General features: G+C 44.6%; 10 protein-coding genes across 20 annotated transcripts in view; 5 read left to right on the forward strand and 5 right to left on the reverse strand.

The window, feature by feature from the left end:
• Positions 1–9,114, forward strand: part of REST (RE1 silencing transcription factor) — a 16,843-nt gene extending 7,729 nt beyond the window's left edge. For all 3 annotated transcript variants that reach the window (XM_035097396.3, XM_035097395.3, XM_088658878.1), the window contains exons 3-4: positions 1,490–1,573; positions 2,839–9,114. In XM_035097396.3, the coding sequence (XP_034953287.1) occupies positions 1,490–1,573; positions 2,839–4,550 (1,796 nt within the window). In that variant the 3' untranslated portion in view covers positions 4,551–9,114. The remainder of the gene's footprint in view (positions 1–1,489; positions 1,574–2,838) is intronic.
• Positions 9,115–11,620: 2,506 nt separating this feature from the next.
• NOA1 (nitric oxide associated 1) lies at positions 11,621–22,920 on the reverse strand. The gene is made up of 7 exons (XM_035097174.3): positions 21,750–22,920; positions 20,560–20,724; positions 19,302–19,507; positions 15,203–15,334; positions 13,818–13,934; positions 12,352–12,469; positions 11,621–11,994 (listed from the first exon to the last, which is right to left on the reverse strand). Exons 1-7 carry the CDS (start codon positions 22,900–22,902, stop codon positions 11,768–11,770), a joined length of 2,118 nt encoding a protein of 705 aa, XP_034953065.3. The 5' UTR covers positions 22,903–22,920; the 3' UTR covers positions 11,621–11,767.
• Positions 22,921–23,027: 107 nt separating this feature from the next.
• Positions 23,028–45,842, forward strand: POLR2B (RNA polymerase II subunit B). Its single transcript, XM_035097394.3, has 26 exons — positions 23,028–23,263; positions 23,564–23,672; positions 24,290–24,362; positions 25,393–25,543; positions 25,697–25,809; positions 26,042–26,261; positions 27,140–27,298; positions 28,433–28,597; positions 29,160–29,356; positions 29,687–29,806; positions 29,907–30,093; positions 30,827–30,970; positions 31,913–32,052; positions 32,144–32,255; positions 32,649–32,803; positions 33,870–34,068; positions 34,217–34,385; positions 35,716–35,812; positions 37,601–37,695; positions 38,788–39,038; positions 39,125–39,214; positions 41,356–41,463; positions 41,660–41,773; positions 41,866–42,026; positions 43,441–43,636; positions 45,568–45,842. The coding sequence occupies exons 2-26, from the start codon at positions 23,654–23,656 to the stop codon at positions 45,655–45,657; spliced, it is 3,525 nt and encodes a 1,174-aa protein (XP_034953285.1). The 5' UTR covers positions 23,028–23,263; positions 23,564–23,653; the 3' UTR covers positions 45,658–45,842.
• On the reverse strand, positions 45,839–67,012 carry IGFBP7 (insulin like growth factor binding protein 7). Its single transcript, XM_035097398.3, has 5 exons — positions 65,913–67,012; positions 51,244–51,353; positions 49,394–49,510; positions 46,931–47,057; positions 45,839–46,034 (listed from the first exon to the last, which is right to left on the reverse strand). Exons 1-5 carry the CDS (start codon positions 66,370–66,372, stop codon positions 46,015–46,017), a joined length of 834 nt encoding a protein of 277 aa, XP_034953289.3. The 5' UTR covers positions 66,373–67,012; the 3' UTR covers positions 45,839–46,014.
• Positions 67,013–68,135: 1,123 nt separating this feature from the next.
• LOC148683412 (uncharacterized) lies at positions 68,136–88,946 on the forward strand. 7 transcript variants are annotated; one of them, XM_088658882.1, is made up of 8 exons: positions 68,136–68,183; positions 73,893–74,000; positions 76,220–76,462; positions 77,415–77,465; positions 83,674–83,733; positions 85,143–85,196; positions 87,018–87,432; positions 88,798–88,946. In XM_088658882.1, the coding sequence occupies exons 3-7, from the start codon at positions 76,417–76,419 to the stop codon at positions 87,389–87,391; spliced, it is 585 nt and encodes a 194-aa protein (XP_088515008.1). In that variant the 5' UTR covers positions 68,136–68,183; positions 73,893–74,000; positions 76,220–76,416; the 3' UTR covers positions 87,392–87,432; positions 88,798–88,946. The 7 variants fall into 7 exon arrangements, with proteins under 7 accessions (XP_088515008.1, XP_088515012.1, XP_088515011.1 ...); XM_088658886.1 differs by lacking the exon at positions 83,674–83,733 and having other exon boundaries at positions 68,138–68,183; XM_088658885.1 differs by lacking the exon at positions 68,136–68,183 and having other exon boundaries at positions 73,881–74,000; positions 76,252–76,462.
• On the reverse strand, positions 78,488–80,352 carry LOC118075270 (uncharacterized). The gene has a single exon (XM_035097171.3). The coding sequence runs from the start codon at positions 80,350–80,352 to the stop codon at positions 78,691–78,693; it is 1,662 nt and encodes a 553-aa protein (XP_034953062.3). The 3' UTR covers positions 78,488–78,690.
• Positions 88,947–90,719: 1,773 nt separating the features above from the next.
• On the forward strand, positions 90,720–101,103 carry LOC118075477 (C-type lectin domain family 5 member A). 3 transcript variants are annotated; one of them, XM_088658879.1, is made up of 7 exons: positions 90,720–90,804; positions 92,791–92,879; positions 94,269–94,325; positions 96,763–96,816; positions 98,250–98,398; positions 98,908–99,017; positions 100,795–101,103. In XM_088658879.1, the coding sequence occupies exons 1-7, from the start codon at positions 90,755–90,757 to the stop codon at positions 100,910–100,912; spliced, it is 627 nt and encodes a 208-aa protein (XP_088515005.1). In that variant the 5' UTR covers positions 90,720–90,754; the 3' UTR covers positions 100,913–101,103. The 3 variants fall into 3 exon arrangements, with proteins under 3 accessions (XP_088515005.1, XP_088515006.1, XP_088515007.1); XM_088658880.1 differs by having other exon boundaries at positions 90,740–91,041; XM_088658881.1 differs by lacking the exon at positions 90,720–90,804 and adding an exon at positions 91,854–91,964.
• Positions 101,104–109,351: 8,248 nt separating this feature from the next.
• Positions 109,352–117,133, reverse strand: LOC118097783 (C-type lectin domain family 5 member A). The gene is made up of 6 exons (XM_035141014.3): positions 116,872–117,133; positions 116,510–116,685; positions 112,976–113,032; positions 112,744–112,880; positions 111,751–111,860; positions 109,352–109,654 (listed from the first exon to the last, which is right to left on the reverse strand). The coding sequence occupies exons 2-6, from the start codon at positions 116,586–116,588 to the stop codon at positions 109,546–109,548; spliced, it is 492 nt and encodes a 163-aa protein (XP_034996905.1). The 5' UTR covers positions 116,589–116,685; positions 116,872–117,133; the 3' UTR covers positions 109,352–109,545.
• Positions 117,134–120,408: 3,275 nt separating this feature from the next.
• LOC132591268 (taste receptor type 2 member 40-like) lies at positions 120,409–123,022 on the forward strand. The gene is made up of 2 exons (XM_060269095.2): positions 120,409–120,469; positions 122,106–123,022. Exons 1-2 carry the CDS (start codon positions 120,409–120,411, stop codon positions 123,020–123,022), a joined length of 978 nt encoding a protein of 325 aa, XP_060125078.2.
• A 4,624-nt stretch (positions 123,023–127,646) lies between these two features.
• LOC118075269 (putative DBH-like monooxygenase protein 2) overlaps positions 127,647–140,153 on the reverse strand; it is an 18,297-nt gene continuing 5,790 nt past the window's right edge. Inside the window, exons 5-13 of the mRNA XM_060269094.2 lie at positions 139,844–140,011; positions 138,730–138,832; positions 137,161–137,327; positions 134,674–134,765; positions 131,730–131,826; positions 131,558–131,617; positions 130,442–130,572; positions 129,110–129,224; positions 127,647–127,888 (exon numbers count right to left, since the gene is read on the reverse strand). Of these exons, the coding sequence (XP_060125077.2) occupies positions 127,658–127,888; positions 129,110–129,224; positions 130,442–130,572; positions 131,558–131,617; positions 131,730–131,826; positions 134,674–134,765; positions 137,161–137,327; positions 138,730–138,832; positions 139,844–140,011 (1,164 nt within the window). The 3' untranslated portion in view covers positions 127,647–127,657. The remainder of the gene's footprint in view (positions 127,889–129,109; positions 129,225–130,441; positions 130,573–131,557; positions 131,618–131,729; positions 131,827–134,673; positions 134,766–137,160; positions 137,328–138,729; positions 138,833–139,843; positions 140,012–140,153) is intronic.

The following is a 140,153-nucleotide window of genomic DNA, read 5'->3' on the forward strand; positions in this document are numbered from 1 at the left end:
TCATACTTGTTTTGTGTATGTGTAGGTGTTTTTTCTGGGGAGAAATCTGAACATCAATCCCTTTCCTCCGCCACCCACCCATGAAATCAGTATTTTGTGTTGGACTCAACAGTTTCTTTAGGTTTACAGCTGTGACTCCAGGTCCTAAAAGGTTAGAGACCCCTGATATAAACAATAGGGATAGTCAGTCAGTTTCATTGCTGCTGTTATGAATGTTAGCAAAAGTCTGATAGAAACTGAGTTTTTAGGAGAAATTGTATTAGGTGACCACCTAGCCTACGCATAGTGGGTGTCCCGTAACACCGTTTAGAGGTCATTGAGTTAGAGCATCATCCAGCCAAACTTCAGCACAGTACATTTTCATCTGAAGTACTTGTTTAAGTGTCTCCTATTGAAAATGAGATTTACAGGTGTTTGGCCAAGGTGCTTGGATAGCCTTGGTCAAGAAGGGCCAAACTACTGGCCTCTGATGCAGGAAAGACAAATGGGGAGGAGGGTTGCATGGCTCTGCCAGAAGGTGCTTCACTCTCCTTGAAGCAGTGGTGCCCAAGGGAAAACATTTGGGGAAATGTGGGTGGGGTTACCTGAAGATGAGAGACGGTTGTAGCTACAATTTTTGATTTCTTCACCAAGGTCAGACAATTTCCCTCAAAAAATTGTTCATCCCTATCATTTACCTTTTCTCAGACCTCAGGACAAGTCTGAGATAACACAGTCTCTCCCATCCCCTCTGACCTTGCAAAAGGAGTTGAGGGAGAATTGGAATTTTCTGTAATTTGAGCAGCAGTGCTGGAAATGGTGGGAGAGAATTTTGCTGCTGCTTATTTTCTGTAAGAGTATGTGGGAGGTTGCAGACTGTCCTTGTGAGTTCAGGGGCCCTTGCCCTTGTTGATGATTGGATTTGTGGATGTCAAGCTAAGAATGTGAGGCAGGAATTATCTGGTTTAAATCTTGCTTTAGCCAAGAATTATAAGGCAGATTTAGGCAAGCAGCTATTTTTCAGCAACAATATCTGCAATATGGGAATAAAAAAAACCCTAGATTGTTTCTAGGGTTGTTGTAAAATTTACAGATATCATAGATAGAAATCACTTCAACCCAAATGCAAACTATAAAATAGTCACACCCACCCACCCACCTCTGCAAGAGAGGCTTAAAAAAATAATAAACCTTGGTTTCATTTAGTGTTTATGTCATATTTATAGAGCAGGTTAATTACTTTTTAGGTGAAGGATGCTAGCTATTTTAGGGATAATTTATATTTGAGGTATTTGCCAGGTATATTAGACCGAGAAGGAAGATATTTCAACCAAACTCTTAGTCTGGTTTTAAGATGAAACAACATTTTAATGCCACTTTTTTCTCACCAAATCGTCCAGCTCAGTTATTTTGTGTTCTCGTGTGTGTCTGTGTGCGTGTGCGTGCAGTTCAATCCTCTATGAGCAATTTAAGGATTTTTAATTTGTGTTTATTTTATCTGTTTTAATAGGAGAGCGTCCCTATCGGTGTTCCATGTGTCCTTATTCAAGTTCTCAGAAGACTCATTTAACCAGGCACATGCGCACACATTCAGGTTTGTAAAAAGGCAATTCAAGAGAGCCGTGGTGGTTTGGATTATGGCTATATTTGTTAAATGTCTGATATGCCAGTGCAGGGATTGGCGGAATGAGATTCGTAGTCTGTTTATGACCTCCAAAAGTTTAAGCCTAAAACAGCCTGTAGGTGAGTTGTTAACTGTGTGCTTACATTGGCTGTGGAAACAGCCATGGCTAGCTGGATGCTTTGCACTTGTAATCCCTGCTGTTTATTTTTTCACTCTGGGCAGTCTCCTGGCTGATAAGATAGAGCCTTGAAAGCCCCCCCCCCAATATACAGAGTGAACTTCCTTCCCCACTTGTTACCTATGTTTCCAGTACTCATCAAAGCATCATCCATGCAGAAGAGGAAAATAAATCAGCAGGCTCAGCGAAATCCAAAGCTTTGCAGTAGTATAAAAAAACTTTGATACTCCCCCAAAGGTGGGGAACCCAAATGCATGCCATTGAGAACAGAACAATGCTCATTGAGTCACAGAATGCTGATGTTCTGGGAGTGTTAAACAAAAAAAAGAGTGGGGGTTGGGGCAGAATAGAAGAGGGCATTGCTGAATTGGAGCATTCACATTGCAAAACTTTCTTGTGATTGTCACTCGTCTACATGACTTTTAATGTGTTTCCTGCATTCGTGACAACTTTTGAAACAGCCATTGAATTTTAACCCCTCCATGCATGTAATTTGTGAAGTTGATTGCTGTTGTACATATTAATGACTGACTTCTGTTTTTATTGTTAGTATACACTCACATTTAATGTTAAAGTAAGAGTTGCTGATCACCCAGTCAGTTTGTATTTTTCTCCTGGAACTATGTATTATGTCTCAGTTGGGGGGTGGCATGGTAGCACTGCAGAAACATTTTACCTTTTTGATGAAATAATTGCTTCTGGCTTATATGGGTGTAGTGTAATATTTGTGTAAGCTTACTATTCATCTATAATTTCCATTTTTCTACACTGCCTTCAGTGGACCAGTTTGGTTTGGATTCCAATTGGTAATATTACTATAGACTGATCTTTCCTGGTATGTATTTATCATAGATGGAATTTGTGAATTAGTTATTGCTTGCATGTTTGTTTTTGTTTCTTTTGGTTTGTTGCTGTCTTTTGTGAATGTGTTAACTGTAAAATCTTTTTTTTAAGTTGAGAAATGCAAAAGCATGCGCAACTGTATAGATCTGTAACTGTGCAAATAAGTTGCTGTTTGTAATTTAATCACTGGTAATTTCCCTCTTGATTGCTTCAGGTGAGAAGCCATTTAAATGTGAGCAGTGCAGCTATGTGGCATCAAACCAGCATGAAGTGACTCGGCATGCAAGGCAGGTTCATGATGGGCCCAAACCGCTAGCCTGCCCGCATTGTGACTACAAAACTGCTGACCGAAGCAACTTCAAGAAGCATGTTGAACTCCATGTCAGCCCACGGCAGTTCCTTTGCCCAGTCTGCGAGTATGCTGCATCCAAGAAGTGTAATTTGCAGTATCACATCAAATCCAGACATCCTGACTGTTGTGACATCACAATGGATGTCTCAAAAGTAAGACTACGGACTAAAAAGAATGAAGTGAATACTTCTGAAAACATGGGTACTGATAATAAGAGCGTGGAACAAGAACAGGCAAAGAAAGAGATGACTGAAAAGAAAAGTGAGAGAACTGTAAAAGAAGAGAACCTGTCAAAAGAAAAGAAACCAACTAGCAGTGTTGGTATAGGCCATGTAACAACTCGAAGTCGCAAAACCGTTGCTGAAAGCAAGGAGGCAAATGTAAAAACTGAGAAAATGACAGAGAAATCTGGTAAAACAAAGAAATCAAAGAGAAAAGCAGATGCCACCCCTGTTCCTTTGACAAAAGATTTTGCAGCAGACACTGATGTTACAGTGAAGAAGAAAAAGAAAACTGAAAAAATGTCTCCTAAATGTCAGGACTCTCAAAAGAGTGAAAACAAATTAGAAGTCACCAAAAAGCAAAATTCTTGCCTGAAGAGAAACAAGAAAAAGAAATATCTGAGGAGTAAGCCTGGTAAGAACAACAGGAAGCTTGATTGTGAGAAGGTCACAGATGAGGAGCCGTTCTCTAAAGAATCTGTTGCTATACAAGAGGAGGAAAGTAAGGAAACTGATAATGCTTGCAATGAACTCCAGCCTACTGTTATCCTTGATGTTAGAGAGAGCCAATGTGTTCCTGTGGAGAATATGCAAGATCAAAAGTCACTGGCTGCACAGCACAAGGCCATGGATATGGAACTAGAGGTGAAAGAGCAAGAAATGCCCATGGCAGAAGAGGAGACTATTAAAGCAGTTTCTCAGAATGAAATTGAGCTGCCAGTCACTCCTTGTATCAGGTCTGAGGACTCAAATACCACCTTTGAAAAAGAGACAGGCATACTAAAAGATGCTTTACCTGATTTGTCCCAAAATACGCAAACCACAGAAGCTTGTGAGATGCAGATTGTGACCGATCCTGATCCAATACAAGAAACTGAAGAGGTACAACAAACATGTGAGATAGAACCTGTGAGTAACTCACATCCAGAAGATGTCAGTTCTACAAAAGAATTGCAGGCTGAAGACTCGGTAGAAGGTCCTCCACCACTGTTGCCAGAAAAACTGGAGAAGAGCACTAAAGCGGACCTGGTTTCAGCATCGTCCAATGGTACAGTAGTAAATGAAAATCAGGAAATGGAAGAGGATGAAGGCATCCACAGTCACGAGGGCAGTGATATAAGTGACAACATATCAGAAGGCAGTGATGATTCTGGGTTAAATGGTGCTCGGACAGCACAGGAGAAAGATCAGAAACCATCCCAAGAAGTGGCAGAAGCCAAGGCCACAAAGGAGAACTATGTGTGCATATTCTGCGATCGTTCATTTAAAAAGGAAGGTGAATACAGTAAGCACCTGAATCGCCATTTAGTAAATGTCTACTATCTTGAGAAAGCAACAAAGGGGCAAGATTAACCAAACTGCCGTTTCATGACAGTTTATTCTAGAGCTTAGGTACCAGTTCTTGTAGAATCTTTGCTTAAGCTCAGTTTGCTTATACTTTTTAAAGTTGGTTGTGTTTTTCTGACCTTTGAGGAAATGTTGAACTAATTAATTACTTGTATCTCTTTGATTAGAGAGGGCAAATAGGGTATGCATGCTGTGGCTTGTTAAATTGGCAGAACTCCCTGGGATAGAGCCCTGGAATCTCTTTTGAGTATTTCTGTTGACTTGAAGCAGAACTATTCACAAGTTAGCAGGTTTAGAAATGTAGCCTTGGGGAACAATCCACCAAGAGTGTCTCCTGCACAAACTCTAAAAATAATAATAGAAGTGTGCAAGAGCACTGTTGTGCTGTTGCAGAGTCCTGTTTGTTTCCATAGGACTTGAGCAGGAGATATTAACAGTTGACTGAGCCCACAGTCTGGGCCTGTCCAGTCATTACATTCCAGGAAGATATTTCAGCCTAGTATGAGACATGTGCTCCTTCTCTCTTTCCGCTTTACTGTTAGGAGAAAGTCAAAGGTGAATCAGCATTTATTTGAACGTGGTATCTTCCTGATCACCCAGTCTAAACCCCCTTATTTGATCCTGTTTTATATACACTTGCCACAATGTGGAACTACTTCCCCATATTCCAGTTCTACACCATTGCAGTGTAGGTAAGGCCAAGTATGTGAGTTTTCCCACCCCCTAATGGGAAGAAAACAGTAACTGGTCCTGTCCATGTGGTTCTGATATTCAGAATACTTAGCTGTATGTGAATGGGGCTTTTCTGAAGACAGATTAGGGTGGTTAGGGAGATAATGCCTTCAGTAAACAGCACAGCCTGGTTCACTCTTGTCCTTCTCCTTGTTCAGAAGGATGAGAGTCTTGGGTGTGAGACCGTCAGGCTCATCCCTGGTTAATAATTCCTTCAATGTGACAAGTGCACAGGCCATCTGTGCTTGTTGAACAAAGTGTTATATAAATAAACTCCTAGAAATTGAAATATTGCTCCAATTGTTTCTAGAAAAATCTGCCTTTTTATTTTCACCTGTTGATACGATGAATCCTTAAAGAGCTCACTGTGGCAGATTATTTGTAAAAAAGAGCACTTTCGGAAAAATGTTGAGATTGGCTAACAGAAAACATAATTGCGTGATCATACATTTAATTTGCATATACATTTCAGGTCCCCCAATCATGATCAGCAAGCCAAAATATTGGGAGTTCTTTCTACCTTTCTGTTGATTACTGAATCCATTATTTGTTAAATGCTACTTTTCCACAAGGTTCTTATTTCTTCTTGTGCTTTAAGAGATGGAAAAAAAATGTTGCACATAATTGTTTTTATTTTTACCTATGCAGTTTAAGCCTTTAGGAGTTTAGTTATTTCTGTGTATATGAACACTTTATATATGCATGTTTGGTTTTTGTTAATGGGTTTCCTTCCCGTAATGTTGACTCTTTCAGGTTTGTGCTTATTGTGGCCAGTGTTGTTTATCTTGACCACATTTTCTGGTTTTGAGTTTGTGCAGTGTTGTAGCTTTAATTATTTGGTTTTGGAACAAATGATACTAAAGGAATGTCATCCCACAGACCACACTAAGAACCAAGTACTGCTCATGGATAACTCCCATTGTGAAAGGGGAACTTCTCAGTAGATTGTGCCCCCAAGAAGGTTGTTCATACATATCTCTGTACATAAGGTTGGATAATATATTCATATAGTATGCATTTTTATGCAGACAGTACTTTCTGCTGTTTTAGTGCATTTATTATTGCTGGGAGAAACTTTTCACTGCCCTCCATTAAAATGAATAGGGGCATGCATGTGAAATTTCATGGGAAACTTAATTTGTTAATGGATGGTGCTTTTCATGGAATAATCAAATGAGAGCAAAAAAATCTGTTAAAAGTAACGTGAATTTTAAAATTTGCAAGTACTTTTGCCCAGCTCATACTCATTTCAGAGGGTCCTGTGCAGGAGAATTTCCAAGTGGATTGTGCTCCTTATCTGCTTGACAAAGACAAATGTTGGCAATTACATAATACATGGAATTTGAAGTGATCAACTGTATCAGGAAGATATTGGAAAGCAACAAATAAGGAAAGATGTAGAAATTTCTGATCCTTATTCCATCAAGTTTTAATTTAAATTAATTACCCTGATATGTTTATACTTGACATAAAAAGGAGTTGAAATGAATGGATATATTATGAATTTGCATACACTGGGAGAAAAGTCACAAGTAAAACAAGTCTGTTATCAGTAAGGTTTGAGGCATTTGGAATGTGTGAGCAATGAGAAAACTCCAGGTCTTTTGCATCTACCCCCCTTCAGATTTATGTTTTTCCTAAATTTGTAGATATAAATGCCACCTATAGTCCTGCAAGGCAACATCTATGGAAGATTGCACTGCCAAAGGGCACATTCTATCCCAGCATGCCTTCCATGCTGTGTACTACCACTTCCATCTGGAGGGCACCAGGTAGGCGAAGGCTGATCTGTGAGGACGTTCCTCCAGGACAAACCCCATGAGTGTATTCTGGCATGGCTCTTGTTTACTTCTTGGGGCTTGTGCAAAAGAACATCCTGCTAAACTGTGCCTCAGAATGGCTATCACGATAGTTTTTTGACCTGCTGCAGAAATATTAAAGCAAACTATTTTATTCTTTTGTCCTGGAGACTGCTAACATTTGCATTAGTTTAAGCTGCATTCGGTCTCTTTTCCTCCTCCTTTCTGCTAGAACCTTTTGTGGTTCTTTTTCAATATAACTTGACTGAATACAGGAACCTAATACTTCTGTGTAGTGTATGTGTGTGTGTGTGGGGGGGGGGTTCTAATAGGAGGCCAAAGATCTGAGGGAGAAAAATCCCTTTAGGGCAGAAATAAATTGTGTAACATTGGTTATTTGTGTGTGAATAGCTTGTGTTGTATACTTACTTTGGCTGTGACAATCATTGTCAACTGAGAATCAAGTTGCAACTCTATTTATGTTGAACCATTAAACACTGCTGAATTGTCTTCCTAACCAATTAGTTGGAATAGTATTAAACACAACTTTATTGTTGGATGTAAAATATTGTCATTTTGTAAAATATTGTTTTGTAAAAGTTTTGGACAGCGGTTGGAAACTCCAGTACTGTGTAGAGTTTTTTCCCCCTCTTTCTCTGCCTTTTTAAAAAGAGATGTTTCCACTTTGTAAAAGCCTTTGTGGCCTTAAGCTACATTTTTAATGATTTTTTTAAAAACCCAAGTTGGTTGAAAAGGTAGAGGCAAACAGGTGTCACTAGTAGTAATGACATTAGATGACATCACATTACAAGAAAATGCTGTCATGTTACTCAGAAGATGTTACTAGCAAATAATCAGGAGTAAAACATTCATGCTAGAAAAGACAGTAGAAGTTGGTATCTGTGTTGGGTAGTGTTTCTGAGCTTGAGAGGGCAAAACTGTTAAGTATTAAAATAATATCTTCCAGTGATGTAATTGTTGTGTCTTGAGATATATTGGATATTGTGATTGACTTGAAATTCCTGTATGTTTTCCCCATATTTTGTTAGAATAGAAGGAGGTGCCTATAGCGATTGAACAGTTTAAAGATAAAACTGGTAAAAGATGGAATGTCACTCCTGTCTTAATGTTAGATGTTGCAAGTGGATTAGTGAAATTAGGGTTAAACTACAGATTTTACTGTGTTTCTGCCTGAAGTAGATATTTCTTAAATTGAATTTTGAGATTGTCACAGGAATTTTGGATACACCTTGCCAGCGTCTTCCTTTATTAAAGGGCTTCTCTCAGCAGCAGTGCCTGTCATAACACCCCAGCCTGATACATCCTGCATTATCTCATGTTGTTTGACAGTGTGGCTAGTTAGTAGAACATATAGTGTTTTTGGAAAAGTAGCCTAAAGAATGGTTTACTAGGAACTTGGCAACACATCTTAATATTGCTGCTATTTAGGGATTGATTGACCTAAGGGCTGGAACTTTAAATCTTTTCTACAGAACAAACTGACAGGTCAGTTAATACTCATAATGCCTTTCATTTCAGTATGTTGTTTTGCTGATGTATTGTAAGCACAGGTTCAGTTAGATTTATTGAATCTTGATTGTGTGGCTAACAAGCCCGAAATACAATATTAATTACATCCAGGTAGTTTAAGAAATTGTTTCACACGTGTATATATACCTTTTCCTCCCCTAAAAAGCAAATCACACTAGCTAAAGAACTTTTTGTAAGCTGGCACTGAAACATTTTATGTTTGGTTGCACCGTGTTTGAAGCTTTTTACAGTGCAATACTTGTATTATTCTGTCAATTTAAACCAAAGGTAATTTTTTTCATGCTTTCTCTCTACTGTAGTGCATGAAGAGCTTTTATATGTTTGTAATAGATGTAAAATCAGAAAATATCACATATCCTGGGTTTTTTTTATTTACCTAAACTATGTACAAGCCTTTGTCCAAAATGTAAGGTGTTAAACTAAATTGCATATTAACCCATGAGTGTATTTTCCCAAGCATAGTTATGTCAATAAACTTTATTAAGGAATATGTGTATCTTTCATCTGTCTTTTCGGAATATTCAGCAAATAATACCATTGGCTATGGAAGGGGTGGACAGAAGTTAAGAGCAGCATACGGTATTTTGGTTGATCTCCGGGTGATTTGAAATGGATTGACACGGCTTTCTTGCTCCCAGTTGCTTAATGGTGGCAAGAAAATACCGTAACTCCCTAAATTGGTGAGAGGCAGAGGCATGTGGTGAGAGGTAGAGATATGTGGTAACCTGAGTTCAGGTCCAATACTTGAAACAAATTCCTGGAATATGAATTAACCAGACCCCAATTGTTGGCTGCTAAGAGTTTTAGTAAAAAATTAAGTGGCTCCTACAAGCGTCAAAGTTGGTCCTCTCCTGCGCTAAAGGCCACAGGATGCATGCATAAAAATCTTTATTGGCGATGTGAGGGGACCATTGTGATCTTTGGGGCTCTTCCACCCTCTTTGATATTCCACCTGTTAGATATTAACAGTATTGAAGTAGCAGACCATTTCTGTAGCAGAAATTGTGTCTTGCTACCTGTAAAGCAGTAAACTGAATGACAGCTGCGCTAGAGCAATACAAGATGTAATTTCCCCAGCTTTATGGATACTTGAATTATATTTAATTCTATTTTTATTACTGATATGTTTGCCATCCTGAGCTCATTGGGGAAGAAGGGTGGGAAATGAATTCAGTTGATAGATAAATAAGGGGATATTTCCACACACCCCTATCCTTGAAGGCATTTCTTGATAGACAGCTGGCAGTGGACAAGAGTATAGAATGCATATTTAAGAATTTTGCAATCCCGTGAAGGTTAAAATAACACCAGTTATAAAGCAGTGGCTGCCAATGTCAGCAGTTGCCTGGCTAAATGCCCCAGTTCAAAATACAATAAAGTTTTACTGAAATCTGTAAGACTTTTCTTCATTAATATGTTTTGGGTCAGTGCTTCAGGAGCTCTGCAGGTGGTGCCAGATACCTGCAAACACAGTCATTTGGTATTCTGTTCAGATTATATCAAGATTAAAACTTGTCTCGTTTAGCAAATGAAGCTGTACTTTGTTTTCCTTGTCTCCAGCAAGCTGGTGCCCACAAACAAAATGAAGAAACAAAACTTTGTGTCTTAAGAAATCTCCCACCCATGAGATGCACACTGAAATCAAATACCAAGCTTGAAAAATAAAGGCTGTATTCTATAGTCTGTATAAATTTATGCAGAACAGGGCATACTGTATTTGCATAACATACTGGCTTGCTTTAGTGATGAGGAAGGACAAGAAACTATGGATTGCATTGAATCTTAGAAATCGTACATGGCAATTCTGCCTTCTAATTTTTCAGCAGGCACTACCCGCAATCTTCCAAGCAGATATTCACAACCATAAGAACGATAAACTTTTTTTTTAAAAAAAGGGTGAGATTTGCTGAATTCTGTTGTTCCTGTGGAATTACGAGTCCTCTTGATGTCCTAACATTGTGCAGTGTTGAGTTCTGAAAAATCACACTGCATTCAGTTCAATTACTGCCTTGTCAGACAGAACATACATCCATAGTCAGCAGCATAGTCATTATTATTTCAAAATAATTCAGTAGGTGACGTCCTGACGGGGTTTTTTTGTTTTTTGCTGTCAATGCTTCACTGCATTAGGACAATGAACCACTATGTAAATGCTTTGATACATACCACTGCAGACCCAGCAACAGCAGTCTGTCCCTTCCTGGTTAAAACCGTATTACTTCTCCACCCTTGCCAATTTTTTTATGTCTAACAACACTCAACCTGTTCCCATAAGTCATTGAGAAAGATCTGGTGGGAAGTATTTTTTGATTAATGATCTCAGGAGACTGAATTAAACTGACACTTGTATCTGCTATCAACAAAATGCCCATTTATGCTGCAAAGGCACTTTTGCAGCTGCAAATTGCATCCCCTGTGCATCAAAGTGGAGAGTAAGATCTGCCCCTTTCAAGTGTCCTCAACCATAATTTTTTTTTGGGGGGGGGGAAGTAATGGTACATGAAGCACCAGTCTCAGTAAATAAGGGTGTTGATTTTAAAAATATTTTAATGCTGTAGCCCCTTTTATTTGTTGTTCTGCAGGCTTCATTTACTAAGTGATGCCTAGACTTCCTGGCCTCAAGACATCATCATTGACACAAGGATCAGCAAGGCCAGAGTTACAGGCCCAAAGGCTTTATTCACACAGTACCCTTTTGCATGCATAACAGCAAGGTACTACCGTACTACCCCAGTTTATGGAGCTCAAACATGGACAGGGTTTTGAATCATTTGAATGTACAGATGTCCTTGATTTTCTCTTATCTTACCAAGTTTCATAAAGGAGCTAGGCAATTAGGTGCACATGAGATAGCTGGGAAGCCAAGCCCAGAGTTTGACATCTAGAGGATTGTTTTGTAGTACCACTATGCTCTAGTCTGGGTCTCTACTAGTGGCAGGAAAATGTGTATTGGCCACAAAGAAGGGAGGTGATTCATATAAATGATACAACACGTTTAGAACTTTAAATCCTTATTTATTTATTTTTTACAAAACTTGTTTTACAACAAACAATCTGAAAATAAAGGTATGTTCAGTGGAAATAGCACTGTGTCATGCTTGGGTAAATGACCTGTTGGGAGATTTCATTATCTACAGTTTCTTAGATTTTTCCCATCCTTGTTTCCTTATTTACATCTCTCTTCAAGTTCGCCACAAGGGGAGGTGGTCTTTTAGTCGCGTATGCTGCACTTCGATGCAGACGACGTCCTTTGATGTGAATGATGTATGGCAACAGAGGTGGTTTACGTACTGTCAGTGTTGTCCCTTCAGGAGTATAGCATTTGAGATGTACTTTGTCATTCAGATGAGCTGTTACTGCAACCCAGCCTGTATAGAAGAAATACCAGAACATGTATATAATCTAAACAAAATGAAATCAGAACACTGGGCTTATTGGCTGAACAACTTGAACGAAGCAGGACTATGTCAAATTTCATTTTAAGACAAAATATATATTTAGATCATACTCTTCTTTTTTTTTAAGGGCCTGTCCAAAAATCTTTACACTCAGTAAAATAAAAAGAACTTGATAAGAGATTGAGAAATTGGAAACATCCCCCCCCCAAAGTCTATTACACTACACTAGCTCTCTGGTTATATTCATCATCAGGACAGAACAAGAAGTACCAGGGCACATACCGGTAGCTACCCTGCCCAACAAAAGAAAACATTTGCAGAAGTTACCAGCAGATGAAAGCTTTATATCAGCCACTGCCTCAGCACTGCCAATTCCTTCCAACATCACATCCTGATGGACAAGTGGCGGGAATTCTTTCATTCGTTCTTCACCTCCCATAGGAACCTTGTATTACAAGCCAGGGATTAAACAGTAAAAAAATGAATAACTTCATTTACATAATAACGTAATTAGTAAATTATAAAATAAGTGGCAGGTCAAGTCGGTGGGGAAATAAAGCCCAGTGGTTGGGGACAAGCTAACCAAGAATAAAGTAGGCTGGCAGCTGAGCAAGCAACAACTACGGTACTGTATTTTGGGGTTTTATTTTCACTGTTTTTTAAACCACTTTGATTTGTGAGAAAACTATTACAAATGAAAAAGGAAAGAGAAGACAGGATTTAACAAGAAGAACAGATCAAACAGACCTGTCAACTATTGGAGGAAAGGGTTGCTTTAAGATAGTTTTCATGTTTAGGGGGGCACTCTCTTGTGGACAAGCTTCTGTGGCACACATGCCAATGGCAGGATTACAAGGCCTGAAGCCTTTGGCCCCCAAACCAGAGGTTCCTCACTCTTTATTTAAAGTGGTGTCTTGTCAAAATGGGGACATTGACTGCACTCTAATCCTCAGTACACTTTAAGTGTTGATCACAACAGTTTTTTAAAGTAAAAAACCAGAATGCGTGGTCACACATAATTTCTCAATTTCTATGGATATTCTGGAATGAAACTCCATGTAACTGCAGGATTCAGTAGACTTAAAATGACATCAGGTGGATTCACTTATTCTATTTAATAATCTTTTTATCCCTGTGGGGTCCTCCCCAGTTCCAATATTGTCTCTTCATTTAGGAATCCTGGACTAATCTCACTGACCACTGTAGACTAAGAAGTGTGAAATGCACTTTCTCTTGATTGCAATCAAGCTTCTGTTTGAACTCTTCAAGATGTCTGATGGTGCTTATAAGATTCAGGATGAACAAAAGGAAATAACTACACACAGCTTTGGCTATATTCCAGTTTCTTAACACTACTTTAGGTATTTCCACCCCACGTAAGGCCTAGATTGTAAAGTACCTTGTTAGAAAGTTATATGCATTAACAGCAGTAAAATTAAAATCGTAAGATACCACATATTGCAATGGGGCTACCCTATAGGGTGGCATTAACAGAGAATAATCTTTTTGCAGTAGTCCTCACGGAATGCTATTTAATTCTATTATCATCTTTGCTGAGATTGGATAGAAGCAAAACAATGTGAAGTATTATTTCTTTCTTGCATAAAGTGGAAGACCACCAAGATACAGAGAACTCATCTGAGACAATGCAGTCATGGTGCTGGCTAAGAGCAGAACAAAGCCTGCCTTGTACTAGGCCTAAGAGGCACAATGATGAATGGCTGAGGAAGGAGAGAGATCACAAGGCATTAGCCCTCATAGATTCTCCAGTGGTAGAGACAGTACTGGCTTACCTTCAGTAATGTCTGACCTGCATGCTTTTGATAGACAGCATCTGCTTTTTCTAGTGTAGTGATGTGCACAGGCAACAAATTAGAGGCCACAACAGAAAACCAGCAGGACTGGACTCCCTAAAGAGTAATAAAGCTGAAAATTAATTGTCTGAAATTAATTCTATTAAGTTTAAAATACCAGTTTCATCAACAAGCTTAAAGCCATCTTTGCTAACAAGAATTCTCCATTCTCTATAGTTGACTGTGATTTAGTGATTGAAGGCTGGACAGACTTGCATTCTTATAAACATTTCCAGATCCACAGTTACTAACAAGGGACTGGAGAAACAGGATTTTCAGCCTGTTTCTATAGTTATTCCACCCTTGCCTTTTAATTTAATACCCAAAGAAAAAACATAAAGCCCTTAATATAATGTTTCCAGTTTGGGAAGAGATATCATAAGATTCAGCAAACAAGAAACACAGTGTATTTAATGAACAATTTAGCTTAGCTGTGTTATTTTGGCTTTCTTACAACATGATATTCCAAAACTTAGGAAACATGCACACATACACTTTTTCATTAAAAAAAACCAAACAGTTGAAGCTTGTTTTCCTTTTGCTCAGTGAAGATGCAGACAACTTATTCTATTTCAGACATACAGATGAAGTACAGACAGTTCTTAAAGAGCTTGAAAATAATTGCTGAAGAACTGAACAACAGACATCACCTTATTGAATACAGTGGACCCTCCGGATACAAATTTAATTCGTTCCGGGGGTCCGTATGTACCCCAAAATGTCCACATCTAGAGGCGACACTTCTGTGCACGCATGCAGCACGATAGAGCGCTTCTGCGCATGTCGAAACCTGGAAGTACTGTATACATTTCCGGGTTTGCCGTGTTAGCAAACCGAAAGTTACATTACCCGAAGGTAACGTAACCTAAGAGTCCACTGTATTCATCCTCATAACTTGTTAGTAACAAAGTTACAGAAAATCTTGTGAATATAAACAATGGAAAATCAATCCTTTTGTTAGCCCAGAGGTACTGTCAGAAACTGGATCTCTACCCAAAGGAAAACTTTTTTTTTTGTGGTGGTGGGGAGTGAAGAGAAGGATCAGAGAGAATATCAGAGGCAGATACTTGAATGACCCTGAAGAAGGGAGTGGCTATATGACCTGAGGCATTTAGTAAGTAGTTCCCCATCGACCTCTGGTGGTGATGACTATGAAGCACAAGTTATTTATCACTACTGAGGGAAGAGAGGGGGAAATGTTCATTCAAATTGCCAGCTTTCAGTCTGGAACATACCTCACACAGCCTATTCTACTACACTCTATATAACATGCATTACAAATGAGAACTTTAAATCAAGTTCAGAATAGCTTCTGTCTCCTTTACCTGCAAATAATCTATGCGTCCCAAAGCACCTAGAAACAACGTCATCCCAGGCTTAAGCACAAAGGACCTTGGAACAATTGCACAGGTTGGCAAGACAAGCTTGACTTCCTTCTCCTTTAACAAGTTTAAAACCTAAAACCAAAACAGAGTCCATTATACAGATGAAACACACTTTCATTTTTTATTTCTCTTTCAGATTTATAGGACAGCTTAAAGTTATTTCATATGCAGTTGACAGGAAAAGTGATTATATAAATCATGTTTCTCAGGGTATTGATAGCAAGATGGCACTTGTCATCTAAATACTATTCAGGTGCAGGAATGCTATAGCTACTTAAGGCAGAATTAATTAAAAATGTAATACACAATGGCCTTAATCCAAAGAAGCCATGTATATGTTTGCTACAGTGATGTAAAAGGTAAAGGGACCCCTGACCATTAGGCCCAGTCGTGAACGACTCGGGTTGCGGCGCTCATCTCGCTTTACTGGCCGAGGGAGCCAGCGTACAACTTCTGGGTCATGTGGCCAGCATGACTAAGCCGCTTCTGGTGAACCAGAGCAGCGCATGAAAAATTTGTTTACCTTCCCGCCGGAGCGGTACCTATTTATCTACTTGCACTTTGACATGCTTTCGAATTGCTAGGTTGGCAGGAGCAGGGACCGAACAACAGGAGCTCACCCTGTCGCGGGGATTCGAACCGCGACCTTCTGATTGGCAAGCCCAAGAGGCTCAGTGGTTTAGACCACAGCGCCACCTGCGTCACATCACCTGGTGATGTAGCTCTCTCTAAATACTCTACTGGTAGTTCAGTATGTTCAATAAACCTTTAGATTTCATTTATTGAACAGCAGCTTCCAAGAATACCTGGCCAACGGTTTAAACGGGTGGAGTGTCAGAAATAACGGGGGAAATGCTAAAATTCAGGCCAAGTCCCTGAATTTATATGAAACAGGTCTTTGGATATCTGCTTGCTCAATTTATTTCACTAGCTTGAGTAAATTCTGCAAAGGATCACCAGCAACATATTTTGCTGATACCCCAGCTCTCCAGCTAAAAACAGCAACGCAAATCATAGAATCGTAGAACTGTAGAGTTGGAAGAGGTCCCCAGGGGCATCTAGCCCATCTCCCTGTATTGCAGAAATCACAATAGTTGTACATACCAATTATCATCAAAGGACATATCCAGCCAATTCAACTAGATGAGCACCATAATGTGTATTTCATCATCAGGGCAATTCAGCTGCCCTGTAAGGATCTCCCTTGCTGGAACAGAGGGCTATTTTTTCACATGGGATAATATGGGTGGCATAATAGAATTTGTACATTTGTTCATGATGTTCATGAATTTGTACATTTGTTCATGATGCAGCAACATATCATTGCAAATTTAATCATACATGGGCAAAGTTATTGGAAACTGAAACAAAACCCATCCACTATACACATTCAACCAACTCCTGGCCCTCTGAATGAAAGCTTCAAAGCTGTCTGCGTAATCAACAGCTACACCCAGCAAACTAGATCAAAGACAACAATTCATTTTATAGAGAGCATTGAACAAAAATCAATCATTCATTACCAGGTCTAACAGAGAGCCATGAGAAGCTTTTGCTACAGTAAATTCTGTGCTATTCTTTTAATAATAATAATAATAATAATAATAATAATAATAATAATAATTTATTATTTATACCCCGCCCATCTGGCCGGGTTCCCCCAGCCACTCTGGGCGGCTTCCAAAAAAAACAGAAATTCTAAAATACAGAAATCCATCAAACATTGAAAGCTTCCCTAAACAGGGCTGCCTTGAGATGCCTTCTAAAGGTCTGGTAATTGTTCTCTTTGACCTCTAGTGGGAGGGCATTCCACAGGGTGGGTGCCACTACCGAGAAGGCCCTCTGCCTGGTTCCCTGTAACTTGGCTTCTCGTAATGAGGGAACCGCCAGAAGGCCCTCGGAGCTGGACCTCAGTGTCCGGGCAGAACGATGGGGGTGGAGACGCTCCTTCAGGTATACCGGACCGAGGCCGTTTAGGGCTTTAAAGGTCAACACCAACACTTTGAATTGTGCTCGGAAACGTACTGGGAGCCAATGTAGGTCTTTTAGGACCGGTGTTATGTGATCTCGGCGGCCGCTCCCAGTCACCAGTCTAGCTGCCGCATTCTGGATTAGTTGTAGTTTCCGGGTCACCTTCAAAGGTAGCCCCACGTAGAGCGCATTGCAGTAGTCCAAGCGAGAGATAACTAGAGCATGCACCACTCTGGAGAGACAGTCAGTGGGCAGGTAGGGACTCAGCCTGCGTACCAGATGGAGCTGATAAACAGCTGCCCTGGACACGGAGTTGACCTGTGCCTCCATGGACAGCTGTGAGTCTAAAATGACTCCCAGGCTGCGCACCTGGTCTTTCAGGGGCACAGTTACCCCATTCAGGACCAGGGAGTCCTCCACACCCGCCCGCCTCCTGTCCCCCACAAACAGTACTTCTGTCTTGTCAGGATTCAATCTCAATCTGTTAGCCGCCATCCATCCTCCAACCGCCTCCAAGCACTCACACAGGACCTTCACCGCCTTCACTGGTTCTGATTTAAAAGAGAGGTAGAGCTGGGTATCATCAGCATACTGATGGACACCCAGCCCAAACCCCCTGATGATCTCTCCCAGTGGCTGCATATAGATGTTAAAAAGCATGGGGGAGAGGACAGAACCCTGAGGCACCCCACAAGTGAGCGCCCAGGGGTCTGAACACTCATCCCCCACCACCACTTTCTGAACACGGCCCACTTTCTGAACACGATTCAAAGTTACCCAGCTTTGAATCAAGCAGATGTGCTTTGTTCTAAATAAGCAGTTCATTAAGTAGTCTTAATTAAATTTTTTTACTCTATTACCGGTATTTCAGACCTTCCGTCTTGTGTCAGGTTGGTTTCCAAAGTGAATTTCATTTTAGCATTTTTGAGCTGTGTGCACACAGACACACACATATACAAAGACACTAATAAAGGATTACTGTCCAGAGCTGCTTCTACCTTCATCCAGCTCTGGGTTTCTTTCATCCACTTTTTTTTTTAAAAAAAAAACCTTAGAAGAGTGAGTTATAGGATTAATTTTACAATGCATGTGACTCCCCACTTTTGAGGGGAGAGTCTAAGTCAGACACCCCCAAACTTTGGCCCTCCAGATGTTTTGGACTACAATTCCCATCTTCCCTGACCACTGGTCCTGTTAGCTAGGGATCATGGGAGTAGTAGGCCAAAACATCTGGAGGGCCGCAGTTTGGGGGTGTCTGACTTAGACTCTCCCCTCAAAAGTGGGGAGCACCATCTAAACACCCTTTAACTGCCCTCTCTGCCACTCTCTCTTCAATCCACACCAAAAATACTTTATCCAAAAATATCCACAACTAGCATGGAAGCTCTGGGGCTGTCTGGAGGCTATGCGGGAAAGCAGCTGCTCCTGCTGCGCTACCCCATTCATCAACTGTTAGGCAGGGAAGCAGAGCAGCCTCAACAAAGCCTCACTACACCTCAGGTCTCTTTGGGGTTTCCTCTGCCCTCACTGACATCCTCTTTGGACTCTGGGGTGTCCTTGCAAGTCACCAGGATACTCCAGCTCTCTCCCACCATTTCTATCTATCTATTTATTTATTTATTTATTTATTTATTTATTTATTTATTTATTTATTTCCTGGCGCCACACACAAGTAGAATGTGCATTAGTTGGGGGGGGTGCCTGTAATCAGGGAAGGTCTCTCAGTCACTTAAAACTGGACATGAAATTCACTCAAATGTTATTTCTTTAAAAAAGACTGAATCCAAAGCATAAGGAAAGTTGCACTTTTCAGAAAATGCTTCTGCAGCACCTGAACAAGACCTCACACAATAAAATAACGAAGTTCTACAGAAGTTCTGCTTCAGCTAACACAAAAGGTTGTGCGTGCTCCTGCTCAAGATTTTATACAACAGGGTTAACATTGTTTGATTTAGTGTCACTTTTTCACATAATGTTCTAGTGGAAGACACTTTTCGAGCCAAACCAACACCTTTCCTCTTCTTAGTCCTACATAACAAACTTCTTAAAAGTAGAAGAGTTAACTTACACAACCATCTTTAACAATCCCTGGAGTGTCATGAAACCAGCGAGCGTCTTTCACTTCATTGTATGTGAGTTCAACTTTCTTAGTAGCAGTTACAGGTGGAACTGAAGGTTCTTCCTCCATACCAAAAGACAATGTTTCAGCATCAAACTCAATTTCACGATTTTTTTTCAGCTTTTCTGGTATTCGAAATGTTCTCCCAATTCTTCCTACATCAAAAGAAAAAACAAAACAAATTATATTGCTTTTCTTCAGTTAGTAGTTTTTGTCCCTTACAAACTTCCCATGATCCGGCTTTCTGGAGGCAGCAGCATCTTAACTGAGCTTCAACATATGGAGCGAAGGCCACTATTTCCGATTAAATTCTAGAATGATATGCTGATATGAACTGTGTATTTGACCACTGTACATAACCCCTTCTCTGCATCCCCTGTGCATTTATAATTTTTCAAAAGGTCATGGGATCATATAATTTGTATCCTGATTTTCTGGCACGTGCTTAATTATATTTGTATGATTGTTTCATTCATTCAATTCTGAAATTTTCTGGGAATACAATAAAAGCATTTTTTTTACAAAAGAAAACAGTTGTGGGCCACTCAGAGTATGACTGATGTTGGCTATCACCTTTAGAGTTAAGATCTCACTCTGAAAATACGTACTACAGTAGACAATCACCTTTTAGCCTGCCCTCTGGTGATTAAACTAAAGAAATGAGCCAGTCTTCTTACTGTATCCTCTTTTAAAGTTTAAATTCTCTCTCTTACTTGACTAATCTGTCCTCTACAGTCATACCTCAGATTACAGCTGCTTCAGGTTGAGTATTTTCGGGTTGCGCTCTGCGCCGAACCAGGAAGTACCGGAATGGGTTACTTCCAGGTATCGGCGCATGCACATGCGCAGAAGTGCTAAATTGTGCTTTGCGCATAAGCGCCGAATCGCAACCCGCACATGCGCAGGTGTGGGTTGTGAACGCTGCGGGTTGCGAACGTGCCTCCCGCACGGATCACGTTCGCAATTGAGCGTCCACTGTACTATGTTCAATGGGACCCAGGTAAGCATGCATAGAATTATAAGCATGCATAGAATTACAATCTTAGTCCTAGATATTATATAAATTAAAACAAGTACAGTTGGGGTGGTAGGCAACATTAGTTATACTTGGGATTCATGCACACTTCCTCTTGTCCCATTGCTTTCCTCCAGGGAAAACTGCTCTTTAGTACTCAAATCAGCTTCAATGTTCTCAGAAAGTACTCACCTATTAAGTACCCTTGCTTTTTGAGGATTGCAAGCTGCTTTTGCTCATCTTCACTGAGGTCTTCTTCCATTTTCTCTGCATCTGCCTTCAGTCTTGCTTCCCTCTGGAATATTCTGTAAGGTGTAGGATTAATAATTGGAAATTTCAGGAGATTCAATGTCGTTCCTAAAAAAACAACAACAGAGGATTAAGATTTTAAGTAAGTATAAGCAATGCTAATATGGCCCCCAAACTATTATGGGACATCCAAAGCTCTTGCAGGCAACCAGAAAGCTGTGGAGAGAAGCTTTAAATACAGTAATAAGAAATACAGAAAACAGATGGCAAAAAAATTGTTCTGTTATTTCTTACATTTTGACAGCCCATCTTCTTTAGAGCTGGTATTTTTATGTTGTGAACCACCCTGTGATCTTAGAATGAAGGGTGGTATACAAATTTAATAAATAATACTAGTAAATAACATCTATACTGTTTCTCATATTAAGTCTTGTGGCAGTGTATCTCAATATTAAAATCAAAACATTAAAATACTGGAAGAAAATACAACTGAAAAACTAGGAAAGAATTTGGATACTGAGATCAAGCACCAGCAAAGGGCTCAAAGCACAAATGTTTACCAAAGATGCCTAAGCTTCGTAAGACGGCATGCTCATACAGTCTTGCTAATTCAAGGTTTGGGTTAAGAGTATCGGGCAAATACAGAACTCAAGTGCTATATAAAAATATTCAATGTTATCTAATTTGTTCATGTCAGATCCTCATAGCCTATGCATTCCAGTGCTTCAGTATTCCTCCTGTCCACATGATAGTTGACTTATGTGTGACTGGTTTCAGAAGAATAGCTGTGTTTCTCATTCTTGCTATGAGTCTTATGGCAACTTTAAAAAAGCTAATAAAATGTCTAGTGTGACACGATTTTTTTGTTAATATAAGAGTTTAGTGCCGCTCATCAACAACCACTGATTTGCTGTTGTTAAAGCATCACATGGCTGTGTGACAAGTGTAACAGGCATGGACAGCTCCCAGCCATATGTGTGTTTGGAACAAGGAACAGGCACTGACTTTTTTTTATCATCTCCAGTATTTCTGGAAGAGCATCACAGCATTACATTACTCAACCATAAATTATGTTCCTATATGGGCTTCCTCAGGTTGGCCTAAAAAAGTAAAAGTGCTTCCTCTGACCTGACCTGGCCAAGGCGAGATTGTTGCCCTACTGATCACATCAGAGGCTCTAGACTTGCAGTAATCCGAATGCAGAAGGGCATTGAACAGGGTAGACTTCCCAGTATTAGTGCCTCCCACCAGGTACACATCCCCGTTGAACTTCCAGGAGCGCTGCAACTTGGAGATCAGCTCTTCCACCCCATAGCCGGTCTTGGCACTGATGAGGTGCACATCAACCACACGCTGCTGTTTCTGCGTTGCCGCCGTCGGACTAGGCTTCTCCAGGTCCACGAGACCAGCACCAGCGCAGGACTCCAACAGACGTTCTCGGAGACGGCTCAGGTACCGGGGCGAGTCGCCGGGCAACAGGTCCACCTTGTTCCCCAGTAAGAAGAGGTGCGCCTGGCTGCCCACCAGCTCGGGCAAGTCGGGAGGGATGGAGTCGGGCATGTCCAGCACATCCACCATGCAGAGCACCAGAGGTGGGCGGCCGTGGCGAGGAGGGCTGCGCAGGGCTGCGCTCACCACGCGGCGGTACTCCTCCCGGGGCATCTGCACCTCCAGCGCCTGCTGGTGATGCACCAGCATCCAGCAGCGCTGGCACACAGCTCCCTCCAGCGCCTGCTGTCGGCGGGTCGCCCCTTGCCCATCCTTCCCTTCCCTGTCCTCCTCCTCTTCTCGCAACAGGCTCCGGTATTTCTCGCTGGGAAGGTACCCGGGCACCGCAGGGTCCCGGCAGTGCAGCTCCGCGCCGCAGCCCGAGCAGCTCACTCCGCTCGACGGCACGGAAGGATCTGGATGGCCGCTGGGCCGGTGGGTCTCCAGGGACGGCTTTCTACGGCGCGACAGAGGCGGCCGGCTTGCGTCGCCGCTCCCGGGCTGTTCCAGCTCCGGCCTCCCCTCAGGCTCCCGCTGCTGCTGCTGCGAGTTTCCCACCTTCGGCAGCCACGGCTCTTCCTCAGGGACGTACTCGAGGAAGACGAACTGTTCCTCCTCCTCCTCCTCATGCGGAGCGGCCGCCGCCGCTTCACAGCGCCTGAGGGGCTCCTTCGAGCTCGCGTAGGCGGGGAAGCCGCGGGTGGCGGCGCGCCAACGCAGCGCTCCTCCGCCGCCCCATGGAGGCCGCCGCCAAAGCTGAGGGAAAGCCAGCAGCGCGGCCCGCCTCAAGCCGTTCATCGCCCGTTCAATAGACGCGGCGAGGCCGGGGAAGGCAAGCGGCGCGTGAGGGAGAAGGAAGCGAGTACGCCGCCCAGAGCGACTCCGGGCTCGCGGTCCTCCATGCGCCGCGCCCCCTGTCGGGGGATAGTTGGCATTTCAAATTGAGTGCGGGCCGTCGGAGGGGGGCGGGAGACCGTCCTCTTCCACATAAGTTTTTCTTTTTTAACCGCCCTTCATTCGAAGACCTCGCCGCAGCTCACAGCCTATGTATTTATAAAGCAAAATGTTACATAAAAAGGACTCTTTATCTGAGATTCCTGCATTGCAGAGGGGTTGGACTAGATGACCCTTGGGATCCCTTCCCGTTCTACAATTACCGGTACTGTACTGTATACGGTATGATTCTTGTAATTTAACTGAAAGGCCTATGGGACCCTCTGCGCAGGCGCAAAACTTCGTCAGAGACTCATCGTCTTATGTTTATGGGGGGCGGGCGGAAGAGAGGGTGGGAGGGGCTAGCAGATTGCGCGCACAAGCGCAGCGCGAGCAGAAGTGACGTTTTGGAGACCGAAAGGAAGTGGCCGCGCGCCGGGGCTGGGGGTTGGAATGTGAGCTTGTGCGCAGGCGCAGTCCTAAGCAAGTGCTCCTGTTTCTCTGCTGCGTTTCATTCTTTTTACAGAAAGGAGCGCGCGCGCTGCTCGGGTCTCGCCTTCTGCCCCCTCAGTTTCCTGCATTTTGGTTTAGAGACCTGTGAGTCGCCTTCGCCAAGATGTATGACGCGGATGAAGGTGAGGTCCCACATAGGGAAAGCAGACCGGGTTGGGGGGGGGGGGTTCCTTCATCAGTCTATGGGGTGGTTGGGGTTTCTTGGAGGAGGGCGGGGAGTATTTCTTAGCTCTGAAAGGTAACTCTAGAGGAGAGAAATCAAGGCTTATGACATCTCTTCAACCTGCTTAATAATAATGTTGTGGGGTTTTTTGTGGGATTCTCCGTTAAGAAGACCAGCTGGATCAGACCAAAAGTTCATATGGACTAGCATCTTGTTCTCGGGGTGGCCAGCCAGATGTTTGTGAGAAGCTGGTGAATAGAACCTGCGTGCCCCTTGAAAGTCCCTGCAAGTGGAAGGCAGAGCCTCTGATAGTGGAAGTAGAAATTGCCATGAACCACTTGCGGAATCTCAGGCAGATCTCTGCCACACACAGACACACACACACCTGTTGTGCAGAAGGGATGCCAGAGTACACCCTTAGACCAGGTTCAGTCTCCCTAAGGCTCACATAGCAGGACTAGAATTGGGGTTTATCAGTCAGGGAGCTTGGAAATAAGCACTTTCCAGAAATGAGCCATTTGATGAAAACTCTTAAAAGGAACTACGTATTATTTCGTGAAAATATTTGTTTTGCAGATATGCAATATGATGAGGATGATGATGAAATCACTCCAGACTTGTGGCAGGAAGCATGCTGGATTGTGATCAGGTAACTTTCGAAATGGAATGGTCCTGATTTAACCAAAGTTGAAACACTTTTTATAGTCTCACTGAATTTCAAAAGAAGAATATGGCATACGTGTTAAGAATTATTTTATTGTGTTCTCTGAAAAATCACTTTATTGCTAAACCCTAGTGTTAAAGGTTAGACTTTCACTGTACACTTGATATGAATGCTCTCGAATCTCCTGATTTTGAGCATCTGTCTGATCACTTTTTTCATTCACTTTCTTCATTCTTTATTTTACTAATTTTTTTCCTACCAAGTGTTTGCTAAGTGCAGCTGGGCCTAAATCTCTTGAGCCTTATCCACAAGTAAGATGCCACTGAGTGCTTGCTGCATTGTATGAATGGGCAAGAGCCACTTGCCAGACCCACAGATGTTTCTTACTTGTTAGCGTAGTTGTCTTCAGGGGGTCCTTTCTGGTCACATTCTCATTCCTTTCATCTTTTGGTTTGTTCTGCCAGAAGCAGCTAAAAAGTAAAAGCTCATTCTTCCCATAGATTAGTAACTGAACATGGAACAAATGCTATGCATGCAGAAGGTCTCAGGTTCCATCCCTCACATTTCTGGTTAAAGCAGGATTGGGAAAGACCTATGCTTGAGACCTTGGAAAGCTGCTGCCAGTCAGAATATACAGTACTGGGCTAGATGATGCAGTATAAGATCACTTTTCCCCAGCACAACCTCCTTATGCTACAGATTTTTAACGAAGATCCTTCCCTCTTACCTCCAGTCCAAAGGGACATAAAACATTCTGTCCTATAGTGGGTATTCAGTCAGGAAATGTATCTGAGAGTTGTTCTAGGATAATTAAAGGTAGGAGAACTTGAATTTTCATACAAACCCGTCAGCAGATTTTAAAATTAATACCAGTTGCTTAAACATTTTAGATGGTATGATACACACGTGAATCTAAAAATGAAGGCCATCTGCTTTCTACTGCAGAATTCTTGGTTTTGATCTTATACAGATTCAGTCAACTAAATTGTTCATTCTCACAAATTACCTTCCAAAGTTCCTATTTTGATGAAAAAGGCCTGGTCCGACAGCAGCTAGATTCTTTTGATGAATTCATTCAGATGTCTGTGCAGAGAATTGTTGAAGATGCGCCACCAATTGATCTACAAGCAGAAGCTCAACACGCTACAGGAGAAGTGGAAGAGCCAGTAAGAGCCAGTCTTATCATGTTACTTTTAATTTTAATAATAATAATAATAATTCAAAGTAAGGTGTAAGTCAGGCAATCCAAATCTTGTCCTATGAAAGTTGTCACTTCTCATTGTATAGAATTTCTAAATGAAGCCTTGTGTTACTTTCAGCCACGCTACCTTTTGAAATTTGAGCAAATTTATCTCTCCAAGCCTACACATTGGGAAAGAGATGGTGCCCCATCACCTATGATGCCAAATGAAGCCAGGCTGCGAAACCTTACGTAAGCAATATCTACTTCTGTTACTGGTGACGATATATGGTCAAACCTCAATTGTAGCAATGTCTGAAATACAGTAGCACAATAATAATAATAATCCTGGACTAAATTTGTAGAGCTATTTCTGTTTCAAATTCCCAACTACTTGGCAAAAAACCCAACCCCTTACATTTCTTTAATATTTAATTAAAATTTAATTTTTTCTCATTGAAACATGGCAATTTCTCTTTCAAAGGTATTCTGCTCCGTTGTATGTGGACATAACTAAGACAGTTATCAAGGAAGGAGAGGACCAGTTGCAGACACAACATCAGAAAACTTTCATAGGCAAAATTCCTATCATGCTGCGATCCACCTACTGCTTATTAAATGGCTTAACAGACCGTGATCTTTGTGAGCTGAACGAATGCCCCCTTGACCCTGGTGGCTATTTCATTATTAATGGATCAGAAAAGGTAAGAATTAGGAATTCACATGAAAAAACGACTTGCGCAGAAAATTCCATGCATTTGGTACACGGTAGCTTCACCTTTGCTCACCAACCCCATCTACCTCCTGCCGATATTATCCCCATGTTGCACCTCACCAAACCTACCCCTCTCTCCTTAGAGCTGTTCTTTGTGGTTCACCTGAGCCGCCCACCCCAGATTCCTTCCTCTGCTGCCCTTCTCCTCACCCTCCAACACTGCTGCAGTGGTCCAGCAGCTTTCAGAAGGCGGTTGTCATGGTGTAGTTCACAGTGCCACCTGTCAGCAGTTAAATGAACTGCTGCATGTCGACAAACTTACCATTTTATTATATGTAAGAAATGTCAAGAATGAAGTCCCATAAGCCTCCATTCTTGTAATCTAATGGTTGATTGTAATCTAATGGGGTTGATTTTGTTTGCCTTTGAGGGGGGCATAGAGACATAGAGAGCCCATGTCTCCTTGAAATAAACAAAAATTAAAAAATTGTCCAGTAGCACCTTAGATACCAACTAAGTCTGTTCTGGGTATAAGCTTTCGTGTGAAGGTATCTGAAGAAGTGTTCATGCACATGAAAGCTTATACCCAGAACAAACTTAGTTGGTCTCTAAGGTGCTACTGGACATTTTTTTTAATTTCGTCTGCATCAGACCAACACAGCTACCTACCTGAATCCAGGTCTCCTTGGTCCAATATCATGTGTTACATTTGCTTTATCATAATTTCTTCTGCTAGTCTCCAGCTCAGAGATCTCTTAAGGCATGTGTGCCATATCTTAGATGAAGAACAATGACAGCCAACATTGATGTTACAAAAGTGGACTCTAAAACGAGCTACGTCTTTGTGCTTGCTCATTCCCCAAACAGGTTCTGATTGCTCAAGAGAAGATGGCTACAAATACCGTATATGTGTTTGCAAAGAAAGATTCCAAATATGCCTACACTGGAGAATGCAGGTCTTGCCTGGAAAATTCTTCTCGGCCCACAAGTACAATATGGGTCAGCATGCTGGCCAGAGGCGGCCAGGTAAGCAGTTTGGCTTAAAACTTGGGATTGATAGAGGGTAAGAAGTCTCCTTAATGGCTGTGGTTCCGAAAGTGGAGCCCCTTAAGAAGACATAAGCAACTGTCAAGCAAACCACAAATGCTCTTATGACTCACTCCTATCCTCTGTTGTGTTTGGCAAGGCAGTGGGTTTCTCTCCTGTTTTTCTCCCACCCACCCCACCCCACCAGTTAGTTTGATACTAGCAATAGTTTAATACTAGCAACCAGTGACCATCTGGACTGGAACTCTGTTTATTTTTGGCAGCTAAACGTTCTGACCATCCGTGAATTGTACATATACATCTACAGTCTTGCATTACTCTGTACCTCTTCCGTCCTCCCCCTTCTCACCTTGATGGTGAACTTTTGTTTGCACATTGGGAAGGAGACGAGTGGTGGAGTTCCTCCTCAGAAGTAGGGAAACAGGAACGAGAATTTGCATTTGCATTTTGATCTACAGACCAATCCTAGTCATGTTTACTTGGAATTAAGCAGCATTTAAATTGCAGGGGTTTGCCAAATAAACATGGTTAGGATCTGAGGGGCCCATTAATTTTAACAAGGAAAAAAAAGGTTATTGAACTTAATCTGTCCCAAAGTACTTTGTATTTACAGCCCACTGTGTGATAATTTTTTAAAAAATAATTGTTTTGTAGTCCTTGCAGTCCTTCCTCAGTGGAATTTTGGCTTCTTTCTCTTTTGTAATATATATATGTGCGTGTGTTGTTGTTTTTTCCAATGCCTTATCATAAACTGCTTTAAGAATCATTCCAAAAGCAGTTTGCTATGCAGCAGAAGGGTCTGTTCAATAATCATGTCCAAAATCCCGTTGGGCTTACAGAACTAGTTGCAGGGTTCTTTCACTGCGGGCTTTTCAAGTTATTGAGTCACCTGTTCATAGTTCTGAAGGATCAATTAGAAAGGGTGTAAACCTTCGTATTGCAGCAATGGTTTGTACCATTGGAGTAAAGAGGTTTTTTGAAATGTATCCTGTTCTGAATCGTATGGGCTTTAACCTTTGCTGAAAACAACAATATATTTGAAATGAATAAACTACGGCAATAAATATTCGCTCTTTGAAGACAAATGCCTTGAAAATCTGTTTCTTTATCTAGGGTGCAAAGAAGAGTGCCATAGGTCAGCGTATTGTGGCAACTTTGCCCTACATAAAGCAGGAAGTTCCCATTATTATCGTTTTCCGTGCACTGGGTTTTGTGTCTGACAGAGATATACTGGAACATATAATTTATGACTTTGAAGATCCTGAGATGATGGAAATGGTAATATCTTAATTTTTTTATATGGATCTGTGACATAGAGCAACACGTATATTCAGAAACCTTATGCATAGCTGTCAAGTTCTCCCTTTTTTAAAGGGAAATTCCCTTATGCTGAATAGGCTTCCTCGCGAGAAAAGGGAAAACTTGACAGCTATGCTTAGGTTATGAAACCCAGCATGCAAAATTGGTTGCACTCAGTTTTACTTTCACCAGATAATTCTGTAATGTCTGCTTGCCAGTACAGTCGTACCTTGGAAGTAGAATGGAATCCATTCCGGAAGTCCGTCCAACTTCCAAAATGTTCAAAAACCAAAGTGCGGCTTCTGATTGGCTGCAGGAAGCTCCTGCAGCCAACCAAAAGCCCCATTGGACTTTTGGCTTCCAAAAGAACATTCAAAAACCAGAACACTCATTTCCAAGTTTCGATCGTTCAGGAGCTGATTTGTTTGGGAGCCAAGGCGTTTGAGATCCAAGGTACGACTGTATCGAAAATGTAACTTTAACGCTGACTTCAGGAAGCTCCTTAACCCTGACAACACCATCTTATATATATATATGATAGGTTAAGCCTTCACTGGATGAAGCGTTCGTCATACAGGAACAGAATGTCGCGCTGAACTTCATCGGCTCAAGAGGTGCAAAACCAGGAGTCACCAAGGAGAAAAGAATCAAGTATGCAAAAGAAGTTTTGCAGAAAGAGATGCTTCCGCACGTCGGTGTCAGTGACTTCTGTGAAACCAAAAAAGCTTACTTTCTTGGGTATGTAAATGTGCACAATCTGCCTGCGGGAACTTATTTGCACATTATTTAGATGAGGGTTAAAAAATGAAGACAGAAGCCTGTAGCAATATTCTTGATTAAAATAATAAACCAGCATAATAAATAATAATAAATATTTATTATTATAATAAATAATGAAAACAAATATTTTAGGAAATATATACAAGTGCATCTTTCCCAAACGTCTTGGGTATATAATGTGTTGATAACTCGTCAAAGTGATGTAATTTAAAAATAGCTTAATGTCCTGTTTATGTCCCAGAAATCTGAATGCCCAACTCCTGTTAAATAACCTGCATATTTTGTTAGGTACATGGTTCATAGGCTTCTGCTGGCAGCTTTAGGGAGAAGAGAGCTGGATGACAGAGATCACTATGGCAACAAGCGGCTTGACCTTGCAGGCCCCTTGCTCGCTTTCCTGTTCAGAGGGTGAGTGCAACAAGTTCCTATGGTTATTTATCACTGTTTTATGGGGAAAGCTGGTCCTGTCTCCCTACAACTGATTTTTTCCTGGTTTCTTTTTCAACAGAATGTTTAAGAACCTGCTGAAAGAAGTTAGAATATATGCACAAAAATTTATTGACAGAGGGAAAGATTTTAACTTGGAGCTGGCCATTAAAACCAGGATCATATCGGATGGCTTGAAATACTCATTAGCTACAGGGAACTGGGGAGACCAGAAGAAAGCTCACCAGGCCAGAGCTGGAGTGTCTCAAGTAAGTGTTCGATCGATCTCATGAGGCTTTGTGTGTGTTCCAGGCAAACATGCCATTCATATCTGAACCCCTCCAACTTGATCAGATTATTTTGGGGGTCTCACTGAAATCTGCTTTGTTTGACTTTTTTTTGGTCCTTCTTCGCCCTTGGCCTTAAGGAATCAAAGCGAAACAGTTGGAAGGTCATATGGGGCCTTGACCTGAGAGGAAAAGTTCTGTTTTCTGCAAGAGAGCAGTTGTGGGTGGCTATGGGTTGTGAGCAAAGGGAATATGATGTTTTGGGCTTGAGAGCTAAGAAAAAGGTTGAGGACAGCAAGGGAGCAGATCTCACTCTTCCACTGTGCTCCTTCTAGATCCACACTTGCTTTACTGTAGCGTCACATGCTCCGTGGCTGCTCTCCAGGTCTGAATTGAGCTCTTAGTATATTGCCATGCTGGAGTCACGCTAAATATTGTAATTGAATGTTCATTAACTGTATGATAACTCAGTTGGTTAGAGCATGGTGCTGATAATGCCAAGGTTGCAGGTTTGATCTCCATACAGGAAAGCTGCACGTTTCTGCATTGCAGGGGGTTGGAATAGATGATCTTCAGGGTCCCTTCCAACTCTATGATTCTTTGTAACTTTCATTTTAAGTAACTGGAAGTTTAGCCCTTGGCAGTATTGATATGTGGTATATTCCTGGATCTCATGAGGAAGCCTAAAAATGTCCTCTTGTTGCACCTCTTGAAGGTATTGAACCGTCTCACCTTTGCATCTACACTTTCCCACTTGCGTCGTTTGAATTCTCCTATTGGCAGAGATGGCAAACTAGCAAAGCCCAGGCAACTGCACAACACCTTGTGGGGAATGGTTTGTCCTGCCGAAACACCAGAGGTAATGCAGAGATAGGGTTGAAAACAAAACATTCAGTGTGTGCCCCTTGTGCTTCAGTGTTTTTCATCTATGTCTTTCTTTGCAATGGCAGTTGGTTTCATTTTTAGACTTCATAAAGAAATTTGATAGAGCCGGTTTTTTAGGGGAAAGCGATTTAGGAAACCCTTGTGTTCCTCGTAAGCTTATTAGGCTCCCAGTATGTTTCCAAGAACAATTCAAAGTGTTGGTGCTGACCTTTAAAGCTCTAAACAGCCTCGGCCTGAAGGAGCGTCTCCACCCCCATCGTCCAGCCCAGACACTGAGATCCAGCACAGGGGGCCTTCTGGGGGTTCCCTCACTGCGAGAAGGGAAGTTGCAAGGGAATCAGGCAGAGGGCCTTTTCGGCAGTGGCACCCACCTCTGTGTAGCGCTCTCCCATCAGATGTCAAGGAGATAAACAACTGCACGAATTTTAGAAGACCTCTGAAGGCAGCCCTGTATTGGGAGGTTTTTTATGTTTGATGTTTTATTATGTTTTTATATATGTTGGAAGCCGCCCAGAGTGGCTGGGAAAACCCAGCCAGATAGTCAGGGTACAAATATAACAACAACACATGCTTTTTCATTCAGAAGGTCTCTGGTCCAGCCTTTGTTATCTCTAGGTAGGATTGTGAAAGTCCCCTGTCTGAAAACAGGAGTGTCCTATGTTCAGTCTTCTTTTGCAATTGCACAGTGGCGTGCTAGGCAGGTTTGAGACCTATCCTTAGTTTATACATGCCTCAGAATACTGTGGCTCTTTGGAGAGATCGGGTGCTGCAGAATTTCTCAGCGGAAAGGGTTGATGTGAACATGTCCATAAAGAAAGTTTTCGATTCAGAACTTTTGTGCCTTAGGAATTTCATGAAGTCTGCACATGGTCTTAAAGAGATGCCCATGTAAAAAAACAATTCCATGTGTTCTTAGGGTCATGCTGTGGGGCTTGTGAAGAACCTCGCCCTGATGGCATATATCTCTGTGGGGTCTCAGCCATCCCCAATTCTGGAATTTTTAGAAGAATGGAGTATGGAAAACCTAGAAGAAATCTCTCCAGCAGCTATTGCAGAGTAAGTGTGAAAATGATGTTTCAGTATTGTTAACGTCCACATGGTTCAATCTAGGATAATGTTCTCAAACCCCTTTTCTTCTTTTCTGAAGCGCTACAAAGATCTTTGTGAATGGCTGTTGGGTTGGGATACACAAGGATCCGGAGCAGCTCATGAACACACTCAGGAAACTGCGGCGTCAGATGGACATCATTGTGTCGGAGGTAGGTATTGGGTCATAATATTGCTCTACCAAGTGGAATGCAGTAACTGGAATACTCATTGACGTGCTGCTATATTTCAGGTAGAGATTGTTAATAGGGTTGGATTTGGCTTGCTGAATCCGTTTAAAATTCAGAATGGCTAGTTCAAGCATTCCTTTTTGCATGTAATAAATCACTTCTCCACAACCTGGTACCCTCCAGATCTTTTTCACTGCAGTTCCCATCATCCCTGATCATTGGTTCAGCTGCCTGGGGCTGATGGGAATTGTAGTTTAAAACATCTTGGGAGTATCGGGTTGGCACTGGCTATGCTAAACATTTGCAATTTAAAAAATGGCATTTGGCCAGTCTCTCTCCTACCATTGTTTCTGAGCCTTATGCTTTCTCGTATAGGTGTCCATGATCAGGGATATCAGGGAGCGGGAAATTCGCATTTACACTGATGCTGGCAGGATTTGCCGCCCGCTTCTAATCGTGGAAAAGCAAAAGCTGCTGCTGAAGAAGAGGCATATCGACCAGCTGAAAGAGCGTGAATATAACAACTACAGGTAGGAAACTTCGCATGGTGCTTCTGTTCCCATTGCATTTCGCTTAAGGGACGGTGTGCATGTCTCGTGCTTCGCCGCCAGCATTTGTGAAACGGTGCTCTTCATGGTAGAGCACATGAGCTGAAAAGATTAGTTACCCTTGAACATCCATTACCGAATCAGTGCTTCTGGCGGAGTCGATGGTATGTTACAGCATCATGTGTAAATGGGCAAAAGGGCTTCAAAATTGCATCAATGCTGCTCATCTATTCCAAGTCCTGAGCGCAGTTATTAGAGGCAGAAGGTGCTGAAAGATTTGCAGTTGCATTAAATGAAAACTGGATAGCTCTGTTGGGTAGAGCGTCATGTTGATAATGCCAAGGTTTGCAAGTTTGATCCCCGTATGCGACGGCTGCATATTCCCCCTGCATTGCAGGGGGCTGGACTAGCAGCACGTCAATGAGTATTCTAGGGTCTTTTCCAACTCTAGGATTCTAACTTCACCAGTTGCAAATGGACAACACCTGTTTGATATAAAATCAGACATTTGGACCTAAAATAATTCACTTTTCATTTTCTGTTGCATGAGATTTTTCAACTGTTCTTATATGTTTTTTCAGTACTGATTTCATATCTGAAGTCAGTTTTGTTCTGTAAGCTCTAGGTTTTTTTTGCAATTCATGTTTTTCACTTTTCACCTGATTATTCGTTTTTCACAATGCAAGAATTAAATTTTTAACACATTGCCAAAGTAGTACAATATGATTATAAATGTAAGTGACTTATATAGCATTGAACATGACATGTATAGCATTGAAAATGACGTCTATGTGTACAGTTGGAGGTATGCAAAAAAAATGTATTCCCTTGGGATACAGTATATACAAGCTGTTGTAGTAAAATATTTAATTCTTGCATTGTGAAAAACGAATATTCAGGTGAAAAGTGAAAAACATGAATTGCAAAAAAAACCCTAGAGCTTACAGAACAAAACCGACTTCAGATATGAAATCAGCACGTTGAAATTAGGTTAGAACAACTGTTCGACAGTGATAATTGAGGCCTCCCCTCCCTTTTTTTTTTAAAGCTGGCAGGATTTGGTGGCCAGTGGTGTAGTAGAATACATTGACACCCTAGAAGAGGAGACTGTCATGCTGGCCATGACTCCAGATGACTTGCAGGAAAAAGGTGTTGCCTACTGTTCAACCTACACCCACTGTGAGATTCACCCATCCATGATCCTAGGAGTCTGTGCATCGATTATCCCGTTTCCAGATCACAACCAGGTTTGTAGAATTTGTTATAAGGTAGATAGACAATAAAAAGTTTTATAACTGGACCATGGCAGAATATGTAAGGTCTGCTTGTGCAAATATTTTTAAAAAACCTGTAATGATGTTTTCCTATCTTCATTATCTTCTTTTACCTTCATAGTCTCCTAGGAACACGTACCAGTCTGCTATGGGGAAACAGGCTATGGGCGTTTACATTACCAACTTCCATGTCCGTATGGATACCCTTGCCCATGTCCTATATTATCCTCAGAAACCCCTTGTGACAACCCGCTCTATGGAATACCTGCGATTCAGAGAGTTGCCGGCAGGTATGTTTACAAGGGCCTCTTCTGAACCTTCTTTGCACTGCTTCTGAAATTTAGTATTCGGAACCCTGATCACGGGGAGGGACACTTTGAGAGGCAAGGCAGCCCCTCGGACCCTACCTGAGTGGGGCCAAAGCAGTTTGGCAGTGATGGAGCCCGACTGTGCAGGTGGTGGCTTTTCTCCTTCACAGTTTCTCAACATGTTTCCGATGTTTTCATGTCAATTCACTCTGACATGAAAACTATGCTTCCACCTACAGTCGGAATGCAATGTAAAATGACAGGGGGGGGGCTATTCCTTAGGTGTGGGGTGTGCGTGTATTATACACAATACACATGTTGGGTCAGAGTGCTGTTTGGCTATGTGGCTATTGCATAGTCATGAAGCCAACTGATATTAGTGCTCCTTAGGAGCATTCCTCAAGATAATTTTTCTTGTTCAAGCCCATCGTTTTGAGCAGGCATCCCCAAACTGTGGCCCTCCAGATGTTTTGGCCTACAACTCCCATGATCCCTAGCTAACAGGACCAGTGGTCGGGGAAGATGGGAATTGTAGTCCAAAACATCTGGAGGGCCGGAGTTTGGGGGTGCCTGCTTTTGAGCATTCGTTTTTGCTTGCACTTGCTTGTACTTTCCTTATTGCACCCCACCAAGGAGCCACTGGTGGTTTTCCAGCTTTTGAGCAAACACAAGGTATTTCTAGAATTCCAGCTGTACCCTGCTTAGCCAGACCAGAAATACGGATTACTGTATATTCCTGCGTATAAGACTACTTTTTAACCCAGGAAAATCTTCTCAAATGTCAGGGGTCTTCTTATACGCCGGGTCGTATTTCTTATATGGGGAGTATATCCCAAACTCTATATTTTAACTGGAAACGTTGGGGGTCGTCTTATACGCCCAGTTGTCTTATACGTCAGAATATACGATAATGGACCATCTCCTAACCATCTCCTAAGAAGAGCACAGGTATAGTAGTTCGTTCACTTGATCTGGATGTAGTGAGCAGAAAGCAGTTGCAGATGGGCAGGAGGAACATTTGAGTGGCCGCTGCAAACAAAATCTTTTGCTTGAAATGCCTGCACCTCACCAAAATGAGGTTCCTGTTACATAATAGGAATTCACCGGCATTGCCAGGATTCACCGCAAGGGGTCACTAGAGAAGTTTAAGAAATCACTTCCGCATAGCTGCCATGTGCTTGTATTTTGTGTACAGTATTGACATTCTTCTTTCTGGGCAGATGCTGATAGAAATGCCAAGTGATTACATATAGCAATACAAGACAGAGGAGGTATATGTGGTGACTGAGTCATGCTCTTGAATCTCCTACAGGCATCAACTCTATTGTGGCCATAGCTTCATATACTGGATATAACCAAGAGGACTCCGTCATCATGAACCGTTCAGCAGTTGATAGAGGCTTCTTCAGGTCTGACCTACTTGACTTTAGACCTTCTGTGTGGCAGTCCTTTAGGATCAATACCTCAAGGGTCACCTCTCCCCAAATAAACCATCACAGACCCTGTGATCATCATCTGAGGCCCTTCTCCGTGTGTCTCCTCTATGCGAGGTCCGGAGGGTGGGAACGCGAGAACAGGCCTTCTCTGCAGTGGCTCCCCATTTGCAAAATGCTCACCTGGCGCTTTCATTATATATTCTTAGGCGCCAGGCAAAAATGTTCCTCTTCAATCAGGCCTTGGACTGATTAATATTCTGTAGCCTTTTAAATGTGTCTGTGGTGTGTGTGTGTGTGTGTGTGTGTGTGTGTGTGTGTTATTGTTTTGCTTTTTCATTTTACTAGTTTTTATCCTGAATTTTATCCTGTGAACCACCCTGAAATCATACCATGAAGGGTGGTAAAGGTAAAGGGACCCCTGACCATTAGGTCCAGTCGCGGACAACTCTGGGGTTGTGGCGCTCATCTCGCTCTATTGGCCGAGGGAGCCGGCGTACAGCTTCCGGGTCATGTGGCCAGCATGACTAAGCCGCTCCTGGCAAACCAGAGCAGCGCACGGAAACGCCGTTTACCTTCCCGCCAGAGCGGTACCTATTTATCTACTTGCACTTGGACATGCTTTCGAACTGCTAGGTTGGCAGGAGGAGGGACTGAGCAACGGGAGCTCACCCCGTCACGGGGATTCAAACCACCAACCCTCTGATCGGCAAGCCCTAGGCTCTGTGGTTTAGACCACAGCGCCACCCGCTGTGGATAATCTGTTCATATGGATTAATTAATTATAAATCTAATTAACTAATTCTCAAGTGGTGCTCTGCAGTTTCATGCATGGGAAGTGTAATTGCAGTAGGACAGTGGCTTTCAGACTTTGCCCCTCCAGAGAACAGTTTTTGAATGGACCTGCCAAGGACCACCTGCCAATTGTGTGTACACACATGCCTTGGCACATGTGGGATGCTGACCGGGTTTGCTAGGGCTTGCTCGGCAGAGGTTAGAGTCCACCTCAGAGGATAGTGGTCAGCTCTCCCCTGTAAATCAGCAGTGGCATGCAAGCTGTCTGTCATGGGCACTAGTCTGCTTCTATGGCTTTCCCCTCATATGTACTTAAAAAGCCCAGAGTGTTCCCGATCACAGGTCAAAAACCACTGCAGTAGGCAGATAACTGAAGGTTGAAAGCATGTGAAGTTGTCGCATTGACCTCCTTGATGTGTCATGTGGGCGGTATTGTGTGAGGGAGGACTGCTGCTTGGCTGGATGCTTTTAATGATGGAGGCTTGCATCAAAAATATGATTGGTACTTCATGGGGAGGAGAGCTCATTTTCCCAGTGCAGGAGGCCTTCGCAATTCTCAGCAGGGAAATGGCTCTTGTGCCATTGCAGGTGCACCCTTAAATCAGTAAGTTCTTTGGGGGTCACTTGTCAGCAGCTGGTTTTCTTGCTCTTTGAGAAGGCTGCAAGGGACGGTAGGCTTTTATTGCAATCTCTGCTCCCCCGCTCCCGGACCTAACAATACAGTTTGGTTTCCACACCTTTTGTCTCTAATTGACTGTGGGGTGGATTTAGCCAAGGGGCTTCTAGTTGCTGACTCTTAATAGGACTACTTCAGCTGTTTTCCTCAATATTGCATCCCTTTCTTGGCTGAGGCACACACTGGAGTGTGTCTGAAACACAGCGGAGTGTGTTTGAAACATCGCCTGAATTGGAAGAGTGGTCTTGGGTTTGGAATTGAGGCCTTTTTTCATTCCCCCCCCCCCTCTTCAGATCTGTATTCTATCGTTCTTACAAAGAGCAAGAGTCCAAGAAAGGATTTGACCAAGAGGAAGTGTTTGAGAAACCTACTCGTGAAACGTGTCAAGGTGAGAATAAACAGAAGCTGCCCAGCAGGGCTAGTTGAGAACCAGGCAGACAGGTCACTGCTCAAAACTTTTGAGTCTTCTCTGCTCTTATAAATCAAAAAGAGCAATGCAGCTTCCCCTTATGTTCTCACACATTCACTTGCAGGGAAAGAAACTACTGGGGTGGTTTTTTGTTTTTTCTTTGGTATGTTATCCCTTGTAACCACAACTAGATTAGATTTTAAACTTGCTAACCTGGGTTCGTATTGCAGTGGTGTGATGGGCAACGCAAATACACTTCATATGGATTAAATGCTTCCTAGGGATGGTTCCTTTGAGATCACAAATTTGTGTGAAACAGATGAGCCCCCCCCCTTTAGCTTAAATGTCAAAATCTTAACTTCGCACAACTTACCCCATTACACTAGCTGTTCAGCAGCAAAACTAAATAACGAACAATGACAGCGCTGGAAGTGAGAGCCCCCCATTAGTATGTCTGGTTCTTTCCCCTGCATGTTTTTGATGTTTGATGTTTTATTGTGTTTTTAATATTCTGTTGGGAGCTGCCCAGAGTGGCTGGCGAAACCCAGCCAGATGGGTAGGGTATAAATAATAGATGATGATGATTGATTATTATATATCTTATATAATCTATTATTATTATTATTATTATTATTATTATTACACATCTGGCTTTGCTGGATCGTGGCCTTAAAGGACAAAGCTGAACTCAAAGGCCACCCAATCACCTTAAGAACATGCAGTGGTCTTCAGTACAACCACACTTGCGCTATGGCCTTACTTGAAATTGCAGGGAACCAAGGTTAGCCATGCACTGTGTGTGATTTAGCCAACCAGCTGTATATTTTTCCCATGCAGGAAGCCAAAATTGGGGTGGGGGTAGTGCTTTTTCTTCTTCAGGGGGTACTCATGTACCGACACCTCTTTTTGTTGTTAAAAAGTGTGGCGCTTGCTCTAACAACTTCATGGTGCGTACCAGCACCTATTTTTATTTTTATTTTTTTTAAAGCACTGGGTTGGGGGATGATTTTGTAAGCCCTTGATGTGCTGGTAAACTCGGTGGGTTGCAAGTTGTGCATTTATTCTCCCCAGGGATGAGGCACGCCATCTATGACAAACTGGATGACGATGGCTTGATCGCACCTGGCGTGCGCGTCTCGGGAGATGACGTCATCATCGGCAAGACGGTAACTTTGCCCGAGAACGAAGACGAGCTGGAGAGCACCAACCGCCGTTACACCAAGAGAGACTGCAGCACTTTCTTGCGCACTAGCGAAACAGGCATTGTGGACCAGGTCATGGTTACCTTGAACCAGGAGGGATACAAGTTTTGTAAAATTAGGGTAAGCGTAGGAGTTATGCGTGATTATTTATTTGCTAACGATAAAGCCATTATTTTGGAGTAACCAGCTGTCCTCTTTATCTCCAGGTGCGTTCTGTGAGAATCCCACAAATTGGAGACAAGTTTGCCAGCAGACATGGGCAGAAAGGTACCTGTGGTATCCAGTACAGACAAGAGGTAAAAGCCTCCTCTGTTTTTTCTTCTTTTTTTGTTTTTTTAACTTTAAAAAAACAAGTTTATTGATCAGTTTAAAATATTACATAAAGCAAAAGCATATATGGCAACAGTACAACACAGATACATCAGATCTTATAAAACATAACCATTTCCTATATCTATGCGAATAAAAGGCCCCTTCCCCCCTCCCATCCTCCCCCCTCCCACCCCTTCCTGTCCTTCTTTCCAACCATCTTCCTTACCGTCTTCTCTCCCTCCCTCCTGTTACCCTCGTTCATTTTTTCATATTATACATTATATATAACAATTATATATAACGACTCTGAAACAAAAAGAGAGAGTCCGATAGAATTCATTAAAACTGAAAATGTTGAAGCAAAAGAAAAAAAAATCCTCTTATATATTTCCTTTCTTACTCTCCTTCCTGCCAATTTCTAATGTATTTTTAAGCTTATGCGAACGTACTAAACCCAGTATATTTCTCTATTACACATGTCTAATACGTTCATTTTTCTTCATGCATCAAAACCAAAAACAGAGCCCCCTCTGTTGTTGTTTTTTGATGCAAGGGAGAAACATGCTTAGAAATCTGTATTTGAAGCTATTTTGATTTATTACCTGCCTTTCACCCTAAAGTTGTAGGGCAAGTCGTAACAATTTAAAATACAGGAGTTTAAATCAAATTACAATTACAAGAGTAGGGCAGGTCCTAAAAATACACACTGCAAGCTTCAAAGGCCATGGTGGAGACGTACAGTACTGTATTTTTCTGTGTAAGAGACTGTGTTTTTGCTTTTAAAAAAAATCCTAAATTGGGGGTCATCTTATACACAGAAAAATAAGGTATGTTGAGTGAGCAAGTGATTGGCAGTAGCGACCCCACCCCCCAAAGAAAATAACTTCAAGGGTGATCTCCGCCCAAAAGCTTAACAACATCCCAGAAAAACCTCAACTTTTTAAAATTAATTTTGGGTTAAAAAAAACAGGGGTCGTCTTATACACGGAAAATACAGTATGCCTTCAGTGTTTGGAAACGGTTCTTTGTGAAGGTGTCAGGCACACCTCTGTACAAAGGGAGTCCTGCAACTCAGGGTATGCTTTGTCCCAGACCACCACCACCCCTAGTTTCTGAGGGGGGTGGGGTGGAACTACCAAGAAGGTCCCCTCTGCTGATCTTAATGTATCATAATTTTAAAATGTTGGTCTTCAACCTGAGAAGGTCACTCATCTAGGAGATGGAAAACTCTGCTCCTAAATCTCTACTGCCTTCTGGGATATCTTTGGGAGAAAAGAAATAGCTGAGAAGTAAAGCCTACACAGGAAGCCTGTGCAGCTGAGAAACGATAATTTAATTTGCTTCCTGTAGCAAGACACTGTCAAAGGTGTTTTGCAGCAGAATTCTGAGCGAGATAAAAAACTTCTGGATCATGTTCAAGGGCAACCCCATGTAGAGTGTTACTTAAAATAAAAACGTGAGTATCATAAAACAGAATTGTCAGCACACAGCTGGACAGCAGTGGAAATTCAGAACAGATCGAAAGCCTGGTGAAACAAAACCATTTTTGCAGCTTGCCTAATAATCCTGGTGCACTGTACAAAAAAGCAGTTGATTCACAGCAAGTACAGTGGAACTTCGGTTTACGAACACCTCGGTTTACGAATTTTCGGTTTATGAATGCCGCGGACCCATCTGGAGCGGATTAATTCACTTTCCATTACTTTCAATGGGAAAGTTCGCTTCAGTTTATGAACGCTTCAGTTTATGAACAGACTTTCGGAACCAATTGTGTTCATAAACCGAGGTACCACTGTAAATCTGTATTAACCAGAATTATATACAGTCGTACCTTGGTTCTTGAGCAGAATCCATTCCGGAAGTCCGTTGCACTTTCAAAAACCAAGACGCAGCTTCCAATTGACTGCAGGAGCTTCCTGCACTCAATCGGAAACTGCAGAAGCCACGTCGGACGTTCAGCTTCCAAAAAACGTTCGCAAACCGGAACACTCACTTCCGGGTTTGTGGCGTTCGGGAGCCAAAACGTTAAGAGTCGCAAGGTGTTTGAGATCCAAGGTACGACTGTATACATGTATAAAATGTTTACAGAAAGGAGCTATAAATGGCATTTTCCTTTCCTGTCTAGGACATGCCTTTCACCTGCGAAGGTATCACCCCCGATATAATCATCAATCCTCATGCCATCCCTTCACGTATGACCATTGGTCACTTGATTGAATGTCTGCAAGGGAAGGTAAGAATTGGGGAATATTGAAGTGACATGAAAAGTCACAAAAAAGCGGCAAGGCGGGGTGTTTGCAGGCTTTTTCGATGGCGTTTCAAATAGTATGTGAGATTTCACTTAAACAAGTGGTGCTTTGGAACGTAACCCCTGCATAAATTGGGAGCTGCTTGTACTCTTGTTAAACTACCTGCCCCCCCTTTTTTAGGTATCGGCAAATAAAGGAGAAATTGGTGACGCCACACCTTTCAATGATGCAGTCAACGTGCAGAAGATTTCTAACTTGCTGTCTGACTATGGCTACCATCTGAGAGGAAATGAGGTACGTCATGGTCTTGAGTGGCAACAGGAGCTCAACCGTGCTGCCGCATTGCTTATGATTTGGTGTTCACCGAGTCTCTTCTTTCCCTCCAGGTTTTGTACAATGGCTTCACTGGCCGCAAAATCACATCGCAGATCTTTATCGGCCCTACTTACTACCAGCGGTTAAAACACATGGTAGATGACAAAATCCATTCCCGTGCAAGAGGGCCGATTCAGATCCTTAATAGGCAGCCTATGGAAGGTCGATCTCGGTAAGAAATAGATACGCACCTTAAGGACGTTGTCTGGAGCAATGAAGGGTCTGTTTGTAGTTCTTGCCTTTCAAAAATCATCATCTGAGGAGGGAGGAGGGCTCAGATGTCTACAGTGGTACCTCAACTTATGAACAACTCGACAACCGAATTTTTCGACTTACGAATGGGGCAAATGGCTGCACGCTTACGAATTTCTCGACATCCGAACGGAAACCGCGACGGTTTTAGATAGGGCTTTTTCGACCTACGAATTTTTAGATGGGGTTGCTTCGACTTACGAATTTTTCCGTTTCCAATGCATTCCTATGGGAAATCGCGTTTCCAATGGCACTTTTCGACTTACGAAGTTTTCTACCTACAAAGGTGCCTTCGGAACGGATTAAATTCGTAAGTTGGGGCATCACTGTAGTATGAAATGACAGGCCATTTTCTCAGTTGCCTGTAGCGTAAGCGTGAATCCCTCGCAGGTGGCCAGACTCTTGTCTAAAATGTAAGGGGGGTTGTTCTTGCACACAATCAAATGACGTTGGTAGAGGTGGGCTTGTAAAAAATATTTGTGGATTAGTCATTTTTGTGGACTGACTTGTAAGTCTTTGGAAAGGGGGTTGCATACGGTAGGTACACCCTCTTGTCTGTTGGCTGGTTATTGTCACCTGTGGGCACAAAACATTTGCATATAAATCTTAACTTGGTTTGTATGTAAAGCAGCCTATTACCTTGACTTGCTTTGTGCTACTTTTCCCCCTACGTGAAAGTTAACACAAACTCTGCGTCAAGAAAAGCTGAATTTTGCAACCTTTAAATTAAGTCTAGTGACGCAACTTGCTTAGCATTCTTTTAATTCTTCAGGTTTCACAACTTTGCATAATATATTCTACTGGTCACAGGAGAAGCCAATGAGATCCAAAGGGCACAGAAACCCCATCCCTCACCTCTGGGAATCTCACTTAGCAATGTTTTTAGTTTCTGAAATTTTCCCCGAGCTTTGCCCACAGATTTTTCAAGCATATATTCACAACATATGGGCTGGAGCATTGCTTTGAAAGCAGAGGTGCTCAGGAAACTGGGTTGTCTGAACTTCCTACAATCCAGAATCTTAGCATTGTTGAATGTCCCTTTGATTTTCTCCTGTGCTGCTTCCTGCATAGACAACATTCATACATAGCACAGATAGCCTGAGAAAATCCGAATGAATTTTTCAGCATCTTCTATTTAAAAATAGTCCTCATTTCTTAACATCCTCCAGAAAGTTGGGTTTGGTTATTTTTGGCAGTCCACTTAGATCCTGCTCCAGCAGTTTATTTTGTTTTAGGGCAGTGTGAGTATAACTTAGTCAGTAGCCTTCTGGCTTAGAAAAATGTGGAATTAAACAAGCTTGTTTCTTTCTCCCCCCCCCCCCACCCCAAAAAAGTGATGGTGGCCTTCGTTTTGGAGAAATGGAGAGAGACTGTCAGATTGCTCACGGTGCAGCACAGTTCTTACGAGAGAGATTGTTTGAGGCATCTGACCCATATCAGGTTCATGTGTGCAACCTTTGCGGCTTAATGGCAATAGCAAACACTAGGACACATACCTACGAGTGCAGGGGCTGCCGTAATAAGACACAGGTATGTGGAAAGATGCCTGTTTCTCTCTCACCCTCCAAGTCTGCATACAGTACTGCTTAATCCTTTCTCATCCTTTTGGGTCCCACCTTCAGGCCTTCTGCCATTTCGAAACCCTCTGCAAAATCTGTTGCTTTCATTAAAACCTTCACTGTATGTTTTGTCTGCAAACCCCTTATTCACTACGATTGCCTTACATCTGGGTTTAATAAGGATTGTGGGAAACCTTGGGTAGCATAGCAGTGCAGAAGAATGTCTTGCGATTCCACTATGTGTAGGATGCTCGTCGCCTAAGGTACTAGGTTAGATTTTAGAACTTAACTTGGACCTTTCCTTGTTTTGAGATGCATTCTGTCCATTGGGTGGGTTTGCTTAGTGTAGGGGTGGGGAACTTTTGGCCCTCCAGATGTTGGGCTCCCGATTGTAGTTGGGTCCCAACTGGCAGCTGTAGCCACATCATCTGGAGGGCCACAGCTTCCCTCCTCTTGGCTGCTGACACCCAACTCTGCATCACATCAAATTAAAGCAAGGCAATGCAGATGTTGTATAGGTGTATCAGCAATGTGCTGGGTGAGGGCCAATCCACTGATGCTCAGCTGAGACGCGATAGAAATTACGAGAGCAGAATTACTCTTCTGGATAGGGTTGCATTCCCCTAAGGCAGGCATGTCCAACACGTCGACCGCGACTTGACCGCTTGATCGTGGGATTGATTTTAGCTGATCAAGAGAGAGAAGCCCGGCACACTCCGACTGGCTCCTCAGTTCTGTGTAAACTAAAATAAAAATATAGTTTGACTTTTCTCACTTGTTTAGTTACTTGTCTATCTAGTAACTCTTTGGATATGTAATGGTGGTATCCAAACGTAACTACTGTATCTGTGAAATAAGGATCCCTTTATATGTTTATTTCATAAACTTAAATGACTTTGGAGGGGCAGGAGAAGGGAAGGCTTCCTGAAGAATTACAATGGGAGGGTGTGGTAGATCACTGCCAGTTTTTGATACAGGATAGTAGCCTACTTGAAGTTGGACATGCCTCCCCAAAGGGATCAGGATTTGCAGCCAGTGGTTGCTGACAGAACCAGCAAATTAATAATAATAATAATAATAATAATAAATAATATATTATTTATACCCCACCCATCTGGGCAGCTTCCAACAGAATATTAAAATCAATAGTCTATTAAACATTAAAAGCTTCCCTAAACAGGGCTGCCTTCAGGTGTCTTAAGTCTGGTAGTTGTTTTTCTCTTTGACATCTGATGGGAGGGCATTCCACAGGGCGGGTGCCACTACCGAGAAGGCCCTCTGCCTGGTTCCCTGTAACATGGCTTCTCTCTGGAGGTCCAAGTGGAATCTGTAGCATCATTGCCTTATATCCGCTAAGCCTGGGGCGGTAGCTGCAGCCCTTCCTGGACAGACAGAACATGGCCACTGCTCCTTAGTGAGCTCCCTATTAGATGCCCACAGCATGTTGCCGTATGTGATCCAGATGCAATTCAAAGGCTTGGGGAGCCTCATACCTGAAGGACTGTCCTCTGCCACATGTGCCTGCCCATCAGAGACATCACCCCACTCTTGAAGTTAGCTTTCACTCCCAGTCACCACCCCCTGTCTCACATGTGGCACCATGTACATAGATGGCCCTCCTAAGGGATGTTTGCCTAGTGCTGCTGACTTTGTCATCGCAGCACCAGGCAGACATTTTTTAAAAATTTGTCCATGCTTTCCAGCATGTCGCTGAAGCTGGTTTTATCAGTTCTTTTGAGGATTTAGCACCCCATTTCTGTTGCTTTTTTCAGATTTCAACATCGAGTTCTGCTGCATTTGTTCCTTTAATAATTGGGAGAGCTGCCCTGGGAGTTTTAAAGGGGAGGTTGGTGCATAAATATTGAAATTTTCGCTAATATTTGTTAACCCCCTTTTTTCCAGATTTCTCTGGTGAGAATGCCGTACGCGTGCAAACTCCTTTTCCAGGAACTGATGTCGATGAGTATCGCACCTCGAATGATGAGTGTGTAGCCTTCAAACAGATCTCCCTTCTCCCAGGCGCTGAGTGATTTTTACCCTTCTGAATTTTTTGAGTCGCATGCTTTCTTTAAATGTTTTTAAAATTCAGAAACCTATTTCATGGCTGAGGATTTTCAGACTGTTTAGTGTGTGAGCTCATTTTTTGTAAATAGAAATAAAAGCTTTTCGCCCATTTATCCGTTGTAAAATACTTTATTGATACTTTAGCAAAAATTGTACAAGGGGTGAATAACTATAGAGGTGGCATGAAAGGGAAGTAAACACAGCAGTTTTCCGGGAGATTAACATAAACCTGGCAGGGATGAGATAGCCTCTACTTCTTCATGTGCAATATAGAATCTTCAGATCTCACAGTTCTGCACTATCTCCTGCAAATAAAAAAATAAATGCAGTAGGGTTATTTGAAATGCACATGAGAGAAGCTCTGTGAATTCCCTTTAAGCAACCCCCCCCAAACATATTGCTTTAAGAAATACAGTCATACTTCAGGATATGTCCACTTCATGTTGCAGGTTGCAGGTTACAGACGCGCCAAACTGGGAAGTCCTGGAACGGGTTACTTCCGGGTTTGGCGCATCCGTGACCTGCGTGCATGCGCAGAAGCGCCGTGTTGCGTCACGCGTGTGCGCAGATGCGGTGCTTCATGTTGCAGCCTTTTCATGTGGCGAACGAGCTGCCAGAACGGATCCTGTTTTCAACATGAGGTACCACTGTATCTGTAAAAGCTCCCCAATAATAGATAAACAAGGTCTTTAGGCTGCATATACAAAAGCGTGATTTCTTGTCCTGACCTGGGACCCATTTGCAAGCAATACTGAATGTTGTGGTAGTCAATGCTCAAGCATGCGTCTCCATTCCAGGTTCCTGCCAGTTCCTTTTACAATGCCCTGCAGGATTATAATCACCAAGGCAAGCGGGAACTATTAATCCATCTCTCTCTCCTCTTGCTTTGCTAAGCTGGCCAGGAAAGAAAAGAAACAGCTCCAGACGTGAGTGGGAGCCTGTTTCACCTTCTTGATGACTTTGCATTGTGTCAATTAAAAAACAACCTTATTTTCAGTTGTCTTGACATTAGGAACACCCATTGGAACTCAAGTCAGATTTTCTGAATTCTTGTAGGAAATGTTAAAACATGACTGTACACGATGTGCTACTAAAGTCAACAGGCTCACATTTTTTTTAATATCCAGTCACATGTTGACTTTTCATATTGGCCCCAATGCAGTAAAGTGCTCTCTCTCACATGCAAAAAAAACCTCCCTACCTTTTTGTGTGGGTATTTCATGTAAAGAATTAACCACAGTAATTCTTGAAGAAGCTGTTGCCTCTCCTTTGGAGTTCAGTGCATGGCACTCATATTCTCCAGCATCATCCTTGCTCAAAGGGGATATCTGTTGAAACAGAACCATGATAATTGGCTGCATCCTAGATACTTGGTTAACCCGAGCCCCAAATCCATTGCAAGACAAGTTTTCCAGATGAACAATTGGAAAAACTTAAGTTTTTGTTGCAATTAGTGGAAAGCATTTGGAAATGAATCTCTCTCTCTCTCGCACACACAAGCACACTTTACCAAGTAAATATGGAGTAATTGTGGGCATGGGAATGTTTTAAAATGAGGGGATCTGCATTTGTCTCATATCTTTCTTGAAAAGATGTCTAGAAAGACCCTGGAAACAGTTCCGAAGGCTGTTCATCCCTAGATGGAAAATGTGTGTTCTCAAATTTATTTTTCATGGTATGGATCCAAAAGTGCCCCATAGGGGCATGCCGGGCATTTCTCCTTGAGCAGGGGAGATTCTCCCACCCCACCCCCCAAGCGTACTGTTCTGCATCATCCTGACTCACACACAGCTTGGGCAAGAAGGCATGGGGGGGGGGAGTCTCAGTGGATGCATGCCTATTGTTCTTTGGATCCAAGCCATAACTTGTGGCCCAGCTTTCTGCTCTCCAGGCTTTTAATGCAATCAGTATATAATGCACGTTGAATCTGTAATCCGCAGCAAATTATTTACTTGGAACAGCAGGCATCCCAAATAAATGGCAAGTTCTACCTTCTGAAAGCCCCTAGCAGAGCTGGCTCAATGGGTCTCTCTGTGAAGTATATTCCAATAGGGCTACCATACAAAGGAACACCCTGCTCCTAACTTAAAAGTTGTCAGACCCACCTTGGAAGGGAAATACACCCAGTGTTAGGCCTCACCTGAAATATCACACACGCACACTTGCACCTTATTTTACTTAACAAATTTTATGCCGCTCAATCGTAAAAAACTCAAGTGGTTTGTCCATTTGAATGAAGCTGAACAAGATGCCAGAGGTGAAATTCCACTCAAAAGGTCAAGAGGAAAAGTGATCTTCAAACTTCCTATCCTATTGTTATTGTTGTTGTTGTTGTTGTTGTTGTTGTTGTTGTTGTTGTTGTTGTTCCGCCCATCTGACTGGGTTGCCCCAGCCACTCTGGGCAGCTCCCAAAAAATCAGTAAAAACACAGCACAACATCACACACTAAAAATCTCCCTGAAGAGGGCTGTCTTCAGGCATCTTCTAAAAGTTTTGTGTTCTTTATTCCCTTGACATCTGAGGGTAGGGCATTCCACAGGGTGGGGACTACTGCTGAGAAGGCCTTGGCCTGGTTCCCTGTAACATCGCTTCTTGCAGTGAGGAAATAGCCAGAAAACTCGGAGCTGGATCTCCGTGTCCAGGCTGAACAATGGAGGTGGAGACGATCCTTCAGGTATACTGGGCCGAGGCCGTTTAGGGCTTTAAAGATCAGAACCAACACTTTGGATTGTGCCCGGAAATGTCCTGGGAGCCAATGTAGGTCTAGCTGCCGCATTCTGGATTAGTTGCAGTTTCCGAGTCACCTTCAAAGGTAGCGCCACGTAGAGCGCATTGCCGTAGTCCAAGCGGGAGATAACCAGAAAATGTATCTTCCAAGGTTCACTTTCATGCTGTATACCAGATGTTCAGAACCTTTTTTCAGCCAGAGAGCTCTGCTAGAGACAAAGGCGGGTGGGGCAGTGGGAGCCTGCCCTTGTACGTTCAAAAGTCAGAGGTATGTTATACAGTGGTACCTTGGTTGTCAAATTTAATCCATTCCGGGAGTCCATTCGACTCCCAGAACCGTTCGAAAACCAAGGCTTCCGATTGGCTACAGGAGCTTCCAGCACTCAATTGGAAGCCGCAAAAGCTGCGTCAGAAGTTCGGCTTCCAAGAAACATTCACAAACTGGAACACACACTTCAGGGTTTGCGGCATTCGGGAGCCCATTTGTTCAGGAGCCAAGCTGTTTGACAACCAAGGTACCACTGTATCTGGGGGTGGCTAACCTGTGGCTTCCCATAGGTTGCTGGACTACAACTCCCATGTCACTTTTGATGACTGAAGTACAACAACATTTGGATGGCCCCAGATTAGCCACCCCTGTGCTACAAGCAAGTAGGCAGATGTTCCACGGTCATGTGGACTTTTAGCAGGCACAAACTCACCCACTCACTAGTCACAGCCCCAAGGTGCCACAATCTGTCCCAGCCCTCAGTCTGAACTGCCTCTTTCTCCCCTGAAAGACACTGACACCCTGTCAAAATGCTAGTAATAATCAGAGGGAGACCCCCTTAAAATTAATGGGCCTAAGTTAGTCATGTCTAGTAATGTAAGTGGGGGGGACAAACGATGGATACAATCCACTCTGATTATTTCAACTGAAAAGAAAACAGGCACTTACCAATACCCAACCAGTCACTTCATGTTTCTCAGGACCACCACGAGTCTGGATGGCTAAGTTGTCCCGATCTCCTGGAAGAAGCTCCATTCTTTGGACACCATATTGGCCTTTGATTATCTGGCAGATGAGGGGAAAGTCTTGGAGTTAAATTAAAAGTTCCCCTGCTCCAATTGCCTCTGGATTGCCCCAATACAATGGTACCTTGGGTTACGAACACGATCCGTTCTGGGACGCAGTTCGTAACCCGAAATGGTCGTAACCCGAAGCGCCATTAAAGCGCAATTTCAGCGATTTTCACACTTTGCACTTGCGCAAACCATGTGCGCATGAACAGAACGCGCATGAACAGAACGCGCACATGGCGAAAATACTTACGGGTTTTCGGAGTTCATAACCCGAGGCACGACTGTACCTTAATTTCCCAGAGTTTAAGACAGTTTGATGTTTTACACATTTGGAGGAAACAGAATTGCATTAAGGCCACAGCATTAAGGCCACAGCCCTGTCAGGCCATGCATATTGACTTGCCAAATGGAAAAATCCCTCCCTCTCCCCCTCTGGTGCTCCTGACCCCCAATTTCGGCAGGGAGGCCCACTGTGCAAGTGGAAGATCTTGTGAGGGCCTTCTGTTGGCAGGACCAATTAGCTGATTCCCACCCATGGCTAGCAGCCATGATGAACGGGGTGCAGCTACTAGGCAAAAGCACTCTTGGCCATGGCTATGACCTGAGCATCCAGGAGCACAGCTGGACCCAAGCAAGTTCCCAGCGTGTAAACCTGGTTCTTCGAAGGCTAGTGCTGCTGCCCCGGCCCAAAGGGACAGAATCCCTAATCATGCCTAAAGATATCTCAGAAACCTGGGAGGTTGGACAGGAATTGGGAACCGGGAGCCTCAAGACATAACACGCAGGCTCTTAGCCACCTCAAAACAAACCAAGACCGCTTTTGTCATCTAGTTTGAGCTCTCCCGCCTGATGCTTAGTCCTCTTCTCTAACACCCGCATGACTGCAGACAGCATCATGGGCGGAAGATCACGAGAGCACTTGCAACATATCTCCGTGTTACCAAAGCCCCCAGAATATGCTTGAGCTCAGAAGGAGGCATTCCTTAATACTTGTGCCTCTTCCCTACAGAGGCCCTAATATGGTAAAGTGCAACAGAGCTGGTTTTAGACGGATAAACAGGAACGAAACCCAGAGCTTGCACAGAAACCAACCGGGGAGAAAAGGTGCTGGTGGAAGGCAAGGCGGGGGGGGGGTGTTGTATTCTACTGATCCACAAACTGCACAATCTATTTTGGTCACAGAGACGGTAGCTTTGTTTCTGCAAGTCACTGTTGTTAAAAACTTCCCCCTCAAATATTTTTTATTAGTTTTCTTTATAGCAAAATACAAATTAAAAAAAAGCTCCCCTTCCAGTATTCTCAATTATGCTTGCAGAGCTCCGAGGGAGTGTTTGACTTGGCAATGCATTTAGATTTTCCCTCCTCCAAGCCTCATTCTTGTTTTGTCATGTTCTGTCCTAATCCCTTCCATTTATGCATCTGGAATGTCACCTTTCTCAGTGGTTATTTTCTCAAAACAATAACCTTTCCAATTGTCTGAATTCCCCTGTCCTCCTCCTGTATCCCTCAACGTGTCCTATCTAGGTTAGCACACAAAGTGCTCTTGCAGAGGACACAACCCGCCAGGGCTTTCCATGCGACGACACCCAATGGAATGAATCAATGGGAGCTGGGCATCTTGGTGGTTCTCTTCTGTAGATCTTGGGAGAACTTGGCAGTGCTCTGGTGCAGCACTGCATTTATTTCACAGGATCTTTTTCAAAATTAACATCAAATGTCACTGACCTTGTTCCAAGTAAGCACTGGAGTTGGAACGCCAATGACCTCACAACTCAGGAAAATATGGGCCCCAGTCACATTCCAGATGTCTTTTGGGGGTGTCACAATGGACGGTCCTTGAAACAAGAGAAAGTCGGAAAGTCAGGCAATGCAGGAAGGAATTAATAGGATGAAGTGCAGTCGTACCTTGAAAGTTGAACAGAATCCGTTCCGTAAGTCTGTTCGACTTCCAAAACGTTTGGAAACCAAAGTGTGGTTTCTGATTGGCTGCAGGAAGCTCCTGCAGCCAATAGGAAGCCGCAGAAACCCCATTGGATGTCCGGCTTCCAAAAATAGTTCGCATACTGGAACAGTCACTTCCAGGTTTGCAGCGTTCGGGAGCCAAAACGTTCGAGAACAAAGCTGTTTGAAAAGCAAGGTGCGACTGTACTGTCACAAATTCTTTAAAAATTAGTAAGTAAACAATATGTCATCCGGCTAAACTTGAGCTGTATTGTTTCATTACTGATCAGCCAAAACGGTTGCGGAACTCCCTCCCCACAAAGGGGCACCTGGCACCTTCATTGCACAGCTTCTGTCAAATGCTGTGGCTTGCAGGATATCTTCGGGAGGAAAAATGGATCAGGAGTAAACCCTACACAAGCCTGGAGTGGAGTCCCTAAGATAGTTGGGTGCCTCCTTATCTGATTGAGCATCTGCGTTCCACCCAAAAGTGCCTATGATATAAGAAGCGAGTACTGAAGTTCTTGCAATTTGTTCCAGGGAGCTGTTGTATAACTTAAACACTGCCAGTTTTTAACTCTGTGAGTAGATCGCAGTCTCTTGGGAATTGGCCACCCTTGTACTAGTTCAACCCTCTCTCAGGTGGCTAATTGCCATGGGTTGGCCGGACAGTATCCAGCTTCTTGAAGGAACTACTGCTTGTCCAGCTTCAAGGGTCAACCTCATCCAAGCAGCAGAGATGGGAGAGCAAAGAGGGACAGCTGTTTCCTGTTTGCGAGCACCGCTGTGCCATTGATGTAATCAGCAGTATAGCCTGCCTCCGCACGATCACTCTTTGTACAAGGGAATGGCCTCCGGTGGCTTTCAGAAATGTCAACAAGACATAGAAGATGTTTTCCCTTCCCCCCCAAACAAACAAACAAACAAGTGGCAATATCTCAAGAAACATTTACCTTGCTTTTAATGCCCCCCCCCCCCGGGTAAGGGAGATTATTTCCCCCTCCTAAGCTACTGTGTTACTTCCTAAAGGATGAACATTGCCCTAGGATTTCAAGAGAAAAAAAATCTAACCAAGTCCTAGGAGAAGGAAAGGAAAGGGGGAAAAAAGTTTTTCGCAGTGCTCCAAAGTTTTATTTAGAGTGAAAGGCCCTGCTGGAGTTTAGATCGCAGGCTAGAATCACGAGCTTCTTTCTCTGGCTACGCAGAGTTGGCTGGGTTGTGACCCTTTGTTCTATTTCCCTCGGATCTGCTTCAGCGTTGGAGAGGAAGTGGGTCCCTGGGGGGGTGTAACTGCCATGGGAAGAGACAGACCTTCGGACTCAAGTCAGCTACAGCAATCCTCGCGAGGAAGCACTGCCAATCCAAGGCATCCAAAAACCATGATGTCAAGACAGCCCAGGACTGAACAGCAGAGCGAAAGATGTTGTTATACATTTGCGGCGGGTGTGTGTGGGCGCAGACCTCCTAAACCAGGCACCCCCAAACTGCGGCCCTCCAGATGTTTTGGTCTACAACTCCCATGACCCCTAGCTAAGAGGACCAGTGGTCAGTGATGATGGGAATTGTAGTCCAAAACATCTGGAGGGCCGAAGTTTGGGGATGCCTGTCCTAAACCCTTAGGAATTAATAAATGGTAGAATTTTGATGATTTGGGATGTGAAGGGAGAGATACAAGCTGCAGAATAATTCCTGGGCTAGCCTATGGGAAAAAATGACCTGGCCAAGCTAGTGTCATTAAGAAACAATACAGGGCCATTGGTAATGCAAGATAATTGAATTCCCCTCTTGTCCTCAGGTGTGAACAGAGACTGGGGATTGGGAAGGACTGGGTGTGTGGTGACAGGAAAAGAGAGTTTTGAGCAAGGGCTGCTGGGAAGAAGGAGGAAGGAGGACTGGGATCCATCTTGGGCAGGCTGGCTGGGAGAGATGCCTTGGACTCCAGTGCTGTACTGCTGTGGGGGAACAAGCCCCACTTGAGATGACCATGCTGTAAGATCTGGACTCCCTCCATGCAGACTGAAGGTGTCAATAGGTGAATAAACCATATTTCTTAAAGCTACGATAGTCTCCAAAGGAACACAGACCCTGGGTGAGTGGCTGGACCCCCATGGGCTTTTGCCCCCGCTCAGCAGAGAGAGGGGGAGGCACCCAACTTTTGTAAAAAGACCTTTATCTCTGATCACAAGGAAAAGCCCCTGATCCACTGGACAGCCTTCCCAAGGCAGAAAAGGATTTAGACCTGAAGGGACCCTCTGGGAAATACAAATATGCAGTCAAAAGTCTGGGAAACACAGAAATTCTCAGGATTCTACAGTGGAAATAAGTGGCTTTTGCACAATGAACACTGAACCTTCTCTCCCTCCCTCCACCCCCTACCCCAATTTCCTGTGCTCTTTCTAACCATCCTGTAATCAACAATTCAGCCATTGATCCTCAAGCAACACATACTTGGAGCTTTTTTTTTCCTGCTGCTGCTGCTGCCGACAACGACAACGACGACGGACAAATATCAGGGTGATAGTTTGCTAAACTGGGCCTGCAGCTATGAAGGCCAATGCTAGCATGAGCCAAGACACAAATAGGTAGCCAGTGAAGCTGTCGTGAACTACAAGTACCTGACAAAGTCTGCTCATGTTTATGTATTTTCTCTGTTATTGGTAAAATAATTAATAGAGGGAGAACCCCTTAGTCACTTCCTGTACTGCCTTGGGCAACATGGGATATATAGGTTAGTACTCCTTTCTACGGAATATATTTCTACGGAATATACAGACTTTGGAGATGGCAACATATGAATGGCTGCCAAAATGCACAGTATGTAATGAGGGCTGGGTACTTTGTTAGAATTGTTTTTTAACAATGCAAAGAGCATTACGTGCGGCCGATCATCCCATGCATTAAAAAGCAATAGTGACGTCTCCACGGGACAGGAAATGGCAATTACAGTTTGCGTTTCTATGGAACAGTTTCATACACTGCACAATGTCGGTGGCGCACTTGCATCCTGTTGTACGCAGCGTCCCAGCTGTGAAAGGCTACACTGTTATACAGACGCGGACCACTCCCTTGCAGGACACAATAAACACAGACAGAAACTCTTTGGGCTCCTCTGGCATCTCTGGCTTGTGAGTCTGGCTGCCTGTGCCTGACAAGTCAGCATCCTCATCTGGACTGCACCTTGCAGGAGAGCTGTAGTCTGCCTTTGAGTACGTTATCTCCATTCTCTCAAGCACAGCTTCCATTGGGGACAATGCCACCTGAAACAGGCCAACACCAGCAAGCAAAGGCTCATCCAACTCTGCCCTGCAACTGGTCCCCATTGCAATCCTACGGCCATACCAACAGCACTGCTTTTTTTAACTCATTCATTTCCATTTTTCAACTCTGATGCTAACAGCTACCCCAGAAACCTTCAGCATCTACCATTCCTTGCTTCCAGAGGATGAAACAGCCCACCAAATACCCACTTCTTCTTTCAATGGTTCCCTTAATGCCAAGGCAAAAGAGCACACAACTGCCCTGTGTTCTTCCTTCTCCCATTATTGTTTAAAATTCGTCCCAGGTTGTAAATTTCACTGGGAAGACGAATGCAAATAAATTTTGAATCTTCACGAATTAAAAGCTAGTTGTGAAAGACTGATCCAAAATTATTTTCTTTTGTTGTTATTGTTGTGTTTTGTTTTGTTTTTAAACCTGTCTTCCACTTTGGGGGATTTTTGTTGCTCCTTGCAAAAAATTAGCTTGTTTAAATTTTCCTCACAATTGACTTCACTACAGTAATACCTCGGGTTACGAACGCGATCCGTTCCGGATCGCAGTTCGTAACCCGAATAGTTCGCAAACCGAGCGCGGGGCGAAAACACTTCCGGGTTTGCGCAGTTCGTAACCCGAACTGTTCGCAAACCGAGGTGGTCGTAACCCGAGGTACGACTGTAATAGCAAACATGATAGGTCCCCCACTGTGTGAGTTATCCCATGTGATTAATTCAGGAAGGGAAAGTAGAAGGAGGTGGAAAGTCATCTAAAGACACTGTAGTCAAGAGAATCAATCGTGCAGATTAGGTTTTTTAAAAACGGCGGCAATTTGCACATTATTAAGTGAAGCTTCTACCATAACAAAAAAAACCCAATATCAATTTAGAAATCAAATTTATTGAATAGCTGGTAGAGCCCTAGTGCCGTGTGCAAGCAATAACACATGATAATGAAAAGGACGTGCGTCTTGAACAAAGTTTTGCAGCTCTAATTGGCCGAGTGCAAAAACCAAAGTTCCTGTGCATGTAAATTTGCCACATCCAGGATGTTGAACGGACGTTGCTACCGTAGGAATCACTAGCAGGTGCTGCAAACCTTCTTATTTAGTTCTAGGAACTTCTTCTTAGGAGTCCTTCTCTGTCGATTTCCAGAAGGAGTGGTAAGAAGCATTTGATTGAGCACTTAAAATCAGGGAGGCTGTTCCCAGCTTGCTTATTCTACAACCGTGGGAACTCTTGATAGCTTTCATTCCAGAATCACGTCCGCCTACTGCAGCACTCAGAGCTGTCTTGTGAGCCACGGATAACAAGCAGCAGGATTAATATGCAGGGCCTCGTTGCTGTCAAGTTGTGTTATGGCACCTGGGAGGTCGAGGCAATCAAAAACGCCCTTCTCATGTTAGGCGTTTCCCAGGGGGAGAAACCTCTTCATCTGCAACTGATTATAAAGTAGTTTGTCTGAAAATAATGTCAGCTAGATTTACAGAGACTTGACAGGAGTTCTTCCTCGTATACCTTTTTTAAAAATAAAAAATCCTGTGTCAGATGTTTCGTCTCAACAAAAGCGCATTAAATGAGTAAAAGAAAGAACCGTAACTCCCACAAGAAGCCTGTGTAACGGGCATCGTTCCAAAGGACTTGGTTCAGCAAAGGTCACATGCAGGCTTTCCAGAAAACATTTGGAATTAAAGCACATGTTTATTCGGAATTAAAGCACATGTTTAGAGGATTGTTGGAACTGAAGCCCTGTTGCCCTGAGTGACCAGACATTCGCAGCATTGTGAAACATGGGGGGCGGGGTGTCTTCTCAAAGGTTTTCTCCACAGATTAGTTTTTTAATTATGTAGAATAAGGTTGTATATGTTTAATTTTTGGGGTAAATAAATTCCATCAATCCATTCACAATATCATGCTCTTCCAGAGGTTTTTGTAAGATTATCGGGCAGTTTCTCTGTCTACATTATCACACATGCTTGGTTTACTTTTGCAGTTCTCAAAACTGAATTTGACTCAACAGAGATCACATGCCTCTTCTTCACAGCCAAAATGTTATGTAACATGAACAGAGTTGAGAAAAAGACCTTAATCCTATTGTTCTACAAACCTATGAATACAGAAACAACCCCTTCAGTGCTAAGTTTCAAGAAGTTCAGTGAATAGAATAGAAACAATATTTTTCTGATTGTTTGGAGTGGACAGTATTTAAGTTTTTCATGTGTAGGCTGGGCTGACAGTCTAAGTTTCTTAATATATATATATATATTGTTTTTGTTTAGCCAAATTAGTTAACAAACATGGATGTTTGTTTAAGCAAATAACATATGCTGTAATGTTATTGTTTCAGTTGAATAAATCTATTTAACTTGTTATTATTAAGGTAATGATTATTTTTCTCCTTCCTAAGTACAACAGTAAAGTTGTCCAAATATGAATGATTAACCTATTAAACTGGGGATAAAAAACTAATATGAAAAGTTGTTATTCTAAAAATCTTCATCTACTTGCATATTAAAGTTATACCAGCAAGAATTAGTCTTTATGTAGAAAACTATGATTTAAATCAAGCCTTACTGACTAGTGATTTAAATCGTGATTTAAATCAGTTTGATTTAAATCAAATCCACCCTGAGACTGAGCACAGCAAAACAACCAGCAAGTCTTTAATTTAAATTAGCTGCAATTGGAAAAAGCTTAAATTTCATTTCCCAGAATAATCATAGAATCATAGAGTTGGAAGAGACCACAAGGGCCATCCAGTCCAACCCCCTGTCAAGCAGGAAACGCCATCAAAACATTCCTGACAGATGGCTGTCAAGCCTCTGCTTAAAGACCTCCAAAGAAGGAGACTCCACCACACGCCTTGGCAGCAAATCCCACTGTCGAACAGCTCTTACTGTCAGGAAGTTCTTCCTATAATAATAGTGGCTCACCAGAACGAGGATACTGAAAGCCCCCCAAATGGACAGAAGGTGCCATCCTCAAAGACGAGAAAGGGAGAAGAAGTCATGCCCTAAGGAGGGCAAGCCTGGTACATTCCCAGACTTATTAACTATAAAAACTGGCACAGTTCCATTGCCATGACAGCAGGGTAAAGAATAAAATCTCCCCAATGAAAATAACAAGGATATTATGCAAGGGTGGGTACACTTTAAGCCAGCGTGAAAATATTCACCTTCCAGCTTCAGAAACAGCTTGCCTCAAGCAGAATGTGGATTATGATCATGCCCTCTGTTAAATGACAACAACTGCCCACGGGGAATCAGCCAGTCTAGAGAGCCACAAGTTCCTCAAACCTGGACTAAACATTGAGGCCATTCCTGGTAAAAGCATCTTCCTTAAGGACTAGTTTCTGAGAGTTCTGCAGCATATTCCCAGCGTGAAAGTTTCATTTTTTCCCCAAATTCATAGTTTGACAAGCAACTTATAAAGCAAGCAAGCAATATCTCACAAAAAGAGGGCCTGTGTAGTCCCATTTGCCACACTTCCTGTGGAAAATATGCAGAGCGACAGAAGTTCCAAAATATCTTTTTAACTGGGCCCTTGAAAGAAGACCTTTGCCTGACCCTCTGGGCTTTCACTGCACACAAATGTCTAACCTGCCATGAACTGTAGATAGTTCTTTCCACTGCAGAGGATCAGAATAAATGGTCAATGAGATAAATGCTATCCTTCCAAGGATGAAATATCCACATGCACACTGTTTTTTCTGTATTAGGCAAATGTGGGAAAAAAGGATAATCAACCAAAGTTGCCAAAAACAGAAAAACAAAACAGGTTTGGGAATAAACTGCTAGAACAGTGGAGAACAATGTGTCTTGGGGACACATTGCCTGGGTTGGCTGGCAAGCCCGACCAACGTGCAACTGCACATCACTCACACATGGTTTGAGAATTATTGCGATAACATCTCACACGAATGGCTGGATTCTGTATCGTAAGTTGATGTGCCCTTCTGCTCTGAACCAAAGGCAGGCCTGAACGAGTGGTTTGATGCAAGGATATCAAAGAAGGATGCCAGAAACACCAAAACGGGCACATCTAGTGCTTTATTAAAGAAAAGGTGACAATGCAACATGCAGAGCCTCACTGCCTTTGCAGACCCTGCACATACATTGCAACAGTGAAAGGTTGGCACGACTTGGTCCAGTATACCTGAAGGAGCGTCTCCACCCCCATCGTTCTGCCCGGACACTGAGGTCCAGCGCCGAGGGCCTTCTGGCGGTTCCCTCGCTACGAGAAGCCAAGTTACAGGGAACCAGGCAGAGGGCCTTCTCGGTAGTGGTGCCCGCCCTGTGGAATGCCCTCCCACCAGAGGTCAAAGAGAACAACAACTACCAGACCTTTAGAAGGCATCTCAAGGCAGCCCTGTTTAGGGAAGCTTTTAATGTTTGATGGATTTCTGTATTTTAATATTTTGTTGGAAGCCGCCCAGAGTGGCTGGGGGAACCCGGCCAGATGGGCGGGGTATAAATAATAAATTATTATTATTATATATTATTATTGTTTGCGCCCAATCAAACACTCATACATCCTTTATGCACAAAGCAGGCTGTCACTTTTCCCAGAACCTCCCATCACAACTGTCTGGGTGAGCAGTGTTAGAAACTGAGATATGCAAGCTAGGAGCTGAACGGCACCTTATGGGTGCAACAACGGAATGTCTAGGTGCGCTTTTTAAATAACAAAAATACAAAGCCAAAAATGAATGAACTGCCTCTAAAATATGATGTTCATTTCTCACACGGTCTAGTCCTTCCCCTGCCCACCCCCCTAATATTCTCAAGAGGGTCTCTTCTCCAGTCTTGAGAGAGTAGCTGGAAGTGGAGAGGCAGGAAAAGGTCCTCCTTTCCTTCCACTCTGCAGTTTTAATCTGAAATCTTAGGCGCAGTACTGCAGCCTGAGCTCAGAAACTGCTCGCCCTAAGGAAATTCCCTGTCACAAAATGGGAGTTTTGAACACTGTTGGTGAAGCCACAGATGGCAGCTATTCAAAACTTCTTCCCTCTCTGGGCCAAGAGCCCAGCATCCTACGATCCACAGATAAGCACAGCCTCAAAACAAGCCTGTTAGCATATATCAAAGCAAGGAAACATAAACATCTATGAGCTCCTTGCAATCAATGGCCAATTATTTGGGGGGGTTATCCTGACTGCAGGCCTTCCAGAACATTTCACTTCAACACACCTTCCTCAGCTATAAAGACCACAGAGAAGTCTATAGCGGTGACCAGGGAATAAATGACCACAGGGAGGAGAGCAGAGAGAAGAAACACCATGGCAACAACACAACCGGATGTCTTCATCTGCCCCAGGTGCAAGACATCTCTGTCCTGCACTAGTTTCCACAACCAGAGCAGGTGCTGCAACCATCCAACAGCTGGACCCCATGCCCAAAGACACACTCCTCCATTGTCTCCTGTGACAGATGGATACCAACAAGCTCCCCCTGTCACGCCCTGTTTTCTATAGTCAGCTTCCCCACAAATTAATGGTCCTCTCCAAACAACTGCATTTAAGTCCCATTCCTAAGCAAACTTCCTTGGAGGGACGCAGTGCCATTCTAAATATATATACACAGAAGAAAGCACCTCTAATTTCAATGCAGCTTATTTGCCGTAAGTATATTTATGACTCTCCTCCATGGATCACTGCCTTGTCATGGCGAAGGGGCTTGAATAACTCAGAGAAGCTATGAGCTATGCTATGCAGGGCCACCCAAGACGGACAGGTCATAGTGGAGAGTTTTGACTAAACGTGATCCACCTGGAGCAGGAACTGGCAAGCCACTTCAGTACCCCTGCCAAGAAAACTCCATGGACAAAAACAACAGGCATATAAAAGTTATGACGCTGGAAGATGAGCCCCTCAGGTCGGAAGGCGTCCAACCCAGTAGTGATGTATGGAAGTGAGAGCTGGACCATAAAGAAGGCTGATCGCCGAAGAATTGATGCTTTTGAATTATGGTGCTGGAGGAGACTCTTGAGAGTCCCATGGACTGCAAGAAGATCAAACCTATCCATTCTGAAGGAAATCAGCGCTGAGTGCTCACTGGAAGGACAGATCCTGAAGCTGAGGCTCCAATACTTTGGCCACCTCATGAGAAGAGAAGACTCCCTGGAAAAGACCCTGATGTTGGGAAAGATGGAGGGCACAAGGAGAAGGGGGTAACAGAGGACGAGATGGTTGGACAGTGTTCTCAAAGTCACCAACATGAGTCTGACCAAACTGCGGGAGGCAGTGGAAGACAGGAGTGCCTGGCGTGCTCTGGTCCATGGAGTCACAAAGAGTCGGAAACGACTAAACAACAACAACAACAAATATTTATGACTGCAAACAAAGAGCCAGGATTCATGGCACAACTTGTAAGAGTGTTGCTTACGATTGCAGCCACCGAAAACCCCTCCCATTGTGCATGGGGCTAAGCAAGGTAGACTAAATTAATAGACGGTATGGGGAAATCGGAAGACATCACCAGGGAGAAACGATGAAAGGTTTAATTAACAAATTAACCAGTAGTTTATTTATTTAGCAAGTTTTATATAGCAAAAATATATCTAAAGCATCTTACATTATATAGTGTAAAATATTAAAAAGAATAAAAACTGACTTTAAAACAGTAGACATTTATCAAAATATGTATAGATAAAGTCAACAGTTTTAAGAACAAACATACAAAACGAAATTACATGCTTGGGAAGGCTTGCCGAAACAAAGAAGGTTTTAGCAGGCGTATAAAGCACTAAGTAGTGGGACCCAGGTGGCGCTGTGGTTAAACCACTGAGCCTAGGGCTTGCTGATCAGAAGGTCGGCAGTTCGAATCCCTGTGACGGGGTGAGCTCCCGTTGCTTGGTCCCAGCTCCTGCCAACCTAGCAGTTCGAAAGCACGTCAAAATGCAAGTAGATAAATAGGAACCGCTACAGCGGAAGGTAAACGGCGTTTCTGTGTGCTGCTCTGGTTTGCCAGAAGCGGCTTTGTCATGCTGGCCACATGACCTGGAAGCTATACGCCGGCTCCCTTGGCCAATAATGCGAGATGAGCGCGCAACCCCAGAGTCGGTCACGACTGGACCTAATGGTCAGGGGTCCCTTTACCTTTAAAGCACTAAGTACAACATAGGTATTTGCCTAATATTAATCGGGTGGGAGTGCCATAGATTAGATGCTGCCACACTAAAAATATTGATTTCTTACAAGTGTGGAATTAATGTTATACAGCACATGTAAAAGTGCTGGATCCCTAGGTCTAATTGATCAAGCGGCCACATGTGAGACGAGCCTGCAGTAAATCAGTTCCAGTAAATTGGTTCGGTGTTGATTATATTCGCCCAAGGACTCTAAAAAGAACTCAACTGTTAAAATCAATGAACATGGTGACTTTTGTATATAATCTGCCTCCTTAACACAGAAATGGATAAATGGAACACCAAACATTTTAAAGACTCCCAAACAAGTCCTGGGAATAGCAAGGCAGGCAGGCTGATCTCAGGAAGGGGAAACAGAAAAGACTATATACACACAGTATATGAAGATAAACCAGAGGTGTCAGATCAGGTTCTGCCTAGGGAAAGAGCGCAACTTACTGTAATTCGGGCTGGTTTGTATTCCCGCGGGCTCTATTGTCTTTCCGTTCTGAAAATTTAGCAGTGCTTAACCTCCAGATATTATGAATGTTTTGCTAGAAGAACTGCTTTCCCTTTGCTGTTAGCCTCATTAGCACCAAGTCATGGGAAGAACATCAGCTATTTTGGCATTTTAAAACTAGGACAGCTGGAATTCAAGGACGGACAAAAAGAAGCGCTCTTTCCGCACAACACATAATTCAGTCAGGGAATTTACTGCCACAGGAAGTGGCGAAGGCCACAAGCTTAAAGGGCTTTGAAAAAGGATTAGATAAATTTATGGTGAATGGGCCACTAATCACAACAGCTGAATCAAACGTCCGTGTTCAAAGGCAGTATATCTCCAATTCAGCAGGGGAAATGTTGCAAGAATTAGTCATGCAATAAGTTCTACACAACACATTCTAATGCTTAAGCCGGGTGTAGGCAACCTAAGGCCCGTGGGCTGGATGGGGCCCAATTGCCTTCTCAATCCGGCCCACGGACGGTTCGGGAATCAGTGTGTTTTTACATGAGTAGAATGTGTCCTTCGCTCACAGGCGGAAGACCACCAGACAGTGGGACACCTGGAACTTGTGAGGCAAGATGTAGAAGCTGGTGAGGCAAGATCTTCTACAATAGTGGTGCAGCCACTGACAAAGCCCTGTATCTCGTAGGTACCGTGTTTCCCCCTTTTTAAGGCGTAGTCATAAAATAAGCCATAGCAGCATTTCTAAGCATTTGAGAAATATAAACCGTACCCCGAAAATAAGCCATAGTGATAGGCGCTGTGCGGAAGAGATCACTGAGCTCCCCGAGTCAGCAGCAGCAACGCCGGCCGCAGCAGTGTTTGCTGAGTCCTTTCTTGCTTTTGGGACTTGGTTACTGTGCTGGCTTGGGATGGTGTGTGTGCAATTGCTGTTGCTGCTTCGTGTTTTTCAGCTGGATTCTCTGGGTTCTAAGCACTTTCCCCCGTTTGTTTGTGAAGCAGCACTCGGCTGCAGCCCCTGCCTCTCCCGACGGCTGCAGGAGGCTGCAGTTGATCGCTATCTCCTTTTCCATTTCTTTTGTCTTTGAGCACCCGGCCCCGCCCCCTCTCCCCTTCGTGGAATGAAGAACAGAGTTTTAGCAGCATTTCCTCATTATAAAAAAAAGGTCAGGAACTTTTACTTTAACCTCAAAAATGGGATATTTCCTCTCTCTAAAAACAACTCTGACCTGAACACCAATAAAACGGGGGTAGATCACCTCCAGTTTATAAATCCGCAAGTAGATCGCAGTCTCTTGGAAGTTGGGCTCTATACTTTGGCTGATTGCAAGCCTTTGCATCTTTAAAAAACAAAAACCATGCGCTTCTCAGTCTTAATTTTCCTTTAATTCATCCCCCTATACCCTCCTCCAACCATTGTCTCCTTCCATTCCTTACCCCCCTCCCTCTCTCCCCACTTCCCTCACTCCTGTGCGATCTCATTTAGTCATATACTTGCTTTTTCTGTTGTGTTGTCTATTTTATATTTAATATTATTACCCTTTATGATGTTATTTTTCCCCTTGCGATAATTATTTATTTTTTATCTTTAACTAACTTTCCTTTCCATATTTTTCCATATATAACTCAACACTTTCCCATTCCTTCTTAACTCTTTGGATAGAGTGCCCCCCCCCATTATTGTTGTTAATTTTACAATTCCTGGATTTTTTATGGAACCGAACAGCTCGGGTGCTTCAGAATGTGCCTTCTGTTGCTACAGGGCTATGGGGCTTCACTATTTGACCCCCCACCCCAGGTTGGGATTTTTAAAGTAGTTCTGTGGGTCCCAGGGCACAGAATCACCCCGATCCTTTCCTTTGTCTAAACAGACCTCTTCCCCCCTGACTTTGGAAGGCTGTGCTTCAAGGGTGATACCAGGGGTTTTTTAAGACCTGCGCCTCTTAAGGATTGTTACGGTCCATAACTTCCATTGCTTTCTACAGGGTTGGGGGTTTAAAGCACTGCCACCCCCACCCCACCCTGCAGGCGCTCGGAACTGGCAGCGCCAACAACGCGCCCAGCAATGTGCAGAAGAGAGCACCGAGCATCCTGAGCCAGTGGGTCCCAGTTGTACCAGCACTTTTTTTAAAAAAAAAAGACACCCCCTGAAAATAAGCCACTGTGTGTTTTTTTGAGGGAAAAAAGTTATAAGACGGTGTCTTAAAAAAGGGGAAACACGGTACCAACTGTCTCTCCACCCACTGGTGGGGAGAGACAGCAAAGGCCTTTCCTCCCCTTTTCTTAGGAAGCGGACAGGATCAAAGAGGAGGAGGGCAGTTTATGACCTTCCAGGTCTCTCTATCTGGCCCTTGAGACTTTCTGCAGGCCACACACCCCTCAAGTTGTTTTTGCCTGTCTGGAATGTGCTCTTCAGTTGATAATGCCGCTTCCTTGCTTGGAAGGAGAAGGGTGTGCAAGTGTGTGGAAACTAGCCTCCTATACAAAGGTAAAACTTACTATCCTATGCTTATTTGCAGAGACTATAGTGTAGCAACCATATAGCCCAAACCCATTCATGTTTCTTCAGAAGTAAACCCTACCAAGTTCAGAGGGGCTGAGTTTTAAAATTAAGACTTAACACTTTAGGTGTGCATCTTTCACCCATTTAAAAGAGAACTAGGCAAATTCATGGAAGGTACCGCACCTTGCCGTTGTCTGGGTTGGAGGCAGTAGGCCTGCAATTGCCAGTTAGAATCACAGAATCGTAGAGTCGGAAGGGTCCCCAAGGGTCATCTAGTCCAACCCCCTGCAATGCAGGTATCTCAACTAAAGCATCCATGTCAGATGGCCATCCAACCTCTACTTGTAGCATAGGAGCTAACTCCTAGGGGGTGAGGTCACTTTGCCCCCCATAAAATATTTGAGGGGGCCACCCGTCCCCTAAATTGATGGGATTATTATTATTAATAATAATTGAATTTATATACTGCCCTATACCAGAGGTCTCAGGGCTGTTCACACATTTTTACTCATGAGTAAATTAAAAAAATAAAGTTTAAATTGTCATCCAGCATTACCCAAGCCCTAAAATTTTATTTTGAAAGCTGACTAATCAACAGGTTCTCTCACCTACCATTTACATGCCCTAGGAGTCTACTGAGCAAACCCTGAGCACCCTCCCCCACAGACCCATGTTTAGTTCCATATCATTGGCTGCAATATTCGTGGGGGGGGGGAATAAAGCCCATCTGTGTGTAAGTGTGCGCATTTTATGATTATGCGAGCCTTATTTTATTCAACTTGGGTTGACACCCTTGAGTTGCTGGGAATCACAGGTCCTGCTGGGGGGGGGGGCTGCTTACAGGCGTCTGGCTGGCCGGAGGGAGCTGGGATGCGGGACTAAACGGTCCGTTGCTCGGATCCACCCAAAGCTGTTCCCCACCCGCTTCCTCCCAAGCCATGGGCGTAGCCGGGGGTGCAGTTGCCTCCCATCGAGTAATATTTTTTTTTTAAGTAACCAACTGCATTGCAAATAACTCTGTTCTGCCGCCTAACATAAAGGCTGCCCCCTCCCAAATAAATCCATGTCCCAAGCACCCTTTTCCCGCCCCTTTGCAAGCGGCGCCCCCTACCTTGCTCGCAAGGCCCCTTGCTGCGCTGCTCGACGGGGCGCCCGCCACGGCTCTGGGCGCGCAAGCTGGCCGCCCGCAGCTGGCAGCCGCTGGGGTAGGTGAGCCCGTCGCTGCCGCACACCGGGTAGCGGCTCTTGCAGGCGCACACGCCCGGCTGGCCCTTGCGCCGACGGCGGCACTCCAGGCCGGTGGCGCAGCGGCCCCAGCCGACGGCGGGCCCCGAGGGCGATCCGGCGCCGCACGCCTCGCCCTCGCCGCGCGCGCACTGCCAGCAGCAGCCGCAGCCGTCGTGGACCTTGCCCAGCGGGCAGCCCCGAGTCGGCAGCGGCGGGCACTCGGATAGGGCGCACGGCGGGCAGTCAGCGGAGGGCGACGGGTCGCCAAGGGACGCGGAGCAGCAGCAGGAGCAGAAGGCCAGCAGGAGGAGGAGGCAAGACGGCGCGGACCGGAGACGCGACATCGCAGGGAGGACTCGACGGGACGCTGCTGCTTATGCTGCTGCTGTTATTCCCGCTCGGAGCTGGCGCTGGGAATAATCGCTGGGAGAAAAAGCCTGGCTTGGAAACTCCACCCCTTGATCCCCTTCCGCCCGCCTGGATTGGTTTGATTTGTGTTGTTATGTTCGGCGTGAGACAGGATGCTAAGTAGGTTCAGGAGCAACCAAAGGCTAGCTTAGGCTAGCTAGACTTAGGCTCGTCGTCGTCGTCGTTTAGTCGTCTAAGTCGTGTCCAACTCTCTGTGACCCCATGAACCAGAGCATGCCGTGGGAATTTCTTCTCAAAGCCTCTCCTTTTTAATGTCCATGGAGTTTTCATGGCAAAAATACTGGAGTGGTTTGCTAGTAGCTAGTTCCTTCTCCAGGTGGATCACATTTAGTTTAAACTCTCAGCTATGGCCTGTCCGTCTTGGGTGGCCCTGCACGGCATAGCTCATAGCTTCTTGGAGTTATTCAAGCCCCTTCGCCATGACAAGGCAGTGATCCAAGAAGGGGAGACTTAGGCTAGCACAGGGGTTCCCAACAAAATTTTCTCGAGGACCCCTCATCGAGCCGCTATTGTGACAAGGACCCCCATTAATTCCTAATCCTAAAATTAAAAAGTGAGAGCCAAATTAAGAGTCTTTTTATATTTTATATTTATATGTTTTTACAGTTCTTCCTCTTCATCTGTAGGCCTTTGTCGTTTTAACGAACCACTTTTTAACCAACGGTCCATTTTTAACTACGCGAACTGTAGCTTCCGCGAAAAACAACGCTTTGTTTACAAACACTACTGTTTTGCAAAGAGGCAGCGCGCGCCAGGGAGGAGGGAGGGGAATGGAGAAGACAGGGTACCCGCGCAGTAGCGCACAAATGAAGCCGACGCGCGCAAAGCATCTTGGGGAGGTGAGCGTTAGTAGAATGCGTGCGCTGCCTCTTTGCAAAACAGTAGTGTTTGTAAAGCGCCACCTAACGGCATACAGCAGAACTACTGCCTCTATCTAATTATAGTTTTGCGCTAGACTCTGCTCATGCAGGAAGCGGCCAAAACAAAAAATCTGTTATCATATGAAATATATTTAATATATTTTTTATTCTAATAGCATCTTGCGGACCCCTCTGGCATAGCTCGCGGACCCCTGGGGGTCCCCGGACCACCTGTTGGGAACCACTGGGCTAGCACATCACTACTTCTCCTTCTCCTTCTTGTCTTCCATAAACACGGTTTTAACAGTTACAGGTAGGTAGCCGTGTTGGTCTGAGTCGAAGCAAAATAAAAAAATTCCTTCAGTAGCACCTTAAAGACCAAGTTTTTATATTGGTATGAGCTTTGGTGTGCATGCACACTTCTTCAGATACACTTGAAACAGAAGTGTCAGACCCTTATATATATACAGAGGGTGGTGGGGGTGGGTGGGAATGGGTGATGGGCTGGTGGGAGTGGTAAACCTGTAGATGGCTGTTAACGACTGCTGATGACTGCAATTAGTCCTGGGGGGAAAAAACAAGGGCTGAGGCGCTAAAGAAAGCTTGATCATGCATAATGAGATAAGAATCCGATGTCTTTATTCATGCCAGGTGGCTCCATGGTTTTAAGCTTGGTAATGAGTTCCAATTCAGCAGCTTCTCTTTCCAGTCTGATCCTGAAATTTCTCTGTAATAAAACAGCTGCTTTGAGATCTTGTATATCTCCCAGGACATTCTATACAAGATCAGGTGCACGTCACATTTGCCGCTCCGGGTGCCCAAGCGGCTTCCGACGCCACTGCCCCTGGGATCCCTTCCAATTCTATGTAAGTGATGGTCGCTGGCTTAGATGGCTTTAAAATGCCAGTTAGCTATGCTTTTATGTTGTTGTTGTTTACGTTTGTTGCCTTGGTAAGGCAGCCTATCTGTGCTTTAAATAAGTAGCTAAATAAATGACAGCTAAATAGAGCCTCCATGTTCAGGAACAGCATCTATTTCAGTGTCAGAGGGTAGAGGACAAGCAACAGGGGCCGGCTGTTGCCTTTGTGGCTTGTTTGTGACCTTTCCAGAGGCATCCAGGTTGCCAGTTGCGGCAAAAAGGGTGTTAAGACTTTCTTCTGAGCCAGTGGAGATTCTCCTTGTCCTTTTAAATCCTGCAGTAGCTTGAGGAAAGTTCTGTTCCCCTCTGCAAGCCGGAGCAATACAGAAGTGCCTTGGGGCATGTGCAGAGTGCCTCCCCGTCATCACCGAATAATGATTGCTATCCCATATATTAGGCAGAGTTTTTGTTCTGCTCCTGTAAGAGAGATGAATATATTTATCCTCTCCAGTTTCCTCAGGTAAGGAGGAAGTTTTTTTCAGTGCGGGAAAAGGAGTGATCAGGCGATAGATGAAGAGTGGTAATGAAAAATCAGTGAGATAATGCTCCTGAGCATGTGCAAAGGACCTCAGGCACGCCCAGGGGTGCCAACCTGAATAAAATATGGGGGGCATGGTGTAAGTCCCACCCCACATATTCAATCACATGACACGGTGCACGCACAGCATTTGAATACTTCGGGGGGCCCCAACCACCTCAAATATTTTATGGGGGGGGTTAGATACCCCTCAGCCCCTAGGAGTTGGCTCCTATGGGCATGCTGCAGTTCATCCAACCACGACTCAAACACACAATCTTACTTTTCTTTTCATTTAAACCCTCGCGCCGGTCCCTGCAGTCTAATATTGAAAGGGCTTAAGACACCTCCGTCCCCTAGAGTTGGCACACCTGCTTCAGGTGGAAATATTCTGCTAGATATCTGACAAAGCCATTTTTCCAGCACCCAAGGCATGCACGTTCATTTGGGGTACATAGGGGTGAGCTCCCCACATTTCTTTGGAAATTCTCTTGCAAATCTGTGAACAGCGTTCCTCTCCTGTACTTAAAACTGTTGCAATGCTATTTGACCCAACAGCGTCACCTACTGGCCAATGGTCACACCACACCCTGAAATACCACAACTTGCAATTCCAGAGAGGGCAGCCCTGTTTAGTCTCTTGCTAAAAAAACCCCACCAAATCACCCATTAATTCATACAAATTTTCTAGCTGCGTCCTGCAGTTCCACAAGAGGTTAGCTATGTTTTCCACAGCAAAGACGTATTGCTAATGGCAGAAAACAAGCTTCTCGTCCACCTGTGATGGAGGCAGTTTGAACATGTAGTCTATGTTTCAGTATTGTTATAGATCAGGGGTGTCAAACTCAAATTCATCAGGGGCCGCATCAGCAGTTTGGTCACCCTCAAAGGGCCGGTAGTATCTGTAGGACTATGTGTCCACTCTTTATTATCATAAATTATTGTCACTGCATTCAATTATTACTGTATTTTGTAATAATGTAAGTAATAACTAGCTCTGAAAGCAGAAACATAGTCAGAATAATGGCAAGTAGATATTCAAATGTACAATTATTGTACAATTTATTGAAAAATGATTTTTGGTAACTGCACTGGGTGGTGGAGGCTCGCTAGGGTTTCATGCAGGAGCTTTGCAGAGCTACTGGTACCTGGAGATGCTGATTTCCAGGCGCCGAGCCGTGGCAGGAGGAGGAGGATTCAAAGTGCTACAGAGCACTGCTGCGTCGCAGAGGCTTGGGACTCTCCGTGCGGCGCTGCTGGGCGCTGACCTGGCAAGCTGCCTCCTCCTTCTCCTGCTGTGGCTCGGGGTGCTCCACACAGCGCTGCTCCAGCCGCCTTTCTACCCCCCCCCCAGGCCCCAGCTGTTTGTCGGCGCTTTGTTGGCGTGGCGCTTCAGCAGCAAGGTCCCACTGCTGGGTCCCGCTGGCTGGGGCGCTCGGCGGGCCACATGACGAGGTCTGGCGGGCCGGATTTGGCCCCCGGGCCTTGTGTTTGACACCTGTGTTATAGATTGTTTGGGGGACGGGACGGGACCGCAAGTCCTAGAAACTGATAAATGGTAGGATTTTATTTAATTGGGGTATGGATGAAAGTGCAAGCTGCAGAGCTGTGCAAGACAAGGAATCCCTGGGCTGCCTTATGCAAACCAATCTGTTAACATGACAAAAGGGGTTGATGGGCCATATGAGAGGAATCCTTTGGCCTGGGGAGAAAGATGTTGCCCAGCTGATGGGGTGTGTGTTTGGAGCAGGTCCGGATTTAGGTTTGATAAGACCCTAAGCCAGGGGTCAGCAAACTTTTTCAGCAGGGGGCCGGTCCACTGTCCCTCAGACCTTGTGGGGGGCTGGACTATATATTTTTTTAAAAAAATATGAACAAATTCCTATGCCCCACAAATAACCCAGAGATGCATTTTAAATAAAAGGACACATTCTACTCAAGTAAAAACATGCTGATTCCCGGACCGTCCGCAGGCCGGATTTAGAAGGCGATTGAGCCGCATCCAGCCCCCGGGCCTTAGTTTGGGGACCACTGCCCTAAGCTACTAAAGGTAATGGGGGCCCTTTATATGTCTAGCTGTGCTTCCTCAACAACAAATTGTTGCTGTTTTTTTGTGTTGAATATATGCTATATGGTAATTTATGGACCTAATAGGTATCAAAAACCATTTGCACATGTTCCCTTCAACCAGTTCATGCAGAATGTAGGCACCCTATATATAGAAATGAGCAAACCAGAGATATTTTAGGGAGCAGGCTAGCAGGCGGGGCCCATGACTTACATCATAGGAGCCTATACAACACAAAACACTGTTGCTGTATGTAGGTTTTTATTTTATTTGTTTTTATCTTATACTTTGGAAATGTACATCCAGTTTTTTTTAATTTGACCTTACAATTTTACAAATTTACAAATTTATAAAAATTTATAAAAATTTTATAAAAATTTATAAAAAATTACAAATTTGATTTGACCCTCCAGATCTTGCTGAAAATCCCTCCCAACAGTTTCAATAAATCATTATATATATAAAAATGTAGAAGGTCCATGTTTGTTAGGCCGTGACGTTCTCCGAAACTGCTTGCCTGGTCATGTTCAAATTTGGTCACAGCGTCACATGGGGATATCAGAGTGTTTCCATGCGCTTAGATTGCCCACATGTCACACTTGTGCCACCAAAACCAGGTAAAACTCACTGGTTTGGAACCCTGAAATCAGAGGGCCAGGGAAACTGGGAAATAGAAGGCAGAAGAGGTTGCAACACAGCACCCTCTAGGGGTGGCTACGCTGGTACTACAGCTTGAAAACCTTGGCCCTTTATCGGAGGCTACACTGGTACTGCAGCTACTAGGCCGAATGGAGGCTCGCCTTTACAGACTAGGCAGAATGGAGGTGGGGACTCGCCTGGGTGTGGGTTGGGGGCAGGAGGGGACAGGATAGGTCATGGATCGGGACAGGGTGGGGTGGGGATCACAGTGATGAGCCACAGCAATGTGTGGCCTGGCCAGCTAGTAAGCAATAAAAATGTGTTGATATGAGTTAGCATTTAATCAAGCCTTCTCATGCCTGGATGCAGCAAGGGTGAGAAGCTAATCAAGCCAGATTAGCTTCCTGTTGAGGTGATCACCTGGGTATTAAGAGAACAAAGCAAAGGGGAATCTGTGCTGAATGATGAATGGGTGGGGCCCCTACTTAAATTCTTAAGACAGTTTGAACTATAGAGTTGAGTTTTGCTGTGGTGTGACCAAGAAACAAGCAGAGAAAGAGACTGTCCCAGATCTCTGCTTACATCAAAGGCTGTGGCTATGTGAGAAACAATACCCTTTCGGGGTGCTGATGCTGTGAATCTCTCCATCGTAGGCTCAGGTTGTATATATATGCACATAAACCATATATCATAGACACCATTGCCTCTGCTGTGCCTCATTCCCACAAGGAAACACAAATCCTGTATGGACAGTGGAAGGCTATCCCTTTATGTCTGTATCACCCTGAAAGTTTGGCACATCATTTTCTTGCTCTTAACCAAGGCTCCAGCCCATGTATGTGTTGTGACTTTTTGAGGGTGTGTGTTCTAATGCCTTGGTTATTCTTCTACAGGGAAGCTACTGCAGTTTTCCGTGAATAAGATGAGGTTATTCTATTGAAAAGTTATGTTAAAAATTTGGGGTCATCTTATACATGGATAGTGGAGAGCTGGGACGGGCGATTGGCGGCTGCCGCAAAATTTCAAGCACTGTTTTTGTGGGTGATTGGTGGATGTGTGAAGGTCCACTGGCTATTGGCTGCTGCAGCAGTTGGGTGGACGATTGGCTGTGGCGATCCTGCAGTTGAGCTATTTTCAGCAAACTCCCCTCCAAAAAAAGCTCAACAACTCTGGTCAATCTCCCCACCCCTTTCCTCATTTTTTGAGTCCTTTGTCTTATACAGGGGTGTGTGTGTGTTAAACATGGGAAAATACGGTATATTCCACTGTTTGTACATCTAGGGACAGATGCCTTGTTCATTCGTGGAGATGTGCATTAAGAGGGGGTAGACTGTTTGCCTAAGCCTCCCTTCTAATTCCCGGATCCAGCTCGGATTCAATTGCTCGAATAGACAGGCCAGCCTGGTAATAGCCCACTAAGTATCGATCTTTGAGGTAACAAAGGAAGTGGTTCTGTGCCAGAGGGTAAATGGGCACAGTTTGTTAGTTGGACACAGTCTGTCTGTTTGTTGGAAAGACTAACAGAGTTTAGTTTTGTGAGCTGGAAACCAGAAGCAGGAAGGAGGAGGCTGGGCAGCTGAGAGACAGAGCCATGCCTGATTTCTTCTGGAATCCAAGGCTGTGGGTATGGTGTAGCCTTATCAGCTACTAAGGGTCCTTAAGTTGCGCCCAGGCAGGACAGAGATAGCCAGTAATGACACCGGGGGGGGGGGGTTGAATCCAGAGAAAGAATTTAATTCTTAAATTTAAGAGACTCCTGGTAGTCAAGCTCACGACAGGAGTAAAGAGACACAAATTTGCAAAGATTCTTATACACTTATCCTGACTATGTTTTCCTAAAACAGATGCAAGGATTCTAAAGCATAGATGCGAAGGCAAAAGGTCAGAAACATTGATGCAAAGGCAAGGGTAACATAAACAGGACTATAGTGGTCTGCGCATCCTTCCCCCCTCCTGCATCATCTATGCATGTCGTCATTTACTTATCTCTTATCCCTTCTGATAAGAGAATCCTTTGCTAGGGATGTTTTCATTTTACATTGCCGGGAATGTTTTCATTTTGCAAGGCTGCTCTGTCTTCCTGCAATGTCTCCTTCTCAAGGTTTTTACATCATTGAGACCTCTGGCATAATGCAGGGTGTAAGGGGTATAAGGGACTATGAGCCAGGTCCCCCTTTGGGATTCCTAAGTCAACCTTTTACTTGGTTCCTCTCTGAGCTTGTACGGGTATAATACAGGGATACAATCAATATGCAGCAATAATAAGCTGCGTTCAATTCAAATGGCCATCATCACCCCCTCCAATGGGAGACATAAGTTCCTCTTGGGGTGTTAATGCTGTGAACCCCTCCACCACAGGCTCAGGTTGTATATATGTGTAAATAAACCATATATCGTACAGACACCAGGCTCCACTGTGCCTTATTCCAAAGGAAACACAAGACCTGGGTTAAGGTCCTGGCATCTCGCACTGCTCAGAGGTCGGAGTGGTGTGCAATATATGGAACCACTGCAGAACTGCCTACCCCACCTATAAACAGGTAAGAGTTAAAGCACATGCCCCAGTTCAATGAAAATGACACCCAAGTTACTTAACCTTAGCCACTGAAAGCCAGCTCAGAGCGGAAAGTTTTACAGTTCATCCAGAATATTCACACCATCACGATTCCAATGAGTCCGTGCTGGACTTCAGTGGACCGTTGGCAAATTCCTGACCCCGCCAGCTTCTCCTTTCCTTCCACTAGCAGGCATCATAAACTCTCCTTTTCTGTGACGCTCCCAACTTTCTCAATACACAGTGCCTGGTTTTTGTGTTTTTGTTTTATTTAAAAAAACATACTGCTTTGATTAGGTTATCAAGATAAAAGTGATCTGTTCACCAGAGCATTAAATCACGTAGCGATGGATTATTTAAAGTATCTCGGTTCATTAGGCATGCATTACCTTTAACATTTGGCAAGTCTGAATTGTAGCCAGGTGGTGTCCCTTTGCAAAATGGCAAAGGATCTGGGTACCTGCCCAGCCAAAACGTAAAAGGGTGGTGCAAGGGACATTTTGCTCCAGCAAAAGGAGTCGGAGATATGCACATTAGTATCTTTTGGGGTGAGAGCGTTTAGTGAAGATTAAAATGGAAAGAACCTGGAAGAACTATGAGCTTCAAGTTGTTGGTAGGAGCCAAGTCCTGTGACAGGAGGCCACATAAACTAACCTCAAGCCAGGTCCACCTATATTCAAGACCAGGCATCCCCAAACTGCGGCCCTCCAGATGTTTTGGCCTCCAACTCCCATGATCCCTAGCTAACAGGACCAGTGGTCGGGGAAGATGGGAATTGTAGTCAGGGGCGTACCCAGGATAAAAATTAGGGGGGGCAAGGGGCGGGGGCAAGGGGCGGGAGGGGAGGGGCCACAGTGGGAATGTGGGTGGCGCTACATTGCCTGCGCCTCCCCAGTCTTCCGAAGAGGCGGCCCCAGGCTCCCGCTCCCGGCGCGAAGCTCCAGAGGCGCGAGGGGAACGCGAGCCTGTGGCTGCCTCCTCTGCTTTCGCTCCCCACTCCTGCTTAGCGCTCCTCCGCTTACGCTCCCCGTGCGCCTCTGGAGCTTCGCGCCGGGAGCGGGAGCCTGGGGCTGCCGCGCCTGCGCCCCTCAGCCTGTGGCTTCTAGGGGGGGCAATTGCCCCCTCCTGCCCCCCTGCCTACGCCCATGATTATAGTCCAAAACATCTGGAGGGCCGAAGTTTGGGGATGCCTAAGACGGTATGAAGTTGCCATAGGCCACGCCACATGTTGCAAACTACAACTCCCCCATCTTCTGCAGCCAACATGGCTGATGATCAGGGATAATGGGAGTTGTAGTCCAAAACAAATGCAGGTGAGAATCCCAATCTGATTGGTGGCAGCTCTTGAGAAGCCAAGGGAGTCTTTTCTAGCCTCACAACATGGGAGAGGTTGTAGCTCAGAGTGAGAAAGCGAGATAGAGAGCACATGTTTTTTGCACATACTGTAGAGCAGGCATCCCCAAACTTCGGCCCTCCAGATGTTTTGGACTACAATTCCCATCTTCCCCGACCACTGGTCCTGTTAGCTAGGGATCATGGGAGTTGTAGGCCAAAACATCTGGAGGGCTGCAGTTTGGGGGTGCCTGCTGTAGAGGGTCCAAACCTCAGCCCTTAAATTTTAAAAGGAGCTCATGTAGCAGGAATGAGAAAGACCCCGGAGTCAGAAGGGACAATACTAGGCTTAGGGCAAGTATTGACCCTTCAGATGCTCCCATCAGCCCCAGTTAGCATGGCCAATAGTCAGGGATGAGGGGAGTTGTAGTTCAGCAACAGCTGGGGAGCCACAGGTCCCCCACCTCTGGCTCAGGGACTAGCAGTGTAGCTTCATATGTAGATCTTTAAACTGGGGATACCCAAGGTATTATGCACACACGCCACCTGCAAGCTACGATTTGTCCCCCATCCGCTGGAAGGTGGAGTTGAACCCCTACCCCAAGCTCAGGCAGAGCCCAAGGGTGATTATCATAATTAAACCACTGTGCCACACATTTGGAGCCTAGAACGGGCGTCCGTTAATTACTGTGGCTTGGGAATCCCTTGTTTGCGTGGCAGCCGGAGAAACTAGGAATAATCCACCAACTGATCCAAAATAACTGACCTTTGAACAAGCTGTCCTGCCAGAGGGTCAATGACCCTGCTATGATTTGATTTTAATGAACACTTTGTACCTGCTTCAACACCTGAAACCATTGTCCATCATGCCAGGGAACATCACAGGATTATAATTCACTTGCCAGGTGAGCAGATGGAAATAAGACGCAGCGATGCGAAGAGACGACCATCCAGAAATGATGCAATTAAACAGATGCTTAATGTCAGAGGGTGTTGCTGCAGCCATCGCGTGAGATGCATATATAAATGGAATTGATGCAGAGCGCTAGAGAAACTCCCGCTCCTTCAAGATGGCCAGGATTCTGTTCCTAGCGTCTTTTCTGCTCTTAGTTGCAGGTAAGTCCGTAGAATTAGTGGCGCTTCAGGGACCAGAGGGCTGGTTCATGCAGACCTTGTTCAGCACCTGAAGATAACACATGTAGCTGGCAGATTCTTGTTTAGTGGCAAGTGATGGTTTGCATGTATGGAAGGGCTATTGCAGGTTGAAGACCACTGGTCAAAAATCTGTATCTCACCTCAGTCACAAGGCTCTTAAGTGGAGGCGATTTATAGATTCAGCAGATAATTTTCAAGGGCTATGGAAATCACAAGTAGAACACATGAGTATGCACATGTGTGTACACAAATGTGAGCGGGACGCGGGTGGCGCTGTGGTCTAACCACCGAGCCTCTTGGGCTTGCTGATCAGAAGGTCAGCGGTTTGAATCTGCACGACGGGGTGAGCTCCTGTTGCTCTATCCCAGTTCCTGCCAACCTAGCAGTTCGAAAGCACACCAGTGAAAGTAGATAAATAGGTACCGCTGTGGTGGGAAGGTAAATGGCGTTTCTGTGCGCCCTGGTTTCCATCACAGTGTCCCGTTGCGCCAGAAGCAGTTTAGTCATGCTGGCCACATGACCCGGAAAGCTGCGGACAAACACCAGCTCCCTCAGCCTGAAAGCAAGATGAGCGCTGCAACCCCGTAGTCACCTTTGATTGGACTTAACCTTTTTTACACAAAGGTGTGTGCAAGCAAGGGGGTGCCAAACCCAGGTGAAATAAAGCCTAGTTTCCCCCTTGCCTAATGATCCTTTTATCTTTGAACTAAGCATGCCACTCAGAAAGCTTTATTCTTTTCTTAAAAAACCGAAAATGCATCCTGCATTTGGCAGGGCAGGGAAGTGAGAGAATGACAGCTGCCACCCCTCCCTCCAAAATAGAGCTGGTGAGTCAATATACAACGACTACCTCCAGGCCAGCACAGGAAAAGCAGTGGCAAAGTAAGATGCTATTTATTCCTTTATTTTGCAGGTGTATATCCTGACTTGCTACCAGATGATAAGCAAGAAGACTTGCAAGGAGGTAATACAAAATTCTACAATTTATGCACAGGGATGGGCACCCACACAGTCCGCTTACTCCTTTGACCGATGGATGTGTCCAAGGGGCTTCCATTTGAGCTCCATAGGCCCAGGTCAGTTGGCAACTGAAGCAGCTGCTTCTTAGTTGGAAGCAGAATAGAGAGAGAAGCAACCTCCTTTCAGCTGCTGCTTCTCCAGCTGGTAGAAGGTGATAAAAAAAACACGGGAGGAATATTGTGCTGTTCCAATAAGCTGGATGACTTAAGAAAACCAAACAAACCCATTTTAATGATGTCAGCATGATTACCAAAAACGAACGGCAATGGGGGAAAAGAGAGAAACAAACAAAAATTTTGCACAAAGATTGTGGAGAGGTTATAGGACATTGCATCAAGGGATCATTACCCCACACATCCCAGTGTTTCCCCCTTGTTGCAATAAATCCAAATTTGGGAGGATTTTTTTGATTCTTTTGGATACGAATTTTTGTTTTTTTAAATTCTGCATTTAAGTGTCTCCCACTGATAATACTTTGGCAGTGTTCAGCCTGCTTTAAATGCAATATTACTTTTTAGTAGAGGAAGCAGCTAAGCAAAGATGGGAGGCCGTGGACTCAAGACCCCCCTCCCCCCCCAAAAATATGGACATTGGAGCAACACTTTCTCCTGCCCATATGCCCGTAGCTAGAAGTACCTCAAAATCAAACTGGCTAGAACTACATACATGAAATTTTGGGATTAGGCTGAGCTACACTCTTGACTAGATGACTCTCATAGTCCCTTCCAACGCTACACATTTATGACTCTGATTGCACTGGAAAAATCTGAGGAGCTTCTACCCTCCTCGATGTTGCCAGGTACGTGGCATTGCTCCTGGGAGATCTGGATCAGGGCCCCTCTTTGGGATGGACTTCTGTACCCGCCTCTTGCTGACAATGCTAAACGTTTCCCACATTGCATCGCAGATACTAGATGCTCCTAGCATCTCCTTAAAGCAAGCAAGGAGGACAAAACATTTCAATGCAGATCTTAAATGCTTTATTGCCATACAAGATGGTGGCTTCTGTTCTAGTTAACAAGTCAAGTGCTCCATGGATGAAAGAGAGGGAAAGAGAGGCTGTGACTCCAGAGGTGAAACTGGGTAGCCGTGAATTGGGTTCTCAATGCTGTTCAAAATGGGACTCGAGGTCAGTGGCAAGAATATTAGACAAAGGTGGAAGTCGCCAGCTAACAGAGGCTGCGGTTATACCTGAGCATGTGCCACAGGCAAACACTATCGTCTGTGAAACCCTCCTCGGCACCTGCTCGACTCAGTACGTCTCCTGGGAGGAAAGGGGACTTGGGCATGCAGAGTGGCAGCCAGAGGTACCGCCGGGCCAGGGGGCTCAGGGTGGGGAGCTGATCAGTTTGCGCCTCCCACCACTGAGGCAGGGAGACATTTGCAGGAGCCGCCTGCGCCAGGCGTTGGTAGCGGAACCACTCCATCTCTGCCACCTCTGCCAGACCAGGGATCACCTGCTCTTGCTGCAGCTGGCTCCATCCCACAGCGCCCACCTGCTTGGGATCAAGGACCCGCACGGCCTTCAATGTGGGCACGGCAGGGTGAGAGCTCAGCAGGTGCTCCAGGCGGGTGAGGCTGCAAGCCAGGACCTCGTGGAACTGTGATGCGAGGCAAGGTGGGCACAGGGCCAGCTGCCTCCTGGTGTTTGGCCCAAACCCCATGTCCAAGTGGTAGGAGAAGGCAATGCGCAAGGCCTCCAGCTCGCCATAGGCCCGGTGCGCTAATGGCTCCCCCACCTTGTGCAGGAACTGCACCGTGCTCAGCAGGACTGCCCCGTGCTCTGCTGCAAAGGTGGCCTCCGCCAGCAACTCCTCACTGTTTGACCCAAGGAGCGCCTGCAGTTTGGCCATGGCGGCACCCTCTTCTTCATCGGCTGCCATGAACTCCATCAGGATGGGGAGATGTTCTGCGACGACGGAGGCCCTCTCCAGCCAAGCCTCTGGCCCAGTCCACCTACTGGGAACGGGCAGGGAGAGTGCCAGGCCGCGCTCTCTCAGGAACAGCTCGTAACGGTGGCGCAGGGCAGCCTGCCGCCCAAATGTATCCTCCAGGAGATGCAGCACAGAAACCAGCCTTTCCAACTTATCGGGCCACAGCTCCATCACTAGCTCCAGCTGGTGCGCCAGGCAGGGGATGTGAAGGGCAGTGGGCAACACCGTGCTTAGAATCCCGTTGGCCGCAAAGGCTTGAATCATGTGCGCATTCCCAGAAGTGACCACAGCCAGCACCCTGTGGAACAAGACGTGCCCTTCGCTCAAAACACCCGCGACAGCCCGGGCCACCAAATGGTGGCTCAGCTGCTCCAAGAACTCCACACCAAGGAGCAGCGGAGACTGCCCAGGCCTGTCGAGAGGCAGGACGGAGATGCCAAGGATGGCCCGCCCGTCCCCTGTCGTTGCCTCATGAAGGAAGACAAAAGTATCACGGTGGTGGAGAACCTGCCGGAGACCCGATTTGTGGCGGCGGCGCAAGGCTGGGAGAACGCTGCGGTGGAGCTGGGCCACGGATGGAAGCGAGCGCCTCACACCCAGTGGGCGCATGATGAGAGCCTCGAAGAAGCCTGCCTCAGAAAGCGGGACGCCTGTGTGGGCCAAGGCCTGCACCAGGGAGAGCAGGATTGGGTCTGGTTCGGGGACGGATTCCGAGCGGCGGCACCAAGCTTGTCCCTCAGGGCGGAGGGATGAGGCCGAGGCCTGTTTGCGAAGCAGAGAGCCCCTGGTGGAACCGGCATCCGAGCGGCGGCGGCGGCTGGAAGGACTGTGGGCCGGTGACGACTCCTCAGAGTTCAGGGAGGGATGCGGGGTGGGCTTCCTCAATGGAGTTGCCATGGTTGGCGCAGCTGTGGAAGAAGGTGGATGGGATGTCAAGAGAGGGAAAAGACGTTTGTTGTACCTGGAGCAAAACTCTAACATTGGGCAGAGACACAGCATACACATCACTTCCCCCAAAGAATATTGGGAACAGGGGGGCCAACCTGGACAAAATATTTTGGAGCCCCCCAAGACATGGCACACAAGCATCATTTGAATTGCAAGGTCCATCAACTTTGCGTGCCCCTTCCGGCCCCCTCAAGTATTTTATGGGGGGGGCAAAGGGACCTCAGCCCCTAGGAGTTGGCTCCAATGCCTGGGAACTGGATGCTGGGAAGTGCAGGACCCCCACCCCACCCCACCCATTTTCACCCAGTCAAGAAATAGCAGCAGCAACATACTAACACACTATATTTCACAGCTCAGCTGCCAACACACCCAGGTCTCCCCATCCCATCCCTATAAATGCAGTGGCGCATAGCACAACTGTTTGCAGTGTGCAAATCTTTGCCTTAACACACTGCATCTCTATCAGGAAAAGCATCGGCTGCTACACTTCTGAACAGCAGCAAGCATGGAACAGCAACGAACCAGGAACCCAGAGTCTCTGAAACAGTTTTCTTCCCCATGTAGGGTTGCCTTTTTGTTAAAGGGGAGGGAGAGATGCTAGATTTTAGCAGCTAGGACGCAGCAGGTGGAGGTTTTCTAAGCTTGCTGTACTGGGAAGCGTTTCTCCTGCTTTTTTCTGCTGGGTCCTACAGGAGTGGGAGGCACAGAACAACTGTCCATTAAGAGGCAACAAAGGGGCAAATGTTTGCTCATTGTGCAGGCTTTTTACTTTTACATCCACACAGTCCCCTAGGCCACACCGTACACTGAAAGCCCTCTTATACCCCTTTAAATAGTCCCGGCTTCCCCCAGAGAATTCTAGGAGCTGTAGCTTGTTAAGGGTGCTGGGAATAATAGCTTTGCAAGATGGCTAGGGAGCAGCTCTCAGCACCCTTAAACTACAGTTCCCAGGATTCTTCAGCGGACAGACCAGAACTGTTTATAAAATGGAGAAGGCTTTAAAAGTTTGGTGCAGATGTGAGGGTCTTTCACCCACATCCCCAACCCAGTTCATCTACTTCACGCTACCCAACAGTACAGCAAGCCCTACCAGAGAAATCCATTTACACATTAAAGCCACTCTCCTCTCATGGCACATTATGCCCACCTAAACTTCACCCACCAACCCCAGAATTGCTTAACTGTACAACAGCTCCAAACCAAAGGCAAGGCTCTAGAGAAACAAGTATCTACCTTTCTATCTCCCTTCACAAACCAAGCCCAGAACCTTTATTCCTCATCTACAATAAACACAGGAAGGCACATACCGTAGTTCCCAGCTAGCTAGCTAGCTACCCACTCCTCTTGTACAACAGCATCCAAGTGAATCTCCCTGAGGGCTACCCTTGCTTTCTGCCTCTTTTATGACCCCCAGCTATGTTTGGCTCCACCCATCCACTTAGGACTCACTTGTTCCACCTGGGAACGAGGCAGGCTTTACCTGATCAGCCAAAACAGGCACAGTCAGTGGTGTTGCTAGACTTGTGTGACACACACGTGTATAAAAGAGAAAGGAGGCAGTTGCTGTGTTTGGAAGTAGACAGAGATTAATTTCTGCTTCGTTCATTCTATGAACCATAACACCAAAACTGGGCTGATTGTGTGTGTGTGTGTGTGTGTGTGTGTGTGTGTGTGTGTGTGTGTGTGTCTCAAACTGGCAGTGCTGCATCTGACAAGTTGATCTCTGGAGGGTGTTCAGAAAGAGTGTGTGTTTTTGTGTCATCCCTGGAAAGTGTGCATAGGGATTACTCAGTGCTTTTTTCTGGGGGGACGCAGGGGGATACATACTCCTAGAATCATAGAATCATAGAGTTGGAAGAGACCACAAGGGCCATCCAATCCAACCCCCTGCCAAGCAGGAAACACCACCAAAGCATTCTTGACATATGCCTGTCAAGCCTCTGCTTAAAGACCTCCAAAGAAGGAGACTCCACCACACTTCTTGGCAGCAAATTCCACTGTCGAACAGCTCTTACTGTCAGGAAGTTCTTCCTAATGTTTAGGTGGAATCTTCTTTCTTGTAGTTTGAATCCATTGCTCCGTGTCCGCTTCTCTGGAGCAGCAGAAAACATTACACACATGTCTCCTAAACATTTTGTGAATCTAGGTTTGGTATCATTGAGGGGCAGTATTTCAATATGAGTAGGAAAATGAGAGTGCCCCTAAACTTTTTTTTGGGGGGGGGAGAAAAAAAAGCACTGGGCTTACTAACTTCTTTTGGGAAGAGGTTTTGCACCTTTAACAGAAATTTAACAGGTGAAGCATTTCTTGGTATCAAGGTACAGTCATAGGAAAAGCTTTGCTGGGGAAAGCTAATCAGGTACCGAAGTTGGCTTGCCAGGGAAAAACAAAACAAAACTGGAAGCCTTATGCATGGCTAGGAAGGCATTTGGATTAGAAAACTTTTTAAAAAAAAGGTCAGGGAGACAAGGAAGCATTTTGACAGCTGTGTCAAATGTAGACAAGTTACCATCAGTGCATTTCTATACTGGAGAAAACATCACCTGTTAATTTATGCCTATTTTGTAGCTGTTAACAGCCACACAGCCACTGCTTCTTAAAAAGAAAAGGTGGCCATTCTCACAGTGAGATAAAACCCAGCATTTATTTCACTTTAAGGTGACAACAATGTTTAGAAGCCAAACCAAGCTGGGATTTTTTTTTAGTTCCTTGGGATGCTGTGGGACAATTGAGATTTTTCTGCCCCTGAGTATCTCCTTGGTTTGACTTAAATGTTTATTTCACTAATAATATCCCTCATTGTTGGGAAGATAGGGACTCTGCAACAGTGGGACCAAGGATCTCTATCAGGAAATTCTCAGCTCCATCACCACACCACAAAGCCCAGGAGGAAGCCCTGGCAATTAAATTAAACTAATACTAAGACCATATTGTAGCCCATGGGTAAGCAAACTGAGGCCCGGGGATGGATCCAGCCCAATCGCCTAATCTTCCGTTGTTATCCAGCCTCTGTGGCAGTTTATTAGGGTCAAATCCTTTAAAAAGCTCAACTAGTTCAATCCTTAAAAAAGCTCAACAACTTAGGGGTAAAATCCTAAAAAAAAAAAAGCTCAACAACGCATGTTCACTTCATCAAATCTGGCCCTCTTTGGAAAAAGTTTGGGCACCTCTGCTAAAGGCAATTCAGTGTTTCATGTCCCTGAAAAGACTATTCCAGATTCATCTGCTTAACCTCATAGAATACCATTTTCATGTTTCCATTTCCTCCAGAGGCTGATGAGCCTGCAAAAGCCACGCCCCCTGTAATCGTAGTTACTGGAGTGATACGTGGTGAGTCCACGCATGTCTTCTACGGTAGATGTAATGTCATTGATAAAAGGAGCGGGCAGCAGTGAGGAATGGCTTAGAGACTTAGAGCACTCCTGGGTCACAAACCACCATGAGGTCCATGAGCCTAATTTTTAGTGGTCCAGGGATTGCCTGCAAAAATACAATAAAAACCATGCGGCATGTTACAGTTGCTGCAGCAGGCAGAAAGGGACCCTGTTATCTCTTTGCAGTGTGGCTGCGGAAGGAACTGGGTGTGGGGAGTTTGAGTGGGCAAACGCCAGGAAGCAAAACTATGAAACAACCCCTCTCTTGGCCTTTCTCAGCCTCAATTAAAGCTCCCAGGGCTGCTTTTCCTTGTTGTTGTTTTTTAATTGAGAGACTGACTCAAGTAATGCCTAGGTTGGTCCTGACACACAAACTAGACAAGATCTGTGATGGGAGTGCCCATATTTTTCTTCACATTTTGGCAATGCGGGTTCTCTATTATAGAGGGCACGGTTTGCGGTGGGGGCTAGCAAACCACGCCTGTGTCAAAGGTGGGGGCATGAGTGGCCACTGTTTGATTGGATATGAGCTGTTGTTGGGCATAATCGCATGTATCAGTTTAGTAAGTCAAGCCCCTGGGGTATAAATACTTAAATGCTTGGTTTTTTCCTTCTCTTTGGCTGCGTTTCTGATCCCCACCCTCCCTCCGCTGTTTTTAGGCCTCTGTGTTGACATTGCTATGACTTTGTTGGTCGCCTGTATTCAGGGGCCGGTAGGAATCTTTCCCATTTGGCTGATTGGCTGGTGCCATCTGGGTTTTCGCCTACTGCGTAGCAAATAGTCACAACTTGTAAGGTTGGCGGTTAGGCATTGGTTATTTTGGTTGTATTAAAGGGTCTTATTGATTAAGTTGGCCCCAAGTTTATGCCTGCGTGGTTGGGGAAATCCCGGTCAGGAATACAGGGGCTCTATGCTGTGTCCGTAACCCCAAGGTAGGGGGCCAGGACGGCATATTGATGCCTCTGGGAGCCTGAAGGGAGAGGGGAGAGTTCATTGCACCCGGGTCCCCGTCTCTCCCTGTTGGATTTCCCCGTGTTGACAAGGCAAGTTATTATTATTATCATTTCTGTCCTTAGGTGACAGTTGAGAACCAAGGCCTACGCAACCACTCACATGTTTTGGATTTAATAAAGTTGTGGCCAAATTCATGCCAAAAACCATTAAACTTAAATCCTGTCTATGTTGTGATTTATTTAGAGGGGTGGTTTGGGGACCTCCACACGCAAATAACAGCTGTGGAGTGTGGGAGAAAGGGGAGGGTTGTGATGAGGTCACCAGGGTTGGGTTGATTCTTCCTCCCATTACCATTTTCTCAGTAGAAAAATGGCCTCCCCACTCAGCTGCTATTTGCTTTGTTCCTATAGATGTTGAGACCACAACGGGAAATGTTGAGACCACAACTCCAGTATCAACACCTGGTGAGCATCTTTTTGACGGTTTCATTTCATTTCATTTCCACTTTCTATATTGCTATACCCAAGGCAGTATACAAGCTGAAGAAACAACAAAATAGGCAACAAAGATTGCACACCTTGTAACAATCTGATCCAATGCAAAAAAAAGCCATGATAAAAACATATCAGTAAAACAAACAACTGACACCAAATAAAGTAATATATTCAGTGATCCATTGGAATTTAATAGTACTGTACACAATTAAAATTAATTGTGCAAGTAAAATCAAAGTGCAAGCAGATAAATAGGTACCGCTCCGGTGGGAAGGTAAACACCGTTTCTGTGCGCTACTCTGGTTCACCAGAAGCGGCTTAGTCATGCTGGCCACATGACCCGGAAGCTGTACACCGGCTCCCTCTGCCAGTAAAGCGAGATGAGCGCCGCAACCCCAGAGTCGTCCGCGACTGGACCTAACGGTCAGGAGTCCCTTTACCTATTTACAATGCATAAAAGCTGCACATACACTGCTACTTGAAAACTCCCATCCATCATTTATATCCTACAAGGGAATGTCCAGGGTTCTCCTCTCCTCGTTTTATTCTCATGGCCACTCTGGGAGGTAGATTAGGCCGAGAGACAGTGACTGGCCCACAGTCACCCAGTGTGTCTCATGGCTGAGGGGTGATGTGAACCCTGGCCTCTTATTTCCTAGTCCAACACTCTAACCATTACACTACACAGGTGTATTTTACCAGTGTTTTATTTCTCTATAGCAGTGTTTCCCAACCAGTGTGCCTCCAGATGTTTTGGGACTACAACTCCCATCATTCCTGACCACTGGTCTTGCTAGCTAGGGATGAGGGGAGTTGTAGTCCCAAAACATCTGGAGGCACACTGGTTGGGAAACACTGCTCTATAGCATTACTTATACACCACTCAGGTCCAGTATACCTGAAGGAGCGTCTCCACCTCCATCATTCTGCCCAGACACTGAGGTCCAGCACCGAGGGCCTTCTGGCGGTTCCCTCGTTGCGAGAAGCCAAGTTGCAGGGAACTAGGCAGAGGGCCTCCTCAGTGGTGGCGCCCGCCCTGTGGAATGCCCTCCCAACAGATGTCAAAGAGGAAAACAACTACCAGACTTTTAGAAGACATCTGAAGGCAGCCCTGTTCAGGGAGGCTTTTAATGTTTAATAGATTACTGTGTTTTATTTTTCTGTTGGAAGCTGTCCAGAGTGGCTGGGGAAACCCAGCCAGATGGGCGGGGTATAAATAATAAATTATTATTATTATTATTATTATTATTATTATTATTATTATTATTATTACTCTTTTGGATGAAGTTCACCCAAAGGGGCTTGTAACTACATGAAAACAGAGAGAATGCAATTATCTGAAATAACCAAAGCCAGACACTTTCACAATGATTTATAATGCCAGTTTATAACCATCTGCAGAGGCGAGGTAAAATATTAAGCAGAGTGCCATATTCTGTAACATTTCTCTGTAGAAAAAGACCTCGACTCAGATTTCCAGATAAGGACACCCTGCATCACTAGAGTTTTCCATCTTTCAGCTCTCTGCTTGTTATTGTTGTTTTAATAAATGAAACTCCCTTCTTTTATTTCTTCATTCCTATACACACCTTTATCTAGCACCTTCCTCTGAATGGCTTGTCTCTTTCCAAGCTTTGTTGCCTAGAACACACAAGAAAGATCTTGAGATATTGCTCAGCCATTAGCTCACCAGGAGAAAACACCTTCCATCTTTCTTAAGCCATTAGCTATTCATCTTCTTAACAAAAGGAATGACCTTCAAGTTGTAACATACATATATTTGTTGAACAGGGTGTATTACCCAGGCAGGGAAGCCGGGATCGTGTCCAAACCCAAATTTCCGGCCTCTTCACCATAAGAAACCTCCGAAAGGCAAGAAATTCAAGAAGCCAAAGCATGATTCCTCTTCTGAGGAGTCTGGCCCCTCAGAATGGAAACCCAAGTTCCATTCCTCTTCCGAGGAGTCTGGCCCCTTAGAACGAAGGCAGAGAAACGGTGGTCCCCATCACCATGGAAAGAAGGGACTTCGGAATCTCTGCAGGACTCCACCATGTGGGGAAGATGGAGATTGCCCAGATGATCTGAAGTGTTGCCTTATTTCCCGCTGTGGGAGGAGGTGTGTGAGACCCTTACCCATGCTACGAGAAGACAACCTTGACGAATAAGTGTCTTAAACTCTGATGCTTCTTCCAAAGCCCCATCTTTGGTAAGTAGCATCCTGCATTGCTCTTTCTGCACCAGTTCCATGTCCACCATGTCAAAACTGGCAGCCGTGTTGTGCCTAACCTGCTGAAAATAATATCTATTAATATTCTGATATTCTGGTACAGTGGCTCCTTGGTTCCCAAACTAAATCCTTTCCTGAAGTCCATTCCAAAACCAAAGCATTCCAAAACCAAGGCGTGCTTTCCCATAGTAAGTAATGCAAAACGGATTAATCTGTTCCAGACTTTTAAAAACAACCACCAAAGCAGCAATTTAACACGAGTTTTACTATCTAACGAGACCATCGAGCCATAAAATGAAAGCAATAATCAATGTACTGTACCATAAAATAAATAAGACAGTTTCGTAGATGATAAAAATCAAAATTAATTCTTTTTCTTACCTGCACTGATGATAGTCATTGTTTGGATGAGGGGCTTTTATCCATTTCCACAGTCACACAATCAATCAGTAGATGAACTGGGTTCCACAGAGTCACAAAAAGAAATTAACTGAAAAAGCTGCAAAAACAAAAATGCAAAATAAATAGCAAAAACAAAAGCGCCAAACAAAAGCGCCAAACTTAATCTGTTCCGGAAGTCTGTTTGACTTCCAAAATGTTCAAAAACCAAGGCACAGCTTCTGATTGGTGCAGGTGCCATACCTGCCAATTCTCTCGCGGAGACGCAACTTCCAGTGTCGCTTTGCCCATCTATGAGCACCGCAAATGGCCGGCGCCGGCAGTCGCATCTACACCTGTCCGGAAGTGCGTAGATGCAACTTCCGGTGTCTACGCACTTCCGGACATGCGTAGACGCGACTTCTGGCACCGGTCATTTTCTGGTGCCCATAGATGGGCAAAGCGGCACCAGAAAAATGGCCGCCGACAGGAACCAAAATAAGGGAAATTAACGGGAGAGGAGCTGGAACGGGAGACCTCCGGGAAACGGTAAGGAAAAACGGGGGTTTCCCGGGAAATACGGGGTACTTGGCAGCTATGGCAGGTGCTCCCAAATACAATAGCCGACAGCTGCATCGGATGTTCGGCTTCCGAAAAAGCGGAACACTTACTTCCGGGTTTTCAGCATTTGGGAACCAAGGCATTTGAGTACCAAGGTACCACTGTATTCTGCATTCCCCACATACCCTTCCTGAAACAGTGGAAGTTTCTTTTGACCATTTGGGCATATAAACAGGATAGAAGTTAATGATAATTCTAGTTTTGTTGACGAAAAGGTGGGAGACCAGCTTTTGCACCACTTGCGTCTCCTGCTCCATTCTCCAAGAACTTGCTTGCTAACTCTTTGAACACCAGGTGGAGCCCCCCAACCCCACTTAAAGAGCCTGTTTCTTTTCTCCCCCCCAGAACTCAAATAGACGTCACAGCAGGACTAACAACCACAAGGTGGGACCGGCTGAATAAATTCTGCGGCCTTTCAGGTTTAATTGGCTTCCTCAAAAAGCAAGAACAACAACAAAAAACCAACCAGATTAAAAAAAAGCACTAGCAACTCATTTCAAGCCATGTATGCTCATCTTTTGCGCCGATTGAATTCATTTGATATTTGCATGAAAGCTCAGGCCCTCAGGGCACCTCGATGATGCTATGGAAAACATGAATCATAACAAAAGCAGCATGGGAGGGTGGATGGGATGCTACCATATAGCATTGGGGAGCACACACATTGAAGGGCACACACAAAAGCAGCTCGGGGCTGGCAGGGCACATGCCTGTTGTGTCCTCCTCAAAGGCTATGTAGACACTAGCAGCTTGAAACACGGAGAGGTTGGTTCCCCTTGCTGCGATTCGAGTCACATTCTTAGGTTGCTGTATACACCAGAAAAGTAGGTGGGGATGTCTTCACCTGATGTTCATTACCCAATTTATTTTCTTGCGCATGCAAACACCCCCGCCACCACCCCCAGCTCCTAGTCACCAGAGCTGTCGTCAGAGTATGTGCAATGACTCTCTGAAATGTACACATCTCCGCTTAGCTGTAGCTTCTGTTTTCAAACCGGATGGAAGCTAGTTTGAGGGGGAACACATCAAACAGAAATCTTTCTCAAGAAGCTGAGAAAGATACCTATGGATTGTAGCTAATGCCATGTGCCCATGGCTTCAAACACCAGTGGTGGGAGCGCACTGGAGCCAGAGTGAACGGGAATGTGGTGTCGTTGCTGGCATTCACCAGTCTCCAGAGACAATGGAGTGCACTTTTGGGGGTGACCTCAAACTGCTACAATAGCAGCACCGAAGTGCAGATTTGGGCAGCGTGTATGACAGTCCTGGGCGGTCAGACGAGACCCCTGACTCAGCCTCACTGATGTGGTCTAAAGGAAAGCAGAGCAATACGGTTGGCATCTGCATGGCTGCAGGAATTTCCGGAAGGAGGCATACAAAGCGCTGTCCAACCATCTTAGGGACTCCACTCTGGTTTTGTGTTGGTTTATTCCTCATAGTTTTATTTCTCCTAGATATGCAACCTTTCCAAACTGACGAACCCCACCTGCCCCTCACCCTTTACAGCACATTCAAGCATTGCCTTCTTGACCATTGGACCCACTATTGGTCTCGTTCACTGAATCCACTGGAGCCTGCAGGGAAAATCCTTAACTCACTCAGGGTTTGAGACCCATCGGCTACCCTAATCATACCTGCCAAGTCCCTGCCTGAGAAATAAGAGACTGGACCGGAAGTAGCAGACCGGAAGTCGCGCTGCAGCCATTTTGGAACTGGGCAGAGCAGCATCAAAAGTTGCTTCTGAGCATGCTCCGCCTAGTTCCAAAATGGCCGCCGTGCCAGAATAAACCGGGGGAAAACAAAAAAATCTGTTTTTTCGGCTGGGAACAACCGGAAAAACGGGGGTTTCCCGGGGAATACGGGAGACTTGGCAGCTATGACCCTCATCAGATTAGCCGGCCAGTCAAAGCCGTTCCCAGGGTGTGGCTGCTGTCCCATGCCGACAGCTTCTAGGAGCCACAGCTGAGAGCTGAGTGCAGTGTGGGGGGGACTAAATGTACGCAGCCAAAATTCCAGCTAGATTTGATTAGGATTTGATTTAAGCAAGATTAGGCTATTTTACAGTGAACACCCAACCTCTGGATTGGGGAAGCCTGTTTCAGAGTGTACAATCAAATAAGACACTCACTTTTCTTCATTCAAAATATTTCTGAAATATACACTGAAGGGTGGGAAGAACTACCAAAAAGTGTTAGTTCCTCAATCATCCGACCCGCAGCGTTACGCAATATTGTGAGCTAGCCAAACTTCAGTCTGATTTCCAAAGGTTTCAGTCAGCAGGAAGCCATGAGAGAGGAAGAAAATGATGTATGTCATAACTGGGATGTTGGCACAGAGGAGGAAGAAAAAGAGGTAAAATGGTTGGTCAGGACTTTGGCTTACCAAGAGAGGGAGGGAGAAGAAATATTTCCCCTCTCTCATAGCGGAGAGCTAAAGGCAGAATCACACAGAATATCGACAAAAGAAGGAACAGAAATCAAACGGTCTGCTGTCTTCTAACGAACTGAAATGGAAAGCTTTCTCATCTCTACAGAGTCCTTCTAATAGGCAACATTTGCTTCTTGTCTGCTTTTTTTTAAAAAGAAGAGTGTGAGTATATTTTCTATCAAATACAACACACACACACACACACACACACACACACACACCACAAATGCACATATAACATGGTTTGGTCATTTTAAGGGAAAATAGGATCAACTGAAAAGGGTTAGATGAATTAAGAAAAAATGAAAAGGAGATCTATCTATCTCATACCTTCCAACATTTTTCAGATGAAAATAAGGGCATTACAACGTCTCAGCTGAACCTACCTCACAGGTTTGTTGTAAACAAAAAATGTGTGAGGGAGGGGATTATGTACAACACCTACAGATAAATGGAATGAAATAAAATATGCAAGCTGCCTTTAGTCTCTGTCAGGGAAAAAGGTGGGTAACAACAACAACAACAACAACAACAACAACAACAACAACAACAACAACAACAACAACAACAGAAACTGAGAATGATCAGAAACATACAAGAGAGTAAATCCTTTTGAGCTCAGTGGGACTTAGTTCTGAGTAAAAATACTTAGGATTGCTGAACAGTCTTTACTCAGTTACCTGGGATAAACTCAATTGAATACAGTTTGACTTACTTCTGAGTAGTCAGTGTTAAGGCTCCATTTACAATAAAGGAATAAACACTTCACATGTTTCCTAAGAAATGGCTGGCTTCTGGTGCATTGCAATTAAAGAAGTTAAAATGGATTTGTGACATTTTCCTTAAAAAAATTATAGGAAGGGCTTTGTATGCCTATTTAACCATTTCCTTCATTTGGTGCAGGTATTTTATTTTCAGTATAAACAGGACTCTTGTTTTTTCACCCACACACATACCAATTTTAATTGTTCTCTCGGACATAGAGGGGACGAAAATGGAACACTGGCACATTCCGAGATCAAATCAGAATCGGGACAGCTTCTGTAATTCCGGGACTGTCCCAGGAAAATCAGGACACTTGGAGGGTATACTATCCAACAAATACAGTTATTTGTTTTGATATAGGTTATAGAAAACAATAAACATTGTAAGAGGGGGGAAATAGCCTTACCTATTGCAGTAGATTGAATATTATATTAAACAGAGGATTCTTAACTCTACTTGTGGGATATATTGAGCTTTAAAGAAATGTAATCTGAATCCTGAAATACTGTCCATTGGGAGAGGGGGTTAATTTATATTTATATTTTAATCAATATTACTTTTGTAATGCATCTGAAAGTGCTGGTCTGTTGAGGATCCTTTGATCCTATCCAGCTAAAGTTGTTAATGCTTAAGGTAATTGTGTGACTAAAAAGGTAAAGGGACCCCTGACCATTAGGTCCAGTCGTGACCGACTCTGGGGTTGCGCGCTCATCTCGCATTATTGGCCGAGGGAGCCGGCGCATAGCTTCCAGGTCATGTGGCCAGCATGACAAAGCCTCTTCTGGCAAACCAGAGCAGCACATGGAACGCTGTTTACCTTCCCGCTGTAGCGGTTCCTATTTATCTACTTGCATTTTGACGTGCTTTCGAACTGCTAGGTTGGCAGGAGCTGGGACCAAGCAACGGGAGCTCACCCCGTCGCAGGGATTCGAACCGCCGACCTTCTGATCAGCAAGCCCTAGGCTCAGTGGTTTAACCACAGCGCCACCTAGGTCCCAATTGTGTGACTACTATAACCTATTGCTTCAGTGGGGCTTGTTTTAAGCACAATATATTTTTCATTGGATTGGATGCAACATGGGGCTATTACATGTGACATAAACCATGATATTTGGGTGCTAATGAAACACTACCGAACTCTTTCAGATTAGCCAACATGGGTTGGCCGCATATTGCTCCTGGAATAATCCTCTTGTTGGTCAAGCTTACAGGGACCTCCCTGTTCCTTGTTTTCAGTAAGTATTGGTCAGTGTTTAGTTTCAAGGCTGCATTTCTACTTTCATATTTATTTTCACTTGTCATATCCATCATTTTTATTGTATTCTGTATGTGTTTATGCCAGGGGTCACCAAACTTACCACGCTTTGGGCCTACAGCACCGATTGCGTGGCGGGCCGGAGGGCAAGGGAGTGCGCACCCATATGCATGCACACACACTATTTCTGGCGCACTTCCAGGTTGCAGGAGCACCAGAAATAGCTAGTGCGCATGCGCACGGGCCTCCTCCGACCCGGAAGTGCGCCAGAAATTATGCTTGTGCATGCGCGTGAGCTATTTCCGGTGCTCCTGTGACCCGGAAGTGGGCAGCTGTGCCGCGCCACGCCGGTAAGAGCAGGCAGCGGTGGGGGCCGCCGTGGGCCGCATAAATGAGTCCTTCGGGCCGTAGTTTGGGAATCCCTGGTTTATGTCAATGACAATATCCTCTTAGTGCTGTGAAAAAGTTGAATAGGAGATTACTCGGAAAGAAATAAAAATTAAAGCTGCCAATGTTATACTGCCTTTTAGCAAATCTGTGGTGCTCCCACACCCGGAATACTGTGTACAGTTCTGATCTCAACACCTCAAAAAGGTGTGGAAAGGGTCAAGGAACACAATCAATAGGCTGGAACAAGCCCTTTCCATGAGGAAATGTTAAAGCGTGATGGACAGTCAAAAGGAAGTCTTTCTTCATGTGATGCATAGATAAAACAATGGAAATCGTTTTTTACAAGATGCTTTTATGGCCGCAAACCTGGACGGCCTTAAAAGAGGTTTAGTCAGCTTCGTGTAAGGTAAGGCTAACAATGACTAAAAGCTATATGACGGTTGCTAGGAGACACAAGCAAGGAGTGTGCTATTGCACTCACATCATGCTTGGGGCCTCCAAAACTCATCTGGTCACTGTGAGAACAGGATGCTGGACTAGATAGGCCTTTGTCCTAAAGTGCTTTTGTACACATCCCTCAGAGCTATCAAGTAAAGTTCTTCAGCTTATTTTTGGAAAGACAAAGTTGTGGAGCTTAAGTTGATGAGCTTTTTTTAGGTTGTGGCTTTTTTGTAAGGAGATCGCTGAGGGGCCAGAGGTTGACCAGGATCTGCCAGGAACACCCCACGATCTACCAGTAGATCGCAATCTACCCGTTGGACATGCCTGAAGTAGATCATTATTATCCCAATAGTGCAGATAAGGGGCTGACAGAAATGGAGGCTTGCTTAAGGCCACTAGGGGACTTATCATCCGCTCTTAGTGTGATGGACTAGCTCTCCTAGCTGACAAGGAAATATGACTGTGCATACTGAATTTTAGCAGCCATGTTAAGGAATGCTCATCAGACAGACACCATTCCAAATGTTCTTGTTTTCAGTTCCACAGATCTTCCCTAGGGGAAACTTCAGCTTCATTCCTGAGGAGAATTATACAGGTAACACTGTTTTTGCTGAAAAATGCAATAAATAAATAAATAAATAAAAAATTCACCGTTTTCCCAACACTCATCGATCAATGATGATATAGTCCTCCTGATTTGCTGTCTCTCTTATTTAATAATAATAATAATAATAATAATAATAATAATAATAATAATAATATTTATACCATGCCCTTCCCAGTCAAGACCGGGCTCAGGGCAGCTAACAGCAAAAATATCAAAACAAGCATAAAAGAAACAATTCCATTAAAATACAGATTAAATACAATGTTAAAATTCAATTTTAAAATTGGGAATCTACAAGTGGAACCTCATTTAAATATCTTTAGGATAAAACCTTAGGGGAGGGTAACACAGGGGGCAGACTGAGTCAGTCCAAAGGCCAAGCGGAACAGCTCCATCTTGCAAGCCCTACGAAAAGATGACAATTCCTGCTGGGCCCTAGTCTCCTGAGAGAGAGTGTTCCACCAGGTCGGGGCTAATACTGAGAAGGCCCTGGTCCTGGTCGAGGCCAGTCTAACCACCTTGTGACTCGGGATCTCCAGTATGTTATTATTTGTGGACCTTAATGTCCTCTGCAGGGCATACCGGGAGAGGAAATCTGACTTTATTTTGCAGTGAATCAGTAATGCAGTCACATTTCCAACCCTGATTGACTACATAGAGTAGTGATGTCACACGCTTTGCGCACCCTAATTGGCAAGGCTCAGCCACGGTACTACACCAGGAAGCGTTGTCCTCTTTTGAATTTGGTGACATCATAATGCAACCAAATTTGATTTGCTACCAAATCTGAGACATCATTCTGTTCATGATGCAGTTCCTGACTGGCTGAAATAATCCATGTGACAGGAAGTAGAGAGAAGCACCAGTCAGTTTGGCCGGGGGGGGGGGGGAGTGATGCTGAAACAGTTGCAGCCAATAGAAAAATGGTTCCTCACCAAACAGGATAGAATAATAGGAGCAGTGCCAGATTTACACACAAGCTAAACAAGCTATGGCTTAGGGGCCCCCCAAAAAAATTAAAGAAAAAAACCAACTGGATGTACATTTCTAAAATATAAGATAAAAAACAAATAAAATAAAACCTACATACAGCAACAGTTTTTGTGTTGTGTAGGCTCCTATTTGTTATGTGCAAATGGCTTTAGATATCTATTAGGTCCATAAATTACCATATAGCATATATTCAACGTGAAAAAAACCCACAAAACAGTGACAATTTGTTGTTGACAAAGGACAGCTGGACATATAAAGGGCCCCATTACCTTCAGTAGCTTAGGGCCTCATCAAACTTAAATCCGGCCCTGAAAAGGAGAATACTTATACAACAGGGAAGGAGACTCTCCAGTACACAGGCCAATCTAGGTTAGTCAGGAGTTCGAATTTGGCTCCTGAGGCCATTTCATGCCCACCCATCCCATATTATGACATCAAGTGTGGGTCAGGTAAAGCCATGGATGTGTGAATTTTGAAACTTTTTGTGAAGTTGTGGGTAAGCAGCAGATGACACAGCGATTCTCCAAACAGCTCTTTATTTGAGTCAGGACAGAACTGAACTGAAGTGCTGAGCCAGCCCTGCTTTTATAGAGGCTGGCTCAAACAATGTAACAAAACATCATTCAAAATTCCCTCCTAAATTTCCCTCCTAAAACAACTGCCTCGGACCTGAGGGAAAACTATATACAGTGACTTCAATACATAACACTTTTTACATTTGGCACCGAATGCAAGTCACTCTGGAATTGGTTCCACTCAGGAGCTTAAAAGCAGTGCTGATCCCTGGTGCAAGGGATCTTTTTGCAGGGATCTTTGGAGCCATAGCTTGAATCCATGATGCGTTTAGGCTCTACAGTATTGAAATCAGTTTTTTAAAAATAGTTTGAAAAGTTAATCATGACATAAGTCGGATTGATTTCAGGGGGAACTAATTACAATTATGTGCCTTTTATATTTGACTTCACTTCGTAATGCTTTCTTTTGAAATGTTTAAGAATTTTTTTTTGTTAACTTTGCTCTGCTAAATGTGCATTCTGCAGTTGACCTCCTCTGTAGTGTTTTTTTTAAAAAACAACAACGTTTAGGATAATATTTTAGTTTCCTGTTACTTATGTTTGAATGAATGTTAATTGTATTTAAATGTATACTTTATATTTGATTTTCTTCAGTCAGGTTTTATTAGGGATTTTTTTATTTGCTGTTTTAATGTAGGTTGTAAACTGCTTTGAGATCCCCCCCCCCTTAAAAAATATAAAGCAGTATAGAAATGAAATGAAAAATGAATAATTAACTTAGTCCAGATTTGAACCCAAAGTGTTTTCGGAAATACCTACCAAAATTGCCCCCAAATCTAAATGGAAGAATACTACAGTTGTGCTATAGTCTGTCTTTTCAAAGTTGATTAAGAGGCCAAAAATGTATTCGTTTTCAGAACTGCTGACTACTCTGAGCTTGCCTGAAGCAAGAGCTACAAGTGCAACCACAGGTATCATGCCATTTGATTATTTGGAAACAGAAACCAGGTATTAATTATATTGTGCTGTAAAAAAAAAAAGAGAGAGAGAGCTGTTATGGATCTATTTTCTAGTCGGGAGAGAGCATGGGAGACTTTTAATGCTTTTCATAATAAATTGTTTATTTTTAAATGTACAGATTGAGGAGATGGAAAGCAGGCAGGCAGGCAGGCACATAAACACACACACACACACAGTCACAATAATAATCTTGACTCTGCATCATTCTGGCACCCAGAATGTTCTGGCAAGGTAGTTCTTTTGTGGCACCAGTAACATATGAAAATCCACATCTCTGGGAATAGTAGTAACTATACAATCTTTAGAAGACATTTGAAGGCAGCCCTGCATAGGGGAGTTTTTAAAAATGTTTTATTAGTACAGTGGTACCTCGACTTACGAACGACTTGACAACCGAATTTTTCGACTTACGAGTGGGGCAAATGTCGAATTTCTCGACATCCGAACGGAAACCGCGGCGGTTTTAGATAGGGTTTTTTCGATTTACGAATTTGTCCGTTTCCAATGCATTCCTATGGGACATCGCGTTTCCAATGGCGCTTTTCGACTTACGAATTTTTCGACCTACGAAGGTGCCTTCGGAACGGATTGAATTAGTAAGTCGAGGCACCACTGTATGTTTTTGTATATGCTGGAAGCCACGATGGTTTAAAGTGGGACGATACTGCTTTAATTGTATGATGTGGATGTTGTTTAATTATGAACATGCAGAGGTTGCAAGTGGGTCCAGGGAACACAGTTGTAATAGGGACAACAACAACAACAACAACAACAACAACAACAACAACAACAACAACAACGTTTTTATTTATACCCCGCCCATCTGGCTGGGTTTCCCCAGCCACTCTGGGTGGCTTCCAACGAAAGATCAAAAGTACATTAAAATACCAGTCATTAAAAACTTCCTTAAACAGGGCTGCCTTCGGATGGGACTCCTCGCCAATACATGTTCACTGAACATACTGGGGGGCAGAAAGCAAAGGAACACAGTTCTTTGGCAGTTAGATAAAAATGTAGCTAAACCATAACTAAACCAATACTCCTAAACTACACTGCCTTTTTTTCAATTTAACCTTCAATATATCCAGCTGTAGGCCTAAGAACCTTGCTGTAGATCTTGTCTCCGTCCACTCATTGAAGAAAGAGAGACACAAAATTGCCCCTCTTGCCCCTCACTGGAGACATGCATGCAGTTTCAGCAAGATCATGAATGCCAAGCTGGGATCTAGGAAAGCAGCAAGCAGGCACCTAAGATGGCATTTGAATGGGGGCAAAGTCCGCTCTGGTGGTGACAGTTTGTGAGTCATCATTCTCTTCTAGTGTTGGAATTTTCATTATTAATATTGAGTTATTTACGTGTTCATCTCCTTTTATCATGCTGCAGTCCAGATTCCTCAGAAGCCTCCTACATGGGAAAGACACAGAGGGAGTGAATATTGGTTTACTGAAGCCAAGGAGGTTTGGTTCCACTGCCGATATGATTGCATGCAATGGAGCTCAGACCTAGCAATCATCAATGATAGAAAAGAACTGGTAAGATTGAGCCCACTTTGATGAGGAAAAAAAAAAGTGCCACTGGAGTTAAATTTCTTTAACCAGGGATAAGGAGAGTTGAGGACATCTTGCACAGAATTCACACCATACCTGTAAAGCACATCCAAGTCACATTTAAAGTACATGAATTTCCCCGAAGAATCATGGGAATTGTAGTTTGTTAAGTGTCCTGGGAACAACCTTTAAGACACTCTTCATCAGCGTGGTGGCCTCCAGATGTTTTCTGCTGGCTGGAGTTGTAGCCAAAAGCATCTGGAAGCTACTAGATTGACGAAAAGTGTGGTATCGTTTTCATGTGGTCTGAATGCAACATTGTCCTTGAAGGCACAAATAGATTCTTCTGCTTTAGTGGGAGCTGGCAAATAGCATCCTTTTCATCTGGCCATCCTTGCCAGTTGTGATTTCCTCTGCCCTGATTTTCCCTATTCATTCATTCATTCATTCATTCATTCATTCATTCATTCATTCATTCATTCTTCTCTTGCCAGGAGTTTATTCAGAATAAAACTACAATGGGTACTTATTTCATTGGACTGACGTATGAAGTGGTTCAAAACAAATGGCTATGGACCGACGGCACAGAACTCAGGAATAACCTGTATGTGTGATATTCTCTTTCACCCTTCTTATGGTGGGTGGGTTACATCCTCCATGGGGCATCATCTTCACTCACTGGCCCTGTTTCTGGAAAGCTCTCCGTTGTATATAGTACTGGAATACCTTCAGATAAGATGATGCTGAGGATAACTTGATGCCAGAAAGGGTATCCTGCATATTGAGTTGCAGGATTCCAGCAAATGCAACTTTTCTCATGCCTGCATGGCAAGCTGCATCTGCCAGAGTGCCCTCTTCTGTATTACTCTTGAAGATATATTCTTCAACATCTCACGGATGAAAACAAGGACACTGCTGTAATATCTCTAGGCTCAGTTCACATGTAATCCTAAGTCCCAACAGGGCTTCCTCCCAAGGTGAGGGGAAGTTACCCAGGCGAAGTCTGGCAGGACAGCTAACTCTTTGGAATTAACCCCTTCATGCATTTAGACTTAAGCATGTTGGTTATATGAAGCTGCTTATCCCACAGGGTCCCGCCTTGAAAAAGACAAACCCCTGTGACAGAGTCTGGATCACATACTAATCCAAATGATGGGTTAGCCCACAGAGGTGCAGCAGAGTAACCATGAACTCTGCTCTGGAGGCCCACATGCTTGTGCAATTGTGCTAAGTCATGCTTTTGTTTAACGTTACATATAAATCGGGTCCTAGTGTCACACCAAGAATCTCTGCCAGAATCCCTCCCGTTATTAATCATGGCTGAATTCCGCTTGCCATATGTTGCATTCATTCCCTCTTCCAATCAGCAGTTCAAATCCGTGCGACGGGGTGAGCTCCTGTTGCTCTATTCCAGCTTTTGCCAACCTAGCAGTTCGAAAGCACGCCAGTGCGAGTAGATAAATAGGTACCCCTGTGGCGGGAAAGTAAACGGTGTTTCAGTGCACTCTGGCTTCCATCACGGTGTCCTGTTGCACCAGAAGCAGTTTAGTTATGACCCACATGGCCCAGAAAGCAGTCTGTGAACAAACGCCAACTCCCTCGGCCTGAAAGCAAGATGAGTGCTGCATCCCATAGTCGCCTTTGACTGGACTTAACCATCCAGGGGTCCTTTACCTATTTTACCTATCATTCCCTATGACACATCCTGTACTGCACAGATTTTAAAACTGTGTGTTACTTCCTTTGCTTAGTGGTCTTCTAGAAGAACACAAGTGTTTTCTAATATGTTGGCCTTGTCTGCACAGTTTATTAAATTATGGTTTGTTTGGTGGCTTCACTAATTTGCTGCCATCAAAGCATCATCTGAAGCCATGGTTTCGTTGGTGGCTTATTCAAATTGGTTTAACTATGAGGAGGCGATTGGTTAGTCAGTTTTCTCAGAAAAGTGAAACTGAAAGCAACTTACAACCTCACATCATGTTGCTGGTTGGGGGTGAAGGTGGGACCTGAGTCTGAAAAAGCTGAGGACAACATCCTCAGGGAGTTTTTAGACGTTCCTACCGTAGGAAGTTTTTAAGCTGAGGGAATTAACAAGCTGGCCAACAAGGCACCTCTTGTCCATTTACTAGTGCCATCTGGTTCCCCTAAGTACTAGCCTGAGAAGCAAAATGAGCATGGAGGAGCAACACTGGGAATTGGCCATTTTGGGTGGGCAAGGTCTGGGGCTTTGATCCACACAACCACTTCTTCTGCTTCTCCATCAAGGTTAGCCTTCTCAGGAAAGGAGTTGCTGATCAGGGCCTTAGCCAACGACCAGCCATTATACATAGTTGTAGCAAACACAGTCGACTTCACGGTTCTGCTGCACTCTGTTTTTACAGCTTCGCTATGAGACCAAAAGAGGCGGCCGATGAATGTGCAACTCTTGCAGCAGGTGAACTGAAACCAGTGTCATGCCACGAAGAACACCACTGTATCTGTGAGAAGAATCCTGAGTAGTTCATCTGAAACAGCACCATGCAGGAATAAGGCAGAACCATAGACTTTTATTCTGGGACATTCTCAGCTCTATCTGGGGGAGCCTTCTCCATGCAGAGAAGATGCTATAACCCTTCCCTCAGGATGGGCTTCAAAGCAATGAATGGAAAAGCATTATGATTTCCTAATAATTAAAACTTCTTTAAACCTGACTCCAAGTTCACACATTGATGTGTGTTTTTCTGTTTTACAATTTTGAACTGATAATATCAGAAATGTGTAAGCAGAATAAGAATGGTTATTTTGAATCTTAGAGGCTTGCGTGCTCTGCAATTCTTTTGAACCATGAAAACTCCAAGAGTCCAGCATAGCCCTAGCTTTTCTTTCGTTTGGAATGAGGCAACTGGAGGTTTACTAAGGCTTTTGTGTGATAGATGGTTTATTTAAACGTAGATACAGGTCCTTTATCACACACACAGCCCAACAAGATAATGACAAAAATTTACTGCCAGCATACAAATCAGTATGGCTAACCTAACCCAAAAATACCCATCCACTCCACTCACACATGAAAACAAAGACCATCATAGCCAATCACAAATGAACAACCACACCCTTGGCCAACCCCAATTTCTCTCACCATCAAAAGAACACAAGCGAATAAAGGAGTACTAACACAAACAAAGCTGACATCATGCCCTACATATATTAAGCAAAACAGAAACATCGAAACAACATTTTCTGCTGCTCCAGAGAAGCGGACACGGAGCAATGGATTCAAACTACAAGAAAGAAGATTCCACCTAAACATTAGGAAGAACTTCCTGACAGTAAGAGCTGTTCGACAGTGGAATTTGCTGCCAAGGAGTGTGGTGGAGTCTCCTTCTTTGGAGGTCTTTAAGCAGAGGCTTGACAGGCATATGTCAAGAATGCTTTGATGGTGTTTCCTGCTTGGCAGGGGGTTGGACTGGATGGCCCTTGTGGTCTCTTCCAACTCTATGATTCTATGATACTCCCACCCCCATCCACCCTCCCACCCCCTATCTATCTTGTTTTCCCTCTTTCTTCTTAGTGTCTTAATAAATGAAACGGATTTGCAAAAAATGATACATGTTAAAATATGAGAGGCACTGAACACACCTTTGTAATTCAAGAAACCTTTAATAAAAATATATTTTTTAAAAAAACATAGATACAGGTTGGGCATAGATAGCAGGTTCACAGTTTCTGAGGAACATTGGAGGGCATGTCAGTACTGTCTTAAACCTTGCTGCTTCATCAGTTTTCTAGTGGTGGGAAGAGGGAAGAATAACAAGCACTCGCAGGAAAAGATTTCCAAAGATGCCTGGGTTTCAGTTCCTTAAATGAAAATGTAATGGCATACCACCCATACCCCTAATTGCAGTTAGATAATGCAGGAAAAACACTGGGGCCACAGGAAAGCAACACACAATATTTAAAGATTATTATTGTATTAAAAGGGGGTAATTTGTTTATTAGATGTCAAATGAGAAATGATGTCAAAGAGAAAAACAACTACCAGACTTTTAGAAGACATCTGAAGGAAGCCCTGTTTAGGGAGGCTTTTAATGTTTAATAGATCACTGTGTTTTATTTTTCTGTTGGAAGCCGCCCTGAGTGGCTGGGGAAACCCAGCCAGATGGGCGGGGTATAAATAATAAATTATTATTATTATTTAGAATATATATACCGGTATATAGGTTGCTTAATCAGAAAAATCTCCAAGCGCTGTACATGATAAAATAATTATCAATAAAACACAGATAAAACCGGCAACACTTTTTAAATATAACCATATATACGTTATTTGTTTATTTTGCTCTGGTCTGCATACATTGCTGTACAGTAGTGTGTGTGTGTGTGTGTGTGTGTGTGTGTGTGTGTGTGTGTGACAAATTCCAAAGGGGCCATCCGGTTAGGTTGCAATAATAGATTGTAATGGATTGCTATAAAGTCATTTCAGCATCAGGTGGAAGTGAAAATCACCCCAACATCCATCTTGCTCCAGCTTTCATGCCGCCATCCTGTCCTGTATTTTGCCAGAACAAAGGTGGCAACTCTATTCGTGACGGAGAATCTCATGTCTTATTTTAAGAGGTTATGACATCAACCGTTATAATGCTGTGATCTACAGAGATAAACTAAATTGACACACACACACACACACACACACACACACACACACACACACACACACACACACACCCCGGTTCTCACTAATTGTTCCTACCAAGCTGTACTGGTTCTACCACTAGGTAGAGTTTGGGTGTTATGAGAGGGTGGCAAACGGTTAGTTATTTACTTCACTATGATTGCATTTCTTACTGCCAGGCAAGGGGAGATGTGCTTGTAGGATTTTCTGCCTCAGGTGCTTTGGAATTTACAATGCATTTCTAGACATTTCGATTGAATTGAATGGGGATTATTCCCAATTAGGACTGCAGCCTTCACAATTTGGGGGAGGGGAAGAGAAGAGTGTATCCGTATTATGTGCACTAGCACCTTGTCTTTAGTGTGCATGAATGTAAATATATTAGTCTTGTCACTTAAGCTGCAATTCTGTACATACTTATCTTAAAGTCAGATCCTCTCAGTTCTTATTTCTAAGTCAGGGGTCCCCAAACTTACCCGGCTTTGGGCTGGTGCCCGCAGCACCGCTAATGCGACGGGCCGAAGGGCGCGGGAGCACACGGCCATACACGTGCGCACATGCTGTTTCCCGCACACTTCCGGTGCAAGCTATTTCCGGTGCTCCTCCGACCCGGAAGTGGGCAACCGCACCGTGCCGCACAGGTAAGAGCGGGCGGCGGCAGTGGGCGGTGGGGGTCATTGCGGGCCGGATAAAAGAGGCCTTCGGGCCGTATCCAGCCACGGGCCGTAGTCTGGGGACCCCTGTTCTAAGTAGACATACAGGTATGCACAACCTGCCAATTGTCCAGGTCAGGTCACATGCTGCAGCTGGTCAGGTTCACTTTAAATTCTTATTTATCTTGTTGTTTTCCACTGAATCTTTCATTTATCCAGAAGGCCCAATTTCCTGTTTGCTTTTGAATCCTGTGCCCAGACTGTAGGTATGTAAAATGGCACTGATTTTGTTCCACTTCATATTTGTCGCATGCAGTGCTGTTTCCATTGCACTGCAATTCAGCTTCCAACAAAAATGAGGCTATTTGTCTTGCTGTCAGCTAGGGCGAAATCTGGCACCATTCATTATATTGTCATTACATTATTCCACGCCATTCATTTCAACGCAAAGGAGAGGCAAAGAAAATCTGAGGTGGGAGGGAGAGAGAGAGAAGTGTCTGGTTATGTATTGTTATGTATCATTTGTGGACCAAAAACAACACCAGCAAATACTGATCATATTTGCTGAAGAGATTTTCATTCCGAACACGAGATGAGTCAGTACTGGCATTTCCCACTCCTGTTTCCTTTCCATTGGAATTCTCTGACATCTCTATCAGACAATGACTTAAGGGTGCTTCCAGGTGGAGCTGTTCATTCGCACAAAATTTGGTGGTTGCCCTCCACTTTCTGGTGCAATTAGCCCATTGCTTATCTAAATGCAATTAGTCCGATAAGAAAAATGACAGAAAGTTGCACCAGAATGTGCAGCTTAATGACCTGCTGCCAACGACATTGTTTGCAGAACATCGAGCTGGTGATTGCTCGACGAACAGGTGATGTCATATCACCTCCCTGCGACATTTGTGCAAAAATATAAGCAGGAATCCTCAAGCAACAGCCAATCTGGAAGTTCCCTAAGCTGACGCTTTGCCGCCAGCACAAAACACTAGCGTGCTTCTTTCCCTTCTGCAACCACACATATCCTCAGACTGCTTATCCAAGCAGTATGCATTGTTGGATATACTTTAATTAGCACAACCGGCAGTCATTGACACGCAAACACATGCCAAACACACAGAAGAGAAAGCAGAACAGCCCCTGCCACTCCATCTCTGTGTGTTGGGTGGAGGAACAAAATAAAAAAATTCCTTCAGTAGCACCTTAAAGACCAACTAAGTTTTTATTTTGGTATGAGCTTTCGTGTGCATGCACACTTCTTCAGATACACTGAAGCAGAAGTCCCAAGGCGCTTATGTAGGGAAAGGGTGGGGGGTATCACCCAGAAGGGTAGTGAAAATGGGTGATTGACTGACTGATAGCTGTTGACGACTGTGAATGACTGCAAATGGTCTTGTATGAAAAAGCAAGGGTTGGGATGGCTGAAGATCGCTTTATCATGTATAATGAGATAAGAATCCTATGTCTCTGTTCAAACCAGGTCCCTCCATGGTTTTGAGCTTGGTGATAAGTTGCAATTCAGCAACTTCTCTTTCCAGTCTATTTCTGAAATTCTTTTGTAGTAAGACAGCTACTTTGAGATCTTGTATAGAATGTCCTGAGAGATTGAAGTGTTCTCCTACTGGTTTCTCTGTCTTGTAATTCCTGATGTCAGATTTATGTCCATTTATCCTTTGGCGTAGGGTTTGGCCTGTTTGTCCAATATAGAGAGCTGAAGGGCACTGTTGGCATTTGATGGCATACACAATGTTAGAGGATGAGCAATTAAATAATCCTGAGATGGTATGTTGGATGTTGTTGGGGCCAGTAATGGTGTTGTCCGGGTGTATGTGGCAGCAAAGTTGGCATCTGGGTTTATTGCAGGCTCTGGTACCAGTGTCCATGTTAAGTCTGGTGGTTGTATTATTGTGGGTGAGGAGTTGTTTAAGATTGGGTGGCTGTCTGTAGGCAATGAAAGGTCTTCCTCCCAGAGCTTGAGAAAGAGAGCTGTCATTGTCCAGGAGAGGTTGTAGATCTCTGATGATGTGTTGTACTGTTTTAACTTGGGAGCTGTATGTGATATCTAGTGGTGTTCTGTTATTTTCTTTTTTGGGTCTGTCTTGCAGCAGGTTCTCTCTAGGTATCAGTCTGGCTCTGTTGATCTGTTGTTTAACTTCATCAGGTGGATATTTTAGTTCTAAAAAGGTTTGCTGTAGATCTCTTAGGTGAGATTCTCTGTCTGTAGAGTTGGAACAGATGCGGTTGTAACGTAGGGCCTGGCTGTATACGATGGATTGTTTGGGATGGTAGCTAGAAGCATGTAGATATGTTTGTCGGTCAGTTGGTTTTCTGTGTAAGGTGGTGTCTATACGTCCATCCTGTATTTTTATAGTAGTGTCCAAAATATGTATTTATTGCATAGATTGGTTCATTGTTGGTGGGGTGAAAGTCATTGAATGTCTGGTGGAAGGTTTCCAGGGTCTGTTGACCATATGTCCAGATAATAAAAATATCGTCAATGTATCGCAGGTACAAGAAAGGTTTGAGTGGGTAGGAGTTTAGGAAATGTTGTTCTAAATCTGCCATGAAGATGTTGGCATACTGTGGGGCCATGTGGGTGCCCATGGCTGTGCCGCTGATCTGGAGGAACAGGTCATCACTAAATTTGAAGTGGTTGTGGGTAAGGACAGAGTGGCAGAGTTTGGTAGCAAAGTCCGCTGTGGTTTTATCTGAAATGGTGTTCCTTGTGGCTTGTAAACCATCATTGTGTGGGATGTTGGTATACAGAGATTCCACATCCATAGTGGCTAGTATAGTATTGTTAGGAAGATTATTCAAAGATTGTATTTTCCTCAGAAAATCTGTGGTGTCACATACGTAGCTGGGAGCACTGATAGCACATGGTTTCAGAACAGAGTCCATATAGCCGGAAACACCCACTGTAATGGTGCCATTACCTGAGATGATGGGGCGTCCTGGATTTCCTGGTTTGTGTATTTTAGGTAGAAGATAGAAAGTTCCTGGTCGAGGTTCCGCTGGTGTGTTTGTGAGGATCTGTTCTTGGATGTGTGGGGGTAGCTCCTTAACAATCTTGTTCAGTTCTTTTTTGTATGCTTGTGTGGGGTCTGAGTCCAATTTCATGTAAAAGGCGGTATTGGAAAGTTGTCTGTGAGCCTCCTGGATGTAATCAGTTATGTTCATGATGACGACAGCTCCACCCTTGTCCGCCTCTTTAATTATAATGTCTGGGTTGTTCCTGAGATTATCTATGGCTCTCCTTTCAGCATGGTTTAGATTTTGTTGTAAGTGATGGTGTTTTCTGGTCACATCCGTTTGGATTCTGTGGCGGAAGCAGTCGATGTACAGATCTAGTGTGGTATTGCGTCCATCAGGAGGGGTCCACGTGGAGTCCCTTTTTGTGTAACAACTTTTTGGTGGTAGTTGGTGGTCAATGTTCTGTTCATTAATGTGTTTGGAGGGTGGTGGTTGTTCACCAGTAAGTTGAGAGGTGTTGTGTTGTGGGGATGTTGTTTGTTCTACAGTACTTTGTCTTGTTCTTGTGTGTGATGAAAGTACTCCTTCAGGCGTTTGTCTGTGCAGGGATGGGGGCTGATGGGTGTTCCAACGCAAGGGCCAGGACCAGAGGGGTACATTTCCGCTCACCCCTCCATGTGTTTTGATATGCATGTCAGAGTATGTTTCCATGGTCCTCAGATGTGTTGATTTCAGGTGAATTAGTGGTACACTGCCCCCTTAAGGACACCTGGTCTCGAGATCAACACCCCCACCATTTTGCACCAGTGGTTTCCAGGGAGGGGGGCCACAATTCAAAACTCAACATTAAAAAGAGTTAAAAGAAATTTCAGCCACATGGGTAGGGTGTTTCTTGTGTGGTCAGGGCTTATTTGATATTAATTTATTAAGTACTGGGGGAACTTAGGCAGAAGGAGATGGACTCCCATGTCTTGTGTAGAAAATGGAAATTTGTCAAGTCTAGCTTGTAATGAAAAGCTGAGCCCATTAAAGGTTGAGTCAGTTTGGGGCGGGGCTGCAGAACATGCTTTGCAGGCAGAGGGTCCCAGGGTCAATCCCCAACATCTCCAAGTTTGGCTGGAAAGGTCCTCTCTCTGAAACCCTTGAAAGCCACTGCCAATCAGTGAAGACAACACTGAGCTAGCTGGACCAGTGGCTTGACTCCATATAACACAGCTTCCTAAGGCCAAAGTCATGTTTCCTCTTTTGCCTCTGATCTCCCTCATTCCAATATAAATAAGAGGCTGAATTAAATCAACAGTTTCTTCTAGCAAGGCCAACCAGCATGGAAAATATGTGCATGTAGAAAATTATAATGATGATGATGATGATGATGATGATAATTTATTTGTACCCTGCCCATCTTACTGGGTTGCCCCAGCCACTGTGGGAAGCTTCCAACTGAATATAAAAGAACACAGCAAAACATCAAACATTAAAAACTTCCCAATACAGGGCTGCCTTCAAAACATCAAACATTAAAAACTTCAGGTGTCAACAGTCATATACTAATTGTTTATCTCTTCGGATATAAGATGCATTACAATAATTAGTGTGTTTTGCTAACACAGTAAGCTATTATTTGGTAATCTTCCAAAACAGTAGCGGTTTTTGGACAAATAAAGGACTCCCCCCTCCAACAGCGGAAGAGAATGTTCTGTCCCAAAATAAAGGAAGTTCTGTGTTGAGCGGTTAGCAGAAGTGGATATTGAGGTTTTATTGCATGGCTGGTCTCAGGAAAGGGATATACCGTAGTCTTGTTCTCTAAACTCCCTGAACCCTCTTTTCTGAGTAGAAGAAAGTATCTTTCACATGTGGCAAGACAAGAGAGATCACCTGACCAACAAGCAACAGGGGGAATTGTTTGAGCCCCCCCCCCCAGTGCGGCAAGATCAGTTATGTGGCCACCAACAAGGCATGTAGGATCTATGTCCACAGGGGCGTAGGAAGGGAGGGGCGATGGGGGTGCTCCGTCCCGGGCAGCGCGATCCCGAGGGCGCCATTGCGGCTGCACCCAGCCCGTGCGGACACCCCGCCCCCAGAACGCGTGCCAGCCCCGCCCCTGGTGCCAAAGCATGAAGCTCTGCCAGTGTACGTCCACTAGTCCAGTATCCCTCCGATGAATCCCAGGACAATGAATTGATTCCCCCCCCCCAGCACAATAGTAACTTTTGCATGACCCATACAGCGCATAGTTCTGGAACCACTGGTCTTCCAGTCTGGGAAGGAAGATCGAAAGACACAAGCAGATTTACACACTTGTGGCTCCTTTATGTCAATGCAGAAGTGCAACTGGAAGTATACTGTCCGTGTATAAGACAAGCTTTTCCCCATTAAAAATTATGTTAAAAATTGGGGGTCATCTTATACATGGATAGTGCATAGGGGGGACATGGGATTGGCTGCTGCTGCTGCGAGCCGGAGATTGTCAGCGGCTATTGGGCGTGTTATTGGTGGCTGTGGCAAGGGCTGGTGTTGATTGGCTGTCGCTGCGGCAATTGGGTGGGCAATTGGCAGCTTCTGCTGGCGAGGGGACAGACGATCTCCCCCCCCTTTCTTAATTTGGGAGTCCCTCAAAATAAGGGGCGTCTTATACATGGGAGTGTGTTATACACAGAAAAATATGGTATTTGCAGTGTTTATTGGGCCATTCATATATTTGGCTGGATAAAAGTCTTCCTGTGTGAGAGAACACGCCTCCCTTTCCAGGGTTCCTGGTTATGCGTAACAAGAGCCGAATCAGGTCCAAAGTTCCTTAGCAGAGTGAAGAATCTTAATTCCACATTGCTGAGAATCTCCCATACAGAGGAGAACTCCTAGGCCTTCTCCTCACAAATCCAGCGGTTTACTACAGAGCAAGGGGCTGAAGTGACCATGTGCAATCCAAGCACAGCGCAGTCATAAATTCTACTTTTGACATTCAATCTGTGAAGGGAAGAGAAGTGAAAATTAGCAGGTTCAGTTGGTAGAGCATGAGGCTCTGAATCTCGGGGCCGTGGGTTCGAGCCCCAAGCTGGGCAAAAGATTCCTTCATTGCAGGGTTTTGGACTAGATGACCCTCGTGGCTCCTTCCATCTCTGCAATTCTACGATTCTATACTTCTTCAAGTTGTTAGCCTCAGCCACTGCTTGTGAGACTGCAGCGCTCCTGTCTGCATGGTCCTTTTCACTCTCACCCTGCACAGAACTTGCTGAGCCAAGGAAGGCAGGGCAGGTGATGGCAGATCAACATGGCTGGGGTATAAATATACAGTATGTTTGTTTGTTTGTTTTTAAAAAATGTGGGGCCTTTTGCTATCCCTGGTCCCACCTAGGTGCCAGGATTTTGGAAGTCCCAAACTGGTAACTTTAATACTGTGGCCTCCAGCACCTGTATCCTATTGTGTCTGAACAAAAATGGTTACCACCTGCAGGGCCGGCACACTCATGAGGCAAGTTGGTGGCGACTGCCTCAGGTGGCAGGACCCACGGGGCAGCGGATCTCAATAGAGATCTTTTATTTCTTGCTTGTTCCTGATGCAGAGCTTCACTCACCCCTTCATAGCTGCCAAGTTTTCCCTTTTCTCGCGAGGAAGCCTATTCAGCATAAGGGAAAATCCCTTAAAAAAGGGATAACTTGGCAGCTATGCACCCCTTCTTCCCTGGTTGAGAGGGGAGACACCATTTTATGGTTTGCCTCAGGTGCCAACCGTGCCAAAATGTCTTGGGCCAGCCTCGAGGAACACTGGCTGTGATATCGTCTGCAGGGACAGGATGTGTTCAGGAGTAGATGCACCCAGCAGTGGTCATTACAGTGGTACCTCGGGTTATGAATTTAATTTGTTCCGGAGGTCCGTTCTTAACCTGAAACCATTCTTAACCTGAGGGGCACTTTCACTATTGGGGCCTCCCACTGCCGGTACGCGATTTCCGTTCTCATCCTGGGGCAAGGTTCGGAAGCAGTACGTTTCTGAGCACAATTCAAAGTGTTAGTGCTGACCTTTAAAGCCCTAAACGGCCTCGGCCCAGTATACCTGAAGGAGCGTCTCCACCCCCATCATTCAGCCCAGACACAGGTCCAGCGCTGAGGGCCTTTTGCCGGTTCCCTCACTGCGAGAAGTAAAACTACAGGGAACCAGGCAGAGGGCCTTCTTCTTGGTAGTGGCGCCCGCCCTGTGGAATGCCCTCCCATCAGATCAACAACTACCTGACATTTAGAAAACATCTGAAGGCAGCCCTGTTTTGGGAAGTTTTTGTGACATTTTAATGTAGCTATTTTAATCTTTGTTGGAAGCCGCCCAGAGTGGCTGGGGAAACCCAGCCGGATGGGCGGGGTACAAATACATTATTATTATTATTATTATTATCATCATCATCATCATCATCATTATTATTATTATTATTACCCGGAGCAACTACTTCCGGCTTAGCAGAGTTTGTAACCTGAAGCATTTGTAACCTGAAGCATTTGTAACCCGAGGTACCACTGTATACTATTAGCACTCCTAAGAATGGGCATGATCGTTTCCCTGTTGCATATACACATATTGACAGGATCCCCAGAGCCACCGTTATGAGACCTATCCTCCACGCTGCCATTTTTTTAAAAAAGCTGAAGGTCTCTTGTGCTTCATCGTAATCCTTGTAACAGCCACGTAAGGTGGGTGAGTGTTATGGCCCACATGTTGCAACAGTGGTACCTCGGTTATCGAACGTCTCCGTTGATGAACGTTTCGGAACCTGAACACCAAAAACCCAGAAGTGAATGCTTCTGTTTTCGAATGTGCCTCAGAAGTCGAACGGCTTCCACTGCATCCCCCCCCCCTTTCTCAATTCCATTTGCAGGCAGCCCTTTGCGCTTCAGTTTTCACACGTTTCAGTACTTGAACGGTCTTCTGGAACGGATTACGTTCGAGAACCGAGGTATCACTGTAATGGGGAAAGAAAGCTGAGTAACAGAGGCTTTCCTCCCCATCACTTTGTGACTTTCCTCCCCATCACTTTGTGACAAACAATAAATTACCAGAATGATAATAAACATACACGTCAGGGTCATACGCTGTGTTGTCGATCCATCTCCACGGTCCCTTGGAACCTTGCTGCGTTAAGCCAATGAAATACTCCAAATGGTTTGTTCTGTTCAATAGGAACATCTGGATAGGAGGCATTTGCAGAATAAGTAAGAGAAAACACAGTGAAATGCAAAAGCTCTGATATGGGCACGCAATGCAGTAATGGGGGGCGATGGCGGTGATGGTTCTTGTCTTTAGCAAGGATGACTTCTGGTTTTGGGGGTCCTTGGGCAAGCAGCGTAGTGTGGTTTTCCACAAGCCACATCCACACCTAGACCCTCCAAGTGTCCCTATTTTCCAGGGACAGTCCCAGATTTACAGTTTCTGATTTGAACCCAGAATGTCCCGCTTTTTATTGGAGAAATGTTGGTGGGTATGGATTTATCTGACTCCTGAGCCATATGAAGGCAGCCTTGTATAAGGAAGGTTGTTTTTTTTAAGTTTTTTAAAGTTTAATGTTTTATTATGTTTTTATATATCTTAGAAGCAGCCCAGAGTGGCTGGAGCATCCCAGTCAGATGGGCGGGGTTTCAAATAGTAAAATTATTATTATGGAATAGGAAGTCCCTATTCCCACTGGAAAAATATTGGACTGTATGCACACCACACGTTTAAAGCACCATGATACCACTTTAAACAGTCATGGCTTTACTCAAAGAATTATGGGAGCTGCAGTTTCTTAAAGGTGCTGAGTGTTGTTAGGAGACCCCTATTCCCCCTTCTCAGCCTGGTTTAACAGCCAAACCCTTTTCTTCACAGGGAACGCCTTTTAAAACAAACAAGCCTAAACTATTCATGCCATTCATGCTACCGTAGTTGTGCAAATGGTATCATGTCTTGTCTAGCCCTGAAAAGTTAGCAACTGTGCACTACTTTATGAAAGCAGGCCAATAATGGGATCAGTATTTCACAGAACACCATGCTTATTTTTTTGTTGCTTTGCAAAGCAGTCCTGTCTTCTCACCAATTCTGCTTTGTTGTTGACAACGGCAAGATGAGAATTTGATTGAGCGCAGTTCTCCTGGCTCTCATCCCATGTTTTTTCCTGGGCAGAAAAGAAGTAGCATTTGCCCGCATAAAGTACCCATCTTATGGGGCAGCCTGTAGAAGTTGGGAGAAACAGGAGGCGACTGGATTTAATATATACAAAGGAGCAGAAATTCCCACTTCCCCCATGAGCTGTTTTCATTACATACCATCTTTTACTCCTGATGGGGTGAGAACGGGGACTTCTTGGAAGAAAATCTGTGAAGCTGAATGCAAAAGACCCATAAGAACCTGTGAGCTCAGCACATTTATTACCCTAACAGAGCAAGACGAGGGACTCAACTACGTTAGGAAAAAAACAAAACAAAACGTTTTAAATGCATTATAAACATGCAACACCAGATGGCACTGTAGAGTACAAAACTTTTCTATGGGATTTTACATAGTGTTTCTCCCCCTTTTATAATGATTTAATTTATGACTTATTTATAGCAGCCCCCCCCCCCCCCGGTGTGTAGATCCACCCAAGGATGTTTCAGAGCGGTACATTTCAGATTTTCTGCTTTCAGTGAATTCTTTCCACCTTGGCCAAAAAAACCCTGCTGAAAAGTGTGCTGACCCCTGGTTTAAAGGGACGATACAAGGGACGATACAAGTGTGGAAGACCTGGACAGGATGCTGAGAGGCAGGAAGAAAGAAAACATCCCTCCTTTTCTGAGCAGCTATGTGGGGCCTGGTAAGCTGAGGCTTCCCTGGAGTCCACTAGGGTGGGGTGTCCTTTACTGTCTTACTACGCCTCTGCTTATTGCCCCACGTCATGCCACCCCACCAGCCCAAAGGTCGACAACTCTGGGAAACGGGGGGGGGGGGAGAGATTTGCACCACGGCGCCGGATATGCTTAAGATGGCCCTGAATGAAGTCATGAAGACTTCCGTTTTTCAGGAAGTAGGACTTTCGCAGCCATGGGTTTGTTGTGCAATGTGGGCCAAAGTTAAGTAATAGCTCTGTGCTGTTGATAAAATCGCCGTGCTGCCCTCCCACTCCTCAGAGACTGTGTTTCCACGCAAATGAGAACAGGGAAGGCTCAAGAAATCTTGCTGCCTGAGGCAAAGGTCAAGATCAGGGCTGGCTCTAGGTAGACCCCCGGTAGGCAGGGCGCCGCGCGGCAAACCCGTGCGGAAACCATACTGCGCCCTGCAAGGGCGGGGGCGCCGGAGCGATCTCCGCCCCTCAGCGCCAGGGCGCGCGACCTGCTCGAGACTGCCCTGGTCAAGATGGCCACCCCCAGTGCTTTTCCCCCCTAAAAAAATGTTTCGGGGTAATCTCATTTTGACTCAAGAAAACCACCATTTTATAGTTTAAATCGGGAAAAATAAATACAGTAAATGGAGAAAAGTACAGTCATACCTCGGTTTAAGTACGCTTCGGTTTGAGTACTTTCAGTTTAAGTACTCCACGGACCTGTCTGGAACGGATTAATCCACTTTCCATTACTTTCAATGGGAAAGTTTGTTTCAGGTTAAGTATGCTTCAGGTTAAGTACGGACTTCCAGAACCAATTACAGTCATACCTCGGGTTAAGTACGCTTCAGTTAAGTACCGCCTGGAACGGATTAATCCACTTTCCATTACTTTCAATGGGAAAGTTCACTTCAGGCTAAGTTCGCTTCAGTTTAAGTACTCCGCAGACCGTCTGGAACGGATTAATTCACATTCCATTACTTTCAATAGGAAAGTTCACTTCAGGTTAAGTACAGACTTCCGGAACCAATTGTGTACTTAAACCGAGGTACCACTGTACAAAGATTCACATAATGTTTAGGGGTATGCGTACCCCACAGAAAAAAAGCATCTCCACAGAAAAAAAGCACTGGCCACCCCCACCCAGGGCCGTCTCAAGCCGGTCGGGCGACCTGGGGCCGTGGCGCGGAGATCGCTCCGGCGCCCCCGCCCTAGTGGGCGGGTGCAGCGCGTAGCACGGCTTCCGTGCGGCTTTGCCGCGCAGCGCCCTCCTGCTGGCCCAGGGCCCTGGCGCCCCACGCCACCGAGACTACCCCTAGAGCTGGGCCTGCCTCCACCCCCAGTTTCACATACAGAAGCCGACTGAACTGGTAGTTGAATCTTAGGCAGTGTACTCAACATATATTTAAAACACATGGCTTCTGCACTCCCAAGAATCATGGGAAATGTAGTTTACCTCTCACAGAGCTACCGTAACAAACTACACTTCCAGTGGTTCTTTCAGGGTAGTAGTGTGCTTTAAGTGTATGGTGTTCTATGCAGTCTTAGTTCAGGGCTAGCAATGGGACAATGGCCTCCATCACACAACTGAAGCCTAAGTTAGGGTACCCAGGGCAGACCATGTGGAACCCACAGAACCATCCTCTTAACACTTGGGCACTGCTCCTCACCCCCAGTGCCCGCTTCCAAAAGAAGTTGCCTCACTCTGTCTAATGATAGGACCGGCTCTGCCTGACAATGAGTGACGCTCTGTGGAGAGTCAAAAGAAGTTCAAGCAGAGGAGAAGTTCAGAGATGGTGGGTTCTTTTCACCTAGAAAATCCTGTAATCATTTATTAATGCAATCTGATGACAGTTTGCTTTAATTTCAAAAGACAGTTAAGAAGAGCTTATTTTCATTCCTGGTGCAGTCACACTCACCCCTTTTACCATTTTTCAAACTCTTTTGGTACATTTCTTTATCTTTTTCAAAAAGCTGTTTGATCAGAGGCAATCACAGGACAAAACAATTTGGTACAACCCATCAGGGCTAGGGCAAGCTTTCTTTACTAGCCAGCGGAGATAATTCCCCAAGCAGCAGCATATTACAGGATCAACAGTTGGTCAGAATGCCCCCCCCCCATTTTACTTTTTAATTTCAGTAATTAAAAAATCTCATTGCTGTGTCCAGGGCTTTTTTCAGCCAGAACTCACTGGAACTCAGTTCTGGCACCTCTCAGGTGGGTGCCATTGTCATTCTAAGAGAACAAGGGAGGTATTAACAGTGAGTTCCAGTACCCCCTTTTCTAGAAAAATAGCACTGGCTATGTCTCACATTAGTTTCCTGGGCATCTAATACAGATTACAGATAAGAGAACAAATCTCAAAGTCCAGGCATACTTGAATATTTTTCCCCATGTCAGTTTGAGGAGGAAGGATTTCACCAGAAAAAAAAATAATATGTTGGCGGGACTAAAAGGTCAAGCCCTCCTTAATTCTGGATAATGTTATAGCTTAGGCCCTAAAGGGGCTTTCAAACTGCTGTGCTGTGCTTTGAAGTCCCAATAATCAGTACTTCAAAGTGCAGCATCACCTGATGTCATCCCCTGACAGGGGATGGGAAGACAATTATCTGGACCTGCTGGCCAATAATGATTCCCCACCCATGGCTAGGGGGTAGCTGATGTGGTGCTCTCCAAATGTTGCTGGACTACAATTCCCATCAGCCTTAGCCACCATGACCAATGGACAGAGATCGCGGGAGTTGTAGTCCAACAACATCTGGAGAGCACAACACTATATGTTATAGGTAAACGGCACTATCCTGCGAGTCCAATTTTGATTTGCAATGTTGCTTTCAAATTGCAAGCTGTTTATGCTCTTTGTCTTGAATAACTGCTTGATTTTATTTTAAAAATCCTAAACGAAGGTTTGCAATAATAAAAAGAGCAAACTAACTCTTTGCAAATGGCAGTCAGCCAAAACAGACTCTACTGAAAGTTCACATTCAGCATGATACTCACCATAGAGAAGGAACAGTGAAGTGCCTATTAGCTTAATAACTAAGATAATCATGAGTGGAACTAGGCAATTCCACTTCATTTTCCCCAGCACACTAGCTACAAGAAACCTAGGAGGAAACCTCTGTGTACGGCACACACATTGAAATCTTCAGGTATGTCTCCAGCACTGGCTACATCTGAAATGTAAAAATGCCCATGATTAAAAGGTGCCAAACTATAGAGGGCTCTGGGTGCCTGAGCACCCACAAATTTTTTGTTGTGGGTGCTCAGCACCCACACCTCAGGGCCCCGATGGAACTTCTGAGGTCTTGCAAGGCCTTGGACAGCACCGCCATGTCAGGGCACAAAGAAAATAAGCTTACCAGAATGAAAACAGGGCTTTGTTTCAGTCTTCTTCCTTTGTTATTCCTGAAGAGGTGGGTGCCCCTAATGGGGCTCAGTTACGCCGCTTCCCACTTACTTGGCTTTCACGGGTGTCTTGCGTCTGCTTGGAGAATTCTGACTTAAATGTTTCCTGGAGCTTCTGATGACTCGGGGGAATGCGTACAGCAAGCAGCCTTCTTAGAAATGCACATGCTGAACTTCCCCTCTTACAGACCAGTGTTTCTGTTGAGCAACTCAATGTGTGTGCTGGCGGCGGGGAAAGTACAGTGTTTACAGTGGCATAGTGCTAAAACAGGTTCAAGGCTTTGCCCCAATGAGCTAGTGGTATTAATCAGAAAAGGACATACAGAGAGGTGATGGGTGGGTGGATGGGAGACAGGTCAGAGAGAATTTTCCTAAGGATGTGAGGCTGAGGGAGGGGAAAGAGTTCAGGTGAGAGCTGGGAAGGCTCACGGCTTTGTATGTGGATTGACGATTAAAATACAATTATGATAGAGGGCTAGATATAATTTTGTGTTTTATTATGATTACTGTTGTTATTCTTAATATTCTTTTTCTCTCTGCTTCCTCTTTTCTTCCTTTAACGCTTGATCTTTTTGTGTTCTTTTCTCTTTCCTTTCCTTTTTGTCTTTTTGATTCTATTCCTTCAAGGTATTATTTTACCGTATTGTGGAAACCTTAATAAAAAAATTGGGGGTGGGGTGGGGGAGAGAAAAGGACCAGAGCCAGACCAAAAATAGAAGAAATTTAAATCAAAACAAAACACAAAAACATAAAAACTCAGCAGTAAGTAGGGTTGCCATATTTCAAAAAGTGAAAATCTGGACACAAATGTTGTTGAACTTTTTCGTTTTGGCCAGTTGGGCACCTTTGCCATTCTAAGAGAACACATGAGGCATTAATGGTGAGTTCCAGCACCTCTTTTTCTAGAAAAATAGCACTGCCTATAGGAAGGGAAGGAGGTGATATTTCGCACACTTGGGCCTTTGTCCTTTAGGGCTTTCAGCAGTAGCACAATCACCTTCAAGTTGGGACTGGAAAAGAGCTGGCAACCAATGCAGCTGTTTTAAAACTCATCTATATATAAAAAAATGTAAACTGGCCATGTCTGTTAGTATCCACGTTTCACCAAAACCGCTTGACCGATTGCGTTCAAATTTTGACACAATGCCGCATGCAAATATGAGAGTAACCCCGCACCATTTTCAAAGACAGATGTCACACCTGTGCCAGGTAAAAACCCAAAAACCAATCAGATGAAAATGCATGCTGGGAAAAGAACCAGGTTGCAAACTAGCACCTTCTAGTGGCGGCTACACTGGTACTGCACCTATAAAACCTTTCCTCTCAACAGCACCTCGGCTCCCGTTTACATACTAGGCCGAAGCCTTTACAGACTAGGCCGAATGGAGGTACTGACTCGCCTGGGTGGAGGTTGGGGGGAGGAGGGGGCGGGAAACGTCATGGATCGGCACAGGGTGGGGGGAATCACAGGGATAAGCCACAGCAACACGTGGCCGGGCCAGCTAGTATAATATAAATTACAAATGGTACTTCAGCCAGTAATCTGCCTGCTGTGTTTTGGATCAGTTGGACTTGCTTGTCAAAGGGGTGGTAAAAGGTTTTCCCTATAAGGGCAGAAGCAACACTACCATGAAGCAGTATATGGCATCCATGCTCATGCGGTGGATATAGGACTTAGGGATATAGGGATATAGGATGGGAGTGGGAGACAACCAGATCTAACCCACAGGGAGAAACCCACAGAAGTTTCCCACAAATGCCCCAAAGTAATGGGAAACATTAATCTCCTGTCCTGTCACCATCATCAACAAATTTCTTTGATAAGCCACTGGTCTTGATAACTTTTAAAACAAAGCTCCAGCACAAACTTTCTATTACATAGACAATTAAATGTTGATAAATAGTACAAGTTAAAATGCAGTGTGATTATCCTAAGCATAGCTGCCAAGTTATCCCCTTTTTAAAAGGGAAATTCCCTTATGCTGAATAGGCTTCCTCGTGAGAAAAGGGAAAACGTGGCAGCTATGATCCTAAGACGATTTCCCATCACAATAAAAACCCTAACCGATCTCCAGAGATTTCCCTGTGTACCTCTTCATTTTATTATAAGCCATGTTCTGTTTTGACAACAGTCATTTGCTTAAGTGCCTTATGGAAACGGTTATGGAAAACTGGAAACAGAATCCTTCTGCTCTTTGCATGTTCACGTCCCGGCTTGACCACACCTATGCAATTAGGAAAGCAAAGTTTACGCAAAGTACTGAGGAACTTTTAAAGCAGATTGCAAGGAGCCAAAACAACTCATGAAGTTCAGTGTTGATAATGTAAGATGATAAAAAGAAACACACCAAACTTGATATTCATCTTGCTGGGTTCTGAAATAATTATTTTTCTGGGTATCTCCTTTTGAGGCAAACCACGTCCACCTGCCAGTCACCTGACACCATATACTGACAGATTCTGTGATCCGTTGTTCAGTGCTAAGCCTTTATTGCTAATGGAAAGGATTTCTCATCTCCAATCTTAGTGTTAACCACCACAGCGCTAAGATTGGAGATAAGCCTCTGGCCTGCTCTTTAAAAGCCAGTAGGCAGAGGATTATTTCTGATCTTAGCACTGTGACACTACAGCGCTAAGATCAGAGGTAAGACATTGCTGCTGGTGTTTACTACCAAAGAGCCTCTGCTTGCCCCCGGCAGTTTGAACTTTGAATCCCCTGATGTCCTATGGAAGAACATCAAGGCAAAGGGAAGACCAGCTTGGCCCCAACAGCTGCAAGGTGTTTGCTTTCTCAATCCCTCACAGGAAGAGCACTCGGCTCCGACTGTGGAGCCGAAGGGAACTGTGCCCTCGCCTCATCAATAAGTCTCAGTAACTTGTGAATGTATGTGTGAGGGGTTCTCCCAGCCCAAAGGTGCGGGAGGAGCTTACAACTTGTTGTAAACTACTTTGAGAATCAGTTGATTGAAAGGTGGGGCATATATCTCCTAAATAATGAATGTTAAATGATAAATAAAATTGATATCAAAATTCTGAATTCGAAACAGGAGCATCATGACATATAGTCTTCTCCCCTTCTCACTCCCACGTTGGATGGGATTGGGAAGACCATTCCCCCCAAATAAGTCATTAAAAAACGTTTGTTCTCTGCCTTCCAGATGAAATGGCCTCAGATGAAATTTTACACCCTTTGTGGAATATTTGGAATGAAGGAACTATTCTGCTAAAAATAAAATCATGACAGCTTGTTGACTGCCCTGAAATATCAGAAAAGTGACTAAGGTATTGTGTTACATTTGTACGAGGCATGGGCTTTTTGCATGGCTGCCAAAGGTGCCATTTAGAGAAACAATAATTGGAGAACTCTTCTCATTTGCATTGGTCATTTGCTCATTTTCAACAAATTAAAGCCTCTTCTCTAACCATTTTCAGAGTGAACAAGATTCCCCGTATCGCCCACAAGTACAGCTATCATTTCTGTGGGATCCACCATGTCTGAAGACCAGATGAATCATCTACCTCTATCCGCAATCTTTTACCTCATTGTTTCAGGTACTCTTTATCTCTTGGGCATCACCACAAATTATCTTCATTCTAATATTATATGGAAGGGCTCATTTCTCATTTACATTAAGTGTTACTAGCCTTGCAGTTCCCCTCTTTCTGTAGTATACAATTGGTGTGGGGAGCAGAGTTGGGAATGAGACCCTTGACGAAATTGTTTGGGATGAAATCTGGTATGCTAAGCTCTTTTCTTTTTTATCAACCCGTATTTGAGATAATTTCCTGAAAACAGTCCATAAAGGGTACTATAAACTTGTGCAACTAGCACAGATTCAGGATAGAAGTATTTGGACATGTTGAAAGGGATGTGGGTTTTATTGACACATATGCTAGGGTTGCCCCATGTGGCTACTTTTGGCCACAAATTCTTAAGGAAAGTGGAATCATTATTGACCCTTCACCAGTCCTAAACCCCAAATGGTGTCTTCTTTCTATTTTCTTAGGAATTAGTGCTGACCTCTCTATAAAACCTTTGGTGATTTTCCTTTTAGTTGCAACTACACGGGTTGTAACACAATCAAAATAAAAATAAAAAATCCTTCCAGTAGCACCTTAGAGACCAACTAAGTTTGTCATAGGTATGAGCTTTCGTGTGCATGCACACTTCTTCAGATACACTGAACAGAGACATAGGATTCTTACATGATCAAGCTTTCTTTAGCACCTCAGCCCTTGCTTTTTCCTGCAAGACCAATTGCAGTCATTAACGGTCGTCAACAGTCATCAACAGGTTTACCACTCCTATCAGCCCATCACCCATTCCCATCACCCCCCCACCCTCTGACTATACATAAGGGTCTGGTGACTTCTGTTTCAGTATATCACACGAAAGCTCATACCTATGACAAACTTAGTTGGTCTCTAAGGTGCTACTGGAAGGATTTTTTATTTTTATTTTGACTGCGTCAGACCAACACGGCTACCTACCTGTAACGGGTTGTAACACAGGGATGGAAGGATGTTTATGTCATTAATGTAAATTGATGGTACAGTGGAACCTTGGTTTTCAAACGTAATCCGTTCCGGAAGACAGGTTGACTTCTGAAACATCCAAAAACTGAAAGCGGAAGCCTCAATACAATAGGGAAACTCAAAAAGGAAGCTGCGAGGCACGTTCAGCTTCGGAAAATCATTCGAAAACCAAAGCAGTTACTTCCGGGTTTTCAGCGTTTGAAAGCCAAAACGAGCATCAATGGAGACGTTCAACAACCAAGGTTCCACTGCATAAGAAAACTTTGTTCTTAGCTGTCTCAGTAAAATTAAGCCATCATCTTGAGGTTTTGAAGGAGACTGCTGAACCAATGGACATGGCTGCCGCTTGGAGGACTTTTGTAACTAATAGGAACAAACAACATATGAAGCTACTTATCCCAATGAAGGATGACTTTGTTTGGCAGTACCCATGACATATGGCTTTGTTTGACTGGTCTGAGCTATGTCTCTTTCACCCAATCCCACTTAATTGATTGAATTCAATTAAAGCCTTTGCGCTAGCAATTTCCAGAGCAAACAAGATCTCATTTATCTCCTGCTGATGCAGATACCACCTCTATGGGATCCACTAGGTCTGAAAACCAGATGGATCACATCACCCTATTTATAACCTTTTACTCCATTGTTTCAGGTACTCTTTGTATTTTGGCTTTTATCACCAATGGGCTTATTGTTGGTGTGAATGTTACGGACTGGATGAAAGGCAGAAGTCTGATGCCCAGTGATGAAATTCTGGTCAGCCTGGGGCTGTCCAACCTTTGCTTCTCCACCACACTAATTCTGGACTATTTCATTTCACTCATCTGGGAGGAGTTCTACAGAAAGTTTTACATGGTGCAAAAAATCATGTTTATCCTCGATATTGCCACAAGCTTTTTGAGCTTTTGGTTCACTGCCTGGCTCAGCATTTTCTACTGCATGAAGATTGTCAACTTCAAGCAGTCGTTTTTGCTGAGGGTGAAACTACAATTTTCTAGCCTTGTGCGTTGGTTCCTCCTTGGTTCCGTGCTGGCTTCCTCCGGAGCAACATTCCTTGTCACCTTGACTTTTACAACAGTGTACCAAGCACCCGACAATCTGGGCAATCAGACTTCCCTCAGCCTTCCCTCTGACTTTAACTTTACAGACGACTACAAAAAGGAAAAAATAATGCTGGTGCATATAACTATGCCTTACAAACTCCTCATCATCCTCCTGGGCTGCTCTGTTCCCCTAGTGATGGTGATTGCCTCTTCAGTGCCAGTTCTCAATTCTCTTTTCAGGCATGCCAAAAACCTGGAACAAAACGCAACCATTTCCCACAACCCTCGCCTGGAGGTTCATCTAAATGCAGCTAAGTCAGTGCTGTCTCTTCTTATAAGCTATACTTCCTTGTTTGTTTGCGAGATAATAATCAGAACAGAAGTCTTTCCCAACTGGACTTATCAGTATTTTCTGTGTCTGGTCTTTCAACTTGCTACCTTGGTGGCACAAGGTTCCATTCTGGTTGCAAGTAATCCAAAACTGAAGCAATCCGCTGTACAAATTATTTCCTGTGTACAGCAGTAACCTACGGTAAGAAAATCCAAACACAGTTGCTCAGCTTTTGGGGGGCAATCGTCCCAAAAGCTGTTGAGCCTTTTTCGGTTGATCAGCAGTGGCGGAAGAGCAGGTTTTCGAAATCGCCGTCTAGGAGGCAACAAGGAAGTGACCGCTGCGCAGCGGGGAACAGATGAGATCCCGGACATTTACTATTATCTATATATAAAAATGTAAACTGGCCATGTCTGTTAGTATCCACGTCTACCAAAACCGCTTGACCGATTGCGTTCAAATTTTGACACAATGCCGCATGCGAATATGAGAGTAACCCCGTACCATTTTCAAAGACAGATGTCACACCTGTGCCATGTAAAAACCCCAAACCCCATGTTTCAAAACACACCACTCAGACAAAAATACATGCTGGGAAAAGAACCAGGTTGCAAACCAGTGCACTCTAGTGGCGGCTACACTGGTACTGCACCTATAAAACCTTTCCTCTCAACAGCACCTCAGCTCCAGTTTACATACTAGGCTGAAGACTTTACAGACTAGGCCGAATGGAGGTACTGACTCGCCTGGGTGGGGGTTGGGGGGAGGAGGGGACGGGATAGGTCAGGACATGGACCACTCACAGGGATGAGCTGGGAGTGGGGGGGGGGAGTCACAGGGATGCGCCTGCATAAACAGAACACACATAAAACAGGGGGACTCTGAAGGGGAGAGGAGTCTGAGTCTCCATTTAACAGACTGAGCCACAGCAACGCATGGCAGGGCCAGCTAGTATTTACTATTAGCCCCACCCTGCATACATTAGTGGAATTTTATGGTTTATATGGCAACCCAGTGCTGATATAGAGGCTTGTTTAGGTTTGCAGAAAAATCTGGCCATGGATGACATTGCTTGGGCATTAGGTGTAGCATCATCAACACACTTATTACTTGTGTAAGTTTGCAACTACTGTATTTTTTTAAAAAAACTTTATTCTTTAAGTAGGAGGAATAAGGGATAAGGAATAATGGATAAACATATGTCTATCTGTCCTGGAAACTGTAAAGCTGGGAGGAAAACAGATTCGCACCACAGGAAAACAAGCCATAACTATCCTTGTCTTTATTCATAAAGAGACATCCATTTCATTAATTAAAAATTTGAATGGAAGGGATATATTGGGATGTAATGCTCTTGCCAAAAATTCACATGGCCAACTAGAACTCTTCCAAGATTCAAATCTCAAGGGTCTCATTTTGAGAGCGGTATGGTAAAGCAAACCCTTATCTGACTTGTTTTGCAAATAAAAATGTGTTACACATATACACACACACACACACCATTGAAAGATAAAAAGTACATAATACAAGTGCATGGTGTAAGATAAGACACAAACAAGAAGACAAAGAAAAGAAATAGTACCCATGTAGAAAAAAAAATGTTTTGCAAATATAAAATGTGTTGTCTGCTCATGACTTTGAACGAATCACTGTTGGCTGCATTGCACATGTGAAAATGGCTGAATTGTAATGTGGCACAGGTTTTGGCATTAGATGAATGATTGCAGGTTTTCTCCACCATCGTTTTCTCCAGTTTCGAAAATGCTATTCTGAGTGTGAAAATGGTTATAGGTTTGGAAAATGAATCCCAAGCAACGAACAGCCCAACTCTAGTTCCGGAACAAGGTGGTCCCTCAGCTAGGCTGGCCCAAAGTTATTCTAGGGATTTTTATATATTACCAGGAAGACTTTCAATCTGTCCCAATAGAATACTGGTAGGTGTTGAAATGTTTGGAGGGCACCAGGTTGGGGAAGCCTGGCCATAAACTAGTAAGTAATTTCAATGCTCTGTGAAACTAACAGTTGAAAACAGTTTAAAGGAGATAGAAATATTGGCGTGATAGAAATGTCAAGATGAAAAATTTGTTTATTTGCATCATTTCCATCATTACAAAAGAGATTTAATCGGACTAATGTTTGATACTATGCCATAATTGCATTTCCTCTACCATTTAAAAATAACCAATGAGAGTTTATTAATCAGAAATTGTTTACTTGGTAGAATACAAAAGTCAGTTTTTGTTTGTTGGATAACTAGGAATCTCTACAAAGTAGACAGTGATTAAAACATATTGATTGTGTAAGCACTGGTGAGAACAGTAACTGACATAAATTTTAAGAAATGCTTAAGTAGCAAAGGTGATCTTGGTGAACTTCACTCTTACTAGGAAGATGTAAGTCCATGGAGTGAGGAACAATTTTTTTTCAAACACAAAATATCAGGGCAAATGCTTTCAGTCAGGTATTTTAGCAAGTATTGTCTCATTTAACCTTAGAATGTGATTGGTTTTTTTAAAAATTAAGCAAATAAATCAGAAATGAAAATGATTCCAATGGCAGTTTAAAAATAAATAGATTACTTCCAATCAAACTGCAAAATAATAATTATAATTTTTAAAATCAACAACCCATATGCTTTCTATTCCAAATCATCCAAACATTCTGTGTTCAGTTTTCAAATAACTTTCATTTCAACGAGAATCGAAGGTGTGTATTTAGATCCGGGTTTCCCACACTTGGGTCTCCAGCTGTCTTTTTGGACTACAATCCCCATCATCCCTGATCACTGGTCCCGCTAGCTAGGGATGATGGGAATTGTAGTCCAAAACAGCTGGAGACTCAAAGTGTGGGAAACCCTGATTTAGATGCATAACTTGCACAAATCAGGATTTCATGTACATATCTCAATGCAGTGGCGTCGCAACGGGGTGTGCCCCAGGTGCCATGTCTGCGGGGGTGACAAGAAGGCACCCCGCGGGGGCTCAGGGCGGCACGAGCAGCCTTCGCGCCACCGCAGCTGCATGTGGAGGATCCTCCGTTTGCGGCTGCAGCCACGAGCAGAGGATCGCAGTGCCAGCAGCAAACCGCTATGTACAGCACATGTGGGACGTCGCTGCGTACGGTGCATGCGTTGGACGTAGCGACGCCGCACATGCGCCCTACGTAGCAATGCCCCGACTCGGGTGTCACAACACCTTCGTTTGCCCCTGTCTCAATGATGCTTCTTCAGCCTCTCGTAAAATACTGCTAGATCCCAAGGACCAGCCTGGACTGCCTACAGTGTTTCTGAAGGTGCTCAAGCTTTGGGTCTGTTGCATCTGCAGTGGCTCTATAATTGGGGGTCTGCCACCAGGGAGTGTGAGATATGGAGCGTGAGATATTTTGTTTCCTGATCTGATCCAGAAGAAAGAAATTCCAGTGCTGCACCTATCATTCCCTGCCTGCCAGCATGAGATATTTAGGGTTTTTCCCCTTGCCTCCTTCTGACCCAATTCAACAGGTAGAGAAATCTTCAAATCCCATGCTTCCTTGCAGCCAATGATCATCATTTCCAGTGACTGAGAAGCCAGGAAAGCCTCTCTTATATCTAGCAAACCTGTTTTGTTGGTGGTTACCAGAGCTATTTTTCTAGAAAAGAAGGTGCCGGAACTCACCACGAACACCTCCCTTGTTCTCTTAGAATGGCAATGGTGCCTATCTGAGAGGTGCCAAAACTCTGCCTGAAAAAAAAGCCCTGGTAGTTACCATCATTCCCTTCTCAAAGATAAGGGTTTTGTTTTTTGCTTTGCTGAGGGTTGGAATAACCCATGATGATGATGATGATGGCTTATTAAAAAGAAGTCCTTTTTCGGCAAAAGCTACCATCTTGCTATGGGAATACAGAGGCAAACCTCTCCAGCCATACCATTGGTGCGTTCTCCTTTGCCTGAGCAGGGGGAGGAGATGCTCTAAAATTCGGGGAGGGGGGTTACAGGAATTTCAGGACCCCCCTTCTCCCTTCCTTGCCCCATGGTTTCTCTGGGGAATTGGAGCTGCTGTATCTCAACATACCCTTCAACGTTTCTCCAATGAAAATAAGGACATCCTAAGGAAAAGCGGATCAAATCAGAAATGGGACGGCTTCTGTAAATCCGGGACTGTCCCGGGAAAATAGGGACACATGGAGGGTCTTTCTCTACAGAGGGGGAAGCATGCAATGTTCCTGTCAGCAGGGTAGTGTGCATTCAAAGTGATTTAAAAACAACCACCACCGGCACCCCCAATTGGTCATCTTGAAATTCAAGGCGACCTGTTTGGATTTCTCTCCAGCCCTGGACTTGTTCCAGCTTTGCACTTCATTCACACAGTACCAAAGGTTTGTCCGGGGATAGGTGCCTGTGCGACACGCCTCTGAGAATTAAGAAGAGAAATAGAGTAAGAGCAGCCTGAGAAGCTTTAGCATGTGAACGACAGCCTGTAACGCATAGCTGCCAAGTCTCCTGCTGAAAAATGCAGGATCAGCAGCGGCGCGGCACCAGAAGTCGCTTCTACGCATGTCTGGACATGAGTAGAAGCAACTTCCGGTGCCGGCGCCACTCGATTTCTGGTGCCCAGACATGGGTAGCACGGCACCGGAAGTCTTGGTGCCGCGCTACCCGTGTCTGGGTACTGGAAATCGGGTGGCGCCAGCACCCAAAATGAAGCCTCCCTGGCAGGTAAGAAATCCGGGGGATTTACGGGATTTTTTTCCAATCCGGGCTGCCAGCGGGAAACGGTTTAAAATACGGGGGTTTCCCGTGAAAAACGGGAGACTTGGCAGCTATGCTGTAACTACTCATTGGCAACTGACATTCAGAGTCTGCTCTGAGAAGGGGCAAGAAGCCAAGTGAAAGCTAGAGGTATGAAGAGCAGGCCAGCAAAAGGAAAGTTGCTCGTTGGGCTGAGAGCCTTGGAGGCCACAGTGGGCGATCTGGCTTTCCTTTCTAGTGGAGGCCCAGGTGGGGATCTGGAAATATCCTTGCAGGGCTCTGGTTCAAGCTCAACAATATCTCGGACAAAGCCAGTCTCATTTCTCACCACCTCCTGAAGGTCAAGAAAGAAAAAACTTTAAGAATCTACACCTATTTTTTGGTGTACTTGTGAGGTTGGTATTACTTCTCCCTTGTAGAGATAAGACATAGTTTGAAATGGAAAGTTATGAGGAACGGTCTCCCTTGGGAGGTGGTGGACTCTCCTTGCTTGGAGGTTTTTAAGCAGAGGTTGGACATGGATGCTTTAGCTGAATTTCCTGCATTGCAGGGGATTGGACTAGAGGACCCTTGGGGTCCCTTCCAGCTCTGCAATTCTATGATTCTATGGTAGGTTGAAGAACAAGCTGCTAAAGGAACAAGCTCCAGGGACCATTTCACAGTTCTGTTCTTCCACCCACCACAAATCTACAGTGGTACCTCGGTTTAAGTACACAATTGGTTCCGGAAGTCTGTACTTAACCTGAAGTGAACTTTCCCATTGAAAGTAATGGAAAGTGGATTAATCCGTTCCAGATGGTCCGCGGAGTACTTAATCTGAAGCGTACTTAACCTGAAGCAAACTTTCCCATTGAAAGTGATGGAAAGTGGATTAATCCGTTCCAAATGGGTCTGCGGAGTACTTAAACTGAAAGTACTCAAACTGAAGAGTACTTAAACTGAGGTATGACTGTACTTTCAGGCAAGGTTGTGCAGTTGTAGCAACAACTGATCAACACTGAGGTTCTTGGATCCCCCCCAAAAAAATTTTTTGATTTGCACTCTTGTGTGAGGGTACGGGAGCTTTAAGCCTTTACTGTGGTCCAAATATTACACGGGGCCTGTGCCTGGAGTTTGCCTTGGAAAAACTTCCCATTTGCTTCAACAGGAGCTCCCCCCCCCCTGTGGAAATTGCAGTTGTGAGGGGACCACTGGTTAAATCACCTCTATTTCCCCCAGTGTAGGGTCCTGATCTGGATCAAGCCCTCTTGCATTAGCCATTCGTTTAATCCCACCTCACCCCACACTTAAAGACACAGCTCTTTCACCAACACAATGTGTCATTTGTTCCTTATGGGTCGGTGTCAGACTTGGGACTTGAATGAACCAAGAGCAGGACCTGATCCTAGGAGCAGAAGGGTGTAAGACAGGGAGTCAGCCTATGCTGCCACCATCAAGCCCTGGCCAAAGGAGGGAACTGCAAGGAAACCAGAGAGACTTTGGGTCTCCTTTCTGATTTTTTCCAGCTGATGTTAACACCAAATGCAAAAAAGTGCCCCCCCAAAACCCTGCTTACATCAATTGTTTTGAGGACCACAATCTGATCGACCTCCTTGCAAACCTTCTCTGCTTTCTTGATGGTCTCTTGGTCCCATTCCACCATGTTTATAGCCATCATTCCTTCCATTGCACTGGAGGGGAGAAATTGAGGAGGAACACAGGAAAAGAAGATTAATGCTTCACAGGGGCTGGGCCATAGGAAATTGGCAGCATGGAAAGAGAGGCTGACCATGGAAGGATGAAGACGTATGGGTCTTCCAAAGGAGGATGAATGTGGTTTGAGCTTTAAACACACATTCTCTACCCGGGAAGGCAACCAATGTGTGGCTCAAACTTCTTCCATCACACTTCAGAACAGGGTTGAGTGACTAACCTTTTTATTGGCCTGACAATGACCCAAATTACCCCAGGCAACCCTCCGGGGACGCATGCTTGTATTGAGTGTGAATAATCTACGCAGCTGCCTACCAAGGCAGTCACACCCAGGGTCACACAGCCACCCTGATCTCTGTGGATCAGCTGATTAGGAAGATTACCACCCGTACCCCACACCATCACATGACAGATCTGATGAATGAGAGCGGGCCCAATTCAAAGTGCTGGTTTTGACCTATAAAGCCTTAAACGGCTGAGGACCACAATACCTCACGGACCGCCTCTTTCCATATGAACCTACCCAGACCCTGAGATCTTCTGAGGCTCTCCTCCATGTGCCCCTCCTTGAGAGGTCCGGAGGGTGGCAACACAAGAACAGGCCTTCTCTGCGGTGGCTCCCCACCTGTGGAATGCTCTCCCCAGGGAAGTTCGCTTGGTGCCTTCATTATACACCTTTAGGCACCAAGCAAAACTGTTCCTTTTTAACCCGGCCTTTGGTTGACCTGATTTACATCCTATACCCTTTCAAAACGTGGCTCTTTTTTGGTGGGGGGTGTTATTGCGTTATTGTTCTTACTTTTATTTTATATACCGTGATCTTTTCTGTGAACCTCCAGATATAGGGCGGTATATAAATTCAATAAATAAAACAAATAAAAATCCCCATCAGGATGGTGAGGGCTGTGCCCTATTTTTTTTTTACTTTTTGGACACTGCTACCAAATTGGATTGGATTGGGAGGGGGGCATAAAAATCCACTTCAAGAGGCCTGTTTAGCCCCCACAAAAAACTGGATTGGCAACCGCTGCCTTAGAACGGTCTGCCTGCTTCCATCCTACAACATGATGGCATTCAGGCGCCTTGGGGGGAGGAGGGGGCGGGAAATGTCATGGATCGGCACAGGGTGGGGGGGAATCACAGGGATAAGCCACAGCAACACGTGGCCGGGCCAGCTAATGTCAGAAACACTCACTCTGCTGCCTCTTGGCCCAGCTCCTGGGCCACCTGTTGAATGTTTGGGTATCCCATGCAGCTGGAGATGTTGTTTCGAGGATAGTAAAAGAGGAAAGCCAGGCACATTTCGTTCAGAGTACTTGGTCCGCCCTGAGGGAAAACAAAGGCAAAATTCATTTAAGATGCAAGAGTTTTGAAAAAGAAAACCCAGAATTTTAGGTGCAGGTATAACAAAGGAGCAGAAAAGACTATTTACGCATGTGACAACAGCACCGTGGATACTTTTGGCCCAGAGATAGAAAGAAGACAAAGTCCTGGCCAGAGAAGAATGGCTCATAAAGTTGATGGATTTATGCCGAAATGGCAAAAATGATCGGGAAGATAAAAAATCAAGAAGACGGAAATTTTACTAAGGAATGGGGAAAATTTATAAGTTAACTTGGAGAACATTGTAAACAACTAAAAACTCTGGCAGGACTGTAACAACACTTGTAATGTAACAAGAACTATGGGAAAATAGGGAATTTTTTAAAAAGGGAGAATCTTATAAGATGCAGTTGAAAAAGGAATGTCAGTGGAACCCATGGAGGGGCAGAGGAATTCAGGGAATTCTTTATGTGTGTGATTATTATTTGAATACAAATGTAAACTGCAAAAACCAATTAAAAAATTGTAAAGAGAGAGCGTGTTTTTTTTGGCAGCAGCACAACAGCAGCTTTCGCTGGCTCCAGGTATTAGCACAGCCAGAGTCGGGTCAGAGTAGCAGTCCTGTCCCTTTGCAGAGTAGGAACAAAACGTCAGAGGCTCCTGCATGGTAGAGAGCTCTGGGTCAATTCCCTGGCAGGTGGGAATCAGTAAGACTTGTGGGGGACCCCCCCCCCCATATCATGTTCACAAATCCACATCTCACCCCTTGTTCTGCGCACTCTGCCCCATATCTCACCCCCCAACTCCCACTGATCCTGGCCTGTGCTTTCCTCTCCTTCCACCGCACCCGAAAAACTTTGGTGGCCCTGCAAGCTGTTACTAAAATATTTGGATATTCTGGGGACAGCAAGATTGGCTTTAGCAAAAGCTGCCCTCTCCTGAAACTACCTTCCCCTAATGCTTAGGTTGTTTTCAGTCAAGGACTTACGAAGGTCAGCCCTGTCCGGTCTTTGGTTTGATAGTGACATTCCACCAGGAACTCATCCCCCTGTAAAACACAAGAGGACGCGAGGTCAAACCTATAGCAGCAGAGGGTCGCTGCCAAAAATGGCTTCTTATCACCAAACCATGGTCCAAAGGGAAAAACTGGGATGACGTACTGATTTGAAAATGACCTCCTTCTTCAAGCCTCTGGTCTCCTGGAGATTGAAATCATACTTATTGTCTTCACAAATGACTGTCAGCTGCTCTCCATTCCTGGGAGTGGTGGGGGGGTGGAGACAAAGAAACAGGAGAGACAGACGAACTTGAGATGCTGCTGAGAGAAAACTCTAACTGGGATGCAACCAGGATCTGATCTAATGCCTTCCTGACAAACATTTTCTAAGACCTAATATTACTAAGTGAAATGACATCTGTTGGTTGCGTTTCAGTCTTCAGTATGAACAGTGAATTGAGTTTTCTGGCTGTGTTCCTGTCCCCCACTTGTTACACACTGAACCTCTTGGGCTTGCCAATCAGAAGGTCAGCGGTTCGAATCCCCACAATGGGGTGAGCTCCCGTTGCTCTATCCCAGGTCCTGCCAACCTAGCAGTTTAAAAGCATGCCAGTGCAAGTAGATAGAAAGGTACCACTGTGGCGGGAAGGTAAATGGCGTTTCCGTGCACCCTGGCTTCCGTCACAGTGTTCCGTTGTGCCAGAAGCGGTTTAGTCATGCTGGCCACATGACCCAGAAAGCTGTATGTGGACAAACGCCGGCTCCCTCGGCCTGAAAGCGAGATGAGTGCCGCACCCCATAGTCGCCTTTGACTGGACTTAACTGTCCAGGGGTCTTTTACCTTTACCTACACACACCATGAGTACACAGGCCTTCACTTGTTGCAGAATAATGGGATGTTTTCTTTTGAAAACTGGGAGTGGTCCATGTTACACCTCAGTCAGGGTGCTGAACTGTTCTGATCTCTCCCCAGCTAATCACCTCAGACGCTTTTCCCCTCAGCTAAGCTCCAGTACTGCAACTGACCTAAGCAGACCAAATAGTTGCAGTGGAGCTTTTAAAACCAGGTAACCTCTCTGTCCTTGGGGCAGCTTCACAGCTTGTCAATAAGCACCGGACCCTCCAATCTCACACAATGCTAACAAAAACAAATAACTATATAAATAAAGGAGCTACCCGTGGGACGCTGACACAAAAACCATCCACCACTATGCAACAGAATGAAAAGATCACTATATGGTGAAAGAAAATTATATGAAAATGATGTACTGATGGTATTTAGCTCCTAGCAAATTAGCAAAAATGTATAAAAGATGCTCAAATGAATGCTGGAAATGTAAGGAAAAAGAAGGCACCTTTTATCATATGTGGTGGGATTGTAAGGTGGTAAAAGGATTTTGGGAAATGATATATAATGGGTTGAAAAAATGTTTTAAATCACCTTTGTTAAAAGCCTGAAGCCTTCCTTTTAGGAATTCTAGGGGCCGAAATCTCCAAAGAGCAGAAAGGACTACCCGTATATTCCGGTGTATAAGACGACTGGGTGTATAAGACGAACCCCAACTTTTCCAGTTAAAATATAGAGTTTGGGATATACTCGCCATATAAGAAATACGACCCGGCGTATAAGACGACCCCCGACTTTTGAGAAGATTTTCCTGGGTTAAAAAGTAGTCTTATACGCAGGAATATACAGTATTTATGTATGCGACCTCGGCTGCACAGATGTTATTGACCCAGAGATGGAAAGAAAATAAAGTCCCGACCAGAGAAGAATGAAAGATGAAGTTAATGGACTATGCTGTAATGGCTAAAATGACAAGAATTGTCAGAAATTAGGAAGACCAAAACTTTAATAAGGAGTGGGTTAGGGTTAACTTATTTTAAAGACCACTGTAAACAGTTAAAATCGTTAGTAGGATTGGAATAGCACTTGTAGTTTAAGATTGATTCTGGAGATAATGGAAGAAGTAAAGGGTTTGGATTATCATAAAAGATGTAGGAGGGACTGATTAATAATAGGACCCACATAGGGGAGGATGGCAGTCCAGGAGATTCCTTGGAATCACATTTTTATGATTTATGATTGCTATATCTCTGTAAAATTTAAAGTAGAAAAATCAAATAAATAATAGATTTTTTTTTAAAAAAAATATTGTTATCTCCCCAATTCTCCCCTTCCCTCTCTATTCCCCCTCTCTTTCCCCTGCAATGTCTAGGGCAATAGTGTCTCACACCGAATGTAAACGAACTGTGAAAAAGGCTATGACACTGATGTCCAGCGCCAAGGGCCTTCTGCGAGAAGCCAAGTTGCAGGAAACCAGGCAGAGGGCCTTCTCGGTAGTGGTGCCCACCCTGGGCAATGCCCTCCCATCAGATGTCAAAGAGATAAACAACTACCTGACATTTAGAAAACATCTGAAGGCAGCACTGTTTAAGGAAGCTTTTAATGTGTGACATTTTAATGTATTTTAATCTTTGTTGGAAGCCACCCAAAGTGGCTGGGGAAACCCACCCGGATGGGCGGGGTACAAATAATTAATTATTATTATATTATTATTATATTATGAACGGGAAGTGGAGACGCTATATGTGCCTTTCCTTGCTTATTTGTTTGTTTTGTATCTGAAATATACTCAGAGTTGAGAGTGAATTTCATGCTCTTTATTCAGCTCATAGTCATCAAGGAGAAGAGGAGAAGAAATGGCTCTTTTCCCAAACCCATCTGCTTATATACATTATTTACACAATGGGCCTTGCGTGATTGGCTACTTCAGGGCTACACTTGTGGGCCAATCAGGTTGTGGATTGACTTCTGCCTGCAGCCTGATTGGCTGCTCCTACAGGCCAATCAGGTTGCAGATTCACTTCTGCCAGCCGCCTGATTGGCTGCTCCTGCAGGCCAATCAGGTTGCGGATTCACTTCCAGCTGGAGTTGGATTGGGTAGCTCCTGCGGATCAATCAGACTACTGATTCTGAATCCTATTGTTCTAGGATTCAGCTCAGTACATAACAGTATCACAAAGAAATGTTTTAAATAAAAACTAATTAATAAAAGTAAAACCAAAAAACTAGTGTGGCCCCCTTAGTCACTGGCTTTTCTTACCGGTACTGGACTCCTCTCACTCCCAACCCAGCCAAGTGGGTATGCAGCAAGTAACCAAAGACATGCATATCAGGCACTGGAACTCCATTCATCTACAATCCAAAAATGGGAGGAAAAGGCATGAATGGCATCTGGCCCAGGGGTGGAAGAAGAGGGGTGCGGTGTGTGTAGGTCACCCCGGGTATCACCACTGAGAAGGGTGACAAAATGCCGGGCGGCACACACCGCAGGGCCTGCAGCACACCTGAGCCGCGCATCTCTCCTGGGGAGACGGGGTGGCTTGGGTGCGCACAGGCTCCCTGCTGCTCAAACGAACGGTCCCCCCGCTGCTTCCCCCCCAGCTGTAGGGCGGCTGAGTGGGAGGAGGCAGGCAGACTCTGGAGGCCCTGCAATGTGCGCCACCCCAGCCACCGGAACAGCTTCCTCCGCCACTGATCTGGCCACTATTCTTTGAACACCTGCCCTGGCAAACATCTCAGGAAATCATCAGGCATCTATGGAATGTTCTAGCAGCCAAATTTCAGCACCAGAACAGCCACGGTGGCAATTTGCTGCTTATTAGCTACAGCAGTGGTTTTCAACCAATGTGCCGTGGCACCATGGGATACCATGAATGCCCCTCTTCCCTTCCCTCCCTCCTCTGATGCCCTCTTGCTTTCGCTGCCTCCCAAAAGCTTGCACAGCTGTTTGTTGGCTTGACTATAAGCTCCGCAGGCGAATGGTGCTTGTGGGAGGCATCTCTCTTTGAGGTGGGGCAGTTCATAGATAAGGGGCAGCAGCAGCGGTTTCCTGGAGGACACCCAAGGAGAGGGGAGGGGAGAGGAGGCTGAGGGAACACGCCACAAGGGAGGGTGTTTGAAAAAGGGTGAGAGGCTGCCAGCTCTGCAGGCAAGAGGTGGCATAACTGGGCTCCTGAGCCCCACAGGGGTGCTGCAGAAAGAAACTGGTTGGTTAAGGGAGCCGTGGACTAAAAAAGGTTGAAAACCTCTGAGCTACAGGGTCAACCCAAGACATCTGGTTGCCTGAGGTGACGAACAAGATGGTGTCCGTCCCCGTCACCCTGCCAGATACTGACTGGACTGGCAGTTGAATCGTATTTCAATACTGACAATGGATAAGGCTCTGTACTGCACCAGAGAACCAAAGGGTAGCTAAGGGCGTGGAGGCATAGGTGCCAAGTTCTGGATTGAAAAATCTGGGATCAGCAGCGCCGCGGCACCGGAAGTCGCTTCTACGCACTTCCGGACATGCGTAGAAGCGACTTCTGGCGCTGCGGACATTTTGGAAATGGGCACAGCGGCATTGGAAGTCGCTTCTATGCATGTCCAGAAGTGCGTAGAAGTGACTTCTGGCACCGCTCTGCCCATTTCCAAAATGTCTGCAGCGGCAGATGTCGCTTCTACGCATGTCCGGAAGTGCGTAGAAGCGACTTCCCGTGCTGGTGCGGCACCAGAAGAACATGGCTGCTGGCAGGAGCTCCGTAATCAGGGGGAATATGGGGTATTTTGCCATTCGGGACACCTGCGGGAAACGGTAAGAAAATATGGGGGTTTCCCGGGGAAAACAGGGTACTTGGCAGCTATGAGTGGAGGTCAGGCCATGTGTCACATGCCAAGGGGGTTCAGGGGGAAGAGCTGCATGGTTGCCATTGTCCCCCACCCTCAACACCCCCGCTCTGAGGTGGTCACTTCGCTGTGCCTAATGGAAGCCAGCTGTGATCAGCTGCTCTTGGGCCAACAACTAAAAGGAATTTCCATTTATCTCCGTTCCAAGGAAAGTGCTACCCTTTAATTCTCATAAGTTAGGTAGGCTGTGTAAAAGATGCAGGAGCAAGGCCTGGAGAACAACATTGGCAACCCCACACGAAAAGCTCAAGAATTTGGCCTAGCTTCAATTTCTCTCCACAGTGAGGAACAAGCACTTCTTGCCTGCAGTTGCCAGTGCAAGACATTTTTACAGCTGGAGGCTGAAGCCCTGTCTCCATTCCTACTGCTAGGGCAGTAGTCTGCTCTTTGTAGAGCTTTTATATACAGTGGTACCTCGGTTTATGAACACAATTGGTTCCGGAAGTCTGTTCATAAACTGAAGCGTTCATAAACTGAAGCGAACTTTCCCATTGAAAGTAATGGAAAGTGGATTAATCCGTTCCAGACGGTCCGCGAAGTACTTAAACTGAAGCGTTCATAAACTGAAACCTGGGTGTAATTGGTTCCGGAAGTCTGTTCATAAACTGAAGCGTTCATAAACTGAAGCGAACTTTCCCATTAAAAGTAATGGAAAGTGAATTAATCCGTTCCAGATGGGTTCGCGGCGTTCATAAACCGAAAATTCATAAACCGAGGTGTTCATAAACCGAGGTTCCACTGTAGAATGCAATAAGAGCATGTCTTTGAAACAGTAGCCTGAATATGAAGTATCAACACTCAGTGCTAGCATTCCTTACTGAAGTGGGGCGGGGGAAGGGCTGTGGAATACTCCGGAACTTACGTCATCAAACTGGCTGGTATTGCAGACACCGTAGGACATGAAGGACTCGGCTCCAGGGGGGAGGAAATGGATTGGAAATGTGAAGAATCCTGTCTGTAGAACCCCCATGTCATAAGGACGCAGCTCCGTAGTATAATAGAGTCGTATCCCCGAGTTGTCAATCAAGCCTTAGGAAAGAAAACCCTCAGCTAAGCAACTGGTTCTGTACAAATTTCCGTGCAACTGAAAATAGGGTTTGTTAACACTTCACCTTGTTCCATGCCTAGGAAAGCATGAGTCCAAACTGTTTTCTGCTTTCTAGGCATGGGGTCTGAGCGGTTTTGCCTTTGCCCTGCTGCTTTCCCCCAGAAATCTTGCTCTGTGGAGAACTCAATTGCTGTTTGCTCTGATTTAGTGCTAAACCACTGGTTTTCCCAGGGGAAAGCGGTGGGGCAAACAGAAGAGTGGATAAGCCCGCGGTGAGAGGCCACTTTACCACATGAGTGAAAGTTTTGGGGACTTCCAGTAATCAGGATAATATACATCTACTTGTACATTCAACAAGGACAACAAACAGACAAACAGGACGTCAACTTAATGTCCTCCTTGCAAACTTCCAGAGGCATCTGGCTGGTAAACATTGCTGGCATAAATGGACCCTCAGTTCTTACCAATGTTACACATGGGTCCTACCTCACCACTATCCTGCTAAGTTCCTCATAGTGATGAATATTTACTAATGGACGGGAAGAAATATGAATATTTATAGAAGCGCCATTCGGATAACTCCAGAAGCATTTTCCAAGTACAGTCGTATCTTGGAAGTCGAACGGAATCCATTTGACTTCCAAAACGTTCAAAAACCAAATTGCGGCTTCTGATTGGCTGCAGGAAGCTCCTACAGCCAATCAGAAGCCATGGAAGCCCTGTCAGATGTTCGGGTTCCCAAAGAACATTCTCAAACCGGAACAATCACTTCAGGGTTTGAGGCATTCAGGAGCCAAAACGTCCAAGTTCCAGGGCGTTTGGGATCCAAGGTACGACTGTATCAGTGCTTCCGCAGGCCACAGTCCTCAACACCAACATCTCCCGTTGTCCGGGTCTCCTGGTGCTCAATAACAGCTTCTCCACAGACACTTCTAATCCAGTGAGACCAAAAAACAATGGCCTCCAAATGCAGGAGCTGGCCCTCTTGTGTCCATCACTATATGTCTAGGACTGCCGTACTCCTCCCACTGGCTGTTCTTTCCTCTGCAAAGGAAACACCAGCAGGAATTAAGGAACCCTGAGACATGTATTTCTTGAGAGAGGCACATAGCTGTCAAACTACAACTTCTGGAGCTTTCGGTACACATTCTCCCACCCCCGAGATCCTCAGATAAGTTTCATAAACATCCTCAAGCATCACCTACTATTTAGCCTCAATTCCCCCCCTCCTGGAAATAGGCCGGAAGCCTATGCTGTAGTCCCTTATTCCCCCCCCCCCCCGTAAAGCATACCGGATTTCTTTCCCCATGCTCTGGCCCTGTTCCCTGCCCCTCATCAACGCATCACCTTCTCTTACCCAATCAAGGTGTGTGTTTTACTCACCTGGAATTGCATTAAAATTGCTGTAGTGGACTTCTAACCGGATCCACTGGGGATCCATTGGCGTACCTATGGAGATTCCAGTTGCATCTGGGAACATGTAGCTCTAGTTGGGTGGTGGGAGAGAAGAAAGACAGCTATTAAAAATGATCAGTTGACTGTTGCGTCCCCTGTTCTCTTGGCTTCTGAGCTGGATGTTGCACAGAAGTCAGTAATATTACAAATTCAGTGAGGCAGCAGTCCTAAACCCATTTACCGGTGAGTAAGTCCATACCCTTCAACATTTCTCCAAAGAAAATAGGGGCATCATATTTACTACTGCTGCTGCTGCTACTACTACTACTACTACTACTAATAATAATAATACCTCATCCATCTGACTGGGTTGCCCCAGCCACTCTGGATGACTTCCAATATATATAAATACATAATAAAACATTAAACATCAATTAAACCTTAGGGGGGAAAACCTTCCCTATACAGAAATGTCTTTGTATGTCTTCTAAAGGTTGCTTATCTCCTTGGCTTGGGGTCACATAACTCCATACCTTCCAACATTTCTCTGATGAAGATAGGTCCCTAAGGAAAAGTGGGACATTCTGGACTCAAATCAGAAACCGGGAAGGCTTCTATAAATCCAGGATGGTCCCTGGAAAATAGGTACACTTGGAGGGTCTGTAAGTCTCATTTAATTCAATGGGACTTACTGTTGGGTAGACACATAAGGCCGTAAAACCTCTGGCAGGGACCAATAGCGATCACATCTTCTATTCTATACCAAGTATTTTAAACATTCATATGGCACCAGTGAATGGTAGCTTGTTAAGGGAGCTGAAAGTTTTTAGGAAGGCCCTTTATTCAGAAAGCTACAAACCCCAGCCCAGTATCTAGATTGGGGCCAGACACCTTTGCTGAGCTTTCCCTTCACTTCAGTGGCACATGCTCAGGAGAATTTAGCCCCGGGGAATTGAACCCAGAAACAATGAAACCTTGGAACCCTATTAAAAAAAACACAGCGCTAAAACTCTCTCAGAGATCAGTTTTGAACTTCACTGCACTAGTTTGACCACAGGTGAAAAAGCAGTTCTCCTGGCCTGGGAAGTTCCCACATACTCACCCCTCCTCCTACAGCCCAGCCCACGACTATCTGGGAGCACAGGGCAAAATCAGGATCAGCTCCGTAGCAGTCGCTGACCCCGGTCGGCAGCACGCTGGCATTGCCGCACGCATAAACAAGGATGTGGTGCACCATGGTTTCGTTCCGAGGCGTGATCATGGCCTCAAACTGTAGACAGAGGAAAAAAAGAAGGAAAAACAGTGACTAATTCATTAACCAGGGTGGCTTCTGTAAATGCAGGGTTTAAGGCAGAAGTCCCCAAACTAAGGCCTGGGGGCCGGATGCGGCCCAAACACCTTCTCAATCCGGC

This window comes from Zootoca vivipara, chromosome 15 (assembly GCF_965207765.1).
Source record: "Zootoca vivipara chromosome 15, rZooViv2.hap1.1, whole genome shotgun sequence".
NCBI classification, from domain to species: domain Eukaryota; kingdom Metazoa; phylum Chordata; class Lepidosauria; order Squamata; family Lacertidae; genus Zootoca; species Zootoca vivipara.

Excerpts from the sequence above, each read along its gene's own strand:
- LOC118097783 (XM_035141014.3), bottom strand. The coding sequence starts at position 116,588 with ATGAAGTGGAATTGCCTAGTTCCACTCATGATTATCTTAGTTATTAAG. Across the intron at positions 113,033-116,509 it reads TTCACTGTTCCTTCTCTATG|CTTCACAGATTTTCTTCCAA; the intron begins GTGAGTATCATG and ends TTTTGCATTCAG. Across the intron at positions 112,881-112,975 it reads CCCATCAGGAGTAAAAGATG|GCTGCCCCATAAGATGGGTA; the intron begins GTATGTAATGAA and ends CAACTTCTACAG.
- NOA1 (XM_035097174.3), bottom strand. The coding sequence starts at position 22,902 with ATGAACGGCTTGAGGCGGGCCGCGCTGCTGGCTTTCCCTCAGCTTTGG. Across the intron at positions 12,470-13,817 it reads CAGGTCAGACATTACTGAAG|GTTCCTATGGGAGGTGAAGA; the intron begins GTAAGCCAGTAC and ends TTGTAATACAAG. Across the intron at positions 11,995-12,351 it reads TATAAAGCTTTCATCTGCTG|GCTGGGTTGCAGTAACAGCT; the intron begins GTAACTTCTGCA and ends TCTTCTATACAG.
- POLR2B (XM_035097394.3), top strand. Across the intron at positions 35,813-37,600 it reads GTTGATAGAGGCTTCTTCAG|ATCTGTATTCTATCGTTCTT; the intron begins GTCTGACCTACT and ends CCCCCTCTTCAG. Across the intron at positions 41,774-41,865 it reads ACCATCTGAGAGGAAATGAG|GTTTTGTACAATGGCTTCAC; the intron begins GTACGTCATGGT and ends CTTTCCCTCCAG.
- LOC148683412 (XM_088658882.1), top strand. The coding sequence starts at position 76,417 with ATGGCCAGGATTCTGTTCCTAGCGTCTTTTCTGCTCTTAGTTGCAG. Across the intron at positions 76,463-77,414 it reads TTTTCTGCTCTTAGTTGCAG|GTGTATATCCTGACTTGCTA; the intron begins GTAAGTCCGTAG and ends TTTATTTTGCAG. Across the intron at positions 77,466-83,673 it reads GCAAGAAGACTTGCAAGGAG|AGGCTGATGAGCCTGCAAAA; the intron begins GTAATACAAAAT and ends CATTTCCTCCAG.
- LOC132591268 (XM_060269095.2), top strand. The coding sequence starts at position 120,409 with ATGTCTGAAGACCAGATGAATCATCTACCTCTATCCGCAATCTTTTAC. Across the intron at positions 120,470-122,105 it reads CTTTTACCTCATTGTTTCAG|GTACTCTTTGTATTTTGGCT; the intron begins GTACTCTTTATC and ends CCATTGTTTCAG.
- LOC118075270 (XM_035097171.3), bottom strand. The coding sequence starts at position 80,352 with ATGGCAACTCCATTGAGGAAGCCCACCCCGCATCCCTCCCTGAACTCT.
- IGFBP7 (XM_035097398.3), bottom strand. The coding sequence starts at position 66,372 with ATGTCGCGTCTCCGGTCCGCGCCGTCTTGCCTCCTCCTCCTGCTGGCC. Across the intron at positions 51,354-65,912 it reads CAAGGGGCCTTGCGAGCAAG|GACCGTCCATTGTGACACCC; the intron begins GTAGGGGGCGCC and ends TCTTGTTTCAAG. Across the intron at positions 49,511-51,243 it reads CAGTGCTTACTTGGAACAAG|ATAATCAAAGGCCAATATGG; the intron begins GTCAGTGACATT and ends CTCATCTGCCAG.
- LOC118075477 (XM_088658879.1), top strand. The coding sequence starts at position 90,755 with ATGATGTATGTCATAACTGGGATGTTGGCACAGAGGAGGAAGAAAAAG. Across the intron at positions 94,326-96,762 it reads TCCTGAGGAGAATTATACAG|AACTGCTGACTACTCTGAGC; the intron begins GTAACACTGTTT and ends ATTCGTTTTCAG. Across the intron at positions 98,399-98,907 it reads TCAATGATAGAAAAGAACTG|GAGTTTATTCAGAATAAAAC; the intron begins GTAAGATTGAGC and ends TTCTCTTGCCAG.